This window comes from Schistocerca nitens, chromosome 4 (genome assembly GCF_023898315.1).
Source record: "Schistocerca nitens isolate TAMUIC-IGC-003100 chromosome 4, iqSchNite1.1, whole genome shotgun sequence".
NCBI lineage: Eukaryota > Metazoa > Arthropoda > Insecta > Orthoptera > Acrididae > Schistocerca > Schistocerca nitens.
In genome coordinates this window covers 803,731,076-803,875,254 of record NC_064617.1, presented here as the reverse complement: position 1 = coordinate 803,875,254, position 144,179 = coordinate 803,731,076, and the positions used below count along the sequence as shown (strand labels likewise).

The window sequence follows — 144,179 nt, the reverse complement described above, 5'->3', positions numbered from 1 at the left end:
TACAACTTGATAATAAATTCAGTTGGGAAGAGCACACCACAGAACTGCAGAAACGCCTTAACAAATCTGTATTTGCAATTCGAGTGTTAGCAGACATAGGCGACATAAAAATGAAAAAGCTTGCATACTTTGCCTACTTTCATTCCATAATGTCATACGGTGTAATATTTTGGGGTAACTCTTCAAGTCAAACAAAAGTTTTCAGAGTCCAAAAGCGTGTAATACGTATTATTTGTGGAGTAAATTCACGGACGTCATGTAGAAACCTCTTCAAAGAACTGGGTATACTAACCACTGCCTCTTAGTATATTTACTCCTTAATGAAATTTGTCCTAAATAATATATCTCTTTTTCCAACAAACAGTTCAGTTCATACATACAATACCAGGAACAAAAATGATCTGCACAAAGACTTAAAAGCACTTACTTTAGTTCAAAAAGGGGTCCACTACTCAGGAACACTCATCTTCAATAATTTGCCAGCAAACATAAAAAAATTTAGTTACAAATAAAGATCAATTTGAAAGGAGCCTGAAAGACTTACTAGTGGCCAACTCCTACTCCATAGACGAATTTTTTAATAGAAACAAATGATGTGTTGTATATATTCATACTATTTGTATTGTTATTTCAGCTAAAAAAAATTGACATGTTCCACATCCACGAGGATCTCCTCAGCATGGATCTATGGAACGAAAAACTAATCTAATCTAATCTAATCCTTTTAATTCTCGTCGCCTCGCAGCAATAAGCACTATCCCTTCCATTTCGCAGGTTATGAGCGGGGCAGCGCACACAGACTGCAGCAGCCATAGACCAAATTTGCGTAGCCAATAATGGTTATTAAGTGTTATTGCCAGTATTACCAGTTTCTGTTCACCTGTAGACAGGGCGAGGCGCATTTCCGATTCACTGATTTTCTTGCGAGACCAACTAGTAACTACACATTCCCATATTTTCATCATTAGTATTAAAGAAGGCAGTTTATAAGATACGTACAAGTGTAGTTAAACAGCTGCTTTATTTAGTTTTAGAATGACTGAACCTGGGATTTAACATTCGCACAAGACTTTCCCGAAGAAAAAACTGTAATCTAAAAACACTCAAGTGTATCTGAACATTTGGGAAAAACGTTTTCCGATCTTTAAACCGGAACCAAAAAATATCGGACGTAGTCTGTTTTATGCAGAAAAGGATTTTAGCAATGATTTTAGCATTTCTCACAGCGGGCAATATGACTTGCGTCAACACGCAGAATATAAGGGACGTGCATCAAAAGAAAAATGTTGTGTTGAATCAAAAATACTGCAGAATTGTTTCGTGAGTATAAAGAATACAACGGAACATTATTCCGTCACTTTTGAATCACCTTAAGAATGTACAAATCCGCCACGCCACAATCACCCAGGTGTCCAGCGGTCGCTTTGCTCTAACTTCTAAGGCTCGTGCCGCCTTGTAGAATCAGAACCTGGCAAGTTTGATGTCGACCAGTTCTGAGATCCAGCAGCCGAATAGAGTTTCAGAGTTTCCTCTATTCAAAATATCGATACTACTCAGTTTTACAGCAACACATCAGCTCAGGCCTGCCTTGAGAAAGAGAAACTCATAAATCTTGGTCCAGAAGCCACTAGCTATGTACTTCCCTCCAGCATAGCGAAGAAAATATAGCTGCGCAATTTATGTATTATCGCAAAGTTATATGTGACTGTACTGTCGCAACTGTACTATTTTAAGAAACTCATTAAAATGCCCAGAAGCATGCAAATTCTGACAGAAATAAATAATGCAGATAATTAGATTAAAATGATATGGGATATTGTGAAATGGGAGACAGGACAGTCAACAGTGCGCAAGATAGCACAATAATTAAACTAAATGACTATGTTATGACTAATAATCCCTAAGTTGTCAGTACTTTTGACAATCACTTTCTAAATGTAACAGCAAAAATGTGATCAAATTGTTCAGTTGAAGAAGCAAGAAAAACATTAAAAATGCCATTCCACAAGATTTTAAGCAACTAGAAGTAGCACCAACATTCTTCACTGAAATTAATAGAATTATAAAAACTCTAAACCGAAAGCTTGTATGGTGTTGATGGAATTTCAGACAGAATTCTGAAAAGTTCCTCTAATTTAATAAGTTTGTCCCCAGTGAAATAAGTAATGCATCACTGACACAGGCAATTTTTTCAGACAGATTAAAATATGTAACTGTTAAACTGTGATAAGAAAGATTTAAATAATTGTTGGCCAGTTTCCTTGTTGACATCTTTTTCCAAAATATTTGAAAACGTGATGTGCTCAAGAGCAGTCTCACATTTAAATACAAACAATTTTCCTTAGCATTTCACACTTTGGATTGCAGGAGGTTTGCTCGGCTAAAATTCTGTTTATATATTCACCCAGTAAATATTATAAACCTTAAACAATTAAATATCACCAGCTGGTATTTTCTGTGATCTTACCAAGGTGTCTGATTTCAAAGATCATATAACACCTTAGAAAACTTGATGTTTAATGGAACTGATTGCTTTACAGACAACTGGTTTGCATCGTATTTAACAAACAGAATGCAAAAATCTGTGCTGAATAATTCAGACAATACTGTAAAGGTAGAAAATTGTAATGGCTGCAAATAAAACGCAAAGAGAGCCCCACGAAGTTAAATTTTCGGTCCACTCCTATTCCTTATATGTGTGTGAATGACCTCCCACTTAATATTCAGAAGTGGTACTTTTGCAGCCAATATCAGTGTTACAATAAATCCCATTAGAGAGAATACAACAGAAGAGATTGCTAACACTATATTGATGTACAACACATGGAGCCCAACAACTTATGTAGCACTCGAGTAGGAGTCAGTACATTCAGTGTACATACTGATGAAAACTTGCTACTTTTGCCTTTTGCGCTTTGAGTAACTGCTGTCTTGGAAACAAACCAATCAACCTCCATCACAATATACAGGGTGATTCAAAAAGAATACCACAACTTTAAAAATGTGTATTTAATGAAAGAAACATAATATAACCTTCTGTTATACATCATTACAAAGAGTATTTAAAAAGGTTTTTTTTCACTCAAAAACATGTTCAGAGATGTTCAATATGACCCCCTCCAGACACTCGAGCAATATCAACCCGATACTCCAACTCGTTCCACACTCTCTGTAGCATATCAGGCGTAACAGTTTGGATACCTGCTGTTATTTCTCGTTTCAAATCATCAATGGTGGCTGGGAGAGGTGGCCGAAACACCATATCCTTAACATACCCCCATAAGAAAAAATCGCAGGGGGTAATATCAGGGCTTCTTGGAGGCCAGTGATGAAGTGCTCTGTCACGGGTTGCCTGGCGGCCGATCCATCGCCTCAGGTAGTTGACGTTCAGGTAGTTACGGACAGATAAGTGCCAATGTGGTGGCGCTCCATCCTGCTGAAATATGAATTGTTGTGCTTCTTGTTCGAGCTGAGGGAACAGCCAATTCTCTAACATCTCCAGATACTGTAGTCCAGTTACAGTAGCACCTTCGAAGAAAAAGGGACCAAAAACTTTATTGGCAGAAATGGCACAGAAAACGTTCACCTTAGGCGAGTCACGTTCATACTGAGTTGTTTCCCGCGGATTCTCAGAGCCCCATATACAGACATTGTGACGGTTGACTTTCTGTTGAGCGGTCGCCATCTTAGCATCAACTGACGCTGACGCCTAGTCAACAGCGCCTCAAGCGAACAAATGTACAACTAAATGAAACTTTATAGCTCCCTTAATTCGCCGACAGATAGTGCTTAGCTCTGCCTTTTGTCGTTGCAGAGTTTTAAATTCCTAAAGTTGTGGTATTCTTTTTGAATCACCCTGTATATATTCGCTACTGGAACACATAAATCATCCATCACAATTTGAAAGGAATAGTGATGACTACGCATACAACACTAGTGGAAACAATTACCTTTGTTGCCTATTATTAAAGCTGCCGGTGGCTCAGAAAGGAGTTCGATATCCAGCAACATCTTTTTTTTTTCATTTGCCCAATAACATAAAACATCTGCAGGTAGCAAAGCAAGTTTTAAATCTAACCTAAAATTATTTCTTCTGGACAACTCCTTCTATTCCTTGGACGAATTTCTATTTAAAAAGTGGTAGCCTGTAAATATCACCCGTGGCCTAGGGGTAGTGTCTTTGATTAGTAATTAAAACGTCCTCAGTCCTGGGTTTCAGTTCCGCCATCGCTTAAATTATGAATAAAAATCATCAACGTTGGTGGCCGAAGACTTCCGGCAGGAGAAGTCACCCTCATTCAGCCAACGAGCTTTTCAAAGAGGTCGTAGGAGCAGACAGAGATTCATGGCACTCTCTTTCCCTTGAGTTGGGAAACGGCCCCTAAAAGCGAAAGGATGCAGAAGGCAATGGAAACCACTGCATTAAAGGCACATGATGTTATCCACAGGGGATGTCGCCGTTAACTGAAAAAGTGTCACGATGACCTCTCCACTGTAAAAAGATCCTGGAATAGTCTGCCTTACGGATCTCCGGGAGGGACTGTCAAGGGGGAGCTGACCGTAAGAAAAAGATTGAGGTACCAACGAAAGGATAACGTTCTACGAGTCAGAAATTGGAACGTGTTAGCGAAGCTAGAAAATCTGAAAAGGGAAATGCTGAGGCTCAATCTCGATTTAGTGGGGTCAGTGAAGTAAAATGGAAAGAAGATAAGAATTTCTGGTCAGATGAGTATATGATAATATCAACGACAGGAGAAAATGGTATAACAGAGTTAGGATTCGTTATCAGTAGGAAGGTACGACACTGAGTGTGTTACTATGAAAGTTCACTGATAGGGTTATTCTCGCCAGAATCGTCAACAAACCAACACCGACAACGATACTTCATGCCGACATTGCAAACTGAAGAAGAAGAGATAGAGAAAGTATATGATGGTATTGAATAGGTAATTAAGCACGTAGAGGGAGATGAAATCTAATGATCATGGGAGACTGCAAAGCAGTTATAGACCAAGGAGTACAAGAAAGGGTTATGGAAGAATATGGGCTTGGTAGTAGAAATGAAAGAAGAGAAAGGCTAATTGAGTTCCGCAATAAACTTTAGCTAGTGATACTCTGTTTAAGGATCACGAGGCGAAGAGTTATGCTTGGAAAAGGCCGAGAGATACGGGAAGATTCCAGTTAGATTACACCATCGTCAGGCAGAGATTCCGGAATCGGATACTGGATAGTAAGGAGTACCCAGGAGCAGATATAGACTCAGGTCACAATTTGGTAATGATGAAAAAATGGTTCAAATGGCTCTGAGCACTATGGGACTCAACTGCTGAGGTCATTAGTCCCCTAGAACTTAGAACTAGTTAAACCTAACTAACCTAAGGACATCACACACATCCATGCCCGAGGCAGGATTCGAGCCTGCGACCGTAGCGGACTCGCGGTTCCAGACTGCAGCGCCAGAAACGCGCGGCCACTTCGGCCGGCCGGTAATGATGAAGAATAAGTTAAAGAGACTAGTCAGGAAGTACTAAGGAATGAAGAGATAAACTTGAAGTTTTCTAAGCTTATAGATACTGTGGTGTCACCGCCAGACACCACACTTGCTAGGTGGTAGCCTTTAAATCGGCCGCGGTCCGTTAGTATACGTCGGACCCGCGTGTCACCACTATCAGTGATTGCAGACCGAGCGCCGCCACACGGCAGGTCTAGTCTAGAGAGACTCACTAGCACTCGCCCCAGTTGTACAGCCGACTTAGCTAGCGATGGTTCACTGTCTACATACGCTCTCATTTGCCGAGACGACAGTTTAGTATAGCCTTCAGCTACGTCATTTGCTACGACCTAGCAAGGCGCCATATTCAGTTGCTATAGTCTGAACAGATAATATTGTGAATCATTTACCGTCAAGAGCGACGTTCATCATTAATGGATTAAAGTTAAGTATCAAATTAATTACGTCCGCTTTCTGAATTCTAATTCCTTGTCATGTTCCAGACCTCACGTCAGTATAGTTCTTCCCTCCCTCCCTAAAACGCGTGCATTTCGGCCTGCTCTAGTAACACGGTGTTGGCTCTTCTGCCAACACAACAGATACTGCAATAAGGAATAGCTCAACAGACAGATCAGTTGAAGAGCAATCACAGAAGTTGAAAAGAAAAACATAGTTATAAAGAGGCTAACTGCGAAGAAACCATGGGTAACAGAAGAAATACTTAAGTTGATCGATGAAAGAAAGAAGTACAAAAATATTCAGGGAACTTCAGCAATACAGAAATACAAGTCCCTTAGGAATGAAATAAATAGGAAGAGCAGGAAAGCTAAGGTGAAATGGCCACATGAAAAATGTGAAGAAATCGAAAAAGAAATGACTGTCGGAAGGACAAGCACAGTATATAGAAAAGTCAAAATAAACTTCGGTGAAATGACAAGCAATGGTTGTAACATTAAGAGCCCAAATGGAATTCCACTGTTAAATTCAGAGGAGAGAGCCGATACGTGGAAAGGGTACATTAAAGGCCTCTATGAGGTGGAAGACTTGTCTGATGTGACAGGAGAAAGAACAGCATTCGATATAGAATAGATAATCTAGTATCTGGAGAGTATTGTATTGTATTGTATTGAAACATAGACGATAAGCAGATCGGACAAGAAGAGACTAGAAATTTGTGGCACAACTAAACAAAAGGAAGGAATCCGTTGATACAGTACATTTCGAGGGATCATGTTTGGTAACAAAGTGTAAGGGATAGAAACCGTAGAGGGGTACAAGTATTGTGTACAATAAGCAGTTCTGGTGATGCAGGCTGCAGCAGTTAGTAGAAATGCGGGGGTTCCCTCAGAACAGACTAGGGAGCTACATCAAACTAGTCTTAGGACTGAAGACTACCACGGCGCCCTAGACATCAGGCGCCGACGGCATCACGCACAGCGTGTAAGTATTTTGGGTCGACACTAGTTTCGCTCGCCCTATAGAACGTAGGTCGCAGGGAAATCCGAATCCCGGAACAACGCTGCCAGTCCAACAGGTGCCGAATAGCATGCCGGCAAGGCCATCAGGCATCGTGCACGGCGGCGGTAGGAGTCGACGAAGCACCGCACGTCTTCGAGCATCCGCATACATCAGTATCGCCGGTGCGCGAACTAAACCAGTTCCATCGCAGCGAGCAACTGAAAAGAATATTTCACCAATGCTTCGCTAAGGGCTCCGATACCATCTTCCAGGACAACGTGCCCCCTCCTCCGTCTGAACTCTTAAGGTTGATTGGCGACGTGCTAGCTGCGACTTGGTATAATTTCTATTGTTTTCACTTCACCAACAGGATAGCTCCAAGACTTCACTTTGTACTAATATGCTTGCCGGACTTAGAAATTTTCCATACTGTTAGATCCTCGGAACTTCTACTGAGAACTACAACTATAACGAATTTTGTAAGTGTTTGCTTCCGCGAGTTAAGCTAAAGTGCGGACTTCGTTTACTTTCAAACCCAATAATTAAGGAACTTATTACGTTGAACTTTAACTTTATTCAGGTTTCACGAATTTACTCACCTTTAAAGACTATAATATTCTCACTTATCAACTGATTATTTTTCACCTTTTGAGGATTTTAATTTTGTTTCTCATTGAAGAATTATTTATTTTTCACTTTTTGTAGGAATGTTGTTTAATTTCGATCTGAAAGGAAATTTACTTCCATAATACGTTGAAGATTTTTTAAAGTTGTGTTCGAGAAATAAACTTGTTATACTGCGACCACCTGTCTCCCTAGTGCATATCTCCACGGAACCAGACATATCAAAGGCACAACAAAAACAACAAGACAAATGCAGCTTTCATTTTTAAGCAACACGTGAAATTTCTGAAGCTCATCTTACTTTTATTTTTTTAAAGAAACTGTTGTAGCTGTCACTCCTCCTAGGCCTGGAACTGGGATGTGTTTAAATGTTATTCATCGTTCTTGGGGAGCAGATCGTCTACTCTAATTCTGTAAAGCCCGTCTGCAGATCCATCTTGAATATGGATGCTAGATTTACGGATCAGCAAGTCCTTCCTGCGTTAAAATGCTAGATGTAGTGCACTATGAGGGAATTAGGGTGTCTGTGGGACCTCATCGCTCATGCCAAATTCCTAACTTTCTATATATATATATATAGGATGGCTGCTCCTCATGGTGCGCCATACATATCTGTTCCGAAATCGCCTCCATTCACCTCTATCGCCCGTCTACCACTGCAACGTTTGTGCAATAGCTTCCCGCTGGTAGCGAGACAATTTGCTATCAGAGCGATACAAAACCTTGAGATCTTATAGGCTGATGAAATTAATGTACGAAGCCAGAGGTTGAGTAGGGATTGCCCTGGTGGATTAAGTGCTCCAGGTTATGAGCTACAAGAAAGAATTGAAACTTTCTTGCTTTTATTTGCTGAATGAAACTTGCTTATTAAGAATCGGCACTGCCCCTATTATTGCGAGAGGCCCATAGCTTACATGCATTAACACTTCTTCTTATATCTCTGAAATCATAATCCTGAAATGAATCAACAGTTAATTTACGCAACGGAATCCTTCAGTACAACTGTCCCGAATCTCGCAGACTCATGCAGCGACGAACTTACCTCTCGTACTGAAAAGAAAGAACATTTATGTACCACGTGTGTCCAACGGTACATACCAGTACCGTAGTTGAATATGATACAAAAAGGTGAAATCGTGGCCATAGGCAAAGGTAGTATTAGGATTATGGAACTTTGGAGTGAATGTGCGTAATCAGTAACCACAACATCAGATTAATCTATACTGAGACGAACATACACGCAATGAGGGTTCCAATGACAAGGGGCTTATGCACATGACCAAAAGTTAAAGGCACAAAATGCATCTCTGTGTGTTACTAAAATGAGAATCTCACGAATCCGTACAATGATTATAATTATAAAAATGTATTTATAAACATATTGAGAATGGGTATCAGAAAGTATGAGGACGAACAGCGGAAGCGAGAACGTCCACGTGGGCCCGAAAACGTGTCGAAGTATCTTTCGCTCGCTAATCTAAACTAATCGAAATTATATGGCTATAATAAACCCAGAAAGTGGCTTCAGTATTAAAGGATAAAGAAAGCCATAAGAATGATCGAAAGTCATTTCGTGAAACATTTCTAAGAAAAAAGAAGATTACATTATCTACAGGTAGCAGCCCAGCTCAGGAGTGGGTCCTCCCTATCACATAGGAAAATGGCCTGTTCACCCACATGTTGTATCCGCACCACCCCGCCAGCGGAAGTCCTCGTTACCTTCCCTCTGACCAACCTAATACAGAGTTTTCTGGTGCCTAAAGAGTTTCCTGCTTCAATAATAGCGATACTGACTCTGCCTTTGCTTCAGCAGGTGCTTCGTCTGCTGAAGACTGACAAAGTAACAGAATGTTACTGAAAGTTAATGTGGTTAATATTTGTTGTTGTTCATATAGGTAACACAGCCAACTCTCAGACTGTACCCTAAATTATTTTTCTAAAACTAAATTTTATGAGCGCTGAAACTGATATTCGGATTTTATTTGTTTGCACTGATGGCCCTATGCAGGAGGACACTATATCTGCTCAGTGGTATTCACGAAATGCGATCTCAGGATAAGATTGCTAACAAAGATTGCTAACAAAAAATCAAATGGCTCTGAGCACTATGGGACTTAACATCTATGGTCATCAGTCCCCTAGAACACAGAACTACTTAAACCTAACTAACCTAAGGACATCACACAACACCCAGTCATCACGAGGCAGAGAAAATCCCTGACCCCGCCGGGAATCGAACCCGGGAATCCGGGCGTGGGAAGCGAGAACGCTACCTCACGACCAAATTTGCTAACATGAGGGCACTTCAGCAGACGAGATGATATTGTGACAAGAAATTCGTCATCTCCTCCGAATCTCTAAATGCCCTTAGACATATGTCCCCAGCTGTCAGAATATGTTGAACATTATTTATTTTTAATAATTTATCATTCGTCCTTTGATCATTCGGCATAACAGTATGGGACACAACAGGTGCATTACACAAATAATAATTTATACTAACATATAAAGGGAAAAAGTTGTTTCCAAAAATCTAGGAAAGTTCTCAACCGATTTACTTCAGATTTTTCCACGATACTCTTAACAAACATTCTAAGGGACATCGACCTTATTTATTTTAACAATTATTGCAAAGGTTTTTTCAGAAGGCGAACTGCAAGAAAGAAAATGCTACGCTGTGCTGTGAAATACGTGCGGTTTCTTTTTCTTTCTCGCAGACAGTTTTAACTACGACAGAAAGGGATTTAAATCCTTTTAAATCCATTCGACGAAGTGTTTCTCCCACATAGGCCCTATATTGTTTCTCCGTATATATAATTCTGAACAAACACTGTATACATCATAATGTGCTGTTTTGTTTTCTTCCTCGCAGTCGGTTTTAACAGTAACGTAATACCACCCGTTCGCAGATTAAAACTATGCAAAATAATGTCGTTGAAGCTACTATCATCACAGACCAAAATTTGGAGAAGTCGTTCTCATTCTCCGTGTACCAAAGATGCCAACCGGTTTACCTATTCAGTTTAACCTTCTCCAGTCTGATGACTTTTATGTTCCAAGTTGGTGAGGCCAGTCTCTCAGACAAACACAATAAACAATAGATTGAACCCAGTATTTATTAGTATTTCGATTACAAACAAAAAAGAACTGCTCTTCAATCATTTTACCTTATCTTAGGAACTTTTCGTAAATAAATGTGGCAGCAGTAAATAATCATTAAACAAATAATATGCTATTCTTTAGTAAAATAATTAATATGCACCCCCTGCTAGCACATAACCGAAAAACTAAGGACATTAAAGCAATATTTTTAAACATTTGCACACAATATACACCAGACTATGTGACAAATTTAAGAAACTTTGAAGAAAACAGAAAAATTACTTATGCCGTTACTATTTCAGACTTTGCACTTACTCACAGTCCTTGCACAAAACTTCGTTATATTCAGGACACACGTATTTTTTGCTCTTTCTGCAGTTATATTTGGTTTTCCTGTTTCGTTTAATACTCATATACGGCATCTGCAGAAAGGTGTCGACTGGCGGTTGATCTTGTTGCAATCTTTGGTCTACTTTGCAGTCCTCAGAAATTCCCTCACGCAGAGGACATGGTATATTTGTCATTGCGGCTCTGGCAAGAAGATGATTTCTCATAAAGCTGCTTCCTACTTCACAAATGATAATCAAACTGCAAAGATATTAAGTTAAACATATCTTTTAACTAACAGTCAACAATTTCTTAGCACTAAAAAGTTAGCGTGGTCAGTCTAGGGGACCTAGCAATGTCGTCCTCACTCTATGACAGCCGCTATCCAACTGACTAAATCGTGACATGTAGAGAGAGAGCAACATGAGTGAGAAAGATACACTGTAGAACAGTTCGCACACTCCATTGGTAGAAGAAATAATCAACAATGTAGGAGTCGGTCTGTGAGACCGTGCCACATCAACGAAGGGATAAGCGAATAAGGGTTTCGTTTGCAGTAACAGTGTCGGCCGCTGTGGCCGAGCGGTTCTAGGCGCTTCAGTGCAGAACCGCGCTGCTGCTACGATCGCAGGTTCGAATCCTGCCTCGGGCATGGTTGTGTATGATGTCCTTACGTTAGTTAGGTTTAAGTAGTTCTAAGTCAAGTGGACTGATGACCTCACATGTTAAGTCCCATAGTGCTTAGAGCCATTTGAACCATTTTGCAGTAACAGTAAAGAAGGCTCACGGCCGGACATTCAGATACATTGGAACTGACATACAATCAGAGTGTTTTTACCATGGCTAGTATCGTATGTACCCTTACACAACCAAAAATGTTGTGTATTCTGAAGTTCTAAAATTGTATTCAGTACCAAAAAATAAAAAAACCATAAAAACAACAAAGATTAAACAAAGGAGTATATTTCATTGATATTGTATACATTTATTGTAATTTCGAGTGCCATACCTTGAAAATGGGTGAACTCTCAACAAGCAGCCTACATCTGCGTCGTGACACAATTCCCAGGATACTACATATTAGGACATATATCCTGTTAACATACATATTTAACAATAGCGAGGCAATGTCAGGTGTCATGATACATACATAGACGTATACAAAGTAGGACAGGATTCCGTGAGAATTGAACAGGAACTTATCAAAAGAACCTTCCCAGCATTCACCGCGGCAGAAACAAGGAAACCCACTTCGGAATGGCAGGATGGGGTATGAACCCTGCTCCTCTCTAATGTGAGTCCAGTGCATTAACGCTACCTTAGTCTTCTCTCTCAATAAATGATTTCAAACTGTTAGTACCTTCCCATTATTTTCAGTCGTGGCACTCTGTGTCTTCTATTTTAATGATGCATTGGTCACATCGACAATTTGTGCCGATATACAAGAACCCTTAGAGAAGGTGTGGACACATTTGTGTTTACTTTATTTTCTGGTGCACAGTCATTTTCCTTCTCCTAACGTGTTGCTGTTAGTTGTGTAATGAGTAAACGATATGCTTGTGTGGTGTTGTAAATAGAGTAGCGGCAACTCGCAGATGTGTGTGACTTGCGTTTTGCTGCCAACTTAATACCTGGGGCGAAAAACTAGCAAAGACGTCTTGGAGGTCAGACTCGCACCAGTAGTGGTGTGAATCAGGTGTGGTTTCCTGGGCTGGTAGGGTTCTTCCCCAACCCCTCAAGGTAGTTCAGAGTGATTGTTAGGCTGTCCTCCGCCAGTTTTCAGCACTCGGGTTTCAGTAGGTTTAGAGAATGGACAGATTCTGTGCTCCACTCAGTCAGTTTATAAAGTAAACACTGAGGCATATTTTAGTTAAAATTACAAATCCTCCCTACTCCAGAACTGTTTCAGTTAGGACCATGTTGAAACTTCCTGGCAGATTAAAACTGTGTGCCGGACCGAGACTCGAACTCGGGCCCTTTGTCTTTCGCGGGCAAGTGCTCTACCAGGATACAGTTTGGAAGGTAGGAGACGAGATACTGGCAGAAGTAAAGCTGTGAGGTGGAAGCGTCAATCGTGCTTGGGTAGCTCAGTTGGTAGAGCACTTGCCCGCGAAAGGCAAAGGTCCCGAGTTCGAGTCTCGGTCCGGCACGCAGTTTTAATCTCCCAGGAAGTTTCATATCAGCGCACACTCCACTGCAGAGTGAAAATCTCATTCAGGACCATGTTTCTACCATCATTTGTAGTAATTTTACTATAAATTTTATGGTTAGTACTAAATTTTTGACGATCCCTATGTGCTCCTTGCAAATCAACAGAATGTATCTAAGCCAGTTGTGCCATCAGCACTTTTAATGAAGGACAACTTTGCTTCATAGTGTGCACACGTTTATCCACTTTCTGTGAGTGTTTTGCAAGATCTTTTAACATTCTTCTTTCTAAGATGGACCTTATGCTTTTTTCGATACATATCCATGTAGTTGCACCGCTTATACAAAGAGCTAGTGCTTGAATAGAAGCGTTTGAGTTCAGCCAACTATACACGCGAGCAGTGTGAAGTGCACTGCGCAACACCATTGAAGGACAATTTTTTCGAAACCCCGTATTTGTTTTCTATTGTGACACAGAAGTTTGAAATTTGGTCCAAAGGTGCCTACAACCTTAACCTGTAATTGTGAAAAAGTATGGCGCCCTAGGACGTCATCCTCGTCAGCCGCTTCAAACAGAAAGACATGTGGGGAAAAAAAAAGCCAGAGTTCAGAAGTTCATGTGAGGTGTAATGCTGTCACATTGGCATCAAATTTCAACACAGTTCTGCCCAATGCCACCGTGGACATGTCACACGACGAGAAAGTCGTCACGCCCCATCTTACACACATTTCGCTCATGCTTTTGACGCCCTGCGTTGAGATCAAGCGGCTTTCTTGTGGGTGGCTGCGGAAAGCGTTTCAGACACACCGCCGCTCTGAACCGACATGAAAAGGCTTCAGGGTGTGGTGCAAATGGTATCGATGAAACCACCGCTTTCCTTGGGGCGTTGATTCACATACGTTTCGTGGTCGAAAGCAGCAGTTTGTATTGGGATGAGCAACAGGGCGGCGTTCTTGACGTCCTTTTACATCGAGTAAAACAGAAGTGATTTCTGGCGTTCCCCAGGCCCTTTGCTGTTCCTTATCTATACAGGGTGTTACAAAAAGGTACGGCCAAACTTTCAGGAAACATTCCTCACACACAAAGAAAGAAAATATGTTATGTGGACATGTGTGCGGAAACGCTTACTTTCCATGTTAGAGCTCATTTTATTACTTCTCTTCAAATCACATTAATCGTGGAATGGAAACACACAGCAACAGAACGTACCAGCGTGACTTCAAACACTTTGCTACAGGAAATGTTCAAAATGTCCTTCGTTAGCGAGGATACATGCATCCACCCTCCGTCGCATGGAATCCCTGATGCGCTGATGCAGCCCTGGAGAATGGCGTATTGTATCACAGCCGTCCACAATACGAGCACGAAGAGTCTCTACATTTGGTACCGGGGTTGCGTAGACAAGAGCTTTCAAATGCCCCCATAAATGAAAGTCAAGAGGGTTGAGGTCAGGAGAGCGTGGAGGCCATGGAATTGGTCCGCCTCTACCAATCCATCGGTCACCGAATCTGTTGTTGAGAAGCGTACGAACACTTCGACTGAAATGTGTAGCAGCTCCATCGTGCATGAACCACATGTTGTGTCGTACTTGTAAAGGCACGTGTTCTAGCAGCACAGGTAGAGTATCCCGTATGAAATCATGATAACGTGCTCCATTGAGCGTAGGTGGAAGAACATGGGGCCCAATCAAGACATCACCAACAATGCCTGCCCAAACGTTCACAGAAAATCTGTGTTGATGACGTGATTGCACAATTGCGTGCGGATTCTCGTCAGCCCACACATGTTGATTGTGAAAATTTATTATTTGATCACGTTGGAATGAAGCCTCATCCGTAAAGAGAACGTTTGCACTGAAATGAGGATTGACACACTGTCGGATGAACCATTCGCAGAAGAGTACCCGTGGAGGCCAATCAGCTGCTGATAGTGCCTGCACACGCTGTACATGGTACGGAAACAACTGGTTCTCCCGTAGCACTCTCCATACAGTGACGTGGTCAACGTTACCTTGTACAGCAGCAATTTCTCTGACGCTGACAGTAGGGTTATCGTCAACTGCACGAAGAATTGCCTCGTCCATTGCAGGTGTCCTCGTCGTTCTAGGTCTTCCCCAGTCGCGAGTCATAGGCTGGAATGTTCCGTGCTCCCTAAGACGCCGATCAATTGCTTCGAACGTCTTCCTGTCGGGACACCTTCGTTCTGAAAATCTGTCTCGATACAAACGTACCGCGTCACGGCTATTGCCCCGTGCTAATCCATGCATCAAATGGGCATCTGCCAACTCCGCATTTGTAAACATTGCACTGACTACAAAACCACGTTCGTGATGAACACTAGCCTGTTGATGCTACACACCGATGTGCTTGATGCTAGTACTGTAGAGCAGTGAGACGCATGTCAACACAAGCACAGAAGTCAACATTACCTTTCTTCAATTGGGCCAACTGGCGGTGAATCGAGGAAGTACAGTACATACTGACGAAACTAAAATGAGCTCTAACATGGAAATTAAGCGTCTCCGGACACATGCGTGTGGGGGAAGTTTCCTGAAAGTTTGACCTTTTTGTAACACCCTGTATAAAGGATTTGGGAGACAAGCTGAGCAGCCGTCTTAGGTTGTTTGCAGAGGACGCTTTCATTTATCGACTAGTAAATTGATCAGAAGATCAAAACAAATTTCAAAACGATTTAGAAAAGATATCTGTATGGTACGGAAATTGGCAATTGACCCTAAATAACGAAACGTGTGAGGTGATCTACATGAGTGCTAAAAGGAATCCGCTAAACTTCGGTTACACGATAAATCAGTCTAATCTAAAGGCCGTAAATTCAACTAAATACCTAGGAATTATAATTACTAACAACTTCAATTGGAAGGAACACATAGAAAATGTTGTGGGGAAGGCTAACCAAAGACTGCGTTTTATTAGCAGATCTACTAAGGAGACAGCCTACACTACGCTTATCCGCCCTCTTTTAGAATATTTCTGCGCGGTGTGGGATCCTTAGCAGTTAGGACTGGCGGAGTACATCGGAAAAGTTCACAGAAGGGCAGCACGTTTTGTATTATAGCGAAATATGGGGTAGAGTGTCACTGAAATGGTACAGGATTTCGGTTGGACATCATTAAAAGAAAGGTGTTTTTCGTTGCGTCGGAATCTTGTCACGAAATTCCAATCACCAACTTTCTCCTCCGAAGGCGAAAATATTTTGTTGGCGCCGACCTACATAGGGAGAAACGATCAGCATGATAAAATAAGGGAAATCAGAACTCGTACAGAAATAAATAGGTGTTCTAAGAATTTTTAGCATATTGCAGCCCCGTCAGCAAATGTGATAGACTAATTTTTGATGAATCAGCCTCAGTTGCGCAAATTTTCTGGTCTTCACCTACCAGGTTTCGGCTGAATTAATCTAGTCTTCTTTATGCTTCTGAAGAAGGCTAGATTAATTTAGCCGAAACCTGGTAAAGACCAGAAAATTTGCGCAACTGAGGCTTATTCTTCAAAACATTATATAGGTTTTCGTCCTTTCCGCGCGCTATACGAGATTGGAATAATAGAGAATTGTGAAGGTGGTTCGATGAACCCTCTGCCAGGCACTTGAATGTGATTTGCAGAGTATCCATGTAGACATAGATGTAGATGCTGACACCCCTCGGGCGATTCACCTTATCTAAGGAGATTGTGAGCCAGAAATTCCACTGAACATGATTACAATCCTTTGGACTGCAATTCGACCATAATTTTTTCTCTGTTATGCAAGGTGGAAGCACAAAGACCTTTTAAAACCACTCGACGAAATCTGAACGTGATCCGAAACAGCAAAGCGTGCTTATGCTTTTTCTGCCCTCCTGTTTCACACCCTCCTGTGAAGTGATCAAGATGAGTGTAGCGTTGACGCATGCGTGACTAAATCGGCGAAGAGTCCTACTAAGAACCACTAGTTTGGCAACACCCGCGGTACCACCCTCTCGTCTATGTTGAGCGCTTTAAAAATGTACTTCAACAGAGACAACCTGTGGCGAAGTCCTAGGCGCTTGCAGACCGGTAACGCCTTCAGGCGCACGAGCAGTAGGATAGCGGTGCAAGTGTAGCAGTGTAGCCTGCCTGCAGGCAGCTGGGACTCTAGTCACGTGTTCTGTCTGTGCAGACACATGCACACGCTGGTTACTTCAACCACCTAACCGCACCTAATAATACGTCCCTAAGTAGATATCATCTACTCAAGATACCTTCTTTGAAAAAAGAAATGTTATATTACAGTACTTTGTGCATAGTGTTCCATTCGTCAGGAACAATTCAGGGCAACCATCATTGTTTATTAGAGAGCATAGAATCATAGAAAATAGCGTCGTCGTAAGCAGTTTCAGAAAACTTAATACACTCTCCTCAGTCTATTACTTGCGACACTGGTCGGCATAATCATAACTGTCGCTTGCTACAAAAAGTGCGCGCTTACGGTCTATCCAGTGACATATGCGGCTGGATAGAAAGTTTTCTAACAGACAGGGAGCAGTATGTCGTCATGAACGGGGTGACTTCAACAGAAACAAGCGTAACTTCAGGTGTGCCCCAGGACAGCGTAATAGGTCCTCTGCTTTTCACGATTTACATAAACGATCTAGTTGATGCTACTGACAGCGGCCTTAGACTGTTTGCCGATGATGCTGTAGTCTACAGGAAAGCAGTATCACACGAAAGTTGTGAACAAATCAATGAGGATTTGCAGAAAATAAATGCGTGGTGTAATAACTGGCAGTTATCTCTCAATATTAGTACGTGTAACCTACTGCGTATAACAAGGCGAAAATCCCCATTAATGTATGAGTACAAAATAAATGATCAGTCTTTGGAAGCGGTAACATCAGTCAAGTATCTGGGTGTCACTATTCGAAATGATCTTAAATGGAATGATCAGGTTACACAAGTAACGGGTAAGGCGAACTCTAGATTGCGGTTTATTGGTAGAATCCTGAAGCGATGCAGTCCTTCAACAAAGGAAATAGCTTACAATACGTTAGTTCGTCCAGCCTGAGAGCATTGTTAGTCTGTATGGGACCCTTGCCAGTTGGGTCTGATTCAAGGAATTGAGAAGGTCCAAAGAAGAGCAGCAAGATTCGTGACTGGTACATTTAGCCATCGCGAGAGCGTTACAAATCTCATAGAAAGTTTGAAGTTGGACACACTTGCAGATAGACGACGCGCTAAACAGAAGGGGCTGCTCACTAAATTCCGAAATCCAATCTCCACCGAGGATGGGGAGCGTATATTATTACCACCAACTTTCAGATCGCGTAATGATCATCATTCAAAGATAAGGGAAATAAGAGCTCGTACTGACAGGCGTTCAGACAGTCGTTTTTCCCTCATGCGATCCACGAGTGGAATAGAGGGGGGGATATATGACTTTGGCGCGAATTGTGCCCTCCGCCACAGGCCGCTTGGTGGCTATCGGAGTATATATGTACATGTAGATTATCCACATGAACCCCATGGAAGGAATGAAGAAACAAACAGCCACCTCTATATATAGCTAGTCAGCAGGGAGCTTATATTATGCACACTTAGTAACCAGCTGTATCACTATAAGATGAAATATTTTATACACCTCCAAAAATGTAAACACATGAACATATTATATCACACTTCTCAATAACATAAACATAAGACCACCTGCCACCGCTACATCCATCACAACTTTTCTTGAAACTGATTCACTAGTCCGAGGAGATGTATTGCTCTACGTCTGAAGCAGAGAAAACAGGAAACCGAGAGCAGAAACATTCTTGAACAAAGACGCACACAGCACAGATAGTAAACCTGTTAACAGATTAAAAAGTGTTCAGCAGTAAACGAGGAACTAGTATTTCTGCAAGCTTATATACACTGAGGTGACAGAATTCATGGGATACCTCCTAATATCATTTCGGACCTCCATCTCCCCGGTGCAGTGCAGCAGCTCGACGCGGCAAGGACTCAAGAAGTCCTTGGAAATACCCTGCAGAAATAATGAACCATTCTGCCTCTCTAACCATTCATAATTGCGAAAGTGTTGCTGATGCAAGATTTTGTGCACGAACTGACCTCTAGATTATGTCTCATTAATGTTCGTTGAGATTCATATCGGGCGATCAGGATCCCCAGATCATTCACTCGAATTGTCCAGAATGTTCTTGCAACCAGTTGCGAACAGTTGTTGGTGGGTGACGTGGTGCATTGTCATCCATAATAATTCCATTGTTGTTTGGCACATGAAACCCATGAAAGGCTGCAAATGGTCTCCAAATAGTCAGTGATCTGCTCAGTTGAACCAGAGGATACAGTTCACACCATTATGGAATCGGCTTGCACAGCGACGTGTTGACAACTGGGTCCATGGCTTCGTGGGGTCTGACGCGAACCTTATCATCAGCTCTTACCGGCTGAAATCGGGACTCATCTGACCAGGCCACAGTTCTCCAGTCGTCTAGGGTCGAACCGATAAGGTCACGAGCCCAGGAGAGGCGCTGCAACGTCATGCTGTTAGCAAAGGCATTCGCGTCAGTCGTCTGCTGCCATAGCCCATTAAAGCCAAATTTCACCGCACTGTTCTAACGGATACGTTCATTGCATATCTCACAATAATTTCTGCGTTTATTCCACGCAGAGTTGCTTGTCTGCTGGCATTGACTATGCAAACGCCGCTGCTCTCTGTCGTTAAGTAAAGGGTCTCGGGCGCAGTGTTGTCCGGGGTGAAACGTAATGGCTGAAATTTGGTTTTCTCAGCACATTCTTGAGGCTATTGATCTCGGAATACTGAATTCCTTAACAATTTGCGAAATGGAATGTCCCATGCATCTAGCTCCAATTACCATTGCGCGTACAAAGTCTGTTATTTCCCGTCGTGCGGCCATAATCCCGTCGCAAACCTTTTCACATGAATCACCTGAGTAGAAATGACAGCACCGCATCTTTATACCTTGTGTACGCGATACTAACGCCATCTCTATCAGTGCAAAATGCTATTCCATGACTTCTGTCACCTCATTGTAGTCGCTTAACTGTAGAAACACTTCTGAACAATAAATGTTTTTAACTCTGCTCTAAAAACCGTTTCGCTATCCAGCTTCTTTATATATGTTGGCATTACATTATAAAGAATGACACCAAAGTGGCTACCATGTTTTTGAGTATGAGCTGTTGTAATTTTTTCAGCATGAAGAATCACACACTTACATCATTTGTTATAACTATGGTAATCGCTACTAGTTTGTATGTCTATAAGATTAGCTCTTGTCACTAACACATATTTGTATATGTATAAGGAGGGTGCAAAACACACACAATTTTTTTAAACAGGGACTTGTTGTGAGTCCTTGAAGAACTAAGTGACAAAATTCGAGTAGCCCTTTCCTGTAATGTAAAACTTTCATTTGATCAACTGTTAGTTTTACCCCAGAAAACTATTCCATAAGCTACAATCGACTGGAAGCAAATCAAAGTAAGCTGTTATAACTCTTACTGAGGAATGTACTTTCCAAATGTAAAACGTGTGGAACTCAGTCCCTGTCTTTCCAGTTCAAGTCTTGATCAACGTATATTCCTAGATGTTTTGGACATCAACTCTTTCTAATCCATTTTCATCCTGTACCAGATGATGGTCTTGGTTTTCTTTCATTTTTCCTTCTCTTGCAAAGAGGCAGTTTTCTGTTGGGTATCAGGACGCATGGGAATGCAGGAGAATGAATTCGCTGATATAGCGGCCAAAGAGGGCAGCTTTCTTCAGCGCTCTTCTCCTCACAGGGTCTGTTCGAGAATATTTTTCCACACAAGCGCCTTATTATTTGGCTGCTTCTCCCTCCCTCATTTTCCCTTGTACACTTTCGGCCGTGCTTGTTTTCGCTACTAATTGTGAAACACACTGTACATGAATCTCGCACTTGGGCGCCCTTTTTCACCTTGGCGTTCCAAGCGGCCGCTACGAACTGTTTTTCTATGTCCGTCCTTGCGATTGGTGGTCTGCGGGACTTTTCATAATAAAATGTAACAGCTGCAGCCGTCGTTATGATGTCATTTTATTGTATTGCAACCAGTTTCGGTGACTCGGTGAAGTTGGTGTATTGAGTCACCGAAACTGATTGCAATATAACAAAATAACATCAAAATGTCGGCTGCAACTGATTCATTTTATTGCGCTACTAACTGTTCTGTATATAAGGTGTTCGGAAATTTCCGTTACGAACTTCTAGGACTCGTAGAAGGGAGTGAGTAAACGATATTTTCAACAGGAACCTGTGGCCGAGCGGTTCTAGGCGCTTCAGTCTGGAACCGCGCGACCGCTACGGTCGCAGGTTCGAATCCTGCCTCGGGCATGGATGTGTGTGATGTCTTTAGGTTAGTTTGGTTTAAGAAGTTCTAAGTTCTAGGGAACTGATGACCTCAGATGTTAAGTCCCATAGTGCTCAGAGCCATCTGAACCATTTTTTTGAACAGGAACTCATTGTAACACCTCCGTTTATTTATCCCGACCTGATCTGATCGAATAGCAGCCCAATAATTATTATTAATGTGACCGTGTACCTAATGGGGCTGGCAATCGGAATTGACTGCTACGGAAGTTGTTACTTTCCAGTTCGTCCTTCTCAATGCTGTAATAATGAAATGTCTGGTAACAAGAAAAACAACAACACAGTTCCACTAATTACGAATTTATATTCGTCTCAAAAAACACAAAAAGGAGGAGACAGCCACTGCCTTCGTCATACATATCTAAATACGGCTAATCTCAGCACAGGCTTCTTCATTTTCCATTATCATCACACGCTAATCCATCACTGCCTCCAACACTGCAATCCAACACTGCAATCCAAGGTGATGCCGGCGCGGTAGACGCGAAACCAAAATATCGGCACTAGAAATGTCACTGACCACTTCCGTAATTATACTTCTTCACTTTCCCGGTATTATTTCTAATACAAAGGGGTCTAACCACGGCGATGGCGACTCCCTTCTCCGTTAAAGCCTTGCATTACAACAACTGGCCTCTACACACCTCTACCCGCAACATGACACTGGCTCAACTCCACACTCGCTCTCGCAACACGACACAATCGATTGTTCGCCCTATCGACCTTTGCCGAGTGCAAATTTATAGTAAGGGCCGTACAGTTCAGTTGTTTAACTCATCCACTTTTACTTGAGGAACTGCATTAGGTGTGACGCCTCAATTCGAAAGAAAACATAAAGAAACATCGAATTTTCACTTCAGCAGATTTGTTTGTATTAACACTTAAACATTACAAGTTTTAATTACTGCAAAACAAAAAAGAACCCTACATATTGTACGTACAGATCAGTACTGATTCATTACACTAGCGGCTCGATGCGGCGACCACCAACGTAGTTATAGACACTGTACCTACAAAGCATGTTCTGATACACACCTTCGATCCCACCTGGTCTCTCTTTAGTTTCTAGTGCAGCGGTCAGAAGTCGTTGCAGCAGATCGTCCACTGTCTCTGCAGGAGAAACGTAAAATTAAACTTTGCTTACGACTCCACTGGAAGTAGTCCACAGAAGCTAAATCCGGCGATCGCGGCGGCCACGAGGTTGGACCACTTCGGCCTATCCATCTTTCACCATATCGTCTGTTAAGATGTCTCCGAACCGCACGTGAAAAGTGGTGAGGTGCACCAACATGCTGAAACCATATTTCCTGATGGACATACAGTGACACAGCTTCCTAAAAACATATCCAATGGCTTTTGTAGGAAGATCAGGTAATGGAAGGAGGCATGACCCAATTACATGTACGTCCAGAATACCTGTCCACACGTTAATACCAAACCGGTGCCGAAAAAATGGTTCAAATGGCTCTGAGCACTATGGGACTCAACTGCTGAGGTCATTAGTCCCCTAGAACTTAGAACTAGTTAAACCTAACTAACCTAAGGACATCACACACATCCATGCCCGAGGCAGACCGGTGCCGAAGTCCCTGAACATGTGCCCCACCAAGGTTCTCTTCTGCCCAGGCACGGCTGTTTCGCAAATTCAGAAAATAGTCCCTAATGAATTTACATTAATCTGTGAACAGAACTCGACGTGGAAACAAGGGTGTGTCGATGCAACGGTGCAGGAACCGCGTGCAGTAGACTGGTGAGGTTATTACAGATTCCGAATGTGAAGTAATATGCGAAGTTAAGCATCAAATGTGTGTTAAACATAGCAATCACTAATCATATGCTTTAATAGACTGCCTGCGTCACTAGCTGTAGCGGCGGGATGTTTTAGGAGAACTTGCGGAGTATTGTGAAAAAATTTCCTCATCACGCTATTGTAATAAGCGTGATTTGCCAACTATAGAATGGGAGAGAAACGCGATCAAAACTGATGCAGGAACAAGGATTCTTGTGACTTAATTCTGAATGCCCTGGCCAAGAATTACTTCTTACACATAGTTAGATAACCAGCTCGTGAGTGTAACATCTTACACATCCTAGCAACAAACAGACCTGAACTCTTCGAAAGTTAACGGAGAGAGGCATCAGTAATCATCAGGCTGTGGTAGCGTTAATGACTATCGGTGTTATAAGGAATCTAAAGAAGCATAGGAAATTATTTTCTCTTAGCAAGAGTGAGAGGATGCAAACTGCAGGGTATCTGAGTAGTCAACAGTAAATATTCAGTTCTGAGGATGATTACGTGGAATGCATAAAATTCAAAATCATCGTTTAATACCCCTTAGACAAGTACGTTCTGGGCAAGATTTCAAGGGATGGGAAAGACCCACTGTGATTTAATAGCCATGTTAGAAAGTTGTTATGAATGCAAAGAGAGCTTCATCGCGGATTTAAGAGAAGTAAAAACCCTTGCTGACATACAAAAGCCGGACGAAGGGAAAATAAGAGTAAGGAGAGCAAGGACAGAAGCATTCTATGAATTTGAAAGTAAAATTTTGCCAACCAATCTACTAAAAATCCAAGAAATTTTGATATTGTGTAAAACCAGTAAATGGATCGAAATCATCTATACCTTCGCTCGGTGACCGTGCTGGCACCGAAAGAGAAGACGACAGAGAAAAGGCCTAAATACGTATTTCAGTCTTCGGAAACTGGTTCACTACGGAAGATCGTAATTCGGTCCCTCTCTTTAACAATGCCACGAATGCCAAAATGTTATATATTAAAATAAGTGATGGCTGAAAAGAAAAGCAAGTACAGTCGCTTATGAAAAGGCATCAGCACCAGATGAGAGCCTGTAAGATTCTACAAAGATTATGCAAAATAACTTGCTCCTGTCGTAGGTGGCAGGAGCAACAAATCGTACTTAGCGACTTGACCAAAACACTGGTCATTCTATTCTTAAGAAGGGTCTTTGGACAGATGCACATAATAATATAGACTTATATCACTGGCGTCAATCTGCTGTAGATTTGTGGAACATATTTTGTTCTCACATATTATGACATTTCTGGAAATCGAAAATCTATTCTACAAAAATTCTGCAAACAGAGACCCTTTGAAACTCAACTCGCTCTCTTTTTCCATGGCATCCAGAGCGCCGCAAACGTTGGGTCTCAGGTTGATGCCGTGTTCCTTGACGCATTTCCACGCTGTCATTTAGTGAAAACAATACGAGCTAAACGAGAATCGGACCATATCTGTAACTGGATTCAGAACTTGCTTGCAGAGAGAACTCAACAAGTCGCCCTCAAACGGAACAAAATCGATAGATATAAAAGCAATCACAGAAGTGCTTCATGGGAATGTGATAGGACCGATCTAATGGATAACTTTTGGATCTCCATGAGGTTGTTTGCAGATGATACAGTGATAATAGCAACGCCAGAAGACTTTAGCAAACTGCAGAAAGACATCCTGAGGAGTGATTTATGATGGAGGGATTGATAGTTGACCCCAAACGTAAGTAAATGTATCGTATTTCGCATATGTAAAAGAAGAAATCAACTATTCTACAAAGCTCAGAGTTAGAAAAAGATGTTTCAGGTATCTGTAACAAAGTACTGTCTGCAAAGGCTGCATAGATATTCAGTCAGATCTTGGTAACATTTAAAAGTGGTGCAGAGACTGGCAATGTGCTTTAAATGTTCAAAATGTAAAGCTGTGTGCTTCACAAATGGAAAAAGCATAGTATACTACGACTACGAACTTATCATGAGTAACAGTGGGAATCAGTTAACTCATACAAATAACTGAGTGTAACACCTTGTAAGGACATGAAATGGAATGATCACATAGATTTAGTCATGGTAAAACAGGTGTCAGACTTTTGTTTATTGGTAGGATACTAGGGAAATGCAGTCTGTCTACAAATACATTCAAGCAAACCATCTTGTAATACTGCTCAAAGGTGTAAGACACATACTAAATAGGACTGATGTGGGATACTGAATGTATGTACAAGTTTGTCCAACCCATGAGAGAGTGTCATTGAGGTGCTGAAGAAACTGAAATGGCAGACACTTGAAGACAGATGCGCACTATCTTAAGAAAGCCTACTTAGAAAAATTTTAAGAACCAAATTTAAATCATGACTCTACAAATGTACTGCAGCTCCCTGTGTCTTGCTCCTGTAGAGATCCAGAGGACAAGATTAGGTTAATTACAGAATGCACAGAGGCATTTAAACAGCCATTCCTCCCGTGTTCCTTGCGTGTATGGAACATGAAGGAGCCCTAATAGCTGGTACAGTTGGACATAGCCTTTGCTTTGCACTTCACAGTGGTTTGCAAAGTATAGATGTAGATACAGATGTCAATACAATGACATATTGTAAGAAAAACAAATTATTGCACACTTTTACTGTCCCGTAGTATGTTGCTTCAAGCAAACAGCGAAAGAAAATGTTTCGTGAATTTATTTAGTCTTAAAAAATACTTTTATATTTTATAAAAATAGAATTAAAACTTTGAAAAATTCAACTGCGATCAGAGCTGTATCACACAGCATTACATTCATATTAAAATATGTAAGTGGTATGGAGATGCTTTGGGAACTCAAATGGGAATCCCTGGAGGGAAGATGGCGTTCTTTTTGGGAAACACTATTATGAAAATTTAGAGAACCAGCATTTGAAGCTGACAGTCAGATGATTCTACTCTCGCTAACACACATCATGCATAAGGACCATGAAGATAAGATACGTAAATTAGGGCTCATACAGAGGCATACAGGCAGTTGTTCTTCCCTCCCTCTATTTGCGAGTGGAACAGAAAGGGAAATGACAAGTAGTGGTTCTGGGTACCCTCCACCGCGCACCTTATGGTGGCTTGCAGTGTATCTATATCGATGCAGATGTAAACATTTGTATAAAGTAAATAACTGTATGCTAACAGGCAGTTGTGTGAATCATAAACTTCTTTAAATACTTCTTTTGAGGGCAAACTCTGTATGTCTTACCTCTTATGAAAAGTTGATTCAGTATAGGAATAAATGCACATTTGATACTTATAACATTCCTATCATTTGTTCAGTACAAGGACCATCGCTGCACAATCCACATATTACAAATAGTGTCTTGTAGATTTCCATTCATGACTTTAAAATTTTAAAACAAACTGGACTAAAACATGTGTATTGAAGCATGGAAGGTCCACAGAGCTTATTAGAATTTTGTTTGAGTTGAAATAATGCAATAGTGACTGATACATATAATTTATTTTGTTGTAAAGCAATAGGCGATCTGCAACCAAAATTTTGTGACTACACCTTGTGTCTTTGAAATATAGTACATTCTGAAAGCTGTCATTTGCCTCATGTTGTCTGCAAGGCTTCTAAACAATAATTGTTAGAAGATAGTTTTGATTTATGGAACTTTGTAAAATGTTTCTCAAATTGGTGAAAATTTTTGTTGTAACATAACACAAAAATGATCAATCTCCACTGTTAACACATTAAGAGGTAAAAATGAGTTAGGCATCCAAAGTGCCAAAATGTCGACAATGCAAGAAAGCCTAAAACCAGCATAAACCTGCCATAATATGTAACTTCTCATATCACATATCCTTCATCAAGGATACTCACAGCCTAGTCAAGGAAACCATTTTCTTGGAAATTTTTGGTTTTTTGAGACTCTTGTATGTAAATAAGCTGTGGCTAAGCTGTACCAAAACAAATTTCCAGTACCTAGTAACTACACTGTATGACTCCTATAACACACTCTGTAATACCAAAGGCCTACAGCTTAATTTTCAATGTTTTTTTTTTAAATGACATAATTGAAAAAATTGTAGATCATGAATTCAGGAGTAATTAATGCAGAAGAATAATACCAAAAAATAGAAAATACCAAGGAAACAGTACCACATACTTAAGGGACATAACAGAGTATCAGGTTTCTAAGTGATACAAAATGGTCATTGGCTGTTGTTCTGTGACAGTTTATACTATGTGGATATTTTCCAATTACATGTATAAGTTACAAGTAAAAAATTACAACATGAAAAACAAGTGTGTAAATTTCAGTATGTTCCATATTCACATTGAATAAACAACTACAAATGAAGTTTTATTGGTTTGACAGATCACATATGAGTCTTTGTCGATGCAGATATATAAGATAGACACAAATGGTGCCTAGAACTAAGTAATTTTAGACATCACAGCAACAGGTACACTTTTATCACTATCATTAGTCCCCAGAATGAGCTCTGGAGCCTGAAAACTAAATACATTTCTAACACATGTGAGACTGGTTCTGATCTATCTTCGTACCACCATCGCACAAGGATCATCTGTGAATGCATTAGGAATTTGGTGTTGAACCTACAGTCTGCAAGGTAGGAAGATATCATTGCACACATGTAAAAGAGTTCAGAAGAGTGCAGCAGTACAGACAGTGATGTAATCAGACAATGATGTCAATGTCAGTTCCACTACACTCCCTGTAATGGAAACAGTATCACTAATAGAAATTAGTGTATGGGTTCAGGCCTAACCATATGTTAGCAAGCACTTGAAAATTTTATATTTTCATTATTAAGGTTTATTTTTACTCTAAGTATGACTTCATGACAGCAATGTTAGTAAAATTATGTACAGGAGGTTGAAATATTGATACTGGGTTTTCACAACTGTGAAGCGAAATTCCTAACTATTATAAGGTTCTTTAATGATAAGATAGGTAATGACCATGTCTGGGGGGGTCGACAAAAATACAAACACATTAAATACAAGTGGGGCCAGAGATATCAATTACGCTAAAATGCACAATGGAAATACACAAAATTGAATGGGGGTCGGTAAAGAGCAATCAAAAAGAAGTACACAATTAAAATAATTCATAACTCTACAGTGTCTGATTAGTCCTTTTCGTCAGATCGGACATCTCACGTTTCTGCTTCAGTTAGGCCCAACAATCGTGAACATGTTTAACTACAGGTCATAGTTGAATGTACAAAAAAAAAAAAGGAGAGATGGAAACGACTGCAGTTCTGATTGTCAGTTGAATATCACTTGCTGGCGTGGCAAAAGCGCACATGTGTTTACCTTGAGTCGATGGCGGTAGAGTCAGCTGTTGACGCGAGCTGTGAACCTGAGAATCTCCCTGAACTGTAGAACACCAGTCGGATACATTTCCTAATTCTTTGGTGAACCCAAAACTCCTAGTTATTCCCTAGCTAAGTTAATTGGCATGGTACATGCTATTTGGCTGGAATAGTACATACGTCATTGCCCTCAAATCCCTTGCAAGCATTAACTGTCAGTGGATGGTGCAATTCTCCATACTGGAAGACTTTGCAGTTTAACTCCTTACAAGTTAAGACAAGCCTATGAACAAATGTTAAGATGAAGCCTCTCACAATCATCTCAGCGCAGTGCGAGTCACCTTACTCGAACACTCGACGATTTTCTGCAAGAGAAGAGCCAGTTACTCTGTCTGCAATTTGCCTATATCAATGCTGGTGGCCACACGTTTTCTTTCTGGCCAATCAGGGCAGTCATACTTGTTATAACTCCACTCATTAGAGTTTTTGTAGCCTATCACAGGCGTCGTTTCTTTCGTAGGGCAGAGTTTAAATTCTGCTACGTAATACTGAAATAACAGCTTTTTCTTTCATGCGAGTTTTTAACACAGGTGGCTACAATAAGTCACTAATGTTTTGAGTTGGATTTCTCTGGACGTTTTATCTGGGTTCTCCCACCGTGTTCCTGTAGAAAGGCTTTCCGAAGGGTTGTCATTAAAAGCAGGGACGAGTGGCGGCTTTTGCCGACAGCCTATGCAGTGGCTCGGGCTTCTTATTTTGTCGTCTAGGTGCCCTGGGGCGAAAGGTGTCGGCCTACTTGGAACAGGCATGGCCGTCGTAAAATTCTCTTTCCCTTAGAACTGTGTCTTGTAGCTCAGATCGGAGAAATTACTTGTGGGCAATTACTAGTATGTGTATTACTGGTTTATATTCACCAAATGCCAGCTTATTTATTACATCTGCATATTAATAAAATTCGTTCAGTCCTGTCCCTTCTGCTTGTCCGTGTTTTCCACATATTCGTTTCCTCTCCATTTCTGCACAGAACCTCCTCATTCCTTAGCTTTTCAGTCCACCTAATTTTCAACATTCGCCTGTAGCACCACATCTCAAATGCTTTCATTCCCTTCTGTTCCGATTTTCCCACAATCAATGTTTCACTACCATACACTGCTGTGCTCCAGACATAATTTTCTCAGAAATTTCTTCCTCAAATTAAGGCCTATGTTTAATACTAGTAGACTTCTCCTGGCCAGGGATGCCCTTTTTGCCAATGCTTGTCTGCTTTTGATGTCCTGATTGTTCTATCCATCACTGGTAATCTGCTACTTGGTAGCAGAATTTCTTAACATCATCTACTTTGTGACCATCAGTACTGATGTTAAGTTACTCGTTGTTCTCATTTCTGCTTCTTATTACTTTCGTCTTTCTTCAGTTTACTCTCAGTCCATATTCTGTACTCGTTAGATTGTTCATTCAATTCAGCATATCATGTAGTTCTTCTTCACTTTCACTCGGGATAGCAATGTTATCAGCGAATTGTATTGCTGATATCCTTTCACCTTGAATTTTAATTCCACTCCTGAACCTTTCTGTTGTTTCCATCATTGCTTCAACGATTGAACAGTAGGGGTGAAAGACTACATCCCTGTACACTCTTATTATTCCCTCTTGGCTTTTTTACATATTATATATTACCCACCCATCCCTATAGCTTTCCCCTACTTTTCTCATAATTTTTTAACATCTTGCACAATTTTACATTGTCGAATGCTTTTTCCAGGTCGACGAATCCTATGAATGTGTCCTGTTTTTTTTTTCTTTAGTCTTGCTTCCATTATCAGCTGCAACATCAGAATTGTCTCTCTGGTGCCTTTACCTTTTCTAAATCCTAACTAATCATCATCCAACACATACATTTTTTTTTCATTCTCCTGTATATTATTCTTATCAGCAACTTGGATGCATGAGCTATTACGCTAATTGTACAATAATTCTCGCACTTGTCAGCTCTTTCACTCTTCAGAATTATGTGGATGATATTGTTCTGAAAATCAGAAGGTTTATCGCCAGACTCATACATTCTACATACCAACGTGAATAGTAGTTTTGTTGTCACTTCTACCAATGACTTACTCATACTCATTCAGAAACCGATGACTGATACCAGTGAAGCTAACGAAGTTATGAGATTAGCATGTAGCATTGATGTTGATACGACACAAATTCTTCAAGCTCCCTTTCAATAGATGGGCAACCGTAAAGAGCAGAAATTGTTTGATTGTAATATTAATGACAGTTCACACACAATGCCAACAGACAAGATGGCGATATCACAGTCAGATGAAGACATGTTCATACTAGATGGAATGTCAACACAACATATCTTTGCTTATCCCAGAACTGGATGGCGATAGTGATGTTAGGAGTTATCAATTATGTCACAAAACGTCAGAATTAAAGAACAAGCAATGATAAAGTTTGTTAGTGAGCGAAAGCAAACTTTATAATGGTTGTCCATGACAAGTTTGCTTGGTAAACTGACCGAGTGAAACAATATCGTCCAAACATTCCAGAAAATCGACTTATTTTGCTAGAGAAAATATGTACATAGAAATACATCAAACTATATTTAGAAGAAAACACACAGGGCCTTTTTATTTTTTTCAGTGTACAAATTTTTTCTATGTACCAAGTAACATAACAAAGGATAGTCTTTTTTCCTTCTGTAGAGCTGTCAGTTTCACAGAAGAAACAGTTTTCTTTAAAGAGATGTTTTATCAATTTATGTTCTTATTTGTGCACAGAGTAGGAATTTTCTTTGTCTTTTTCCCTTTCAGTTATGTACCCTCTTTTGTAGAAGAACATTCATAAAAAATAGCTAAGTTCTTATGGAATATTTGCAAGGAAAAAAAGCAATCTATAAAATAAAACAAAGAGGACAGAAAAGCGCAAAATCCACTGCGGTGACGTGGATGAACGCAGCGAGAATAGCCCAACTTTCGACGTTAACAGACGGCGCCTTGCTGCCACCTCTTCCCCTTTCCCCCCACTACCGACGTCAAGGTCAGAACTTTCTTCCCGAGAAACCTTAACGTTGAGGGATGGTCTATGTGAAAACCGCCAATTAATGTGCATTGTGGAATATTTTAACATTTCGTTTCATTCCTTTCTGTCAAGTGTAATTGGTCTTTAAATTTTTTGAATCCCAATTTCAGGTTTTACTGTGTATTATATTATTACCAAAAAAATGCACATTGCATTTCTCATTCTCAGACTGCTGCAGATATAGAAGCCGAGATCATGAATAATTCATTTGCTCTGAACGCCACACAGCATATCTTAGGGCCATTGTATAGTAAACACGTACTTCGATTCCAAAGGTGGCCTAAATGATTACACGTTTGCTTACGAAAATAATGCCATAAAATGGATAGTTGGAGGCAGACAAAATCCAAAATATATTTATCGTATTCCGTTTATCTGACTATAGTGTTTGTATACCAGTAAGACATGCAATGATGTTTTCGTTAATGAACTACAATGCAGTAAACAGTAAATATGCAGTTACTGGTCTCTGACAATTACCATAAATATTTTCAATATTATTTTCTTTATTTATTCTCGTTATTCGTCTTTAAAGTGCATGGACAGGCATACAGTTCTCGGAAAAACATTTCAGATACAACATGTATCTGTTACTCATTTGTCAATACGTTTCAATTTTGTAAGTAACTGAACAACGCTGCCGTTCAGTCCTGTTCCAGTTACACCTGCGAGTTCAGTTAACGGTTTCAAAGCAGTTGTTGTCCTGAGTGCTTTTTGTTCCGTGGGTTGCCTAACATTAGCTCCGATTTAACGATCTTTGATGACGCTACTTGGGTCACTTCTTATCGATAGTTTAATATTTGAATTTCTTTGACAGTTTTATATATAATCTTTGAATATTAACTGGTTAATATCTTTGATTTGTTGTAAAATATGCAAACTTATGCGGAAGACGCGAAAATGGCGCAGCGATTTACAGGTCCACCTGCAGCCGGACCTGGTGTGCCTCCTCAGCAGAGGTATCCTCCACCGCCAGTGCCACCTTTGAGGCAGTATGCGGGTCCCAGCTTTCCGGTACTTAGCGCTGAACTCGCGAAATGCGTTTTGTGCGTTGTAGCTTGTGATGTAACTTTAAGTTGTTTACAAAGGTTTAGTTGTTATGTTCTGTACACAACTTTGGATGGTGTTTTCAATTCGTATAAATACATCAGTGAAACTTTAACTAAAAACTTACTTCGCGGCTTCGTGTTGTAAATATGATTGTTTGTTGCTGTAACGCTAATATGTGCAGCGATAAAAAGCACCGTTGTAGAAGTACTCCGTGAAAACGTTCGTTTCAAATAAGGTTTCATAAAAGATTAAGCGATTTTTAGGTTATGTCAAGTGCAGAGCGAAGTTACTAATGTCAGAACATAAACAAAGGTACAGGTTGACGTAAATCAGAGTTCGCTTTAAGAGAGTGTATGACAGTTGTGTTCAATGCCTTTGTGTACTGTCACGTGCAATAAATACATGAATCTCTTTCGAAAATAGTTCATTTATCTCATTGACATTTCATGTTGAAGACTCCTTGCAAGTGATGTTAACATATTTTACGAGTTGGAATTGTAAGAACTATTATTCATTTTATCCCAGTATTGTCTTAAGAAAGTTATTTCCAGTGTTTTACCCGTAGTGATCTTCGCAGATGATCAGACAACTAGACTTATCTTGTTGTTACTTTCTTCGAAGCGTCAGATAATTATTTTGGTTATAGGTCATAAAGACATGTCTTTCTATTACCAACTGCATATTAAGATAATTTTTCCTTATTGAGTATCATGACCTTGTTATCAAGATTGATAATTTCTGACATGTTTTTATAGAGTAGTGTCACACTTTGTCGACACTTTCGTTATTGTAAATAATCGCTGTTCATAAGTTATAAAAATGCACGAGTTTAAAAAAATGTTTTTGTTAGTCAGCTGTAAATTATATTTATTTTAGAGTATATCAGTTGCCTTTATTTATGCATATGGTTACACCTTGCATAGTACTACAAAGATAACAATATTAATTTAAGTTTATTTGTAAAATTTTGTTTTGAACTACTAAGCATCAAGCTGATCCGTGTGAATGGCATTTTTCTTTCCTAGCTTCAGCCGCGTCCAGCATTTAATCCACCCCCTACTATGGGTTCTTCTGCTGGACCAAACATGATGCCAAGACCTCAGCAGCCAACGTCTTATCCACCAATGCGACAGGGACCTATGACACAGCAGTCAACATCCAAACGACCGTCTGACAACAGACCACCTGCACCTCAACCAAAAGCGTGAGTTTGCATCATTTACCATACCATATGAAACTCGCAAATTACTCGAACACTCTTATTTTGTTTTAGCAATATATTTGTTTTATATTTTCTGAATATTGGATAAATGTCTTGGCAAAAGTACCAGGCTACCTAAAAGAATTTATACAAAGAAAACAAAACTGCTGCAAGAGTGTTGTAGGCTAATTGCCAATATTGGTGCGATTTGTGTATTATCTTGCACAGTTCTTAAACTGATGCAGTATTTATCATACTTTATCTGAAGGAAGTTAATGGCCACAATTCAGTAAAAATTCAGTAATGCAAATATGTATCTTAAGTGAATATTCTCATGGTTTGTACTTCAAAAGTTCCAATTATAGAAATAGCTGTGACTATGACACCATTGTCAGTACCTCTACACATCCATTCCTTCTATTTCACTGCCCATTTTATATTTCTGTAGCAGATGTTCATGTACAGGTTTAGTTCCACAGTATATCTACATTTCTTGTACTACTACCATAATGTGATTTCACTCTGGACCTCCCATAGCAGATCTGTTATTATCAAAGGAAGCTAATTGCCATCAATACTAACCAAGAAGTCATTTAGAATTCAAATATACAAGCTGTTAACATTAGTAATTGTGCCACATTCAACAGAAAAATTTTTTACTTATTGTGTACTATTTCCCTGAAGACGTTGGATCCCATTAAGTTCCTATTGTGAGTCTTTCCTGTACGGAATTTTGGAAACATGCAGTGATATCACCAAACAGTGACAAGAATTTCGTGTAACCAATCTCATTTTGCAATGTATAGAAGGAATGCTGATGCCAAACATTTTAGTTCCCGATTCAAAATGTTAGCAAAGTTATCGGCATTTCCTTCTGAAGTGATGGATCTTTGTCGTATTTTCAGGTCACATTAAAAGTATTGCTTTGTTTTAGTTTTAGATCATATAGAATTTAAGAACAACTAATATAATGGATTGTACTACGAAAAAGTCTGTTTCTAGGCACTACACAGCCTAAGGGAAATATATGCGAGTAATTGAGAAAATAACAACCATTTGGCTTTGTAAGTTCAAGAATTTTTACTAAGGAGAGAAATACATTTTGTACATAAAATTGAAGCTTTACTTTCTTTATATAATCATTTGTTATTTAAGCACATGTCATACCTGTCAAACAGGTTTAGAATTCCTGTGTCATAGTTGGTAACTACCAGTTATTTACTGCTTTCTTCACCTTGGCATCACTTCGAAAATGTTTCCCAGCCAGGAACTCTAATAATTTCATGAAAAGCTGTCTTTGATAGTATTGTTGTTCACTTGGCTATAAGCCATGGTGATGAATGACTGATGCCTGGGTTGAGTTTCAGCATGAATATTTTATTGTCCAGTGTTTAACTTTCAACAAACTTTCTCACGTTTCTATCATTCGTTACTGTATCTTTACGTGTATGTAGATTATCTCCACTTGAAGCGAAGACTTTGAAATGCTGAACAACTTAGCAGCCACATCAGTCCATTCTGCCGGTGCATCAACTTCATAAGGAAATTTTAGGAATTGAGACAGCTTTCCAATTTCTGCAAAGTCTTGAAATCTTGTAGCAGATTCATCCCTTAGATCGGATAGAAATCTTACAAACACTGCAATGTCTTCTTCAGAGTTCTCTTATTTATACTTGAGAATGGTTGGGAAATGAATAAATTCGTGCCTTGCAATATCTTTTTCAAAAATATCCAGCTTACGGCGAAAAGAAGACGCACTTTGTATCAGATCACATATTAATTTCCCATTCCCTTGTACCTCTATGTTGAGCGCATTTAAATATTTCAGAATATCCTTCAGAGAAGTCACAGCTAGCATATTGCGCTCGTTTGTTATGAACTCTAAGTGCTTCTTTGCTCCCTGCGTATCCAAGATTTGCAAGAAGGAGGTTACTACTTCCTTTATTAGCCAGAAACATTCAACAACTTGACCTTTACTTAACCAACGAACATTGTTTTATTGCAGTAAGTCAGAATATGCTGCATCACATTCTGAAAGAATCTTCTTGAACTTTTGGTGTTGAAGAGAAGAAACGGATCTCATAAAATTAATCAACTGCACCAAGCTGTCCATTACTTCGTTCAGTGTAGCACTGAGTTTTCCACAAAGGGCATTCTGATGAATTATACAGTGATACGATATTAGACCTGGATTCTAATCCCTGATTTTCTTTACTACACCTTTTTCTTTGCCAATCATCACTGGGGCGCCATCAGTTGAAAGCGACACTATTTTATCTTAACGAATGAATTATTAATAAATTCGGCAGTAGCTTTGAATAAATCTTCTCCTCGAGTGTTACCTTTCAAAGGCAATATTGTGAGCAATTCTTCCCCAAATATCTTATTTTTCAATGTCGAAAAATCTCACGAAAATAGATATTTGTTCATCATCAACAATGTCACATGATTTGTCAAGTGCAATGGCACAGCATGGTGCCTTTTTCCAAAAGTTCAAGGAGAGTGCTTTTAATATCAGTAGCTAAAATTTCTGTTCTTCTTGTATTACTTCTTGCTGACATTGGAATACTTTGAATTGCAGTGACAACATCACTTTTTTTCAAAAAGTGCCGAGGCTACTTCCAACATACATTCTTTCATTATTTCAGAATCTGAAAATGGTTTTCGGTGTTTACTAAGTATCCAGCACACACGTAACGCTGGTTCTGCGATTTTTCTTGCTCACTTGTGCAGCAAACCAGCAATTCCGTGCTTTTTTACGTAAGAAGTGAGATATTCCTGTAATTTAAATTTTATCATGATAAGTTTACAAAGCAGTTATACATATCACATTTATACATTATCTAATAGAATAATATTACCTGTAGTTTTTCTTTGCGAGGCTCACTGCCAAGAGGAAAGTTTTTGTGGAATTGCTGATGAGTTATTTCTTAGTGCCTCTTTTAATTGCCACTTTTAATAACAGCGACAGTTTTATTACATATTGAGCAAATTGGAACCGCTTGAGGTCTATCAGGCAGCGTAAAACAATATTGTTCAGTCCATTCAGTCAAAAATCTCCTATTTTCAGTGTCCACTTTTCGCTTTTTAGGACCCATTATTAATGTAGGTATGTATGTATGAAAAGATTTTTCACACGACAAATTGTAAAACAAATGAATAATTGCTCTGTAGCCTGTTTGCGATTGACGAAACGAAGTAAAGACCGACCGCCCACTGTGCTCTCTTTGACTAAAACGGCAGGTTCGGACTTGTTTAACAAATAAACGAGTGAGCAGTGACAGGTGGTGGGAGGCGCTACTCGCCGAGAAAAATAGGATGAAATGGATCAACTTGGCTAAATGATCAGCTAATCTACTTGACTAAATTTTTGTTTCTCATAAACATTTATTACTAAATTATTCGGTACTCGACTAAATTACTAGCCTAGTGTGAACGAGGCACCAGGATACTTAGTTGGATGTCAGACTGTATTTAAGAATATTTTGCGGTCCGAGGTTCGACCCTCCACGGTTCGCCTGTTGCCGATCTCTGCACTATACCATTAGATTAAATTGATTCTTCGGTATACCTTGATTCAAGCTAATAGCACAACTGCTGCCCCACATTCTAACCATTGTCTGTTCTGTGGGGAAAAGGAGTTTGTTGCTATGCCACTGGTAATTATGTGTTAACTCTATGCACAGTTACTGTGGTAACAGTGTGCTCAATTTCCTCTTAATCGCTTAACATTTTCTGTTGTGAGTAAGTACATTACAGAATTACTGTAGGCATTAAACATAACAGGAGGCAACTCACTTTTCATAAAGTACTTTCATCACTGACCGGTATTATTTTATCCTGTAGCTGATGTAGCATCCACAGCTATGCTTGTGAGAGCTTATGTTAATTAAGATACGAAGAGATTGACAGGAAACAATTGCAGATTATCTGAGCAGTTAACATCATACCTTCATCTCTGAAAGCCGCGCAGGATTAGCCGAGCGGTCTAAGGTGCTGCAGTCATGGACTGTGCGGGTGGTCCGGGCGGAGGTTCGAGTCCTCCCTCGGGCATGGGTGTGTGTGTGTGTGTGTTTGTCCTTAAGATAATTTAGGTTAAGTAGTGTGTAAGCTTTAGGGACTGATGACCTTAGCAGTTAAGTCCCATAAGATTTCATACACATTTAAACATTTTTTTCATCTCTGAAAACAAGTGAGGCTATGTAACGCAAATAGAAAACGTTCAAAAGCATTGTACTGTACTCTTTACTTGTGCTGAACTGGGACACAGGCCTGAACCTGATTCATAGCCTGCCCTCACAGCATCACTTCTGCCAGGACTTCTCCTACTTTCTTAACTTCACAAAGTTCTCTTGCAAATATCTCAGTTTTACCATTCTAGGAATGAAGAATATTGCATATATTTGGAATCCAAAATGGGCTTAAGGAGAGTAATGTGAGAAATAATGTAGTTGAAAGGAAATTTTTTGCCAGTCTGATGAAAAATCCTAGAAAGTTATCATCGCCTGTAAAATTAGTGAATGAATCAGTCACCTATTTCATCACAAAATGATTCTGATACTGAAATAAAGGGTGAAACAGAGAAAATTGAAATACAAAATTCTGTCTTCCAGAATGGGTTCACTGAGGAAGGTCAATCATGATATGAATGCTAAAATGGCAACTGTCGGGATAAGTGATCGAAGAATAACAGAATTTGCTAAAATCGTTCAACAAATGAGACAACTGGGCTTGATGAGATATGTGTATAATTTTGTACAAATTATATAAAAGAACTTTCTTTCATTCTAGCAGAAGTATATTATAAATTATTGGAACAATGAAGACATTTGCGTACTTGGAAAAGGGTGCAGATTGTTCCAGTGTTCAAAGTGGGTTATCAGACAGTTGCACGTACAGGCCTATCTCAGCCTGTTGCCGAATTATGCAACACATTTTTATACTTTTTGTAGGAAACTTCTGGTAAAATGTAAATGCTTAGGGTTTAAAAGAGACCACTCACTGAAAAGCAGAAGTGTTGATTTGTTGACAGGTGCACACACACAAAAAAGACTTGTTAGCTTTTGTAGTAATCCTGTATTGAGCTAGGGTACACACTCACACACTTGTTCTCATTTACTTCTGAAGTATTTACATTTTATGCTTTATATTATGACTTATTTGAAGGGGAAAACAGACCACTTGAAGAATGAACTTGATTCTGCCAACAGTATCTCATGAAACTTGGCTTGCTTTGTTGGTCTGAGAGATCCTGAGGGCTGTAGATACCACCATCCAGGCTGATACCATGCTCTTTGACTTCCTGAAGGCACTCGATGGAGTCCCACTGTCTAGTAGTGGAAAAAATTGCAAGTTTACTGAATATTCGGTCAGCTTTGTGGATATATTCAGGACTTCCTAGCAAATAGAATGTCAGCATTTTGTTAGTGGGGCTAAATTTTAGGTATAAAACCCTAACTTGTGAAAGCACCTTAAGAGAGTATTATAGTGTCATTAATGTTCATCATACATTAAAATGAACTGGTGAATGACATTGTAAATTCAATCATTGAGGTGGTGTACTGGTAAGATACTGGACTCATATTTTGAAGGAGAGCAGTTGAAATTCCCATACAGCCATCTAGATTTAAATTGCTTAAGGCAAATGCTTGTATGTTTCCCTTAAAAAGGACAAAACAGTCATGTTCATATTCAAATGATCTTGTCATCAGCAGGATGTTAAATCACAAGGTTTCATCTTTCCTCCATTTCAGAGCTCTGTTGGGTTCTTTGTGGAGTATGCAGTTGAAAATAGGACATTTGTTAAACCAGAAGGTTGTAGCAAAATGCAGGAAGAACAATTGGTTTAGGGACTGACTGTTGATCTGAACATTAATAAACATAACATATTGCTCTTAAACAGGTAGATACATCCATTACTGCTCATTTATGCATTTGGTTATAAGTCACTGTAAACAGTAACGGCTGTAAAGTATGTAGGAGTAAATGTCCAGAGTGGCCTAAAGTGGGAGTGGCACATAAAACCAGTTGTAAGAAAACAAAAGTGTCAGGATGAGTTTTATTGGAAGAACCAAAGTAAATTAAACTGTTGCTTGAAAGAGATGACTACAGAATACTTGTTAAAGTGGTTCATAGTATATTTTGGCAGTTTGGAATCCTTATCAGCATAGCTTTGCACAAGACTACTAATTGTTAATTAACGAAGTCAACTTTTCGAGTAATGGATTAACTTTTAAGTTACTTTCAGAAAACATTAACACACTCTGTAACTTCCATTAATTTTCTTTGATTACGTTGATTGTTAATCGGGTATCTACTACTTATGACCAGAACGATGTCGCGCTGCCTGCAGGAATTGTGTTCTGACAAGTTTGTCTTGTAGGTGTGTGGCTATGTAAGGGTGCATATGACTGATTTACATCAGTCAAGTGCAGGCTAGAATAACTAGCTGCTTATTGTTGCTTGTTTACTGAGTTCACGTCAAGTACTGCTTTTAGTTAGTGCATTGACTGCGACATTTCATCCAAAGTTTCAATTGATATGGCTGGAAATGTGCGAGTGGAAGTAGTAAGAAAACAAATGGAAAAAGTTGTAGAAGAGGCTTTAAGGCATGAAACCACCAAAAGTTCAAAAGACAGAGACACTGTAAGTGGCAACAACGAAGAGGAATAGTTTCTAACGTCTGTTAGTCAGTCTAAAGTGAAGCCTAGTACCAACACACCTGTAAAAAGTAAAGCCCAGAGCATAGTCAGAATGTGGCCGAATATGAAATCAAAAGATTCCATTCAACAGTAAAATATTTCTAGGGAAAGGGGTTTCAGTAAATTTATTTATGAAATTTAATACCCCTACATTCTTGAGTGCTGCAGTCGAATGACGTTTTTTTTCTGTGTCTTATGTCTTGTGTATCTTATGTATGTATGTTGAGTCTCTTGCAATTTAGCAATGATAACTAAATGATTTTAAAACTAAATCATGAACCTGTTTTTTTTATTTATTTTCGATGTACTACCTAAATTTCTGCAACCAAAACACTTTTAATTTATGGATTGGTAATACATTTGATTCACTTGCTCATTTAAGAACACCCGTGACAAGAAGTTTACTACTAAGAGTTAATGATTAACTTCCGATAAAGCTCCTATAAAGAGATGCTGTGATGTTTAACGAAGTTAACTTTTTTAATAACAGATTAAAGATTAGCAAAGTTAACTTTTTGATTAACGTTGCCCAGCTATAGTTATCAGGTAGGATTAATAGAAGAGATAGAAAGGATCCAAAGAAGAGAGGTGCATTTTATCACTGTTAGTGTGACAATGTTGCGTAGATGCTTATCAAACTCCACTAGATGATGCTGTAGTGGTGACGGCATTTTTCATCTCGAGGAGAGATTTATTGTTAAAATTCCAAGAACAGGCATTACAAGAAGAGAGAGGCAATAGTTTACTTCCTACCACTCACCTCATGAAATGATCACAACAGGAAAATAAAAGAACTTAAAGTTTATACAGAGACTTACTGAGAGTCATTCTTCCCACACACCATTGACAAATGGATAAGGAAAGGGAGAAATGATAGTGGTGCCATAAATACACTCTGCCGCACACTGGAAGGTGGTGCAGTAATACAAAACAAACTAAATAAAGCATGTACACCACACATCTGAAAAAGCAAATTGCCTAGTAGGGAGTAATTTTGGAACATAAAATAAGATAGTTTAATAGGAACCGAAGAACACGAAATTAATGGAGTAAAATAAGAACAGTCTGTAACTCGTAGAATTTGTGCTTTGACTTGCTATTAAGAACAATGGTTGTTTGGTTGGTCCATTATATTATCACTAATATTTAAAGCTAAAATTCTGTATTTAGTGGTCTAAATAAAACTTAGTTTCTTGTAACTTATTAGTGTTTTCTTACGGTGTTTCAATTGCTTTCCAGAGACTTTCCCCACACAACAGGCAAGAAAAAGAAGAAACTTGCTGATAAGATTCTTCCACAGAAAGTTAGAGATCTTGTCCCTGAATCTCAAGCCTATATGGATCTGTTGGCTTTTGAACGAAAATTGGATTCGACAATAATGAGAAAGAGATTAGACATCCAGGTATGTTTATTTTGGCCAAAACTAGTAATACAAAGAGGATGCAGTTTCAAGTATGGTCAACATTAAATTGTGCATGATAATTCTGTAAAATTTGTAATATGTGTTGTGATTTCAATTTTTCAAGGTTGGAAAGAAATGACGTACAGTTTTGAGGGCTGAATGTACAGGATGAATTTGAACTACACACCAAAAAAAATTAATTGGGGACTGTCCAAGGAAGTTTTCTGATTGGCTTTCAATGGCTTGGTACAAAATAATAATGCAATTATTGGGGGGGGGGGGGGCTTGATACAGAATAATAATGCAATTATGATTTATTCAGTTTGTCACCCCAGTTACCTTTGAGTCTTTGAAAATCCCCCACAACAGTGAAAAAGTCTGTATTAAGCAACAACCAAAACATTCAAGGGCCCATATATACAGATGCAAAAGTACTGTAATATGGTTGCTATCACTGCACAAGCAATTCGGCATAACATTGCTGTGCCACTCTTCATCAGTACACCTGTTACCATCGAAAAGCAAGTACTAGTACTGGAAAAACAAACTCTGGACAAAACTGAGCAGTACTGATCATAATCCTGACAGTAAAGAGCAAAGTGGGCATTACTATTGTCAACAGTGTCTACAATGAATGACTAGAACCAGAACCTTGAGCCATGAAGTGGATTAGTTTGTTAGTAATAAAGATTGGAAGAAGTCGATAAGGATTGCTGCCAAAGTCAAATCAGCGCACGTTATTGTTACACTGAAGAAGGAAAAAAAAGAAACCAGGTAAATTTTGCCAAATAGCATCTACCAAAGCAAAACATCCTATTTTTCAGAGTAACGAACAGGAGAGGACATAGGGAGAGTGAGGTTTCAGTTCCACCGACCAGGAATCGTAAAGTTGTCTTACCTCCATGTCATAATTACTGTCTGTTGTATCAGTGGTTAATAGTGCAGTAAAAAAGCCAAACATATTCACAAATACTGTATTTACCAGACTATAAGATGTTTTCCCACCAGGTTCATCATTTGAAAAATATAGGGTCTTTTTACGTTAACTGACCTGATTTCAGTGTTTTTACAATGTAAGAGCTTAATATAGGAGTCATCTTACATTTGCAGATTAATCTTTGGTATACTCCGATTAAAATTCCTTTGTGATTGGCAGATGTGGGGAGTGATGTTGCCAGCTCATACACAACATGCCATGTGCCCATGTGACCAATAGTTGTTTGTGCACTAAAGAAGAAACAGGTAGTCAACTTACTGACTGTTGCCACTGTCTTTGTTGGTGGAGGGAATGTTGTTGGTGGCCTTAGCTGTTGTAGGACAACACTGCATAAGATTCTGTAATCACATTTTAAAAGTGAATAACCACAACAAGATTAGCAGAGCAACCAATGAGCACAGAATATTGTAAGGGGTGATCACAATTTAATTTTGAATAACAAACTTTATTGCTAACGGATGCACTTCATTTAAATCTGAATCTCTTTCAGTATCCTCTGTGTGGTCATAGAACTGCTGTCAGAATTCAATGATATAATAAGTTGTTTGATTCATTTTCCCATGCTTTCATTATTACTTCCTGTGTGTGCCTCACAACATTAACCTGACAAAATTTGGTGTAGCGTCCTTTGTCAATCTTTTCACTTGTGCCACCATAATATTTTTTTCTCCTTGCCACATAATCCTTGAGCCTGTATGAGTTCAATGGAACTGAAATGACAGTGATACAGCGGCAGTCTGAGGATACTGTTGCCATTTTATTTATTTATTTGGCGGTTAATGTGAAAGACTTGGAGGCAGATGTGGTTTATTCTGAGCCACAAGATTCAGTAATTCGCCCTGTCTACAGTCATCTGATATGGGAGTGTTTTTTTTAAGTAGGCAGCCAGTAATGTCATGTTTTTTCTGCAAATTAACTGTGGATCCCGTGTCGTAGTAAAATGACACAGGATGGTGTCTTTAAATGTCACTGAAGGTTTTCTCAAGATTTCCAGAAGCAGTCCTTAAACAACCATTGAAATGTGTCTCCATTAATTTCTTCATAGTTACCATTTATTTTCTTCAATCTAAATAACAACATACAATTTTCCAAGAATTGTGTTGAGTGTATCTGCATGGAAAGGAATCAGTCTGCTACCTTTTAAAAGGGTTTTTGGTGTGGTGTCAGCTACACACACAACTGCAGTCTCTGGCTGCCTCAGCGCACACACGAAGTCAACAGCTCATTTTCTGACAGTCTTTTTGTTGTGCCTATCTGCAACTCAGCATCTCCGCTATAGGATGAGTCACAACTGCCCTTTTCATAATATTGTTGCATTCCTTTCTTCCATTACTTTGTTGTATTTGAAGCCTAAATGATACACTGTGTCATGCAGTGAGTATCTGCTGCTTCTGAAAAGTTTGGCTCCTTTTAAGGAAACCTTTAGTTTATGAAGGATTGGATATTCCATTCTCGGATAGTATTTGTGAGTATGACATCAAATTGCATTTCCCTGAAAGTGGTAGATATTTGTCACAAGCTTCTGAAAAACTTTTTTCTGGGGTGGTTAAATGAAATGGCCTAGCTTCAGTTTCTTCCACTTCATACTTTTCCTTCCCTGTGCTAGTAGATGAGTTGTAAATTTTTAATGCACCCATGGTTCAGTCTAGTGAGAGGTGGTGTAAGACCGCAGTAGGTGTAGAGTACAGATCGAAGCCAAGTTCGTAGCCACAACTCTCTCTCTCTCTCTCTCTCTCTCTCTCTCTCTCTCTCTCTCTCTCTCTCTGTTTCAGGGTTTTGAAGGTGAACAGAGTACAGGAAGTGCAGTTTCCAAGAGGATTCCCATATCCCAAGCTTGGATGTCTAAAAAAAATGGTTATACCGTACTTACTCGAATCTAAGCCGCACCTGAAATTTGAGACTCTAAATTCAAGGGGAAAGAAAAGTTTTAGGTCGCACCTCCAAATTGAAACAAAGTTGGTCCATTGTAATATGAGAGACAATTTAGGTCGAATGAATGACAATACAGCTACAGTAGTTTGGTTTGAGTCTTAAGCTTGGCAGTTAAGCTTTACCAGGTAGCCATTGCTATGCGTCAGGCTCTCCGTCCGTGTTTATACGGGTACCATTCCTTTTGCACGTGCTTTGTCTGGTTTGAATTGATTGCTTATTTTTCTTTGATCTGATAAATGCCGTTCTCTTTGTTATAAGTGTTTATGCCACTCTAAGCTGAAAATGCATTACTGTACTGTGTCACGCATTGTTTGTCGCATTCTGATAATGAGTGTTTACGGCCTGTCGCCGCTCGCAGCATGGCTTGCTTGCAATATAAAAAAAATTGAGGAATTGTCTCATTAGCGAAACAATGGCAAGAGACTGCTACTTGTTGTTACTTACACTTCTGCTTTCTTTTATAATGATCAACAAGAACCAAATAATAGACTGCGTATGATAGATGATGTTCTGAATGAGAGTTAGCAAAAAATTTTCTCCGTTTGAAAATCTTTGCAGACGCCTCTTTAGTACATTACATTCTGCACAGAAATTAGTCATCTTAGATTTAAAAATCTAGTCAATTGCCGTGCTTCATTTCTGACTGTATCACTATTAGGCATAAGAATAATACGAATATAAACATGACATGATACGTATATTCTTCCGCGTTTGCTGTTGTCTCACTCTAATTTTGTAGTTTATTAGGCAGACAGGATTTAAATGAGATAGCAGCAAACATGAAAGAATACATTGCAAAATGTTTATATTCATATTATTCTTATGGTGAAGAGAATACTGCATGTGATTCACAATTCATAAAGTTCCTATTAGCAACCATCTCTTCTCACAGGTAGGAAAAAATTCAGAATGTACAGTTGGCCATGTTGACAAACATCCCAAACAGTCTTACCAGTCGGATTTTCATAGTACATTGAAATGCTGCTACATTTGAAGATGAACAATACGGAATTTGTATTTACTTTGTTGGATAATGTATGCAAATACTTTGTTCGAAACTTGGGGAGGAGAAAAAAGCTCGTCTCCCCCATTTCTCTTTTTCTTTTTCACAGACGCAGAGATTTTGGCGTCAGTATTTATCTTTGTGCCTATAAAGCATGCCTGTGTAGCGCTACATATATTCGACAGCAGAAGTTAGTTGTGGCGGCACCTATCAACATTTTTCAGAACTTCCGCTTACTTTGCACTTGATTCTAAGCCACAGGCGGTTTTTTGGATTACAAAAACCGGAAAAAAAGTGGAGCTTAGATTCGAGTAAATACGGTAAAGCAGCCAGTATTAGTTCTGGCAAAAGTGACGACTATCGCTTTTGCCTTCCTGCAATTACCTCATCTTGCTATTAAGTGTGCTCAACTCAGCAGGCTCTTACTGCAGTAACCATTTGTATAACCACAGCATTATCTCTGTGGCCAGAATAATCTACACATAATAGATTCTTAAAGTGCTGCTTCTCCCCCTTTTTCAGAATTGTTCTACCAGCGTATTTACTCTGAAAGTTTGAATTTTTAGGCAGCTGAAGTAATTTAGCAGCATCAATACATTGTATTAAATTCTTGTTAATAATACCTATCTGCTTACAGATGACTTCGTGCCTATGAACCATTTTATACTATTGATGTTACCCTAACATTAAATGTATTTTCCTTTGATTTCAGCAAGAACTACAGGTCTAGTCAGATTCCAGTTTTGTATGCTTTCAGGCAAGATAAGTCCCCGTTGCATTTTACAACATAAACAACTGATTCCAAGGCTTAAATACATTAATTCTCAGTTTTTTATATTCCTACATAAAGGAATAAAAGTACAAAACACATAGTATATTAAATTTGTACAAGAAACTGTCGTCCCCCCCCCCCTCTCAGAACTGGGAGACTACACCTGCCCCCTTGATGGTGAGGGGCACTTCCCTTCCTGTTGCTCCTGCACCACCTACTTCAGGAGCACCCCCCCCCCCCCTTCCCTTTCAACCATCAGGGGTTTGTCACCACTTCTGAGCCAGAGAAGCATAAGGCTTCTTCAGCTCCTCTCACTAGGAAGGGGCCCTTGGGTCATTCCCTTCCCAGGTTTCTGCTAATGGGGAAGATGACACCTGACATTGGCTGAACAGCCCAAAAGCAGCTGGTCGTAGGGCTTCACGCTCATCCTCAGTCCCGGAGACTGATTCAGTGCAGTTCTCCCAGACAGGGAAACCCAAGGAACAGTGCGAGAAATCGAAAAAGAAGGCCCTCAAGAGCATGAAACTTGGGGTGTGGCACACACACACCACTGCTACCTACAGGCTCTGCATCTGGGGATAAGGTGAAGATTCTGGCATCCGCTTAGGACCTAGATCTCGCTGGACCCTCAGAGACAATGGATATAGACTGCTCAGGCAATAAGTTAGTGGCAGCAGGTGACCCTGAGGCATAAACTGCCTCACTGAATGTTCCATGCCTTCCCAATCTCACGATGACGTCATCCTCCAGTGGAATTGCGGCGGTTTTTTCCACCGCCTGGCCAAGCTATGGCAACTGTTAAGATTTACACCTGCTTTCTGCATTGCCCTTCAGGCTTTAAGAGATATTACAGGAACTGTAGCAACTATAATAGAGTGTCAGGTGGAGTTTGCGTTTATGTCCTAAACTCGGTCTGTAGTGAACATGTGCGCCTACAAACCCCTCTTGAAGTTGTGGCTGTCAAAATAAGGACTACGCAGGAAATAACTGTCTGCAATGTATATCTTCCTCCAGATGGTGCAGTACCCCTGAATGTATTAGGTGTACTGATTGATCAACTCCCTAAACCTTTCCTACTTTTGGGAGATTTTATGCCCATACCCCTTGCGCGGTGACACCGTGCCTACTGGCCGAAACAGAGATGTCGAAACTTTACTGTCTCAGTTCGACCTCTGCCTCTTAAATACAGGGGCTGCCACACAATTCAGTGGTGCTTGAGGTAGTTACTCGGCCATTGATTTATCAATTTGCAGCCCAGGACTTCTCCCATCTATCCACTGGAGAGCACATTATGGCCTGTGTGGTAGTGACTGCTTTCCCCATCTTCCTGTCACTGCCCCTGCGTCAGGCCCATGGACGCCTGCTCAGATGGGCTTTAAACAAGGTGGACTATGAAACTTCCACCACTGATGTCACTGTTGACTCGTCCCCACGTGGTAACATCAATGTGATGGTTGTGCAGGTGACTACCACAATCGTTTCCGTAGCAGAAAACGCAATCCCTTGCTCTTTATGGTGTCCCCGGCGAAAGACAGTCCCTTGGTGCTCGCCAGAAGTCGCTGAGACAATTACAGGGTGTCAGCGAGCTCTACAGCGACATAAGCAGCACCCTTCCCTAGAGCATCTGATAGCCTTTAAGTGCCTCTGTGCCTCTGTACGTCAGCTTATAAAACAACGGAAACGGGAGTGTTGGGAGAGGTACGTGTCGACCATTGGGTGCCATACATCACCTTACCAAGTCTGGACGAAAATCAGACGTCTTTTTTGGGTTCCAGACCCCAACAGGTGTCGGTGGCATTACCATCAATGGTGTGCTATGTACCTACGCAAATGTGATTGCCAAGCACTTCGCTGAGCGCTATGCTCGAGCCTCTGCGTCGGAGAAGTACCCCCCCCCCCCAGCCTTTCGCACCCTCAAACGGCGGATGGAAAGGAAAGTCCTCTCGTTTGCTACATGCCACAGTGAACCCTATAATGCCCCATTTACAGATTGGGAGCTCCTCAGTGCACTTGCACATTGCCCTAATGCAGCTCCTGGGACAGATCGGATCCGCAGTCAGATGATTAAATGTCTGACTAAAAGTGCTACCTCGTAATCTTCAACCGGATCTGGTGCGATGGCATATTTCCATCGCAATGACAGGAGAGCACCATAATTCCGATGCTCAAACCCACTAAAACCCCACTTGATGTGGATAGCTATCGGCCCATCAGCCTCACCAACGTTGTTTGTAAACTGCTGGAACGTACGGTGTGTCAGCAGTTGGGTTGGGTGGCTCCATGTCAGGGCGGTTTCCGCCAGGGGCACTGTACCACTGATAATCTTGTGTCCCTTTAGTCTGCCATCCGAACAGCCTTTTCCAGACGCCAACACCTTGTTGCCGTCTTTTTTGATCCAAGCAAAGTGTATGACACCACCTGGTGACATCATATCCTTGCCACATTGTAAGGTCTCCAAGGCCCGCTCCCGATAGATTTTTATCCAGAATTTCCTGTTGGTCCGTACTTTCCGTGTCCAAGTTTGTGCTTCCCATAGTGTCCCCGCCCCCCATATCCAGGAGAATGGGGGTCCCACTGTGCTCTGTCTTGAGTGTATCAGTATATTTAGTGGCCATTAATGGTCTAGCAGCAGCTGTAGGGCAGTCTGTCTCACCCTCTCTGTATGCAGAAGACTTCTGCATTTCGTACTGCTTAACCAGTACTGGTGTTGCTGTGTGGTGCCTACGGGGAGCCATCCACAAGGCGCAGTCATGGGCTCTAGCCAACGGCTTCCAGTTTATGACCTCTAAGTCATGTATCATGCACTTCTGTCGGCATCGTACCGTTCATCGGAACCAGAACTTTAACTTCTTGACGATCCACTCACTGTAGTGGAGACATATTGATTCTTAGGACTGGTTTTCAATGTCAAATTGACTTGGCTACCTCACCTTCGACAGCTTAAGTGGAAGTGCTGGCAGCACCTCAATGCCCTCCGCTGCCTGAGCAACACCAACTGGGATGCAGGATGCTCTACTGTGCTGCAGCTCTGCAAAGCCCTTGTTCAATCTTGCCTTGACTATGGGAGTCTGGTTTATGGTTCGGCCGCACACTCAGCATTGAATGGTTGCCTAGCAACAGGAGCTTTTAGAACAAGTCTGGTAACCAGTGTCCTGGTGAAGGCCAGAGTCCCTCCATTGCAGATCCGATGTGCACAACTGCTCGCCAGTTATGTTGCACACATTCATAGTTCTACTGAGCATCCAAATTACCATCTCCTTTTTCCACCTGCGGCAGTTCATCTCCTGCATCAGCGGCCCAGGTCAGGGCTAACAGTTGTGGTTCGCATGCAGTCCCTTCTGTCTGAACTGGAGTCCTTCCCTTTACCACTTCCCATCCAGGTCCGTCCGCATACACCTCCATGGTGTACACCTAGGCTGCAGATTCATCTGAACCTTTCACGTGACCCTAAGGACTCAGTTACTCCTGCCACTCTCCGCTGTCACTTCCTCTTAATTCTTGACATGTTCCGGGGCTCTGAAGTGGTTTACACTGATGGCTCAATAGCTGATGGTCATGTTGGCTTTGCCTACGTCCACAGAGGCCATTTTGAACAGCATTCCTTGCCCGATGGCTACAGTGTATTTGCTGCAGAGGTGGTGGCCATCTCTCATGCACTTCAGTATATTCATTCAAGCCCCAGGGAATCGTTTCTTCTGTGTACTGACTCCTTGAGCAGCCTACAAGCTATCGACCAGTGCTAACCTCGCCTTCCATTGGTAGCGTCCATTCAGGAGTCCATCTATGCCCTGGACAGGTCCTGTCATTCAGTGGTGTTTGTGTGGACCCCAGGGCATGTCGGCATCCCAAGCAACAAACTTGCCAACAGGCTGGCCAAACAGGCTATGCAGAAACCGCTTCTGGAGATGGGCATCTCTGAACCTGATCTGTGTTATGACTTACAGCATAGGGTTTTACGGCTTTGGGAGGTGGAATGGCATAACAGTAAACACAATCAGTTGTCCTCTGCTGGCTCCGCATTGGCCACGCTTGGATGACCCACGGTTACCTCCTACACTGTGAAGACCCGCCTGAGTGTTAGTGCGGCACCCGGTTGACAGTGGCTCATATTCTGGCGCACTGTCCCACTTTGACTGCTCAGTGACGAAATCTTGGGTTACCGGACTCGTTGCCACTAATTTTATCTGACAATGCCTCATCAGCTGATTTAGTTTTACGTTTTATTTGTGAGGGTGGGTTTTATCATTTGATCTAAGTTTTAGTGCATGTCCTTTGCCCCTCTGTGTCCTCCAGCCTAGTGCTTCTAGGGTGGAGGTTTTAATGTGTTGCAGAGTGGCTGGCTTCTCCTTTTTTATTCTCATGGTCAGCCAGCCATGGTAATCTGCTATGTTGTCTTAATCTCTTCATCCTGTTTCTTGTGATTCTGTGGTTTTCTTGTCCCCTTTTGTCCATTTACATGTTTGTTGCCCTTCATTGTTCTTGTGAATTTTCTTTTCATTCCATTTTGTGTTGTCAGTCTCATTTGCTTTATTCTCCCACTTGTGGCTTTGTTTTATTCGGAACAATGGACTGATGACCTCGTAGTTTGGTCCCTTTCCCCCTCTTTTAATCCAATCAACCAACCAAAGAAGCTGTGATGCCAGATTGCGAGTCATGCTTTGAGAGTTTTCAGTAGAGCACTTGCCTGCACAAGGCAGGAGTCCCAGTCTGGCACACAGTTTTAATCTGCCAGGAAGTTTCAAAATTTCTCCTCCTGCCAATACACATGCAGACATCATAGCCGTTGAAGCACATTTTCGGTAGATAAAAATTTAATATGGGTTGTGTACTTATTGCTGTTTAAGCAGTAGGAGATGCTCAATCATTTTTCGTCACTGCTGAACTCAGTATACTTAACTGTTGACTGCAAATACTTTGAGTTTCCAGTTCTTACTCTCAGCTAAGTGGATGTCGAATGTCTTTAAACTTTTTAAAATTGATTAATAGTAGTCTGCAAGAATTTCTATGTGAGGGCTTATCATCCCCTCCCATTACTTAAATCACCAATATTCCCATTAACCTAATGTTATAGGCTGACAAAATGTTCTGATCTGTAGCAGTGTGGGAGTGTTAACAACTTCTTCATTATTTACCTCTGTTTACTTCTATTTGCACAAAAAGAAATCTGTTACTCAGAAATGTCACTAGTTTGTGAAGTGATAACTGCAATTGAACTTTAGTTGATCTATGAATTTTGTCAGTCACAGTTGATCCTAGTTCACAAATAAATAATCTGAGGTTAATGTTTGTAAACACAGATTTCGGAGTTCACCTTGATTGAAATTCATTTTTATTCGTGCTAACCAAAGAAAAACTGCCTTTTACAGGTGACCCTTACTGTCCTCTCAGGTAAGCTTAATACAGAAGGTAATTTGAAGCAGCCCACACCATGTTCAGCATAGAGAAACTGAAGTGCAGGTTTATTGAAATGAACCTGAAAATTCAATTCTCTCTTTTCAGAGCTTAACTACACAAACAAGAAATCAATCGCAGTTAAGTACTTTGTCTACAAAGGGAGATACGTAACCTGTTGGACTGTCAGCCACTGGAAACTGAATCTCAATTGCTCTTGATGTAACTCAAGGACAACTGTCAGCAGTCCACGTAGCATCAGAGGCACGGATCCCAGGCATGTAGACTGGCATGAGATGGTAGGCCATGGGAGGATTCCAGGAGAGCTTCTACCGTATTTACTAGAATCTAAGCCGCACTTTTTTCCGGTTTTTGTAATCCAAAAAACCGCCTGTGGCTTAGAATCTAGTGCAAAGTTAGTGGAAGTTCTGAAAAATGTTGGTAGGTGCCGCTACAACTAACTTCTGCCATCGAATATATGTAGCACTGCACAGGCTTGCTTTGCAGGCACAAAGTTAAATACTGGCGCGAAAACCTCTGCGTCAGTAAATTTAAAAAAAGGTGGAAGACTAGCTTTTTTCTCCGCCCCGAGTTTCGACCACTGCATTTTCATACATTATCCAACAAAGTAAATAAAAATTCCGTATTGTTCATCTTCGAATGTAGCAGTATTTCAATGTACTATGAAAATCCGACTGGGAAGACTGTTTGGGGTGTGTGTCAATATGGCCAACTCTACATTCTGAATTTTTGCCTACCTGTGAGAAGAGATGGTTGCTAATAGGAACTTTATGAATTGTGAATCACATGCAGTATTCTCTTCACCACAAGAATAATATGAATATAAACATTTTGCCATGTAGTCTTTCGTGTTTGCTGCTGTCTCATTTAAATCCTGTCTGCCTAATAAACTACGAAACTAGAGTGAGACAACAACAAATGCGGAAGAATATACATATCATGTCGTGTTTATATTCGTATTATTCTTATGCCTAATAGTGGTACAGTCGGAAATGAAGCACGGCAATTGACTAGATTTTTAAATCTAAGATGACTCTAATTTCTGTCCAGAATGTAATGTACTAAAGAGGTGTCTGCAAAGATTTTCAAACGGAGAAAAATTTTCGCCAAACTCTCGTTCAGAACATCTTCTATCATACGCAGTCTATTATTTGGTTCTTGTTGATCATTATCAAAGAAAGTAGCAGTGTAAGTAACAAAAAATAGCAGTGTCTTGCCATTGTTTCGCTAATGAGACAATTCCTCTCTTTTTTTGTATTGTAAGTTGCGGTAGCGCACACAAAAGCAAGCTATGCTGCGAGCGGTGACAGGCCGTAAACACTCATTATCAGAATGCGACAAACAATGCATGACACAGTACAGTAATGCATTTTCAGCTTAGAGTGACGTAAACACCTATAACAAACAGAACGGCACTTATGAGATCAAAAGAAAATAAGCAATCAATTCAAACCAGACGAAGCACGTGAAAAAGGAAGAGTATCTACCCGTATAAATACCGACGGAGCGCCTGACGCATAGCAATGGTTACCTGGTAAAGCTTAGCTGCTAAGCTTACGACTCGAACCAAACTACTGTAGCTGTATCGTCGTTCGTTCTACCTAAATTGTCTCATATTAAAATGGACCAACTTTGTTTCAATTTGGAGGTGTGGCCTAAAACTTTTCTCCCCCCTTGAATTTAGAGTCTCAAATTTCAGGTGCGGCTTAGATTTGAGTAAAAACGGTAATTTAAGAACTGCAGCAGCAGTCTTCCTAAAGTCCAGAGAGCTCATCTATGGAGAACTGATTAACGTTAGCCATGTGCCAGCCTTAAATAGTGTCGAGATACCAGGATATGGTGAGACCTATTTTTGAGAATGTCATCCTGGGTAAGCATATAGGTTTGCACTGACTGTGAATTCTTGGAGTTATGCTGCTGCCACTTGTCAGCGAGGCGTGCACTCAGATATTTCATGACAGTGTTTGCTTATATAGTCTTTGGACTTCTGTAATTGGACCACCCATGGTGCACTTCTGTTATGTTGGACTGTAAGCACTGCCTAACATTCCTTGTACCCCTACCCACCCATTAGGAGAGAAATGGTGACACATCTGGGGAAGCAGAGAATGGAGGGGGGGGGGGGGGGGCTGCTGTAAAAGTCTATTGGAGTGGGCACCTTTTCCTTGAGAAGGCTGGTGTCCCCATATCCTGTGGTCTGTGGTTGAGGCAACCAGCAGTCATAGTCAACACTATTGAGCATCAAGGGTAGCAACTCTGGAACAGAAAATTGTGGGAATTCTGTGTCTTGGTAACCGACGCCCTGTGAAGATGCATCTAGTTGATCTGCATTCTGCAGCTGGAGGCATCAGGCAGTTTACCTTTGATCACTGTTATTCCCAAAAGGTGTGTGACATCAGACAGTACACACTGTGGGTGATCCCTGGAAAAAATTAGGTTACAGGCTGCGACCCGAAGGGTATGTAGTGGTGATGGCGTGAATGCCGCGTGAGAGGGCAGGAGAATGGTGGGGTAGATGATAGTTGTGATCAATGCTGCTGACCATGGTCTTTCAGCCAGACTGAATCCATCCTGCGGAGAGGAGCAGTAGGGGGCAAGAAATAAACTGAGCACTTTGTGAAGGTCATGATGTTCCTGTACTTTCATCAGTTGAGTTTTAAAAGTGCAGATGCACATTTCTGCCAGCAGGAAGCAGAGTGGAGTGGCACTGTATGTACCAAAGCTGTGCTGTTCTCCATACAGAAACTACAAAATGCTGAAAGGCTCCCAGGCACCATAGGTGGACGATGACTTTGGTATGTCTGTGCAACATACGGGAAACTGCTACTGGCGTCTATCATGATCAAGCAAAAGTAGCCCAGGAAGGTCTCTGTAAAAGCTAGATGAATGAGACCACAGGGACGTCATCTTGAGGTAAGGAAAGTACCAAAGGGCTGGTACTACCTCCCTGCTGGATTTTACATGTCATGCTCGCAGCAGTCATTCTGACTATATATATACTGATGCCCCTCCAGAAGACATGTTGGGAGGCCAACCATTTGTTGAGGACCTTACCCCAGTTTGTTTTGTGAAGTAATGTGCTTGCAGAATGACCACTGCCTTCAGCTCAAACTTTGCATAATGCAAGACAGTATTTGAATTTTTTTTTAACTTACCATGATTGTTCTTCAGGTACACCAGGTACACTGTTGTTGGTTTTAAAATGTTGGTGAGATTGTTAGGCTTCATTGTACAATGAATTCATACGCTGCATCACCTATAAGATCGGAAGGTGTGGACATTCAGGATCTTAAACATATTTAAAGCACTTCAATAGTTGGTCTAGGTTTGGAGATGTGTCCTGCATGATGCAGTTCTATGAAGTCTTTAATTGGCCTTCCATAGACAATAGCAATATGCTTTATGCATTGAAAGTACCTTAATATGTCTGCTGTCAGACCATAAGGTTGGCATTGGGCTTACGTATGGAACCCAGTTGCCGCTCTTTTTGGCAGAGCCTGATGAGCCACCTCTTTCCATCTGAAGGCCCCATTGTAACATTTGTACACAGTGGAGTCAATACCATACTTAACTCTGTAAATCACTATTGTTCAACTACCCATTGAGCCCATGTTTGTGTCTCAAAGAAGAGCAAGCTGGCCATTTACAGTCTGAGCAAATGGCCAACACAAAAGTTAATGTAAGACGAACTTTAATGTTTATTATAATGTCAAAGTAAGTTACTGCCACAGTTATTAATAGGGCTTAGCATTTCTTTAAAACCAACGATGTTCAAGTACACTTATACCTCCTAATTATATTTCCAAACAGATAATTTACTTTGCTTTACAAGAGTAAAAAAATTTCATTGCAGATCACACTTTTGGTTCGAAACAATGGGGTAGTGCTAGAAGTTCATTTTTTCTCAATTGCACATTTTTCATTCATCCCCTAGCATCAACATTTTTTATTAGACGTATGAAACCCTTAAGAACTGCTTAAAGGAGTAAATGTAATTTGATTCCCTGGGTGTTCCACAAAATATTTCACTGGTGTATACAGCAGATAAAATTATCCAGTACTTTCAGGTCATCCTTCTGCTTTGACAACTGCTAGGGAAGAGTTTTACTCCGATCAGGTTTCAGGGCATGATGAGTTAAAGAGGAATCAAGTAGCTGACATTGTGGCCATGGAGATCTGTCAAGCAGGACTGTGGCAAAGTGGAATCTCCTCACTTTTTAGAAAAAAATGCCATTTGTCAATAGGAAACAGTGCTGGGAAGCAAAAAAGACGGGGGGGGGGGGGGGGGGGGGGGGAGGTATCAAATGGAATGATTGGCCCTGAAGAACATTCTACCAATAACTCTGACCAAATGAAGTCACACTAACTAGTTTGAGAATAGGGCTTCTTTCCCTATTGTGTGACTACCTTCTACCACTAGTTTACACAGACATGGATGCTAAAGTTTCTGTGTGCCACACTTCAGCAAACTGCATTTTGTATATAAGGGTGTCCATAGATATGGCGGGTCAGTGCCCTTTTAACTGACAGTTGTTGGAGTCAAGTGTTTTGAAATTCTGTGCAATGTGAAGAGACTTTCCTAAACTGATTGGAATGTGATTTTAGTGTATCACAAGATTGGTTGGGACATCACTATTTTTTTATAGTGATCAGTCTGTATCTTGAAACTTTCCTGGCAGATCAAAACTGTGTGCCGGACTGAGACTTGAACTCGGGACCTTTGCCTTTCGCGGGCAAGTGCGGTAGAGCACTTACCCGTGAAAGGCAAAGGTCCCGAGTTCGAGTCTCAGTCCGGCACACAGTTTTGATCTGCCAGGAAAGTTTCATATCAGTGCACACACCGCTGCAGAGTGAAAATCTCATTCTGGAGTCTATAGCTTGTTTTGTTTTTCGAGGTGTCATTTGTTCCCTATTCTCCTTCTTAAAGAATTAATTTTAGTCAAAAACTATTAAGTGTTATGCATGCAGTGCATGAATTTATTTGAAATGGCTGTTGAGAAATTAGCACACTCATATTTTGCTGTTTTATGTAAGTGTGTTGGAAACAGTTGTTGGTAACCACAAAAACAATAATCCAACCAGTCATTATCTGCATGAGACACATTTTTGCTTTCATGTGATTTGCTACGCACAGGCTGCTGTTTCCTTACTTCAGTATAACATCAAAATTTGTAATGTTCTTTTATTCCATTCTTCCCTGTACGATGATTATACTGCATAGTAGAAACATAGTTCTACAATACCATGGTGGGGAAAATCCTGTTTTGATGTTAAAATCAAACAGTAGAAAATCCAGGGTGTAAAATAATAATGTAATGTAAAGGATAGTTACTACTCGATATACAGAGGACATGCTGAGTTGCAGAAAACGCACCAAAAAGGCTGTCACACAATTAGCTTTCAGCCAACAAGGACTTCGTCAAAATTAGACGACATACACACTTGCACACCCTCATGCAAACACAACTCGCACACACACATGATCACAGTCTCTGACAGCTGGAGCTGGACTGCGAGCAGCAGGTCATTATGGGAGAGGCAACCGCGTTGGGATAAGGAGGATGCTGGAGTGGGAAGGAGGAGGGAAAGCAGGGTAGGGTTAGGGAACGGTAAAGTGCTTCTTGGAGTGTGCAGGGATGGGGTGGAGAGTGGGGCAGCTAGATGCAGTCAGGAGATTAGGTGTAGGGCAGGGGAGAGAGGGGGGGCCTTAAAAAGTAAAAAGACTGGATGTGTTGGTGGAATAGAGGGCTGTGTAATGCTGTAATGGGAACAGGGAATGGGCTAGATGGGTAAGGACAATGACTAACAAAGGATGCGACCAGGAGGGTTACGGGAATGTAGGGTACATTACAGGGATAGTTCCCACTAGTACATTTCAAAAAAGCTGGTGTTGGTGTGAAGGATTGAGATTGCACAGGCAGTAAAGCAGTTATTGAAATAATGACATCGTGTTTGCAGCATGCTCAGCAACAAGGTGGTCCATTTGCTTCTTGGCCACAGTTTTTCGGTGGCTATTCATGGGGACTTACAGCTTAATGGTTGTCATCCCCACGTAGAATGCAACACAGTGGTTGCAGCTTAACTTGTGGATCTTCTCGGGACTGGTTTCACAGGTAGCTCTGCCTTTGATGGGATAGGCGATGTTTGTGACAGGACTGGAGTAGGTGGTGATAGGTGGATGTATGGGGGCAGGTCTTGCATCTAGTTATATTGTAGGGATATGAGCAATGAGGTAAGGGGTTGGGTGCAGGGGTTGTGTAGAGATGGACAAGGATGTTTTAACTGCTAGGATTACCTGGCCGAAGGATTCTGCCAGCTGTCAGATTCATCCACCTGCAAACCCTGCCACAGTGACACCATTCCAGAAATCCAGTAGCATTTCCAGTCTCTACTGAAATCCTTAGGCCCATCCCAGAACCTCGCCCCAGAGTCCATCTCTCTCTTCACTGCTACCATTCCCCCCACTCTTATCTTCTACATGCTTCCTGAAGTCCATAAAGCCAACCATCCAGGCAGATTATGGTGCTGCCACTGACAGAGAATCTCTGCTCTCGTAGACCAACACCTGCAGCTGATTATCCGCAACCTCTTTCCTATATAAAAGATATCAACCATTTTCTCCACTGACTCTCCGTAGTTCCTGCCCTTTACCACATGTTGTAGATGCCACCTCCCTTTGCACTAACATACCTAATGTCCATGGCCTTACCACTATTGAACACTATCTTACCAGTACCCGACAGATTCCAAACCAACCACCTCCTTCCTAGTCGCCCTGACCAAACTATACCCTCACCACAATTACTTCTGCTTGGAGGCATTACCTACAAACAAATCTGGGGTAAACCTATGGGCACCTGCATGGCACCATCCTGTGCCAACCTATTCGTGGACCATCGAGATGAATGCTTCCTAACCACCCAGAATCCCAAGCCCCTCACCTGTTTCAGATTCATTGGTGACACCTTCATGATCTGGATCGAGGGTGAGGACACCCTATCCACATTCCATCAGAACCTCGACGCAGTCTCCCCCACTCCTTTCACTTGGTCCTACTCAATCCATCAAACTACCTTCCTCAGTGTTTCCCTCCACCTCAGAGATAGCTATATCAGTACCTATATCCATATGAAACCTACCAACCACTAGCAATACCTCCACTTCGACAGCTGCCACACATTCCATACCAAGAAGTCACTTCCATACAGCCTAGCCATCCGTGGCTGTGCGTTATCTTTCCAGTCACTCAACACCTCCTAAAGTCCCACCATCCGGCCACCTAGGAGCATTGCCCTCATGTCGCCGTACCACCCAGGACTGGAGCCACTGGATTACATGGTTCCTTCAATCCCCACAAACAAAAAAACAAACAAACAAACAAACCAGCTAACTGAATTACATTCTCCGCCGCTGTTTCGTCTACCTCTCGTTGTGCCCTGAAATGAAAAGTTCTGCCCCCTATCCTTCCTATTCCTCCCACAGTGGTATTCCGCTGCCCACCGAACCTACACAATATCCTTATCCATCCCTATACAACCCCTGCTCACAACCCCCTTGCCTCTTTGCTCATATCTTTGTAATAGTCTTACATGCCAGATTTGTCACATACATCCCACCACTGCTGACTCCAGTCCAGTACAGACCCAATCATCACCTACCCCATCAAAGGCAGGGTTACCAGTCATGTGATTTACAAGCTAAGCTGCAACCACTGCGAACAGGTGCATTCTACGTGGGGATGACAACCAATTAGCTGTCTGTCTGCATGAATGGCCACCGACAAAGTGTGGCTGAGAAGCAACTGGACCACACTGTTACTGAGCTCACCACCCAACACGACGTCATTCATGTCAATGACTGCTTTGCAGCTTATCTGGATCCTTCTCACCAACACCAGCTTTTCTGAATTGTGCAGGTGGTAAATCTACCTGCAATGTATCCTACATTCCCGTAACCCTCCTTGCAATCTTCGTTCGTCATTGTCCTTACCCATCTAGCCTCTTCTCTGTTCCCATTCCAGCACTATACAGCCCTCTATTCCACCAGTGCACCCAGTCTTTTTACTTCTCTCCTTTTCCCCCTCTCTCTCCGTCCCCCTACAGGTTCAGGGGTAAGAATAGGCCAGCAGTATCCCTGCCTGTCGTAAGAGGCAACTAAAAGGAGTCTCAGATGTTTTGGCCCTTATGTGATGGTCCCCTCTTGGGTTTGACCACCATATTTCAAAATTATTCTGAAGAGCGAGCCAATTGGGGAAGGACGCCTTACTTGGTGCATTGTGTTCATTGTGCATTGAGGCCTTTGGCCAGCTTAATTGTCGTTGCATTGCTGTCCTGCTTGCTCTTCATATCTTGGGCGAGTATACGTACCTGGGTGTGATTTCCACCATGCACTTTGCAGTGTCGCTTTCTGTGCTGACGACGACTGTGGACCACCTGCCACCTAATATCCAGCACGGTAGCCAGTCTGTTGTGGTGGGGCTGCCATGTACCCTGTTGGTTGTAGCCCCCTGACAACACAGGGATCACTCTACTGATGCCTGTGCCATTATCTCCGCTTGTATGCCAAAGAGTAGATGCGTATCTCCCTGGGGCATTGGGACTCCCGACAATGGCCATCCTGCCTGGTGGCCCTTGCTGCAGCTGGGTGGCACCCGTGGGGAGGGCCCTTGGTCGGAGTAGGTGGCATCAGGGTGGATGACACGCAATGAAGCGTGGCACATCTTCTCTTGCTGGTGGCCAACCACCAGCAGTATCTAAGCGTTAGAGGGCTCACTTTAATGCAAACATCTATGACCCCAAATCGTTCCCCTCCCTGGCCACACCATGGGAGAAACAAAAGGCTATGAATGACAGCGAGATGTATTTGCCCCGGTATCTAGTCTGTAAGAGAGCTGATGGGGAATCCTTTGTGCCCATGAAGCCTCAGTTCTTCGTAGAGCATTTGGAGGACATGTTTGGGGGGTGGAAGACTTGTCAAAAATGTGGTCCGGGTCAGTCTTGATAAAAACAGCATCCTCTGCCCAGTCATGGGCATTACTCGCTTGTAAGAAGCTGGGGGATGTTTCTGTTACTATCACGCCCCATAAAATCTTAAATATGGTCCAGGGCATTATCTTCCACAGGGACCTTCTTTTACAGTCCGATGATGAGCTGCGCGCCAACTTAGAGCGAACAGGTGTCCATTTTGTCTGGCGCGTCCACCGGGGTCCAAGGAATTATCAGGTTGCCACCGGTGCCTTCATCTTGGGCCTCGAGGGTGACTCATTACCCGAGAAGGTGAAGGTGATGGTCTACCACTGTGATGTCAAGCCATATATCCCTCCCCCCGATGTGGTGCTTAAAGTGTTGGAAGTTCGGCCATATGTCTTCCCACTGTGCTTCCAGCCTCATATGTCGTGATTGTGGTTGCCCATCCCATCCTGATACTCCATCTGTGTCAACTGCAGAGAGCTCTGTGGACTGTAAGATTCTACAGAATGAATGGAAAATAATGGAATAAAAGACCCTGGACCAACTGACCTACACTGATGCTAAATGGAAATTTGAACGGCTTCATTCCTTGCGCATGACATCATCTTATGCCGCCACTGTCACCCCTGTTACAGCTCAATCTGTTGCACCACATACAGTCAGCTCTCAGATCCGAAGAACCACACCTGCCCCCTTGGTGGGGGCCACTTCCCTCCCCGTTGCTCCCATTGCTCCCACACCACCTACCTCGGGAGCAGCAGCAGCAGCAGCACCCCCCACCCCCAACCATCGGGGACACCAGTCCCCACTTCTAAGCTGGAGAAGGATAAGTCTTCTTCAGCTTCTCTCACTAGGAAGGGATCCCTTGGATCACTCCCTTCCCAGGTTCCTATCAGTGGCAAACGAGACACCTGCCAGGGGCTGAAGAAACCCCAGGTAACTGGTTGTAGGGCTTCGTGGTCCTCTTCAGTCATGGAGACAGAATCAAAGAAGCCCTCCCAGCAAGGGCAACCAAAGGAACAGCATGAGAAATCGAAATCCCCTAAGACCAAGGAAATTGCGGTGACACCCACTCCACGCTACCTACAAGCTCTGCATCTGAGGATGTGGTGGAGATTCTGACGTCCACTGAGGACCTAGATCTCACCGGTCCCTCAGACATGATGGATGTGGCTCCTGTCGGTACACAATCAGTGGCAGCTGGTGACACAGCTGCGTAATCTGTCTCCTCGGTCCCTTCATGCGTTTTTCGGCCATGGACAATGTCATCCTTCAGTGGAACTGCAGCGTTTTTTTTTTCCACAATCTTGCTGAGCTCCGACATCATCTCAGCCTTCACCCTTTCCTGTGCATTGCTCTTCAGGAAACTTGGTTTCTGGCGATGCGAACCCCTGGCCTCCGTGGATATCTGGGTTCTTATAAGAACTGGGCAGCTTATGAGAGGGGTATCTGGTGGCGTCTGCATCTACGTCCTTCACTCTCTTTACAGCGAGTCTGTCCCTCTACAAACACCTTTAGAGGCTGTTGCTGTTCGGGTGTGGATGCCTCGGACTGTTACTGTCTGCAGTCTCTATCTTCCACTGGATGGTGATATCCCGCAGCATGTCCTGGCTGCGCTGATAGCCCAATTGCTGCCACCTTTTCTGTTACTGGGCGACTTCAACGCCCATAACCCTCTGTGAGGTGGATCAGTGGCAACAGGCCGAGGCAGCATCATTGAGCAAGTATTGGCACAGCTCGACCTTTCTCTTTTAAGTACTGGTGCCTTCACACATTTCAGTGTGGCGCATGGCACGTACTCGGCTATCAACCTTTCAATCTGCACCCCTAGCCTATTACCATCTGTCCAATGGAGTGTGCATGACTACTTGTGCAGTAGTGACCACTTTCCGATCTTTCTGTCATTGCCACAGCGTCACTCTTCTGGGCACCCCTGCAGATGGGCTATGAATAAGGCTGACTGGGACTTGTTCACCTCCATTGCCACTATTGAGAATCTTGCTAATGATGCCATTGGTACGGTGGTTCACTTGGCCACCACTGGCATCATTAGTGCCGCAGAATCTGTTATTCCCTGTTCTTCTGGGTCTCCTCAGTGGAGGACTGTGCATTGGTGGTCGCCCAAGATTGCTGAGGCAATTAAAGATCGCAGGTGGGCACTCCAGCGTCACAAGCGGCATCCCGCACTGGCACACTGCATTGTATTTAAACAGCTCCGTGCGCGAGCCCGCCACCTCATTCACCAACACAAGCAGGAGTGCTGGCAAAGGTATGTCTCCACCATTGGCAACCTCTCCATCACAGGTTTGGACCAAGATTAGGCAACTCTATGGCTGTCGGATCCCCGTCACTTACCTGTGTTTTCACTGAATGGAGCAGTCTGTACTGACTCGGACACAATTGCAAACCACTTGGAGGAGCTTTTGCTTAGAGTTCCGCAAATTACCCACTGGCATTCCACTCTCTGAAAGAGTGGTTGGAACGTCGGAGCCTTTCATTTCACACGCACCACCCTGAATCGTATAATGCTCCGTTCAGTGAATGGGAATTCCAAAGTGCCCTAGCCGCTTGCCCTGATCCCCCGGGCCAGATCGCATCCACTGTCAGATGCTCAAACACCTCTCGGTGGACTGCCAGCGATGCCTGCTAGATCTTTTCAACCGTATCTGGATTGAGGGTGAGTTCCAGTCGCAGTGGCGGGAAAGCATCGTAATCCCCATGTTAAAACCTGGCAAAAACCCACTGGAGATGGACAGCTACCGCCCCATCAGCCTCACAAACGTTCTTAGCAAGTTGCTCGAATGCATGGTGAGCTGGAAGTTGAGTTGGCTACTTGAGTCTCGAGGCCGTCTGGCTCCATCTCAGGGTGGGTTCCGTAAGGGCTGCTCTGCCACCGATAATCTGGTGTGCCTGGAGTCTGCCATCCGTATAGCCTATGCCCACCGTCAGCATCTGGTTGCCACCTTTTTTGACATGCAGAAGGCATACGATAAGATATGGCAACATCACATCCTCTCTATGCTTCATGGTTGGGGTCTTCGGGGTCTGCTCCCGCTTTTCATACAGAATTTTCTGTCGCTGTGTTCCTTCCGCATGCAAGTTGTGGCCTCCCATAGTTCCTCCCGAGTTCAGGGGAATGGGTACCGCAAGGATCTGTCTTAAGTGTCTGCCTCTTTTTAACTGCAATTAATGGGCTCGCTGCGGTGGTGGAAACATCTATCTCCGCTTCCTTGTATGCTGACGACTTCTTCCTATACCTTAACTCCACTGGCGTTGCAGCTGCTGAGCGGCAGCTGCAGGACGCTATCCGCAAGGCGCAGTCTTGGGCTGTAGCGCATAGCTTCCAGTTTTAGGCTGCCAAGACCTGCGTTATGCATTTCTGCCGGTGACGCACTGTTCACCCTGAGCCATGGCAAACCTCTTGCTGTGGTGGAGACACATCGGTTTTTGAGATTGGTTTTTGATACCCAGTTGACTTGGCTCCCTCATATTCGGCAGGTTAAACAGACGTGCTGGTGACATCTTAATGCTCTTCGTTGCTTGAGTCACAATAGCTGGGGTGCCGATCGGTCTACCCTTCTACAGCTGTATCAGGCATTAATTCAGTCCCATCTAGATTATGGCAGCCTGGCTTATGGTTCGGCATCACCTTCTGCATTGCAGTTGCTTGACCCCATCCTTCAAAGCAGGGTCAGACTCGCCACTGGAGCTTTCCAGACAAGCCCTGTCAACAGCATACTTGTGGAGGCATGTGTCCCTCCATTGCGGTTCCTGCGCCAACAATTACTGGCCGCTTATGGTACACATGTTTGTAGCTTGCCCGGGCATCCCAATTATTGTCTCCTGTTTCCTCATTCGGTCGTCTATCTTCCAGAACAGCGGCCCCGGTCAGGGTGTACGATAGCAGTTTGCGTCAGAGCTCGTCTCTCTGGGCTTGAGGTTTTCCCTCTCCCACCTCTTATCCAGGACCCTCTGCATATACTCCTGTGGTTCGTGCCCTGCCCATGCCTTCAGTTCGATTTGGCACAGGGCTTGGACTCAGTCCCTCCTGAGGTTCTCCGCCGCTGCTTTCTTTCAATCCTTGCCACGTTTCAAGGCTCTGACGTTGTCTATACTGGCGGTTCAATGGTTGCTGGTCATGTCTGTTATGCTCTTACTCTAGGGGATCATTATGAACAACACTTATTGCCAGCCGGCTGCAGTTTTTTCACTGCTGAGCTGGTCGCCATCTCTCACACCCTAGAGTATATCTGCTCCTGCTCAGGTGAGTCCTTTGTTATCTATAGTGACTCCCTGGGCGGTTTCTGAGCTATCGACCAGTGTTTTCCTCATTCTCGTCTGGTGATGGCTATCCAGGAGTCCCTCCATACTCTTGTCCGTTGCGGCCGCTCTGTGGTTTTTGTGTGGACCCCAGGTCATGTCGGCATCCCGGGAAATGAACGTGTTGACACGTTGGCCAAACAGGCTGTCAGTGCACCAGCCTTGGAGATTGGCCTTTCGGAGAGTGACCTCAGGTCAGTTTTGCGGCAGAAAGTACTTTGCACCTGGTGTGAAGAATGGCGCACCCTTCCTTCAACCAACAAACTTCAGGCCATCAAGGAGGCTACCGGTGCGTAGCGCTCCTCCTTGCGGGTCTCTCGCAAGGACTCTGTTGTCCTCTGCTGGCTTCGCATTGGCCACAGCTGGAAACACACAGCTATTCATTGTGCCGCAAGAATCCAACTTTGTCACTGTGGGTCAGCTTTGACGGTGGTCCACATCTTGTTGGACTGCCCGCTTTTAACCCCGCTCAGGCAGACATTTGTGCTGCCTGATACGCTTCCTGCACTTTTATCAGATGACATTGCGATGGCAGATTTAGTTTTGAGTTTTATTTGTGTAGGGGGTTTTTATCACTTGATCTAAGTGTTTTTTTGTTGAGTCTAGCCTTTGGCCTACGACTTTAGACTGGGGGTTTTTAGTGTGTTTCTTGGTGCTTGGCTTTTCCTTTTTTGTTTCTATGGTCGGCCAATCACTGTCACACTCTGTGTGATTTTAATTCCTTTTTTCTGGTCTGTGTCTTTCTTGTCCTGTGTCATCTCTTGTCATCTCCATCGCTTGTTCTTATTCTTTGTGGGTGTTTAAAGTTCATGGAAAAAGGGACTGATGGCCCTAGTAGTCTGGTCCCTTCAATCCCACAAACCAACCAACCAACCATCTCTCCCTGCCCTCTGTGTAATCTCCTAATTTTCACCTAGCTGCCCCACTCTCCACTTCATCCATGCACGCTCCCAGCAGCATTTAACCATCCCAATCCTTACCCTGCTACACCCCCCCCCCTTCCCTTCCTGTCCCAGCCTCCTCTTTCCCCCCACCTGTTTGCCTCTCTCGTAATGCCCTGCTGCTCACAGTCTGGCTCCAGCTGCCACAGAGACTGTGGTCATGTGCATGCAAGTTGTGTTTGCACAAGTGTGTGTGTGTGTGTGTGTGTGTGTGTGTGTGTGTGTGTGTGTCTAATTTTGAATTTTGACAAAAGCCTTGTTATGAAACTTCCTGGCAGATTAAAACTTTGTGCCGGACCAAGACTCGAACTCGGGACCTTTGCCTTTCGCGGGCAAGTGCTGTGAGGATGGGGTGTGAGTCGTGCTTGGGTAGCTCAGTCGGTAGAGCACTTGCCCGCGAAAGGCAAAGGTCCCGCGTTCGAGTCTTGGTCCGGCACACAGTTTTAATCTGCCAGGAAGTTTCATATCAGCGCACACTCTGCTGTAGAGTGAAAATTTCATTCTAAAGACCTTGTTGGCTGAAAGCTGATTGTGCAACAGTCTTTTTTTTTTTGGTGTGCATTGTGCAACTCAGCATCTCTGCTATACGGTGAGTAGCAACTGTCCTTTTCATTATATTGCGATTTGATGTTAAGTAGTCAGGTTCAGTAAAAGATTTCCAAAAATTCTCTAGAAATATTGAGTGTTTTTTGCCATGGTGTGTGTTCACTACAGACCTAATCTTTCACAAATTTTATTTGTACAGGAAGCATTGAAGAGACCAATGAAGCAGAAACGAAAACTTAGAATCTTCATATCCAATACTTTCTACCCTGCCAAGGACCCATCTGAGGGAGAAGAAGGAAGTGTAGCTTCGTGGGAACTTCGTGTTGAAGGAAGGCTTCTTGAAGATAGCAAGAATGATCCAAATAAGGTGGTTTCTATCATAATTGTATTGTATTTCTTTCATTGACAAACAGTGCATGCTAAAAAGAGCAGAGATTTGTGCCTTTCTGTAACTAGCCCTATTAATAAAAAAGAATGTTCCTATACTTTCATTCGTAAAACTTGGAGGTAACTGGATAATACATTGCCTAATATATGCAGATGAGAATATATGTAAGCCTTAGAAGTCATATAGTCAATGTCAGTTTAATTGGTCATGATTTTGTAATGTATTATTTCCTTATTGACAAATTTAAATTGGAGCACACTAATTCATTAGCACCCCACACATATTTTGAGTAAAAGCTTATGATGTCCTCCCAGCATGTTCATTAGAAATAGCTCCGCCAAATACAAATACGGGGATGAATTCAGATACTGCCTTGTTAAAGTAACCTCCTTGGCATTTACTTGAAGCAAGTTACTGAACTCCTTTGACACCTTAATCTAAATAGCCATATAAGCATTTGAACTCTGTTCCTCCTAAATGCATGTGCAGTATTCTGGCCAGTTCACCATCTCATTGAGTAATAACTTTAATATCAGTACTTCACATGAAATTAAGTTTGTGAGAGTTCTATCTGCACTGAGCTGAGGTATGTTAATAGTCTAAAAGCATATGTTTTCCACATGTCTATTAATTGAGCATGACAGACATGTTATCAAACTTTGATGAACCATTTACAATGCTTCCCCTCCCTCTCTCACTCTCTCTCTCCCTCTCTCACTCTCCCTCTCTCTCTCTCCCTCTCTCACTCTCCCTCTCTCTCTCTCCCTCTCTCACTCTCACTCTCTCTCTCTCACACACACACACACACACACACACACACAGACAGAGAGAGAGAGAGATTTTCTTCTCACCTAAAGCATTTTACAACATCATACCTGTTGCCTCACATATCTCGGCAATTTTCACCTCTTGCACATGTTACTGATTGGTTTCATAGAATCCAGTTGTTTTTGTCTGCTATGAGATCACTTCTCAGCTGTGGAACAGAAACAATTTAGTTTGGAGCTCGTTGTGACTTCCATCAGTTTTTTGAAATTTTTGATTATGAATCCTTGGACACAGTAACACTTGCAATACAAGAAATACGTTTTTGTGTTTTCTTCACTTTGATCAATTGAAATTTCTTTTGTTACCCACAATGTCTGTGGCACTCATATAGTCCACAAAGCATGACTATCTTAAGCACATCTTAGTCATGTGGACTTTGCATACACACCAAAAATCTAGTGTGGTAATCAGTTAAACATGTAAGGGTTATCATGTACCATTTTGGCTGTAGCCCTCTGACAGTGTGGGTTTCATACTACTGATGTCAGAGCTGTGAATTCCCCATGCAACCATGAATGAGTGCCCATGTTTTGTGGGGCACTCGGATTCTGTGCAATGATCACTGTATCAGGTGACAGTTGCTGTGGCTGGTTGATGACAATGGAGAGAGCCCGTGATTAGTGTCATCAAGGCAGATAATCCACAAGTGAAACAGATCAAACTTATTAAAACAAATGGCCGTCTCAATAGCAGTTATAAAGCTGATGGCCACAACACTTCTATCATTTCCATATCTGGCCACGCCGAAGAGATGAGGGACAGACACAAAGAAGTGGAGTCATATCTACACCAACAAATTGTCATTCTTTGTGGAACATAATGAGGAAGATTTTTGAGAAATACCTGCATTAGAAAGGGCTAGAAATGGATCTCTGTTGATGAGAATGACTAATGCTACTAAATCTCAAGCACTCAAAAAATCCACTTGTAAAAAGCCACAATGTAGCCTAGAACCATAACTGAGGCTCAGTCACTGTACAAAAACCTGCCTGCTCAGCAGTAGCACGACATTTCTGTGCTGAACTTCCACAGGTCAGTGGCCTGGGACCCTGACCAGCCTTCAGGGAGATTGTGTGGTTCAGCCCACTACTGTATGGCAACAGCTGTAGGTTGATCCCTGAACTGTGTTAGAGATCAGAATGAGATTTTCACTCTGCAGAGGAGTGTGCACTGATATGTTAAAGATGCTTCCCCATGATACAGATACCTCCACAGTCAATATTGGACAGTTGCATTTAAACTCATGGCCCAGCTGAGTAGATGATTGGCTTGGCATTGCACCTGCCAAGTATCACTCATCGCCCCAAGCCCCCCAGGGGATCCACAAATCTTTTGTGGATACGTGCGTAGCGAGCACGGGACCCCGAGCTGATGTGGCCTTCCTTCCTTTCCGGGCTGCATACCTTCCCTTTCCGCATCCTTCCCCATTCCCCATCTTCGCCCCCCCCCCCCCCTTCACCTCTGGCTCTTTCTTTCCCTTTCTCTGGGGTTATGGTTTGTGCCTACGTCCGGAGACGGACGCTTGTACATATACTACATTCTTCGCCTTCATTCCTTGCTTGTAAGTCTTCATCCTTCCTTTGTCCTTCTCTTTTCCTTACCTCTTCTCTCTACCTTCTCCGCTGCGGCGTTTGAGACCTCTCTTCTTTCCTTTCCCTTTCTCTTTCTTCCTCCCTGTGCGTGTCTGAAGGCCAACCCACGCACTTCCATGCGTAGCCGGTGACGGGGTAACGCGTAATTCCCCGCCCCGGGTAGACAGGTAGGACACGTACGTACCCCCTGGTAACGGCCAGGCCCAGGGAGGGGTGATTACCCGAGCTGATACCTTCCGAAAGTGCCGATTGGTCCCTCCGTCCGTTTGTCGGGAGGTGTGACCTGAGGTGTGAACAATCACCTAAGGCGGGAGTGCCCTCAGAGAGGGCCCCCACAAGGGAGGAGCGCGCCATCGGAGACGCCGGTAATCATGGGGGATTCTTCCGCAATGGTTTCCTCACCTTCCACTATGTCTGCTCACAAACGCAAGTTCACGGAGTCTCAACCACAGTCAGTTCTTCCATCGTTGCCACAGTTCCTTGTTGTTTCTCGGTCTGACGAAGGTCACGACTTCTCCACGGTCAACCCTTTCATTATTCAGAAAGGTGTCGACGCAATTGCAGGTCCTGTAAAGTCTTGTTCCAGATTACGGAATGGCACCCTGTTGTTGGAAACAGTCAGTGCCCTCCAGGCACAAAAATTGCTGCGTACGTCACTACTACACACCTTCCCTGTCCGGGTGGAACCGCACCGTACCTTAAATTCCTCGCGTGGAGTCGTTTATACACGCTCCCTCGATGGACTGTCTGACGAAGAAATTCAGCACTACCTGTCTGACCAGGGCGTAACGGCTGTTCATAGGGTTATGAAAAGGGTTGACACGAACATCATTCCAACCCGCACTGTCTTCTTGACATTTGACAAAGTTCAACTACCATCGAAAGTCAAAGCCGGCTATGAGATAATTTCCGTTCGCCCTTATGTCCCGAACCCTACGCGTTGCTATCGGTGCCAGCGGTTCAATCACACCAGCCAGTCCTGTTCCAATCCGGCCAAATGTGTTACGTGTGGCAGGGATGCCCATGAGGGTGCTTGTCCACCTCCATCCCCTCGTTGCATCAACTGTATGGGTGACCACGCCGCTTCCTCTCGAGATTGCCCCGTTTTTAAGGACGAAAAACTCATCCAGGAAATTAGGGTGAAGGAAAAGGTGTCGACCTTTGCTGCTCGAAAATTATTCGCCAGTCGACAGCCCACCGTGCCTCGGAAAGGAAACTACAGCACTGTCCTTGCTTCTCCTCGGCCAACAAAGGAGGCGGCCACGCAGACTTGCGACCTCACCTTTAGTGCCACGGTCGTCAGATCGGCCAGCGCAAAGATCGCCCGTTCAACCTCACCACTTTCGCCTGCCCACTCTCTGGCTCACCCTTTGTCGAGTTCTGCTAAATCTCGAGCCCAAAAGTCAGACACCAAGACTTCGAAAAAAGAGCATACTCGTGAAGAGTTTTTACGTACGGCAACTTCCCAACCATCGGTTCCTCCTTCCTCTGAACATCATACTTCCAAGAAGGCTACAAAGAAACCCAGTTCCTCTCCTTCTCCGCCAAGGCGTGTCCCATCTACAGCACCACCTGGCGGAAGTCGCCCTCGGCCGTCTTCTGTGTCGCCGAGGCGCACTGCTGGCGGCCGATCAACCGGCCGGTCGCTGGTGGCAGGAGCTGCTCCCGACCAACCTATGGATCAGGATCTTCTGCCTTCGGCTGAATGCCATTCCATGCTGTCGGTCGCAAGCTCAGAGCAGTCGTTGAGTTGACAGCGACCTTGGTCGCATTCCTCCATTTTCTGTTCACCCTATGTCCATTATCCACTGGAATATCCGCGGTATTCGAGCCAATCGGGATGAATTGTCGATCCTCTTACAATCCTACTCGCCGGTCATCTTCTGTCTTCAGGAAACAAAGCTGCGTCCCCATGACCGCTTTGTTCTCCCTCATTTTCAGTCCGTCCGATATGATCTCCCCTCTGTTGAAGGCACTCCAGCACACGGAGGACTCATGATTCTTCTCCATGAAACTGTCCATTATCACCCAATCCATTTAAACACTTCCTTCCAAGCTGTCGCCGTCCGTCTTTCCCTTTCCGGATACACGTTCTCTCTTTGTACTGTATACATTCCATCGTCCACACCAATGGCACGAGCTGATCTCCTTCATCTTCTTGGTCAGCTTCCACCCCCATATTTGCTGGTTGGGGACTTCAATGCCCACCACCCGCTTTGGGGATCTCCACATCCTTGTCCACGTGGCTCACTATTGCTAGACGTCTTCCACCAAGTAGATCTAGTTTGCCTCAACACTGGGGTCCCTACGTTTTTGTCTGCCTCCACGGCAAATTTATCTCATTTGGACCTTGCGGTCGGTACTGTTCCGCTAGCTCGGCGCTTCGAATGGTTCGCCCTTGATGATACACACTCCAGTGACCACTTTCCATGTGTCCTTAGACTGCAGCCTCAACGGCCATATATGCGCCTGCGACGCTGGAAGTTTGCTCAAGCCGATTGGACACTTTTTTCGTCTCTAGCGACATTCGATGACCTTCACTTTCCCAGCGTCGACGATGAGGTCACACATATTACCGACGTTATTCTTACAGCTGCGGAACATTCAATACCACGCACCTCCGAATTGCCCCGGCGCCCCCCAGTTCCTTGGTGGAACGAGGCATGCCGTGATGCACTACGTGAGCAGCGACGTGCTCTCCGCGTTTTCCGCCACCATCCTACTTTGGCCAACTGTATCCGCTATAAGCAGCTACGAGCGCGATGCCGTCGTGTCATCCGCGATAGCAAGAAGGCAAGCTGGAATTTCTTTATTAGCTCATTTAACACCTTCACTCCCGCCTCGGAAGTTTGGAGTCGGCTTCGACGGTTCTCAGGCGCGCCTAGTTTCTCCCCGGTCTCTGGGCTCATTGTCGTGCATGACACATTAGTGGACCCCGTCGCCATTTCTAACTCGTTGGGTCAGCACTTTGCCGAGATTTCGAGCTCTTCAAATTACCCGCCAGCGTTTCTCCCGAAGAAACGTGCAGCGGAAGTGCGACCTCTTGCTTTCTCCTCTCAAAATCGCGAAAGCTGCAATACTGTTTTCTCCTTGCGGGAACTCCAACATGCACTCTCTTCTTCTCGCTCCTCCGCCCCAGGACCAGATGGTATCCACGTCCAAATGTTGCTGCATTTATCAACCCATAGTCTGTGTTACCTCCTTCGCCTTTATAATCGAATTTGGACCGACAGTACTTTTCCCAGACGATGGCGGGAAGCTATCGTCGTTCCTGTTCCGAAACCTGGAAAGGACAAACATCTCCCCTCTAGCTATTGCCCCATGTCTCTCACGAGTAGTGTCTGTAAGGTTTTGGAGCGTATGGTGAATTACCGTTTAGCGTGGTGGCTGGAATCCCGCAGTCTTTTAACACCTGCCCAATGCGGATTCCGAAAGCATCGTTCTGCAGTTGACCATCTTGTTGCTCTCTCCACTTACATCATGAACAATTTTCTCCGGAAACGCCAAACGGTAGCAATATTTTTTGATCTGGAGCGAGCATACGATACCTGTTGGAAGACAGGCATCCTCCGCACACTGTTCTCTTGGGGCTTTCGAGGCCGGCTGCCCCTTTTTCTTCGCGAATTTATGGCAGAGCGCACATTTAGGGTGCGGGTGAACACTACTCTCTCCCGCACTTTCTCCCAAGAAAACGGGGTACCCCAGGGCTCCGTGCTGAGTGTTGTACTGTTTGCCATCGCTATAAATCCAATTATGGATTGTCTCCTTCCCGATGTCTCGGGCTCCCTCTTTGTGGATGATTTTGCGATCTACTACAGCTCTCAACGGACCAGCCTTCTTGAACGACGTCTTCAAGGATGTCTCGATCGCCTCCACTCTTGGAGCATCGAAACAGGCTTCCGTTTCTCTCCCAGTAAGACCGTTTGTGTTAATTTTTGGCGACGTAAGGAGTTTCTTCCGCCCTCCTTACATCTAGGACCTGTCAACCTTCCGTTTTCAGACGTCGCTAAATTCTTGGGTCTTACGTTTGACAGAAAACTGTGCTGGTCCTCCCACGTTTCCTATCTTTCGGCTCGCTGTCTGCGATCGCTTAACACCCTCCGTGTCCTGAATGGTACCTCCTGGGGAGCGGACCGAGTGGTCCTTCTCCGCCTCTATCGCGCCTTAGTGCGCTCGAAATTGGATTATGGAAGCATAGTCTACTCCTCTGCTCGGCCGTCTATTCTTCGGCGTCTCGACTCTATCCACCACCGTGGATTACGTTTAGTGTCTGGAGCTTTTTACACTAGCCCTGTGGAAAGCCTTTATGCTGAGACTGCTGAACCTCCGTTGTCCAATCGGCGAGCGGTCCTTCTAAGTCGTTATGCTAGCCATCTGTCTTCCATGCCTGCTAATCCAGCCCATGCCCTTTTTTTCGACGCCTCATTTGATGTAGGGTATGCTGGCCGCTCCTCCTCCCTACTACCCCCGGGAGTCCGCTTCCGTCAACTGCTCCATTCTCTTTCCTTCCGCTTTCCTAAAACCTTTTTGACAACTTCGGGTACAGCACCGCCTTGGCTCCGTCCCCGGATCTGCCTGCTCCGTGACCTTTGTCGATTTCCCAAGGATGGTACCCCTACACTTGTTTATCGTCGGGCATTTGCTGCTCTATGTGCACAAATGACGGACGCCACATTTATTTACACCGACGGCTCGAAAACATCTTTAGGTGTAGGGAGTGCCTATATTGTTGGCGACACTCCAAATCAATTTCGGCTTCCCGACCAGTGTTCGGTGTATACTGCGGAGCTTTACGCTGTTCTCCAGGCTGTCCACTACATCTGCCGCCATCGGCGGATACAGTACGTTATCTGCTCAGATTCTCTCAGCTCTCTCCTCAGTCTCCAAGCTCTTTACCCTGTGCACCCTCTGGTCCACCGGATTCAGGACTGTCTGCGCTTGCTCCATCTGGGGGACGTCTCGGTGGCGTTCCTCTGGCTCCCGGGACACGCTGGTATCTGTGGGAATGAGGCGGCCGATATAGCGGCCAAGGCTGCAGTCTCTCTTCCTCGGCCAGCTATTCAATCGCTTCCCTTCACCGATCGACGGAGTGGTTTATGTCGCAAAGTTGCTCATTTATGGCATGCGCATTGGTTAACACTTCCCAATAATAAATTGCGGGAAGTGAAAGCTCTTCCTTGCGCTTGGACTTCTTCCTCCCGAACGCGTCGTCGGGAGGAGGTAATTTTAACTCGACTCCGGATAGGGCACTGTCTTTTTAGCCATCGACATCTTTTAAGCGGCGATCCTCCCCCACACTGTCCCCACTGCTCTCAGCTGTGGACGGTAAGACACCTTTTAATTGAATGCCCCTATTTTAATCCGTTACGCGCCCGTCTACAGCTATCGCCTGATCTATCGTCGATTTTAGCAGATGACACGCGCTCAGCCGACCGCGTTCTCCAGTTTATTAGTGCTAGTGAAATGACGTCAGTCATTTGAAGCTTTTTTTGGGGACAACCAACCCCTTTCTGTAGTGGATTTTTAAGCCTTCATTCTGCTTTTAGTTTCTCCAATTTTATGACTTTGTTCCCATTGCTGCTGATTTTCAGGTTTTTTTTTTTTTTTTTTTTTTTTTTTTTTTTTTTTTTTTCCCCCCCTAAGTCACAGGCTGGGCGCTAATGACCATAGCAGTTTTTCGCCCTAAAACCAAACCAAAAAAAAAATCGCCCCAAGTTCTACTGACACGGCCTCAGTATCTGTTGTAATTATGATGTTGCTACTGGAATCCTCCAGCTACCTGCTGCTGCTCTCTAGCCATTGGTCCACAGTTTCACTCTAGACAATGCCACAACCTGCTGCAAAGCCAGAAGATGCCACTGGTTGCCTCCTCCCTGCAACAGAGCCATCTTCAGTGCACCAGATACCACTACCAGTTCAGCAAAAACCAAATTGGCATTCCTGATTAAGCCTTCCATCTCTCTGCAAGTGTCACTGGCCACTTGCTGCAGCAGCTACAATTCAAATATCATATTCCAAAGACAATTTACCCTCCAGACTTATGACAAATTTTGTGCCAACTTACATACAAGCTGGTGAAACTTTGCACTTCACGTATTCATTTCAAGTTTTCAGCATAATAGTTTGACAAGTGAAGAACAGGAGCCACTGGCTATGAGGCTCAAACAAGTCACAGCGTAGTAATCGCTGCCAGTCGTGACGTTGAAGCTACGACATTGCTGTCTTTGTTTTGTGTGAACATAAACAATGTGAATTGTCCATGGTTTCTACCATGTGCTTGCATTGCACTGTACTTTGTTTCGCTGTGATTTAGAAAATTGTAATACTTCGAAAATCCCACTAAAAAGATTTCGTGCGTCTAGTGACAATCCTTGTGTCGAGATGTCACTAAATGGCTGGACACCAGAGTTAATATGGAGAACTCGTGAGTTTTATGGGCAGGAGAAAGAGTACAGCTGTCAATTCCCCTCGATAAAGTTTTGAAACTAACATCAAAAACCCTCTGAATCAGTGCAAGAACAATAGTAAGTAAAGAAGAGTTATTACAAAAGTTGAACTATGTAGATGTGAGCCATAACTATTCTGAAGCCTCTGGATCAGATAATCTATTTTTAGCGACCCCTGGAAAGAAGAAAAATCAGCCACATTCTGTCACCAACTTAGTTCTTCCCAGACTTATGCAATTGCAGCCATATTTATGCTTAATACTGCAGGAGTGATTATCTTACCATAGCAAAGTTACTAGAGTCATTAAAGGAAAAGTGAACTTTCCAGGTGATGGAAAAGTCACTAAAAATTGTGCTGAAAATTATGGGTTTCTGTCACAAGGTGTTGTACAGTCTGGTTAGAAAAATCACATATTGTTAGGGCTAAAAGCATACCCTTGTACAAAATTGTGGGCAAAGACATTCATTCAGTAATGTGGCAGACAAAATATGAGTTAACGCTGAGTAAGCTGTTGGAAATACTGGATGGATGACACTCAGAGCAGTAGCGGTTATCAGTTGACAGGAAGAGGTGCTAGATTAATTGTGATTCATGCACTCGTTTCCTGTGGTTTTGTTCGTGATGCACTTCGTTTTTTGGTCCAAAAAAGACAGGTGATCAACATGAAGACATGGACCACACACAATTTGTTGAGTGGTTCAGGAACCTGTAAAAATTGTTTTCTGTCACTACAACAGTTGTAATGGACTGTGCTCCTTGTCATTCAGTGAAACTGAACAAATTCCTAACCACAAACAATCATAAAGAAGATATGGTGCAATGGTTACGGGAGCAAAATTGACTGTGGATATGAGCTGCTTTCACATCAGCTTCTTAAAATACATCAACCTATGAAGCCTATGTATGTAGCAGATGAATGAAATCTCTGAGGAACAGCAACATACTGTAATAAGGTTCAAATGGCTCTGAGCACTATGGGACTTAACATCTGAGGTAATCAGTCCCCTAGAACTTAGAACTACTTAAACCTAACTAACCTAAGGACATCACACACATCCATGCCCGAGGCAGGATTCGAACCTGCGACCGTAGCAGTCACGCGGTTCCGGACTACAGCGCCTAGAACTGCATGGCCACCGCGGCCGGCACTGTAATAAGTCTGCCATCATATCACTGTCATTTCAAGCCAATTGAGTTAATATGGAGTGATGTGAAGATGTACATAAGGAACAATAAGAGAAACTGTGTAAAGTTTGTTTTGCAAAAATCCTAAGACTGTGGATGCAGCTTTGTGAAGGAAAAACGGTTGAGCACATTGAAAAACTTCGTCGAGCAGCACAGACAGTGAAAGTTATGGTCAGTGACCATGAACAGCTAATGATTTATCTTGGTGGTGGTGACGGTTTTAGTGCTGATCCCGACAACAGTGATGGTGGAGAGTTGGATGGAATTCCACCATTGTCACTGTATATTGGTGAGTGAAAAGCTATGAATATTGGTTATTTATTAAAACAGTGTCATTATAAAATGAACGAGAAGTTCTTACTTATTTTGTTAACTGTGTACAGTATCATTTTCAAAGTATCGGCCATCATCAAATTCTTATTTTCTGTATTTCTTTGCTCTGTTGTTGGAAGTGTATGCTTCCTGATGCTTATATCTGCATTATTATGTGAGTGTTTATTTGGTGTCATTGTGGCAGCAACTCGAAAATGAATTGTTATGCACACTGTTTTTGCTCAGTGGCTTACATTTACAAGATGGAACGGAAAATCATATCATCTGCTATGTGTATGAAGGTTGCTGTTGCAACATAGTTATTGGAGTACAGCCAACCTGACTTGATGTAACATGAACAATCTTGCGCAAGGTTTAGCCAGTGCGGGTTTATAATGACAGGGAGACAATTTTGTATGTCATATCCAGATAGGCCCAAAGTAAGATAAATACAGATACTCAAAAAGGTCGTGATCTCCAAATGTCATGTCATCTCTTATGCTCCTACAGATATGAAATGTATCTGGTGGTTGCATTTGATGTATGTCCTTCGATGTATGTCCTCTTATTCTGCTAGTGATCCTGTTTGAGATAATTGTGAAACAGCACTGCACAGACAGACCATGTAACAACACCCACACACACTAATTGTCCAGAACAGTATTCTCCTCATTCACCACCTTGGCCCGTGTTTGCAAAAGAAAATATCGTACTTAAAGGTCAGAAAGAACTAAGACTGAGTGGTTCCATCCCGTCAACAAGTTCTGCAACCGCTGTCGCTAGAGTCCTATCTGATACAATGACACAAAGACCACTTACATTCTCTTAAACTGGCTAAAGCTGTACAATAAGTCATGCAGCCCACTGTATGTAGAAGCAAACAAGCTCCAAAAACCTGTAGTAGCAGCAGAGTCACCCACACTGCTGTAGCCAGAGAAGCTTTCCACTCTATCCAGTGTCACAAGAAAGGGAGATATCAATGAAGGTTGGTTCCCAGAATGAATCAGATCCCCAACCTGACAGTAGCTAGTGGTGGAAAGAGCCACAAGTATCAGTGTATAGAACAGCCCAGTCAACTTCATCTCCATCATTTAAAATTGAAAACTTCCAACAGCAGCTGAAATCCCACAGAGAAGAAAAACCTAAACTAAAATTTGATACAGCAATTGTAACAGGTCTGAATTCAGTTGAGTTAATTGAAATGTTACTACTACTTTGGGAAGCATTCCAGTTACTATCGATGTGATTAGAGGTTCCTTCACACGTTAAAGATTACATTGAATAGTAATGTCTGCACTTAAAGGATTAGGTGCATACATATTTGTCTCCTCCACCACCAGATAAACATCTGGAAAAGCTAAAAGAATTGTGATCATAAAGTCAGTTCTCTGTTGCTGTATGTGTTGCTGGTAGTGGCAGTACTTAAATTCCTTGGGATGTAGATTGCTCTGCTAGGAAAGGAAATCCAAGGTCTTATTGCAACTGGTCTTCCTATATGTGTATGACAGAATGATAATCTGCAGAATTTTTCTTTGAATGCTTGTCGTTTATTTTCGGATAATACAAACACATTTCCACTTCCAAAATGTTCCATCTCAGTGAGAAATGTGCATTCAGCTGCTGTTAAAACTTGCCTCCAAAACTCATCTCCCCCCTCCAGCCTATCTTTTCCAAAGAACAAACAACTGACAATCATCAAATATCTTTGGAAATGGAAAATTAATAAATTGACAATTAAAATTAATATCAATAATTATGTCTCACCAGAAAATGCATAATTAAAATCTGCACATAATATTTAAGTTATTTGCATAAAACCTAAAGTTGAACATAATCTTATAAAACCTTTGGTGAAATAGTATTACAGAAGTTATTTACATAAAACGAAAGTGGACCCTGGGCTTGGCAAAACAATCATAAACTTTGGCTAAAGTACGTAAGTGGCAACAGTCCCACCAACCAACCAATAATATAATAAGGACAATGCCCTGGTGTATGCAAAGTTTTGTTATCACTGGTACTATTGGAGCATACAGCTGTAATTCGTTGCAAAATTTATTAAATAATATAGAAGACATCTCTTCAGAAGATTTATGGTTAATGGAAGGAATGAGGCGGAAAAAAGAGCAGGAAGGAAAGGGAATAGAAATGGGAAGGGTAGAAATGGGAAAGTGGCTCTGTTTCATCGTGTATATGGATGTTACTTCATCCCCGTGGAAACACAAGAACAACCAGAGAAGCAACACATGACCGCCACCCCCTATACCTACACTGCATTTGTGCCTTTGTTTCCCATTGTTTATTGGAACTGTAATGGTTATAATTGCCAGCTAGCACCGCTGTATGCTAATCATATGGAGAATCACCTCATTAATGTAAGTCCACTTAAATTTCAACAACCTTCTACAGGACCACATAACAGATGCTTAATTCTCTTTTTTTTTCTCATTGTACCCGATTCACTTTCGTACAATGCAATGCTCCAGACATATTCTCACAAATTTTGTCTTCAAATTAAGGTCAAACGTTCAATCTTAATAAGCTTATTTTGACCAGGAACATCTCCTCTACTTATGCTAGTCTACTAGGATAACATATGTAATACTTACCTCCTCATAGATCTGCTTTAGCTTCCTCCTTTCCCTCCAGTCCCTTTCCCAATGGAGAAATCTCTGCTACTATCACACATGCTGCAAATGTAACAATCTCTTCTCTTCAGATCCCCTTCACTGGAAGTCCTTACTATGGTAGTCTGAAGAAGTAACCAAGACTGTTGGAAGATGTGGAATAGTTCTCAAGTGCCATAAATTCAGTCATCAATTAGGGAGCAACTTAGTTTCATTTAAATGACTCAAAGCAAAAGTTCTTTTTAATTAAAAATAAAAAAGAGTAGTGGAGGAAACAAGTTTCTTCTATCAGGATACACACCCTATCCTCTCAATTCTTCTTCATCATCATCATCTCATCTAGTGTTCAGTGCTGAAGCTGGTCTGCAGCAGTGTGCCTTTCTCCTTTTGTGTCTGCCTTTCTCTTCATTTCTGTTAATGTAGCATGTATTACATCCAAAATTGGTCATCCCTGGCGATTCCTTCCCTCAGTATCTCCTTCTGCTATTGTTTCAGTGATATTATTGTGTCTTAAAATGTGCCCTAAAAGTTCGTCTGTTTAGTTGTCTCCAGAGAGATCATGTTTCCTGTACTCTTCTCAGCATATCCTAATTGGTCCCTCCCTCCCTCCCTCCCTCCCTCCCTCCCCCCCCTTCCCCCCCCCTTCCCCCCCCCCCCTCCCTCCAGCAAATCACCACCCTTCTGTAGCACCAAATATCCAGGAATTCTAGAGGTCTTCCTTCTTGTTTTCCTACTGTCCTCTTGGATATGGGCTAAATTTTTGCTGCACGTGTGTTCATCTGCCCACAGGAATCTCTGTCAGACATATTCCAAGCAATCCTCAGAACATTGTGGAACTGTATGCACCACACTTTGCAGAAACATCTGTGTCCAGCAATTACCATCCTATCTTTACAAATCATCAGCGTCTGGCAGAACGCAACATACTGTCCTTCTGCTCCCTACACCTATCAAATTGTTATATCAATTTCAATAAATGGAAGCTAAACAGTGCTTCAGCTTTATGGCAGGATAATTCCTGAGGGCAGTGTACACAGTCAAATGCTAAAACACCTCAGCAAAACAAATAAAAAGAATGTCATTAAGATTTTTAATTCCTTGTGCAAGGAAAAAATTTTCCTCTCCATGGCAGAAGAGCATCATAGGTTCTTGAAAATGGGAAGAAATACACAAAACATAAATAATTAGAGACCAATTTGTCTGCATAACCAACTTGAAGCCTTGTCGAAGCCTACTAAACCTAGTATCGGCAATCCCTGATGCCTTTACACAATGCTGACACTTGATAACAGCATTCTCTGACTTTCAAAATGTGTTTGATACAACTTGTTGTCAGCACATTTTATCCATGTTACATAAGAGGGTTGCAGGACTGTATAGAAGTTTATATGTAAAACTTTTTATCACTTACACTGTTTTAGATCAGAGTAGGTACAGTTCTAAGCAGCTAACATGTTCAGGAGAAGAGTATATCACAGGGATTAGTACTGAGTACTACCCTCTTTGTGAAAGCAGTAAACAATATTGTAACTGCAGTGGAACCTATAATCTCACTGGCATTATACGAAGACAGTTTCCACTTTCATAGCAGCTCTACATTTATTGCATACTGTGGAACATAAAGTTCAGAGTCCTATACGGAAGGCACATGACTGGGCTCAAAATCAGGGGTATTATTTCTGACCAATGGAGTCCTTTGTCATACATTTGTATAGACAGATCTGTACTTCCCAACCCTTAGATTTATTTATGAGATCAGATGTTACAAGTAGTTGAACAATTCTACTTCTTAGACGTACTATTAAATGACAGACGTGTATGGCTACCTCACATAATCAACTAATGGGATCTAATGTAAATGAACAGATAAAAAATTTACTCACCAAGTGGTGGCAGGAGCACACAAATGAAACTGTTTAACTTTTTCAACGTTTTGGAGCCAGTGGCTTCTCCTTCTTGTAGAATAGTTGAAGGGGAAGGAAGAGGGGTGAAGGAAAAGGACTGGAGAGGTTTAGGAAAAGAGGTACAGTTAAGAAAAGTCATCCAGAACCCTGGGTCAGGGGAGACTTGCCAGATTAGACGAGAAGGAAAGACTGACAGTTGGGGACTGACTAGATTGGATGAGATTTGAAAACCTGAGAGCTTAATATTGGAAGACAAGATAGTATGCAAGGCAGAGACCACCACTAAAACATTGTGCTCGAGTAAGAGTGAAAAACTAAGTGTATTGTATGTAACAGAGGTGGGATGGAGGACAGCAAAAAATACAGAGGTCAGGAAATCAGAGGTAGAAAACTAAAATGGAGTGAAGAAAGGAGTAGTCATTATGAATAAATGTCGAGACGGAATGAATTAAATTAAGGCTAGGTGGGTGGCATGTTGTAGTGCTAGTTCCCACCTGTGGAGTTCTGAGAAACTGGTGTCCAGGGTAAGAATCCAGATGGTGCATGTGGCGAAACAGGCACTGAGGTCATGACTGTCATATTGTAGAGCATGTTCTGCACCAGGATATTGTATTTTTCCAGTTTACAGCCGGTTTACCAGAACTCCACAGGTGGGAACTAGTACAACAACATGTCCTTGGTTCTCGCAACCCACCTGGCCTTAATTTACATTAATTTCTTCTGTCTCAGCATTTATTCACAATAACTGCCCCTTCCTTCACTCCGTTTTAGTTTTCTACCTCTGTGATTTCCTGATCTGCCTATTTTTTGCTGTTTTACCTCCCACCTCTGTTACATACAATGCTCTTAGCTTTTCACTCTTGTTAACTCATGCACAATGTTTCAGTAGGAATCTCTCTCTTGCATACTACCTTGTCTTCCTATATTAGCTTCTGAACTGTACCCCATTTCCTAAACCTCTCCAGCCCTTTTCCTTCAACTCTTCTGCCAGGAGGAGGAGCCACTGGCTCTGAAAGCTTGTAAAAGTTGAACCTTTTTGCGTCTATGCTCTTTGTTTCCTTGGTTACATCTGAGAAGCAGAGCAGACATTTCTCTAAAATTTTGTAAAACAATAATTTTATCTCAGCTAGTTAATAGATATCTCTTACGAATCGCCAGCACCATCCAACTCAAGTTATTAGACCCTGTGTGTGGTAGTCATGTAAGATTAGAAACTGGAGCCTCCTGAATGAGTCTAATCAACAATCTTGCAGAAGTGGTTGTTCCACCTTTGAGAGTCAAACACCAGCAACTCCTTTTCAGATAAGCAATCACGAAATGAAATGTCATGTGGCAAGGGCCTCCCGTCGGGCAGACTTGTCGCCTGGTGCAAGTCGTCTTAGGTGGCGCCACTTCAGCGACTCGTGTGGTGGTGATGATGATGATGATGATGATAACACAACACCCAGTCCCTGAGCAGAGAAAATCTCTGACCCAGCTGGGAATTGAACCCAGGTCCCTTTGCTCAGCATTCCGCCGCACTGACCACTCAGCTTTTGCGACAGACAAGCAATCGCAATCAACCAGAGTGCTTGTTTACTCCACCCAGTTCCAAAACCAAAGGACCCAACTGCTTATGAATAGACCCTGAACAGGAAGATACAGCCAAGGATCAGCACACTAGACTCGAATATCCCCTGCTTTCATGTAGACGCAAAATCTCATATCGGGCTCCTCACACAGATCTCACCATTCGCCAATATTGCCGGTGTTTTAGAAGCAGGGACATGAAAATGTAGCATCTTTTTTTGGAAAAATTCTCATCCACCCTTTTTATTTTATTTTATTTTAGTTTTGTTTAATCATCTATAAATTTAAAAGATTGTCATGCTGTGTGCCTGAAGATGAAGAGTGGGCTCTTACCTCTACCCACCCCTCCACCCCCCTCCCTCCCTCAAATACCATCATGTTAGCCCCACCCTCGGATTCTAGAGTACAGAGGTTTTATCCATATATCAAATGGATAACCATCAATTCTCTAATATATAAGAAGTATTTCTTTTCTCCTACAAAATTAGTTACCAAGACATCACATGTCTTGGAACTGACCAACTCAGTTATAACAAAAAATTGCAATTTTAGAGTCTTGCCCACCTCTCTGCAATTGCCCACAGTATTATCTTGTAACTATAGAACGGACTGCTGCACAGATGTTACAGACACAGTCGAAGAAAATTTTTAGTGCCTGCATTACTATATTTTAAATTTAGTTTGTAAGTTATCTCCCTTTCTTTCTCTAAAAGTATTTGCTACAGCATTAATCATACAAGTGTAGTTGCAAAAATTACTCCACATGCTTGTAATTTGTATTAATGTCTATAATATTATCAGAGTACCTAAGCATTCATATTATTGTGTGTAATGATAGTAATTTTGTTTTTCTTGTAGGTGAAGAGGAAATTTTCATCATTCTTCAAGAGTCTAGTCATAGAACTTGACAAGGATCTCTATGGGCCAGATAATCATCTAGTTGAATGGCATAGAACGCCAACAACACAGGAAACAGATGGTTTTCAGGTAACTGAAGAAAAGTATTTTGTGTGTGCGCGTTTGAGTGTGTATGTAAAATAGTCTTTATGTTAAAGATAGCACATGCATGTGCTATCTTCATGTTAAAGACTTATTCACATGGGATGATGACTTTGCCCAAGAAGCTACTTTCAGGTACACTGCAATTAACACAAAACTAAGCATGCCATGTATCCCCACTAATACTCTACTTTAAGCCAGAGCAGTAAACACAATGCTCAAAAATCCATTAAAAGAATGAAAGCAGATTATAGATACTCCCAACATTTTTTTACATTTGATTGTTGTGGTTGAGTTTGGGAGACAAGCAGTGGTAATAGCTTACTTCAGATGTTCTACTGTAGAGCAGCACTTACTTTGGTGGTAACAGCTTGAGATAATGAGCAGAGATGGCACCTCTCCATGGCAATGAAATAGTTTCAGACTGATTCAGTAGGATCCTTGGGGAACAATATCTTTGTGTGTCATGCCTTGCACAAAAAAAAGGCGGTGCGCAACCTTTGTATTGAATTGCATCTTTCGTCAATTATGCCCAACGTTTTTGCAAGCTTTTTGAAAGCCTTAATTTGTTGTAAGTAATGAATTTTTAAGGAGGGAAAATATAACCTAATTTGACATTTTTAAAATTTACTTATCCTACAAAAAGATTCTGCAAGCTACACAACTTGTCATTGTTCAGCTGGTTATTCTTAAAGAGATTGTGGTTTCAAATTGTCTTTACTTTCCTGTCATCTTGAAAGTAATTAAAGATGATGAGGAACATTTGTATGATTCAAATTTAATGTAAAAAGCATGGTAAACAGTTTTTAGCAAGATTACAAGAGCATTTGATGACCACTTTGACAATCATTATGTGCACGCATGCGTGTACACACACACACACACACACACACACACACACACACACTGTACATCACTATTCAGTGTGTAATGGTTGTGATCATGTGTGTCTGTTTAGGTGATGGCCACCACTAAATGAATCTCTGTGTTCCTCACAGATGACACAATTTTTATATTAAAAAAAGGATTGTCGTGCCGATTTTGGGGCAGGTGTGTCCAGATGCTATACTTAATTTTTTTTCCATATTCTTTTAACACCTGTACATATAGATGTCAATAGAGAGACAGACTTCCCATTACTTATGAATGACAATCTAATACGCCATTTTCTGGGAAAATGGTAAAGCTGCTAAAACCAGACATTGTGCCAAATATCTGTCATCAAAGTTTTCCACTGTATACAGTACTACTTCATCTCCCACACAAATAAGAAAGGGCACATTTTAGATTAGTCTTATTATTTGCAGTTCTTGCTAAAGTAATTACTCTGAAGTATTCACATGGTGTAATTGCAGTTAATGTGTGATATTCCAATATCATAAAGACCTTAAACTATTTTCTATTGAAATAGTGCAAATAAACTTCACCAGATGATGTAGGCTACCAGTAACTGAAAATTACTTGCATATTTTATGTGTATGTACAGAAAATAAAGCTGTTTCAAACTAACTCTGACAAAATAGTTCATCCAGATAAAATTCAGTAGGAAATAGGGAAGTAGTTTTATGTTCTCAAATCTTGAGGGAGAATTTGCTTCTGTTTCACATGTATGCAGATTTTTCGTGTCCCTAACCATAAGTAACACAATAGTGACTATTAAAATGTGTGCATTTTCAAACCTTTTTTTTTTTTTTTTTATCTTCCTAATATGAAAGATTGCAAACAATAAAATTTGATATTGTTTGGCATATCCAACAATACCTCATTATAGTTACTTGTATAGTTAAAACAAATAATGAACATTTTCAATAGGTGAAACGACCAGGAGATAAAAATGTACGCTGCACAATTCTCCTTTTGCTGGATTACCAACCACTGCAGTTCAAATTGGATCCTAGACTTGCAAGGCTTCTTGGTGTGCACACACAGACACGACCTGTTATCATCAGTGCTCTCTGGCAGTACATAAAAACGCACAAACTACAAGTAAGTAAATGGCCTGATATTTTTCTAATCATCCATTATAAATCAGCTATACTAGCTATAAAACTTAAGAAAACTGCCTTCATATCATACAAATAGTGAACCACTTTCAAAACAGGCACAGTCACTTTAGATACTTTCAGGGAAGCTGTGTGTCAAGTCTCACGTTTCATAAATGAGAAAAGATTTCTACCTTCTTTCCTCAGTGGTTTTTCATTAAACTTTCTGTCCACTGCCATTGGTGCACAAACTGAGAAATAAGGATCACAGTAGTCTGAAAGCAATGTTTGATATAGTGCTCTACCAACTGAGCTACCCAAGCACCACTCACTCCCCGTCCTCACAGCTTTACTTCTGCCAGTACCTAATCGCCTACCTTCCAAACTTTACAGAAGCTCTCCTGCGAACCTTTCAAGGAATAAATATAAAACAAGTTTCCAAATTAATGTGACTTACGTGAACTGCCACATTAGTTGGCTACTATACTACTTTTGATACAAACATTTGTTAATTGGTTAGCTGTAGAGGAATATAAAAGCTATTCGTTTGCTTAACTATTGTCAGACAGTCCCCCTCACATTATCAATTGCTCCAAATGCAACAGACGGTCTCAGTGCATAGTAAATGACTTCGGTGTCAGTTCAGTGACAATGTACATGTTCCAATATTCTTTTTACATTATACTGAAAGATCTCTGTGCTGAAAATAAAGCATCTCCTAGTTGAAAAGGAAGGACACTAGTGTGTTACTGAAATAGGTTCCGTAGAGAGGAAGAACAGGGTTCCAGGTCAACAAAATCAAATAGGTGTAGTGCAGGAGTGGGACTGATAATAATTGAATAGGGATGTTGGTTAAATACTATGAACAGCATAGAGAATACATAATTGTAGTTCCAAATCAATGTGAAGACCAACTACAATAAGGCAAGTATTTATGCCTCCTAGCCCTGCAGGTGACGGTGATTTTGAAGAAATAAGAGAAGTTACCCAGTTTGATAAAGGAGATGAAAACTTAAAAATGAGGAATTAAACAGTAGGAAAAGGAGGAGAGAGAAATAATTGAACATAGGCCAGAAAAAGGAATGAAAGGGAAAGCTGCCTGATAGGATATTGCACAGTCAACAATGTAACTGTTGCTGACACTTACTTGAAGAATCTTTAAACGAGGTCATATATGTGAAAGAGATCTGCGTTACGTGTGGGGATTTGTAGGATTCACTTTGATCGGTCAGGGGTGCCCTACTGGACATTGCACATTTTTGTCAGGCAGTATCAATGAAGATGAGATGGAAGGTGTGGTGTTAAGAGAATAATTTAACATAGCTCTGAAGAACTTAAATTGAAATGGTTTCTATAGAGTAAATGACATTCCCGCAGATTTATTGAGATCTTTGGCAAAACTGACCATGATAAAACTGTTTCACCTGGTAAGCAAGATATGAGATAGGTGAAATACCATCAGTTTAATAAGTCATCATGGCAGAATACTAACGTGAATTATTTATTGAAGAATGAAAAGACTGGTAGAAGCTGACATCAGTGACTATAAGCTTAGGGTTTCAGAAAAATGTTGGAAATGAAAGGCAATACAGACCTTACAACTTATCTTACAATATAGATAATTAAAAAAGGGCAAATCTATGTAAATAACATTTGTTGATTTAGAGTAAGTGTTTGATAGTGGTTTCCTTTATTACACTTTCTGAAATTCTCAAGACAGCAGCTAGAACATACAGGAAGCAAAAGGATATGTACATCATCAATAGAAACCAGACTGCAGCTATAAGAATAAAAGCACATGAAAAGAGAATCAGTAGTCGAGAAGGGAGTGGGGCATGCTTGTAGTTTATACCCAAAGTTATTTAATGTGTCAAATGATGAAGCTGTGAAGAAAACAATGAGAAATTTTGAAAGAGTATGAAAGGTCAGGAAGAAAAAATGAAAACTTTGAGGTTTACTGATGACACTGAAATTCTGTCAGGGGAAGTGAGACATGAAAGAGCAGTTCAACAGAATGGGTAATGCCTTGAAAAAGAGGTTATAGATAGCAACTATTGTAGTAGAATTAAATCAGGTGATGTTCCGAAATGATTTGCTGAAATTAGGAAATGTGCTTTACTATTTTGTCAGCAAAATAAGTGATGTTTGTTGAAGTAGAGAGGATATAAAATACCAACAGGCAATTGCAGTTTCCACTGATAGCTCAGTAGTGTCTTCTCATTACGTAATGACCACAGGGATGCCTGCTAACTAATGACGAACAGGGCTTAAGCAAAATCAAACAATGGAAAATCCAGGGTGGAATGTAACAATATTATGAAAAGGATAGTTGCTACTCACCGTATAGCAGAGATGCTGAGTCACAGGTAGGCACAACAAAAATACAATTAGAAAGTTAGCTTTCAGCCAGTGACAAACTTATGATGGAGGCCTTGGTTGGCTGAAAGCTCACTTTCTGATAGTCTTTTCATTGTGCCGATCTGCAACTCAGCATCTCCACTATATGGTGAGGAGCAGCTATCCTTTTGATAATATTGTTACAGTGCTTAAGAAGGTAGCTGAAAAATGGATGCACACATTTGCGAAATGTAACAGTGAGTTCTTGCATATAGCTGGTGCTGTTGTTTCTCTTTGTTCAACTAGAAGTCTTGTTCATACATTTTCTTTCTTTTTTTTTTTTCAAAAATAATCAATTTTTGGAAATGTAATATAATTGGATTGATAAAAAATCAACTCAAAAGCAGCTGCAGCAGAAGGAAACACTACTGTAGTCAAGGAAATTTGCAAGCTTTCAGAGCCACTGGCTCATTATTCTGGCACAAGGAGAAGGAAGAGGGATGAAGGAAAAGGACTGATGAAGTTTAGAAAATGGTGAAAATTACAGAAAATTTGCCCAGAATCCTGGGTCAGGGGAGGCTTATCAGACAGGATGAAAAAGAAAGACTGATTGTAGGGGACTGCACCAGATGAGACTTGAAAACCTGGGAGCTTAGAGGTGGAAGACAGGGTAATAAGCAAGACAGATTACTGACCAAACATCTCGCAACAGTTAATAAGAGTGGGGAGCTAAGTACATTATAGGTGGTAGAGGTAGGAGTTGGAGATAAATAGACAGGTCAGAAAACAAGATATATAGAAAACAAAAAGTGAGTGAAGAAAAGAGTAGTTACTGAGAAGAAATGCTGAGTTCAAAGAAATTAATGAAAATTGAGGTGAGGTGCATAGCAAGGACATGTTGTAACTCCTGTTCCTGCCTGCACAGGTCTGACAAACCGGTGTCCCTGGGAAGAATCCAGATGGCATGTGTTGTGAAACAGGAACTGAAGTCATGATCGTCATGTTGTAGACAGGATATTGTGTGTTGCCAATGTACACCCTCTGTGTGTGCCTATTCATCTTAACTGATAACTTAATGGTAGTCATATTAATGGAAAAGACCGAACAGTGTTTACATAGCAGCTGGTGTATGACATGTCATTTCATAGGTGGCTCTCCCTTTAATAGTGTGTGTTTTGCCATTTACAGGGCTGGTATATGTGATGGTAGGAGGGTGCATAGAGCAAGTCTTACAGTCACAGGTAGGAGCAATAGGGTGGGGAAATGGGTGCAGAAGGAGCATAAGGTCTAAACAGCATATTACATAGAGGAGGTGAGGGGTGGGGGGTGTGGGGGGGGGGGGGGGGAATGAGAAGCTATTCTAGGTGCAGTGGGCAACATCAACATGTCAGACAGAAAGGACCTCATTTCAGGGCATGATTTTAGGCGATCGTAGCTTTGTCAAAGTAGTTGATCAATACATTTAAGATCAATATAGTAATGAGTGACAAGTAGTGCAGTCCCATGTTTTTTGAGGGATCAGCAGTACCAGGATTGGACATGGTGGCCCAAAAGATCTGTTTTTGACTACACTGGTGTGTGAATTACGTCTAGTTAAGGCTGACGTGAGAATAGTGGTGTATTGTTGTGAAGAATCTGTATATGAACAAATATGTTTACCTTGAATTCCAAAGGTCTATGGGAGGGAATGTTTGACGTGGAAAGGATGGCAGCTGTCAAAATGTAAGTGCCATTGTTTGTTTGTAGGTTTTATGCCAATAGAACAGTGTAGCTGATTCTCGGTGATGATGAGGTCAACATCAAGGAAAGTGGCATGGGATTCACAATAGTACCCTGTGAAATTTAATTGGATGCATGTAGGTAGAGATCCCAAAAATTTTGACAGGTCAACCTCACAGTGAGTCAATATGGCAAATATGTCATATATATATATCTGAACCAAACCAGGGGCTGAAGGCTTACAGATTCCAGGAGAGGCTCCTCCAATAGACCCATGAAGAGGTTGGCATAGGAAGGAGCCATGCTGGTTCCCATGGCCGTGCCCTTGATTTGTCTATCTGCCACTCAAAGGTAAAATAGTTGCAGATAAGTATAAAGTTGAAACTTCCTGGTAGATTAAAACTGTGAGCAGGACCTAGACTTGGTCTGGCACACAGTTTTAATCTGCTAGGAAGTTTCAAATCAGCACACACTCTGCTGCAGAGTGAAAATTTCATTCTGGAAGTATGAAGTTGTTTAAGGTGACCAGAAAGGACAACATAGGTTTGGAATCACGTGGGTGCTGGCTGAGGTAATGTTCAGCAGCAGACAGACCATGCACATGGCGATATTGGTATAGAGAAAGCATATATACCATATTTACCCAATTGTGTGATGAGGTTTTTTCACAAATTTGAAAAATATAAGGTCTTCTTATATTTGCAGATTAGAATATTCCTGCTGAGGTTAACATTCTTATGTGGTTTAGTAGAGCATGTAAGAGTGTAGCCATAAATTTGTAGGGGTAGCTTCTCATTTACAGATGCTTTGAATATTTAGGTCATTTGCAGATTTATTTTGCAAAACTTTGAAGGCTAGGTCTGGTCAGACGATACTTGCAATCAAAAAGGTCAGAGATTCTCCAATATGCCAAAGCAATTCTATCATCTTGCAAACTATTGTTTTATTTGAACAAGTTCTAATACATATGTGGATACCATGTGCAGGCATTACTGCTGCTTTTTAATTAAAGGTAACATTCGTAAGGGGCAATGTTGTCCTTAAAAAACAAATTGCTCGATTCGGAACCCAGATCAATATTTTATTTGATTATGAGAGACTGTAATAATTTACTAAGTGGGCTGAAAATGAGAAATTGGGTCACTGTTCAGAAATTAGAATATCAGGTAAAAATGATGCAGTTTTTAATCAGCTTTAGACTGTGATGGTGACATCAAAGTGAAACAGGAAGGAGAATTAATCCAGAATGAAACATCTAATAAACAAAATTATTCCTATTAAACTGACTGTAATGGTTGTGAGAGTAAATTTTGGCAGTAAGACCAGTCGTGAAGCTAGTACCATCAAATCTGTAGATGGCAGGGCGAGCACAAGTTCGAGAACTGGACTGAATCGTGACTGTGACATTTTATTTATGTATTAGATGCTGTTGTTATGTGTGACTTACTTGACTTGCACCCCAGAAGATATTGCAACCCTTGTTTTGCAGTTGCTCAAGCACAGCACTATGGGAGGGTTGGCTAGGTGGTGGTGGTGGTGGTGGTGATTTTGTATGGCTCAGTGACCTGGTGCAAGTCTTTCAATTGAATGCCAGTTGGGCGATTTGCGTGTGTCTAACCTACCTGAGTTATCCAAATGAGGAAAAGGGACCATGAACGGACAGCCGAAAACTATTTTTATTAGGTTACTTTGAACTTCAGATAACAAAATGGATGCAAATGATGCTCTTATTACTGTTAGGCATCTTTGACAAGCAAAGATAACATTGTTTCTGAAGTTGATTAATGTTGGGTTCCCCCCCCCCCCCCCCCCCCCCACTTGCTACCTGAAGAAGCATAAACACATCTGAACCTGGCCATAGTCGATTTGATTCCTTCAGTGAATGTAAATAATGCAAATAACATGTTTGTTTTATTTTGTTCTGGGCAGTAACAAATATAGTTGAACTGTTTAATAAATACCGGCTGGGGCACAGCATCAATTACTGTAGACAAAATTATTTATCTAAAGAAGGGACTGTTTTCACAGGTGTTTTAGCACATAATATGTTTAACAGAGAATGTGGGATCAGAAATAGGAATGAGACAGGAGAAAGATTGAGGTCCACAATCAATTTCAACTAGTAATAGCGAATTCGCTGTTAAAAAATTGCAAGAGGAGGAGGTGTATTTGGAGAAGACCCAAAGGCATGGGAAGACTTAGCGGAATTACATCATGGTCAGACCGAGATCCCAAAACCAGATATGGGATTGATTGTAAGGTGTAGCATGGGGCAGATATAGACTCAGATCACAATTTAGTAATGATGAAGAGTAGACTGAAGATAAAGAGAATTGTCTGGAAGAATCTGTGTGATAAAAGAAGGGGAAAGCTGAAGTATTAGTGAATGACTTAAGTGCATTTGAAATTGTCTGAAGCTGTATGTACTGTGATAATCATTATCACAGAAGGCAGTTCATTTAAAAAGGAATGGATAACTTTGAAAGGAAGAATCACAGAAGCTGGACAGACAAATACAGGCACAAAGAAAAGTAAACCTTGTGTAACAGAAGAAATACTTAAATTAATCAATAAATGAAGTAAGTTCCAAAAATTATTAAAAGTAAAGAACACAACAATACAAGGCTCTTCAGACTGAATCAAATAGAATGTGCAGGAAGGCTAAGGCGAAATGGGTGCAGGACAAGTGTAAAGGAATGGTCATTCAGTGTATAGCAAAGGTCAAAATAAAAAACCTTCAGTGAAATTAAAAGTGAAGGCACCAACATGAAGTGTGCAAGAGGGATTCCTCTGTAATTGCTGCCATTTACATAAAATAGTTACCCTAACAGCGCACGGTTTTCTCGATGGCCATATTGTCCACTCAAGCATGGCTGTAATCCCGTCATACAGTGTACACTGTCAGATTTGCACCTGGTGACCACAATTGTAACTAATTTTTTTCCAACACAAGTCAGTTCCAAATTAACCCATTAGCATATATACCAAGTTTCACTGCCACACGGTAATTACAGCCCACACGGGAGCTCCATGAGTAGCTTCATTGTAATTATAACTACCCAATAAATTTGCATGACATCAAAAAGATGCCCACAAATTAGCACAGATTTAGAAAGCATTACACATACAAAACTCTGCATGCCGTTTTCTCACAAGATATCCTGCAAACTGTGGATGGAGGGCAACAGGCAGATTCCATACTCCTAGGTTTCCAGAAAGTGTAAGACACGGTGCCCCATTGCAGACTTAACGAAGGTCCAAGCATTCAGATTAGGTTTCCAGCTATGTCAGTGACTCATAGACTTCTTACATAATAGAATCCTGTATGTTGTCTCCGATGACCATTTCAGAGACAATGGTGTTATAAAGAGTGCCCCAGAGAAGTGTGATGGGACTGCTCTTATTCTCTGTATATATAAATACCTGACAGGCAGGACAAGCGGTAATCTGTTGCTGTTTGCTGATGATAGTATATGTACAGGAAGACACTGAAGTTGAGTGACTATAGGAGAAAACAATATTACTTGGACAAAACTTTTAGTTAGTGTGATGGGTTGTTGCTTGCTCTAAATGAGAAAAATTAATGCAGGTGAGTAAGAAATACAACCCTTTAATGTTCAAATACCTCATTAGTAGTGTGCTTGATACAGTCACATCAGTCAAATATCTAGGGATAACATTAAGAAGTGATATGAAATGGAATGAGTGTCTAAGGATGTTACTAGTGAAGGTGAATGGTAGACTACAGTATATTCAGAGAATTTTAGGAAAGTGCAGCTCACCTATAAAGGAGAACACTAGTGCAACACATTCTTGAGTACTGCTAAAGTGTGTGGGATCCATACCAGTTCAGATTATAGGAGGACAAACAAGCAATGCTGGATTTATTACAGGTAGGTTCGATCAACACACAAGTATTACAGAGATGCATCATGAACTCAAATGGGAATCCCTGTAGTGAAGATGATGATCTTTTCGCAACACTTTTGAGCAAATGGAGATAACAAGAATTTGGGGCTAAAATGTAGAGAACAAGCGTTTGGGCCTGACTGCAGAAAGATTCTGGTGTCATTAATGTACATTTTACGTAAGGTCACGAAGATAAGAGAAATCAGGGCTTATATGGAGGCACACACAGTCATTTTTCCCTAGCTTCATTTGCAAGTGGAACAAAAAAATGGCTCTGAGCACTATGGGACTCAACTGCTGAGGTCATAAGTCCCCTAGAACTTAGAACTACTTAAACCTAACTAACCTAAGGACGTCACACACATCCATGCCCGAGGCAGGATTCGAACCTGCGACCGTAGCGGTCGCGCGGTTCCAGACTGTAGCGCCAGAACCGCTCGGCCACCAGCGGCTGGCGCAAGTGGAACAGAAAGGAAATGACCAGTAGGGGTTAAAGGCACTCGCCATCATGTACAGTGCAGTTGGTTATGGAATATGTATATAGATGTGGATGGTTTGTAAGACAATCATGGAGACTTCAAAAAAAATGTTGTCCACACACTCCTGAAGATAACAGGCGCAGATAAACATGAGAACTGTTAGACAATCAGCTTCCACAGCTCATTCATACAAGTTGCTGACAAGAATGACAATGACGAATGTCATGGGTAATAGCAGAAATGAGATGAGTGAAAATCTTAACTTGAAAATCACGAATTAGACAAAGTGAACGACTTTGCAAGCTGGAAAGCAAAATACCCCATGACAGATGAAGCAAGGATGACAAAAACCACAAGACAAAATTCCACTAAAATCTCCCAAGCATAAATGAATTAGTCTTACTTAATGATTATAAAGACTTAAACTCAAATACTCAATGAGACAAAATTAAAAAAATAGTCAACTTTACTGTTCAGAATACCACTGTTCCTTTATTATAAGTCCTGACAAAGTCTTTCTCAAGTAGAAGTGAAAGTGAAATTCAGACAGCCATACTCTGCTTACCGTATTTACTCGAATCTAAGCCACACTTTTTTTCCGGTTTTTGTAATCCAAAAAACCGCCTGCGGCTTAGAATCGAGTGCAAAACAAGTGGAAGTTCTGAAAAATGTTGGTGGGTGCCGCCATAACTTATTTCTGCCGTCGAATATATGTAGCGCTACACAGGCATGCGTTGTAGGCACAAAGATAAATACTGGCGCTAAAACCTCTGCGGCAGTAAATAAATTTAAAAAAAAGGTGGAAGGCGAGCTTTTTTTCTCCGCCCCGAGTTTCGACCACTGCATATTCATACATTATCCAACGAAGTAAATACAAATTCCGTATTGTTCATCTTCGAATACAGCAGCATTTCAATGTACTACGAAAACCCGACTGGCTAGACTGTTTGGGATCTTTGTCAATATGGCCAACTCTACATTCTGGATTTTTTCCCTGTCTGTGAGAAGAGATGGTTGCTAATAGGAACTTTTATAAATTGTGAATCACATGCAGTATTCTCATCACCATAAGAATAATACGAATATAAACATTTTGCCATGTATTGTTTCGTGTTTGCTGCTATCTCATTTAAATCCTGTCTGCCTAATAAACCACAAAACTAGAGTGAGACAACAGCAAACGCGGAAGAATATACATATCATGTCATGTTTATATTCGTATTATTCTTATGCTTAACAGTGATACAGTCAGAAATGAAGCACGGCAATTGACTCGATTTTTAAATCTAACATGACTCTAATTTCTGTGCAGAATGTAATGTACTAAAGAGGCGCCTGCAAAGATTTTCAAACGGAGAAAAATTTTCGCTAAACTCTCGTTCAGAACATCATCTATCATACTCAGTCTATTATTTGGTTCTTGTTGATCATTATCAAAGAAAGCAGCAGTGTAAGTAACAACAAATAGCAGTCTCGTGCCATTGTTTCGCTAATGAGACAATTCCTCTCTCTTTTTTAATTGTAAGCGGCGGTAGCGCGCACAAAAGCAAGCCATGCGGCAAGCGGCGACAGGCCGTAAACACGCACTATCAGAATGCGACAAACAGTGCATGACACAGTACAGTAATGCATTTTCAGCTTAGAGTGACGTAAACACCTATAACAAAGAAAACTGCGCTTATCAGATCAAAGGAAAATAAGAAATCAATTCAAACCAGACGAAGCACGTGAAAAAGGAAGGGTACCCGTATAAATACGGACGGAGCGCCTGACGCATAGCAATGGCTACCTGGTAAAGCTTAACTGCTACGCTTACGACTAGAACCAAACTACTGTAGGTGTATCATCATTCATTCGACCTAAATTGTCTCTCATATTACAATGGACCAACTTTGTTTCGATTTGGAGATGCGGCCTAACACTTTTCTCTCCCCTTGAATTTCTAAGCTCAAATTTCAGGTGCGGCTTAGATTTGGGAAATTTTTTTTCCCTTGATTTTGAGTCTCATTTTTCAGGTGCGGCTTAGATTCGAGTGTGGCTTAGGTTCGAGTAAATACGGTACTGTAAACAGTTCGCAATTTGAAGAGAGTTCCACAGTGGGAATTCTACTTACAAAATGTGAATACAAAGCTAGATGCACTTACCCATATTATCATAGGGGATGCTACAAATGTGTCAAACTATCGCCCTATCTCTCTATTAAGAACATTTTCAAAAGTCCTAGAAAAAGTTCTGTACAACAGGCATGTGGCACACCTTGGTGACCTGAACATCATTAACAGTCAGCAGTTTGGTTTTCAAAAGGGAGTTTCAATAGATAACGCAATTTTCTCATTCACAAATGATGTTCTAGAGTCTATAAACAGCAAGAGGCTGCCTATTGGTGTCTTATGCGACCTATCAAAGGCGTTCGACTGTGTAGATCACCAGATACTCTTCAAGAAGGCCTGTCATTATGGAATTATAGGACCTGTAGGGAACTGGTTAAAATCGTACCTCGAAAACAGGGAGCAGAAGATTATTCTAGATGTTTCAGATAGTGTATCACAATATATAGTGGACTCTGAGTGGGGAATTGTGCAGCATGGAGTGCCACAGGGATCAGTGCTTGGGCCCTTGCTGTTCCTCATATATGTTAATGACCTGCCTTTATCCATCAATAAGCAGTGTACATTTAAAATGTTCGCTGATGATACAAGCATTGTGGTGGATAATGTGTCAACTACTGACTTAGAATCTGAGGTCAATGATATCCTTAAAGAAGTTCTGGGTTGGTTTAGTATTAACTCCCTTTCAATAAACCTGAAAAAAAACCAATTTTATCCAGTTCCAGACAACCCACAAAAACCCAAAAGAAATAGTTGTCACACAGAATGATCAGATGATAAAGCAAGTGTACTTATCAAAATTCCTAGGCGTATATGTGGACAGTAGGCTGAACTGGGAACATCACGTTCTACAAACACTAAAACGGCTGACGTCGGCAACATTTGCTTTACAAATTTTGTCACGCTTCAATGATATTACCATCTCAAAGTCGGCTTACTTTGGCTATTTTCATTCAGTCATGTGTTATGGCATCATCTTCTGGGGCAATACACCTACCGCAAAGAGAATCATCACAGCACAAAAAAGAGCAATAAGAATCATTTGTGGTGTACCCCCATGAACCTCCTGTCGAAATCTTTTTAAACGACTTGAAATACTGACAGCAACATCTCAGTACATATATTCACTGATGTGCTTCATAATAAATAACCCCACTCTGTATGAAACGAATTGCCTAAATCATGAACATAACACCAGAAGAAAAGAGGATTTCCACTGTGAGTTAAAGAACTTGACACTTATTCAGAAAGGGGTAAAGTACGCTGGAACAAAAATTTTCAATTCCCTACCCAACAGCATCAAAAGTATAAGGAGTAGTACATCAGTATTTAAACATAGCTTGAAAAATTATTTACTTGAGACCTCACTTTATTCACTAGAGGAATTCTTTCAGAGAAATAAGTAAAACCCAGATTGGAAAGATGTTTTTAAATTTTTTGACACTGTTTACTGTTAAACTAATGTAATAATGCCCTAATGTAAAAATTCCTGTTTTTCTCATTTCCATTTTTGGGTCACTTTTAAACCCAAACTTGGAAGTTTTGATTACTGTTCAAGGTTAAAATAGATGCAATAATGCCCTAAATATGAAACTGCTATCTTCACATTTATGTTGACTAGTTTTTAAGCTAATAAGTATGACTTTTGTGCACTGTTATTAATACTATAACAATGTCCTTATTCTATGCATTTTATTATGTACATTGACACGTTCCACATCTGAGTGACTTGCTCACATGTACAGATCTGTGGAACAAGTATATAAATAAATAAATAAATAAATAAATGAGTAGTTAACATATGCATTAATTAAACTTTTACTGTGTATGACAATTATTATACAAAAGATACAACATTTAAAACTGCTCTATCATTATTAACCGCCCGTTCATGGTTTTCTCATGATACATGTGAAATTGCAAAAAGAAATGGGACATAGTTTAAAAAAAAAATTGCCTCATTATCGTAAGATTTCAAATATCAGTAACTAAATGAATGAACACTTGCAAATATAATGGTTTATTTGTGTTATGAAGTAAATGTATCATGCCATGCAGCATTATTACAAGCAACTTTATGAATTAGGGTTTAATTATTTTGTACATTTTTCCAGTTCTGCACAGCTTGTGGAACAGTTATCAAGAAAGTTGTGTGAATAATATTGTTTTTTCAGGATGCACATGAAAGGGAATACATTAACTGTGACAAGTACTTGGAACAAATATTTGCATGCCAGAGAATGAAATTTGCAGAAATTCCTCAGCGTCTGAATCCTTTACTTCATCCTCCTGATCCAATTGTAATCAATCACACTATCAGGTAATAAACCCTAAATCTTAGATATTGACAGAAAAGAAGTCAGTGTTTTGTAAAAGTGAGGATTACATTTGTTTTAACCAGCTGAAATGTATTCATTTAATGACTTTAAACTTTATTTGCGCATTTAATGATATGCTTTTATTGTTTTGTGACTTTCATATGTTATAATGTTACAGTGTGGAAGGTGCAGAACAGAAACAGACAGCATGTTATGACATTGACGTAGAAGTAGATGATACCCTGAAAACACAAATGAACAACTTCCTGCTCTCAACAGCAAGTCAACAAGAAATTCAGGTAGATCAGCATGGCCAATCATACGAATTTCCTTTTCCTTTCAATTCAACTTTACTTTCCTTCTGCCACCTTCACCTTTCTCGTGTGTATTTAGACATGCACAGTTGAAGAGTCATTCGATGAGTAAACAGTCAACTGCAAGTCAATAAACTATCTATATTAAGACTTCCAGTGTCAATTCATTTAGAGAGTAGTAGTACATATTTTTGCTTGTGAGGAGGTAACATGATGTAAAGTTTGCTCACCACACTAAACAATCACAATGAGAGTCATTTAGTGACAACTAGGATATTTAATTTTTACTACATAGACATATGTACTCAGCAAGCCTCTGTACAGTATGTGGTCGAGGATTCTTCATACTGTTCTCTCTCTCTCTCTCTCTCTCTCTCTCTCTCTCTCTCTCTCTCACACACACACACACACACACACACACACACACCAGTTCTCTAAAATTTAGTCATTTGGTTTTTAAAGTGCTATTTCATCCTCCTTCCAAAAATTCCCCTTCAAATTCCCTGAGCTTCTCTGTTACACTTTAGCATAGCCTGTTGGCCTTTTATGATCATAGTAGCTCATTTCTGAATTCGTTCACTTTTGCTGTCATTATTACTACATGAAGACTCCAAATTCTGGAACCAAATACAGAGTTGATTGCTCTAGCATTGTATATGAGACTCGCTTTACCGGTGTCTACATAATGTGACAGTCTATACATTCACTGCTAATCATATACTTCTGGGTTCTTTCCATTTGGTACAAACATTATCTTGCATTCATCCATGTTTAGACATAGCTGCCATTCCTTGCACTAAGAGGACATTTTTTTATGTTTGTGCATATTTGTAAGATCATCAAATTACAAAACTTAATTGAAAAACTGCTATTTGTGACTGTGCTCTGTGGTGAAACATTATTATGAAAGTATTCTCATTTGAATATAGATTTTTAAATGCAGAGTACTTTCTGACTGCTGTATTTAATTTCAACACCAGCTTGATCGAAAAGAGCTAGGGATAGAAATTTTGGTAGCTCTGAAAAACTGATAAATCTAATGGTGTGATAGTTTTACGCCATAAAGATAAGAAAAGTCTTTCATCCACATAATTCATACACATAATTCAGAGGCCCTCATTACACTGGAGGGTCCAGATAGCACTAGCTGTGTAAGTAACCATGCCTTTGAAGCTGAGCATTTTGAGCTCAGCAACATGTTCTGCAACTGAGTGGTCAACTGTGCCCTTGGTTACAGTGTGGCATAGCCGTCCATTTAGGTGGACAGCTGGTTGGTGTTCAGGTGTCACACCTGGGTCTCTTTGTGGAAGACGATAGGTTACAAGACAATGAATAAGTTGCTAAATTGTTATTTTTTTTAAATCGGAGTTCTTTCATTTTCTGGATAAGTTGGAAATCATTACTAAATTTGTGTTTAACCTGGGAGCAAAATGGGGAAGGAAAAGAGTATTAGTCAAATGTTGGGAAGGAAAAGAGTATTAGTCAAATGTTGGGAAGGAAAAGAGTATTAGTCAAATGTTGTATGTAATATTTTGGTATATTTAGATATTCAGATTACATGATACTTAGGAAAGGCATACATTGAGTATTGCAGACAGTTGCTTAAAGTTAATATGAGCACATATCTACTTAACATTCAGTACTTGATATCATAAAATTCAGGTAATGGTATTTTCTGACCTGATGTAGGAACCTGAAAGTTTTTCAAATCCTTACTATCTCTACTGTTTTCCCCTATCCTAGTGCTTGAAATATGCTCACTATTTTTTATTTACTTAAATTTGGCATATTTCGTGACAGTACCTTTTCTGTTAGATGTTTACAAGGCGATATTGGTCTTGGCTTCAGTTGTCTAGTGGAAGTATGATTCCACAATGCATCTTTGTCGGCTGCAGAAATGACCTGGTTCAATGCGTTTGCCTCATTTTAACTGCCGACTGACTACAGTCAAAGATGACTCCAGCGTCAAAGACATTTTACACAACACACAAGCTTCCACTTGTAATCAGTCTCTTTGATATTCTTTGTCACATTTACTAATAGTAATCAATATGCTGTCACTCTCAAAAATATAAGTAAATTAACATAAGATAAGGCAAATTACAATAAAAAAAATAAGAAAACATTTACAATTTGGTATCGACAAATCCGGTAGAAAATAACACATCTCCCAGATCCATTACGTGCTCCACATACCAAAATATTTTAATTGCTCAATAAATTGCTATTATAATTTATCTTCATCTCGTGTTTTCAGAGTTTGGATAACAAGATCCATGAAACTGTAGAGACAATTAATCAGCTGAAGACTAACAGGGAGTTCTTTCTCAGCTTTGCTAAAGATCCTCAGCAATTCATCAATAAGTGGATAATTTCACAGACAAGAGATCTAAAGGTATGTATATCATATAAAGTTAGTGTAACTAAGAGAAGTATTGCCCGAACAATTCCTAAATATTATTTATTTTTTATAAGTGGATAAGTGCTAGTGGAAACATTCTTGTGTTACAACATTCTCAACAGGGTGAAAATGTTTATTTTTAAAAATTAATAAATAGAAATAGTTAGTTTTTTAGTGTGAAGAAAACACAAAATGTAATAAGAGTAACTGTCTCAGATTTTAACTGTATAGGGCTGATATTTAAAAAAGAAAAAGTTTTAATGGAAAGAAAAAGATAACATATCACCATTTGGTTGAGATATTGAATGGTAAACAGGCTTTAAACTATACTGAAATTATAATTACGTTTTCAGCAATGTTGTTCTTACAACTGAGTGGCTGCTGTTTGCTTGCTTGTTTGGTGGCATAGAAAGACACTGTCAGTCATGGGCATGTGTGTATTTGCCGTTTTAGCCTTCAGCTATATGGTGAAAGATTGTCTTTACTTTCCCATTGTTTGTATCCCACCCAGTCATTCCAGTATTATATTAAAAACTTTTCTGATGTAAAAATGGAAGTAAAATGTTTAATTTTACAGTTGTAAAAATGCAGTATTGCATTGGCGCACAAAGTGTAGAAGATCTATTACACACACACACACACACACACACACACACACACACACACAGAGAGAGAGAGAGAGAGAGAGAGAGAGAGAGAGAGAGAGAGAGAGAGAGAGAGTGTGTGTGTTTTTGGGAGGACGGAAGGGTGGGGTAAGAAAGGACAGGGCATCCAGGCCCCTATAGAGATCTGGTTGTTGGGAGTGGAAGTGGAGGCAAAGATGGAGGAGTGATCAGAGAGAGTAACAGATCAAAGACCGTATTTTGGTAAGCACTGCGCCAGTTATCTTTGTCCTTCTCTTCCCCCCTCTCCCTCTAACGCCTCCCGCATAATTTTCATTTCCCCTCATCCACACAAGAGTCGATCCCTCTGATCCTGGGGTCTGAATGACCTGCCCTTTTTTTTTTAACCTTCCCCACACTATCACTCTCTTCCCTCCTCAGAATGGACCTAATAATTGTGAAAGATGGGATGGTGTTTTTTATTTTGTATGTGTCTTTTAGCAACACTGAATATTTTGTCCTGTGAAGTTAATAACACATAGATGTAGATACCCTGTTTCTTTTATGTGTATACAAACATTTCCCGGTTGGATAAAATCCATCAAGGTGCTCTGCCCATATTCTTTTGCAATGGTGCTATTTCCCTTATAGGGAAAGCCTCTCCAGTAAGTGTTTGGCTTATAGGACAGAACATGACAACTTCGAAAATTTCGGTCGCACCAGAAGGCATGTTGGGAAAGCCTAATGGTAAGATAGCTGCTTACAAAAAGCAGGAAATACTACTTAGTCCTTATCCTAAAACAAATTTTTGATTATTATTTGGGACTTGTCAAATTGAAGAGGAAAAAACAACTATCAATTTATAAGGTTTATTGGAATTAAAACTGTCGACTGCTGCATTTACTTTGCATACAATTTGAAATTGGGAATTAAATTCCATTTGTATACAAGAAGGTGGGAGAGGCATAAGTAATAGTGTAGCTTGGTTTGCCATTGTATTAAACTGCATATTCATAATAGGATATCTGCTAATCTGGTAATATGTTTAGCAAGTTCTTGGTTCAATAATTTCAACCGCAGCTATGCTCGCAATGATATTTCAAATTCATCTTGGCCTCAAATTAAACCTGAAGTCCATTAATTAATGGTTTCATCTTCAGTCTTCTTTCATATTTTTACTTGATAAAATTTCAAAGTAAATAAATCTACTAGAATGGCATACACTAAATTATGTAGCAGTGTGCTTGTAAGAATTGGCAGATATTGGCAAGAAATTTGGAACCAGAAGATCTATATTCTACCATGGGAGCAACTGGATGATTAACTCTGATCAAAGAATACATTACAAAATCATCAATTAACTAACCTGTCATCCTCCAACTCCACCACTCCACTCCCTACATCCCATAGTACCATTACATTTAGCATAATAATTCTTTATGGCAAACAATGATGTATACTGCATCATTATTCTGCTGCGTGTATGTTGTTAAAAGATGCCGTGTACAGCCTGGTCCACATAGATTCGAGCTATGGTCCACATAGATTTGAGCTATGTTACCTAGCATTTGCTCAGTTGTGTAAATGCCTTAAACAAAAGAAATGCGTATATTTTAAGGAGGTAGTGAAAATGATAAATCTTTCCACAGTGTGTAGTGAACAGCATGCAATTCCCTGGTGAGCATGTGAATAACACCATGTAAATTTCAGAAATAACAAATGAAAATAAATGTTCTGAATGCTACAATAGGAAAACAAGCTTGCTGCTGTGCATGTCTAAGCAAAGTAACATCACAGTGACAACAGTAAGATGTTTGTCTTAATCTGTCACTTGGTAGCAGCAGGATAGTTCACTAAAATGTAATTGCCATGGTCCTCATTACATTGAAAGTAATGTCACAGTTCATTCTGCAGATAACATACATGTGAAACCATGATAAAGTAAAACAATCGGCTCTGGTTCTTGTAGGTGTCACACTACAAAATTCACAATCAATGTGAATCCCCAGAAGACTTGGCACATAATAATCACATTGTGCCAGTGGCATCAAAGTGTATCACTTTACTCATATCTGGATAGACTTATCAACCCGCGTGCCTCAATTTGCTTTCATTTGTAACAAAATCTGACTGCTCACCTGTAACTCCTATTTAAGATTGTAGATTTTATTTCTAAAAAATTCTTATTTATCTCTTTGTCTGCCTGCCTTGACTCATCAGTATGTATCTAATATATTAGTTTGGTGATCTACTTTCACATTAGTTCCCTTTTGAGTTAATACATTGAGCGTTTATTTTCCCACTTAATTCAAACTTTACATTACCATAACTTTGACTTATCTGTTCTATCAAATCAGTACCAAATTGTTTTACATTATGAGGGGCATTCAATAAGTAATGCAACAAATTTTTTTTCTCGGACAGTTTTGGTTGAAAAAAACATGGATTTGCTGTGAAACATTGTGGAATATTCCTACTTCAGCGCATACAGATTCAAGAAGTTCAGACTGGTAAGGGCGATACACATAGCCTTCAAAATGGCATCTGTGAAGTAGTTGTGTTCCAAGCAGAGCGCGGTCGTTGAGTTTTTTTTTGTGGAAAACCAGAGCAGATATTCATTGGCACCAGAGACCTGCCAGTGAACAAAAACACTGTTAGTCATTGGGTGAGGCTGTTATGATTGTAACAAGGTCACGCGAACGTGTCCAATTTCTTGCATGCCGGTCAGCCGATCGCATCTGTGACTCTTTTAGTGTTGGAACATTTTGTCGCGTCCCAAGCGTGGGTATTGCGTGGGATTGAGCGACACGGTTCGTGGATGGAATTTGAGCCGGTTGACCGTAATGAGAGGGAGACTTTTGATCTGGCTAAGATGTAGAAATCCCTGGTTTTCACAAGGCTAGGAAGATGATAGAAATTAAAGTCGTGATAACTTTAACAAATTGCAGTTTATTCTAAGAGATTACAACTCGCCCTATCTGACGGTGGTTGCACTCCCAGGAAGGCCAAGTCTAATACAGAGACGGTGACTGACTCCACCATTCCGACTGCCTACTAGAAGGTCTGCAATGTTTCCTAACACCCTACGTTAGAGTTCCGCGGCTACGCCTTAACGCTCTCCAGCGACTATCTCCGGCTGACTGCCTACAGCCCGTTCCCCAGCCCAAGTCGGCTGCTGCTAACTCTTCGCCCTCACCAGACAAGACCCGACACGACAAGAACCGCCACGACAAGACCTCAGAGCGGCGTGCTCTCGGGTTTTGTTAGCGTTTCCCCTTCGGCCCCGCCAGCGCTTAGCATGACGTAGCGTCGAAGGCAACGTGTCCTTATTTGGTATCGTTAAAGCATTGTTGTTGCTATTGTTCTTCAGAGACTGAGTGGAGGGGCAGAGACGCCTCTCCCTATATGGTCACACACTGCGTCCTGAGCCCTTCATTGGCTCCTCATGACGTAGCGTGGTCCCCACCAAGGGCCCTCTTTCTTTCTCTCTCCACTCCCAGACCTCTCTCTCTAGCCAGGAATGCTTTCTGTTGATACTCTTAATTGAATGCTTATCATGAGTCCCTGCACAGACCTTCGTTTGTATCTGCTGGCTGTTTACTTTCTTATCAAAGCACCCAGCTGCCCAGCAGTTTGAGTGCCGCCTCGGCTGACCCTTCGGCCACGCCTGGCGTCCAGCGCTACAACTTTAACTTCTTCCTACGTACTATTCTTAAGGTACTGCATTTAGACTTGGCTTGTTCCTGCGGTTACAACAATTTGGACCCTCTCATTTGTGGTGATCCCATGTGCGAGGACACACGTCATTGCATTGCCCAGAGATTATGTTGAAAAATAGGAATTTGTACACAAAAGAGGAGGAAATAATACAGTGCACTAAATTCCTGAATAAAACCAACCTGTTTTCAGAAAAAAAGTTCTTGCATCACTTATTGAATGCCAAGCATAGTACCTACCTCGGAATTCCTTTCTAATAACTGTCCCATAGTGTCATTCAAGTCACAAAGACCTCATAAAATTATGTTAAAATTCTCTTCAATTTCTCCTGTTAATATTGGCATACAGTTAAAACAGTAACAAGTTTTACAGCTACCCTTCTTCAATTAATATCTGTCAAAGTGTGAGTGACTCTGCTAAAAAAAAATCTATTAAAATAACATCCACTTTGACTACACTGAATACACAATCAGCAGACAAACATTGAAAAAAATTAATTTTGGGTTCTGTACAGCTCACCAAACTTAATTCTGCAGCATGCTGCATCATGATGGTGAACGGAGCATCACTGCACTCGATGAGGCTGTGGTTTGTAAGTTGATACTGCTAGTTGCTGTGTAGTTGCTGGGCACCCATTGAACACAGTCATCATCCTTAGTAATTGTCAGCCGCCATTCTTCTGTCTCATAGACTTACTATTTTTCTGTGACCTATATCTCACCAGTAACTGTAATTATCAGCAAAAATATCCCTTTGTGAATGTTTGGGTTTCAGTGCAAATATTCAGCTATGGACTACTTTATGATGTTCCTTTTTACTCGGTTGTCTTGATCAACCCCAGTATTTTCCAATAAAAAAAAACAAAGAAATTACAGATATTGACAGTGAGTGGGCACTGCTTGAAATCAACAGGAAAGTTGGAGATTAGTGCCCGACCAGGATTCAAACCCAGGTTTCCTGCTTACTAGGCAGGTACTCTGACCGCTAAGCCCTTCGGACGCAATGGGCAGTGCAACTGCATGGACTACCCTAGCACGACCCCCTGCCCCCCCCCCCCCCTCTTGTCAGACCCATATTCTCAACCTTCCACACACCATTCGCCCATTGCCCCTTGTGCACTATCATCATTACTCAAGACATTTCACCGATTACCATAAGAGTTCAATCAGGTGTGCATTTGAACCGAAGAGATCATTGGCCATATTGGCCATCTTCCCTTAATTTTATATAAATATTTACCAGTGACTTTTTTATTATCTAATAAAAACCACTGGTGTAACTGGAACTGGTAACTGTGTGGAAAGTTGAAACATTTGACTTACCCTAAATTCATACATCATAATCGATGTTTTTGGAAAACCTGTGGCGTCGTCCATTATTTGAATAATGAAACACTGCACCAAGTACATATTTTTTCATATTTAGTGTGATGTGTTTGGAGAATTTTTTCTCGTTGTCATGTGCAAATATTTATGTATATTTTGTGTGGTGTTTGCACATGTGTTGTTCTGTAGTTGTCTTTTTTGAAGTTATCAAGTACTGTGCCTCCTCAGTTATGTGGAAAACCACACATATGGAAACTATGACTCAAATTGTTTGTTTATTAAACATTACAAAAAAAGTGTTTTTTCTTTTAATTCAGTAACTGTCAGTGAAGATGTCAACTAGCGCTACAAGTGGCCAAATGATGAAACGTGCTGAATATGGTTCAACAAAGGTGTCATGATGATCACAACAATCATGAAGCTATGCATGCACAGTAGACACATCTTGGAAATTGTGATTGTTCACAATATCTTTATTCAAATGAACCTAGTTACTCCCATCGGTCACCATGCCGAATAGAGCTTGGCGGCAGCAGCAGCAGCAGCAGCAGATATGACACAAATTTTTTCAACTTTTACCCATACACTGGTTCAGATCCGCTGAGTAGAATTGCCTGGTGTCAAGAAATTTAACCACGTTATGTTTGTAAACACTACTTGATGGGCAACACCATGCCCGGGCCATTTAACGTCAGTTTTTTCTCCACAAACATTTTTTCATAACGCGTAAATCACAGGAAAATTATAAATATGTTAACGCAAATTAACATTGTGAACACAGGAATTTGATGGGAGCAATAAAAAAAATGTCCTGAATGACAGTTCACAAATGTTTTTAGATAATTCCATCTTATTATTATTATTATTATTATTATTATTATTATTATTATTATTATTTTATTATTATTATTCAAACTGAAAGTATAGAATTTAGCACAGTATGCAGTTACACAAATAAATAACACTTCTCAGATTTGTTTGCCGTTTCTTCTTGAAGTACAGTACAATTACCTCTGTGATAAATTGTTTGTTTTACAGGATTATTACAACTACTTTCCGCTACAGATCAGACATATCAAAATAAACATCAACTTGGCAGTTGGGAGTATGACAATAGAATGAAAATATTTTACAAACTTCTCTTGTTTTTTCCTGCCAAATTCTGTATTTTTTGGCTATGGCTGATGATCAACAACCAATGGGTTACTCCAGGCTGGACTGACAATTTATGTGGCATGCCCAGTTACCCCCACAGATACTTCGTCTCACTGCAATCACCATCTCTGCTTGAAAACATGATTCATCCCTTGCGACGACTTGCCACATGTAAAATATGTAACAAAATCGCATGATAGTTGCACTCTCATCTTTATTAAATCCTTATCATTTTATTTTTTTGCAGGTGTCGGTTATCAGAAAGGTTGACATAGGTTCACATGTCACTCTTCCAGAGTGCTGTGTGACACCAAAGCATAAAAAATACATTTCATCACATACAAGTTTTTCTCATTTAGCTTAACTTTCACAGGCTCTGACTATAAATTATTGATGCATATAATCTCTTACACAAAAATAAGGAATGTACACATGCACTTACTGCACATTTTAAATAATTCTTATACCACTTCTGCTATTGCAAATTACGTTTTTAACAGTATTTCTGTTTCTTTGCCTTGTAGTTGTCCTGACATCCAATCGATACAATCCTACCAACTGACTGATTTACACACAGTATGTTTAATAAGATATGTTTGGTTCAAATCCTCAACACTTCTTCCTGAGTCAAGATCCCTATTTACTTTTTTTAAGAAAAGAAAGAAAAAGTAACCCCTGTTCTGTACTATTCATGTAGTCAATGTGGCTCCTATTAAGCTCTCAGAGAAACTTTTTCATCATGTAGTTCCAATTTGGACTTTGAAAAAAGAAAAGTCAGTGCAATGTCCTGATAGCTTGAAGAATCAGGCTTGCCATATAAAGTGAAACAATTTTGATTACTAATGAAATATGGCACAATTTTCAGTGGGCACACTTCATTTTAGCGACAGTATCTTATTACTTAGGTAGTAATTTCTTTGTTTGATATGTTACGAGCATTTAAATTTTAATGTAATGGAAAGTCTAGTGTATTACATTGCATTTATTTTACAGACAATGACCGATGTTGTGGGTAATCCAGAAGAGGAAAGGAGAGCAGAATATTTCTACCAGCCTTGGACACAAGAAGCAGTCTGTCGCTATTTCTACACAAAAGTACAGCAGAAACGAGCAGAACTTGAACAAGCATTGGGTATTCGTAATGCTTAGTCGGAACTGTCATGCTCACAGAAGAATAATACATGTAAATTCGACACTATTTGTGGTTGTGAATGCTTTTCTGTTTTGCTCATTTTCTTTTAGTGGCTTCTGGAAAGTGCTTTTGGAAAGCTGCTTGTTTCTAATTCTGATAAAGACTGTTATTATAAAAACTTTCTTGTGATACCTTGGTAAACCATCAACAAATTCATATTGCATCTGACTGAATTTTATAAGTGAGACATTTTAGATAGCTGTACAATACTAAGTAGATTTGGTTACTTATAATTTTCCTGTATTTATCTTTCCTGCTACGAAAAGTAATTGTTCATTAGAATTTATTGCATTCCATTGAAACCTTCAGTTTAATAAGATTGAACTGTTTTTATGTAAAATAGTTCCCTCAGTGTATAGTGTATGTGAATTTACAGTACTTGCAGATTTAATTAGAATATTTCATGCAAAAGATACTAGTGTTACCCTCCACTCCTTTTATTCATTGTACTTGCCTGAAGTACAGATTGATGTAATTCATTCTAAGTGTATGTTATGTGTCTACTATTAGTAAAAAAAAGTCATGGAGATTAAATAAACTCAATGAATATAGTTGTAAATTCATCTTTTGAACATTGAGATGTCACTCCAGTAAGAGGTAATTAAGAGCTTAATTTGCAGTTCTACTTTGCACAGCAGATGTTGTACTGTCTTCTGCTATCAGTCGCTTCTAATATCTGAAAGTAATGTATGAAAAATGTCCTATTATAACTCTGGTAGTAGCAGAAAATCGTCAAGAAACAGAGCAATAGTAGACCTTCCTACAGTTGTTTTCTTATACCCTATATAAGATATAATCCAATAGACTGATACAAACGAAGATGAATACCCTATGAAATAATGCAGGGTGAAATAAGTGGCCTGGACATTTTGAAACCATTTATGGAAGCATTAACAGAGCAGAAAAAGGCCTACATTCACTTTAAACAGGTTGGAGCAACTGCCCATACAGCCGGTCAATCCTTGGAGCACATTTACACAATCTTCATGCCTGACAGAGCTGTCAGCAGAGGTCAGTCCGGCTGCAGCCCTAGCTGGCCACCCAGGTCACCTGAACTGTCAGTGTGTGATTACTTTGTGTGGGGAGCCCTCGAGTCTAACAAGGGAACCTCCCCATCGCACCCCCCTCAGATTTAGTTATAAGTTGGCACAGTGGATAGGCCTTGAAAAACTGAACACAGACCAATCGAGAAAACAGGAAGAAGTTGTGTGGAACTATGAAAAAAATAAACAAAATATACAGACTGAGTAGTCCATATGCAACATAAGCAACATCAAGGGTTACGTGAGGGCTGGAGCGCCGTGGTTCCGTGGTTAGCGTGAGCAGCTGCGGAACGAGAGGTCCTTGGTTCAAGACTTCCCTCGAGTGAAAATTTTATTTTCGCAAAGTTATGATCTGTCCGTTCGTTCATTGACGTCTCTGTTCAGTGTAATAAGTTTAGTGTCTGTGTTTTGCAACCTCACCGCAAAACCGTGCGATTAGTAGACAAAAGGACGTGCCTCACCAATGGGAACCGAAAACATTTGATCGTAAGGTCATAGGTCAACCGATTTCTCCACAGGAAAACACGTCTGATACATTCTATACGACACTGGTGACGGCATGTGCGTCACTTGACAGGAATATGTTGTCGACCCACCTCACTTGTACACTTGGCGAATGGGTAAAAAGATTCTTCTACAATGTCCGATTTAGGTTTTCTTGTCGATGTGATAATCGCTCCCAAAAAAGTGATGAAAACATAAGAGTTTGTCACATAAACTGCAACAAATGAATGCAACAGTTTCAGTCGTACAGTTTTCCCTGTGCTCTGTCAAAAAATATGTTTTTAACGTTTTCAAATTTTTCCATGTGTAGACCGTCAAATCCTACATATGTCCAAGCAAATCTGAACATGTCCTGGAATTTTGGAGAGCGAAGTTGATTATGTGTAGTCCCTGAACTTTGATAATTGTCTGAGGGGGGGGGGGGGGGGGAGAATTAAAATTTTCACTCGAGGGAAGTCTTGAACGTTGGACCTCTCGTTCCACAGCTGCTCACTCTAACCACGGGACCATGGCGCTCCTGATCTCACATGCTCCTTGGTGTTGGCTATATTGCGCATGGACTACTCAGTTTGTATATTTTGCTTATTTTTTCATAGTTCCACACAACTTCTTCCTGTTTTCTCGATTGATCTGTGTTCAGTTTGTCAAGGCCTATCCACTGTGCCAACTTAAAACTAAATCTGAGGGGGGTGTGATGGGGAGGTTCCCTTGTAAGGTATATTGCAACAACTCAGTCTTCAAGAACTGCAGCAGGACTTTCCGGATCAGCTTGCAGCAGTTGAGCTTCAATCCGCCTTCAGCACCTTGCTGACGAGGGCTTAAAAGTGCCAAGAAATGAATGTTGTTCACTTTCAACAGCTTCTATAGTATCAGAGTCTCGCAATTTGAATTTGACATTTCACAGAAATACTTGGATATTAGATTGTAGGGAAATGAAATGTAATGATCACATAGGTTTTTTATAGGTAGGAATTCAGCTTGCGGGTAGAATATTGGGAAAATGCAGTCAGTCTATGAAGGAGATAGCTTGCAAAACACTCTTGTGACCCATACCAAATAGGATATTGAACAAATACAAAGAAAGACATTATTATTGACTCATGGGAGAGCATCATGGAGATGTGGAAAAACCAGAAGTGCCGGACACCTGCAGATGGATGCAAGCTGTCCCACAGGAGTTATGTAGAAAGGGCAAAAAAACCGTATAAACAAGGAACTGAACACATTTAAAAACCCATTCTGTCACTCCTGTAGGATCAGGAAGACTGGTTACCCTAATTGCAGTATGCACAGAGAGCAGTTAAGCAGTCATTCCTCCTGTGCTCTGCACATGTATGAAATGGGGAGAATATGTGATACAATGGGAGGTACTTTGCGTGGTAGATTTAGATGTAGAAAGAACACAATATGGTCTGAAACTACCATGTGTGGCAGTAGGAGCCTCTAAACTTCATAGCGAGGAATCAAAGGGATTGGATTTGTCCAGGCGTCACTATCTCCATGAATTTTATGGGTGTGCAGTGTGTCAACAGCAGTTGTTCGAAATCGGTGACAAGTTGTAGATCAACTGTACAAGACATTTTTGATGGATGAAAATGCAATCCAGGTAAACTGTGGTACCCATCATTCTTTCAAGAAGACTGTCATATACCTTATGTGACTGGACATTGTACTGGTTAAACATGGCATATAATTGCTGAATAAGCATCTGTACACTACCTCTTCCTCTAAAACCCCCATGACATTCAGTTTATCTTCAACATACACAAGTCTTTAGTGAACGAAGTGTGTAAACAATTTATATAGTTAAATTTATTTTCAAATATAGTGTTTTCAAAAAGGTTGATGAGATTTTGACAGACTATATCTTGTGCATGAATGAAGAAAGAAACTTGGGATGCATTTTAATTTACACTCAAGACCACAAGTTTTTATTTTCAAAAGAATCAATCTATTCTACAAGTGTATAGCTTTTACATGCATTCTGTAACATATTACTAATCCATTACATAATATAGAAAATAATTACTTAGTAAATAAATTTTATCAACTGGGTGATTTGTTTTTAGTAAATATACTAATAATTCCACCATAGGTTACCATTGGAAGAAGTAACATTGGAAACAGTGAGTGAAATACTTACTAGTTTCCTGTGGATGCCGATTGGTCTGGCATCTATTATACATAAAGTGACACAGTCTGGTTACAAGTTCCTTTTTATTGTTCCAGGTATCAAAATCTCACATTAATTCAAAACATTTTAAATTACAGACTGCTTGACTGTGTAATAAAATCAACACAATAGTGAGCTAACATCAAATAAATACTATGCCACATTTTCACAGCCATGACAACCTTTATAACTTTTAAAGAAGTATGTATTTTCAGTCTGTGTTCAAACCTCAGTTATAATTAGATGGATGATACACAAATAATTTTATAAGCTTTCTTGTGACAGATGTCGACTTGTAACAAAGATATTTACAGTTTCCACATTTCATTCAACATTTCTTTTTGCTGATGAAAATTACGAACATTTCCATGTCAATTTTTCACTATTTCTAATTTAATAATTTCTTCACTTACAAAGAGGCCGAACATTCGCCCACATAAATTCGAATTTTTGGATCTTCTTTATTTTTACAGACGATATTGATTTTTCACAAAACTTGTGTCACAAACAGTGCACTGCCCTGTATGTGCATGTATTATTGGTTGACATTAGCAAATTCCTACATACAAGTTCTAAATAAAGGAAAGTTCCCTGTAATACAGTCAAAATTGTGAAGTATGTATGCAAAACTAATTGAGAATTTAAAGTTTGAGGAGATAAATTACAAATATGAAATATACTTGTATATCAAGTTGTAGAGTAGTTTTGTGTATTGTGTTCTACATAACTACTTGACCTTGGCTGTTACAGTATTCCCACCACCAGATGCAAGACAAACATCCACATGACAGTCAAACTTTAGCCCATTCTTGGAACAGCAACAGCAGTGAATAGATGCCGTAGCTCTATAGTAGTTGGAAGGGAAGGCACATAGACTGTTTTCTTTCACAAACCCAAACAAAAAATGTTCGCATACCATGAGATCAAGAGACCTTGCAGGACAATAGTGCAATGCGAGACCTGTACTACCTTATGGCCTATCCAGTTTTGTAACAGCTTAGTTCATTGCCAAGAAATGCTCTTGCATGCAGGTATGAGTGCAGTGGTTGTCTGTAATGTTGAAAAAACTAAATCCCTTCTGTTGCTGTGATATCCCCATCTCGACTCTGCACATATTTGGTGGTGAAAGAGAAGCTAACTGCGCAAGAAAAGAAAAGGAGAGAGAAAACATACATTCAGTGTTGCATCAGATTCCGCAGGCTTTGTGTCGGATTTCATTAATTCTTTATTTACAGTTGGTTAAGCCAAGATTCTGTCACACTATTCACTAAGATCTTGTATTTTATTTCGATGTGTCTTAAGGTTTGTGCTATATATTGTAGAGAAGTCAGTTTTCCAACTGATCTGGTGCTTTGCCTTGAATGTTTTGATATAATTAATCTTACATTCTCATTTGCTTCATGAGACAAGCCCTATCACTTAACCTTGCTTTGTCGCTCACTCTACTGCACCAAATGATGTTGGCCATTACTGCCTTTGCTCCTTTTCCGTCAGTAAGGCTATTGAATTTAGTATTATTCTTTCTTGACCAAGGATCATGATTGTTACATACACATTCCCCATAAAACAATGTGTTCCCTAAAAGATGCACTTTATAGAGCCAGTTGGCCCTTCCTAGTTTCCTCGCAGAGGGTTGTAAAAACATACAAAAAATCTCTGCTCTTACAGCAATAAGCAGGTTGGGCAGCTGTAACTTTCCCTTTCATGGCTGCTCCATCACTCTTCCTTGGTGCTGGCTGACTTCTTGTCACATAACATTATTATCTATACACTCCTTCCATTCCCCCCCACCCCCTCCAAGATTTGCACACAATTTAATGACCAGTATAGTGAAAGATGACTCTCGTCTTCCAGGAAGAAGTCAAGCCTACATTTATACAATAATGACAAAAGTAATTAAAAGTTTTTATGGAATTTACTGATAAAATTTCTGCTCAAAGAAATGCTACTGAGAGTATGTATGGATTTAGCAGCAAGCCAAAACAGAGATCCAAATGTTCAAGTGAATGACCTCTATTACAGTTGCATGTATTTATGTCCACTTTCTTGATGTTTTCAGAGTGCTGCCATTGATACAGTGATATCATGTTGCCTCTGCCTGATCTTATCTTGGGCCTGGATAAGAAAGTTTGTAATACTTACAGCCTGTAATGTTTGACGCTTGAGTGGAAGTTGTGAGTTAAGGGTTAGTCCTTTCATAGCTTTACATGGTTTGGAAACCGTATAAGGGTAGGCTGTACAATCTGTGTCTAATATCAACTCCCTCACTCCATTTCATTATAAGAATCATAATTTAATACAAAACATAGCTACCTGAAGTTGCCTTACTAGGCTTATTGTACTTTTCAGGGATACTTGCCCTTGAAATTATGATGTAAAAGTCATCAAGATATCCACTTTGGACCCTGTGAGCACCTTATTGCATAACATTAGTTAACTGAAGAGAAAAAATTTCTGGCTGCCTATCATAACCATTACATATGCCCCCATATCACTTCAAACAGATGTGAAGAAAAAGGGCAAGAAGAAATATATTTTGGACCAGTAACTAGTTTTGTTCAAATTATTTTCCGACCAGAGAATGCACCTTTTCAAGAATAACTATATTATTATTTCTTTCTTTTCTCAGACGTTATGTCTGGTCAAAAATGGGAAGTCACGCGGACCTTGATCAAGCGTGACTTCCTTTTAACTATACGGTATATGTTATATTACATTTAGGAACTTTCGGGTAATTGAACATGTATCAATAATTACGGATTTCTGTAGTTGTATATATAAGTTTGGATGTAGCTGTATTGCATTATTATTATACAAATTATTAGAAACCACAAATAGCAATTAAACCAAAAAAGGGAAAGGAAAACTGGACATCAATTACACCCAAAAAATTGAAGGATCTGAGTATTAATTAAACTCAAGACATATGAAACACACAAAATGCAGAAAACTTTGTAGAAAACACTCTGGATTTAACAATTTTTAATAAATTAATGTCATTTATCTATGTACCGATATTATTACTTTCCTGTCACAGTGGGTAAGTCCTTCCACAGTCACTGTCCTATGTAACAGTAACATTCTCCTTCACTTAACCATAGTCTCTAATGCTGCTCAATTGCTGGACCATTTACATTCATAGCTATTATGTTACAATGCATGCAAATTTTGCTCCTAAGGGCCTACAAAAGAAATTTCTTCTTGAGCCATGGTTCAGGATGCCACATTGGATAAGGCTGATAGTTTTTATCTCATCAGTCAATGGTTTGACTACCACGGCAACTGTTACATTGATTCTTTGCTTGATATTTCTGTTGTCCTATGTCTGCTATGAATAGTTACAAAAGACCTCTACTACTTTCTCATCTCTTGGTTCCATACTCTTTGGCATCAAAATTGTTACTATTTCATAATGCCTGACAGTAATAAGATTATTCCCTGTACCTCCAATGCTCACTTTGATTGTTGTAATGGGGGTTCTTTCCATGTGGTCTGTATGTGGCTGCCTTATTTTTTGTTCCTTGTTTCCGCCCGTGGTAGCTGAGTGGTCAGCGCGACAGACTGTCAATCCAAAGGGCCCTGATTCGATTCCCGGCTGGGTCGGAGATTTTCTCCACTCAGGGACTGGGTGTTGTGTTGTTCTAATCATCGTCATTTCATCCCTATCGACGCGCAAGTCGCCAAAGTGGCATCAAATAGAAAGACTTGCACCAGGCGAACGGTCTACCCAACGGGAGGCCCTCGTCACACGACATTTCATTTCATTTTGTTCCTTGTATTACAGTGTTTCAATTCTACTACTTTCCAGTTCGCAAACACTTTCCTATATTTAAAGTAAAGCAAAAACATATACATTTGGGTGCAGAATCTTTGCTGTTCCATAAGGCTGTTGCTAAATGTCAAAGAATTTTGGTATCTCTGCATCATTCTCTTCAGGTTTTTCATGTGTCTGTACTAGAACATGGTCTCCTACTGTGAAGTTGACCCTGTTGTGACTTTTCATACTGTTCTTTCTTATATTTACCTTCTTCTCACCATTTTTCTTCACCAATTTTTTCTTTTCATCTCTTTTCTGGGTATAAAACTTTTAAACCGGGATTCCTACACTTGTCATAATTCCTTGAGATGGGAAGTCAGTGTTCTCATGCACTTTGCATTGTTCGATTCATCCTCCACATCTGTCACAAAATTCTCCCAAGCACTATGTTAATGACTATAGACTGGTCTACATAACCACCTTGTCTCCCTCATACAGTTGTCCACAGGATTAGAAGTTGGATGGTATTTCATTCCATTCCCTCTTTCTGTACTTGAGAAATAAATTGCAGTCTGTGCCAGTGAGAACCTTCTTTGGATTCCCATAGTTATGGAAATACTTCTTCTTCATTTTACTGATTACATAGGCAGTTTTTGCTTTCTTCTGTGGAAAAAGTTAGATGAGCTTGGAAAACCGTTCAGGTACCATGAACCTGTAACAGTAATCACCCTGGATTTGGGCAGTGAACCATATAGGTCCATAGCTAGGATTTCCATAATCTCCTGGGGGCTACACTTTTGCATGGGCCTGTTGGAAAATACTTTAATATTGCTCCTGATTACACTTGGTAAGTCTTTCTTTTGGCCTCCGGCCATTCCTTGAAGCTTACTTATTTTTCAATCTTTCTTTCTCATTCTCAGCTACTTTCCTCTCATTCCTTTGCAACTCCTGAACTTTGTTTCCATAATTTATGGACATCACTTTCAGTGATACTACTCCTTTTTCTTCTTTTCATTCCTTTAAATTTTACAACTACTCCTACCTCCCATTTAACTTGTAAACAGTATTTATCATCCTTAATTTGTACTTCATCAGCCAGCCCATTCCTAAAATAAAGTTCATACTTAGCCTAGTAACTACTGAAAACCTTAGTTTCAAACTCAATCCTCCTACTCCAAACTTCAGAAATACCTATTCCCCCCCCTCCATTCAGTGAGTCTGAGATTACCGAGAGTTCACTACCAGAGTTGACTAATGCCCACTCTGTCTTGCTATGTGCTTTTATATTAATTATAGGTTGGCATGCACTCGACTCACACTCCATAATTTCCTCTTTTAGTTGGTCTTTTTCTAATGTCTCTTACTTACGTCCTACTACTTCACCCTGCTGTGGGAATATTTTTTCATCACTCCTTTGAATTAAGAAGTGTCTCAGTTTTTGTTTCCCCTCTTGGATTAATCATTTATCTGGTGGCTTTCTCCTCTTTGGTTCTTATCTCAGTACTCTCATCTTCACTGTACTTTATAAAAATCAAGCTTTTCCTCCTCATATTTGTCATCTATGGTGTTGACCACTTCCTCCTCCTTTAAGTCAAGTGCCCATCAGACACTGTCACCCCCAGACAATTTTCCTTTTCTTCCCTTTCTATTCCTTCCGTCGGTCTTGTAATCCTCTGTTTGTCTGTTCTCCCATCATTTAGTATTTCTTTGTGGGCCTCTTCCCTTGAGTCAGCGTATAATTCCTCCTCAAAATCTGTTTCATCTGGGACTATCAGTCTCCTCTTTGTCCTGTACTATTCACTTTTCCAATTTCTCCATCTCTTCTCATTCCTCACCTTTCATTGTGTATTCATTCCCACCTGAAACCGTATTGCTCAGTTCCTTTTCTCATTCTCCTAACAACTCTTCAGGGCACTACTCCTCTGACCTAGCAAGAATATCAACTTTAATTGCATCCTCTTCCTAAGATCTGTTTTCCAACTTACTGTTTACAGCCTAGTAATTGATTTCCTTCTGTTTCCTCACTGTGGAATAGAATCTAGTAGGGTTTCGTGTCTTCTCTTATTAATCAAGCCAGGTATCTCGTTCATTTTTCTGAGTAGTCTTCTAAGTGTTTCTCAGCTTCCTAATTTTCTTCATTATTCTTCATGCTACCTTTTGGAAGTCTTCTCTCCATTGCTTCCCTAAATGTCAAAAATGAATTGTTTACTCTGTTCTAATTAACCTTTATTTTTCCTCTCATAAATTATCCAAATTAAGTGTCCTTAAGCATGCCATTAAGAGGGTATAACATTTTCTGCTATTGTATTGGTAAGAATTTCAATAAAACCATTTGATTAATAGGAAAATCCTGTACTAGCTTGATGTACAAATGAACAACCGTACATTTTGTTTGTGCTTCTCACAGCCCATTCGACATCAGACCATACTCTACACCAGTACCTACAAAACCAACAGTACAGAAGGAAATTAATAGAATGTTACCATTTTAACGAAATCTTAAATATGAATGGTTTGAAATTTCGTTAAAGAAGAATAATAAATTTTATCTTTTGCTTTTAAGTTAAATTTTCTTTCGTGCGAACTTTGTTGTAGAACCACTCTCTTATTTTCGTGTGGTAATAAAAATTTTTCTTTCTTAAGAATTACGTACATTTAAAGAAATAAATATTTACGTGCACTCATATTAACTGGATAATAATATTTGGTTGAGAATTGAGTCCTTTAGATCATTCGGCCTTGGCATACACTTTCCAGATGCAGTGGGTTTTGTTAAATATTTTTACTGAATTTTATCCCGGCACTAGCCACAGAACACAAGATTATCTCTATTAGCAGAAAATGTTTTAATTATTGCCAAGCCGACATTTATCACTGGTCAAACCTACTTCACTATGCATTTGAGTTATTTTAAAGAACCAAACTGTTTAAATTTCAATGTTAACTAACATTAACTATCCGCCTACGAATGCACAAACGTATAATTAATTCAAATTTTATCAGCCACAGGATCACTGAAAAAGAAGAAAAATTTCAATTTCTTAATTCACTATTGATTTTTTTTTATGCATCTGTTCCCGATTTGCGGGTTTGATAATTTTTTAAACGTGCCGCCTCTGCTATTGTTGGTCGCGGCACAGCCCATCAACACCGCAAAAAAATGCTGAAAAATTCTTAAAGAAATTTTATAGATGACGTGGGCAAGCTAATTTACATAAATAATTCACACTTTTGATAAATTCTAATATATTTAGATCAAACAGTAATACAACTCACATTAATTCGTAACGCATCGTCTAATGGCGGCTAAGTCCAGACAGAGACAAAAGAAGTCTACACATTCGTAAAAAACTCTTTCACAGTGTCCTACCGCAATGACTTCTGAACAGACAAGACCAAAGAATACATAATGAATTGTGCTTATATAGTAGTGCTGACTATTAACATTTCTTTGTAAATTGACGATATTATTCTCTTCTGGCAAATTTTCATATCTCTGATACCGCAAATATTGACACATTTTACAATCACATAATAGATACAGAAAAATTCCTATTCTAAATACAGAGAAATATTACAACAAAATATATAAGGAGAATAACAAATGTCTTTTACACCACATTCAGTAATATTTTTGTTCAATAATTACGATATATACAACTTGCCCAGAGCGGCGTATATGGTACAGATAAACTCTTGTTCTTTAATCACGCGAGTTTTCCAGGGAACGTTACACCATGGAACATAATTTAGACACCAGGAGTTGTTACAACAATCCATTAGCAACTATTAAAAATCAGATGAAACTGTGCAATTGGTATTAGATGCATACAGTGTCAGTAAAATAATTGAACCAGAAAGAGACTGTCCCCCATGATAGAGGAAATATAAACAAAGTGTGCATGGGAAGGAATATAAGCACAATGGATCTAAAGGGAGGATACTGGCAAATCACAACTACACATTGATTAAAAAATAAATAAATAAATAAAAAGACAGCATTTTCATTCAAAGGAAGACCATACCAATTCCCAGTACTATCCTTGGGTCTAAATATTTCCATATCAGTATTCATAAGAGTGTTGGATAAGGTGATTAATACTGAATCAACACCTCGGCTGTCATACATTAATGATGGATGTTTTTCACTGGGAGGGCCAGGCAGATGAAATTAGGCTTAAGGCTCTGCTATGGCTCCCTGCAGACACAGGGGGCCGGGCGTGCAGTTCTACTGTGGCTGTCAGCTGCCACACAGCAATCAACATGTCAAGGGATAAAATGTTATACAGGGTGTCATTTTTATGTTGACAAACCAGAATAACTCTAAACATAAGCTTCACACGAAAAAATGTGTATAATCGAAAGTTTATTATTTTCGAGGGGGACATCTGCTGCTGCTAAAATTAGCCTGCCACCCAAGCCCCTGGGGTGGGGCAGGAGGCAACTTTAAAATTTCCAATGCAAACCCCCATTTTTATTGCAGAATCAGATTCTACATAAAAAACTATGTACATTTTGTCTTCAACATTTGTTCTGATTCTTGGTAGTTCGCCCCGTAATTCAAGAAAATCCATGTTCTCATTTTTGCATGGAAAATGGTTTTGTCAACTTAAAAATTACACCCTGTATATAAGTCATTTTTCAATTGCAACTCTATAATGTCTGTATCAATGTATTCAGGAAAGACTGTAGAATTTAATAAGGTCATAAAAAATTTTGCAAATGTTTACCCAAATATCCGAATCTGTGGAAAAAATATTTGGGTCAACATTTGTAAAACTCTTAATTCCTCTCTCTCAAACCCCACCCTATGGCGGGAGAGGGAGTGTTTTAGTTTTAGCGAATCAAAATTTACAAAGTAAATAAGTATTTTTTATTTATCCGTAACCATTTTCCACGCAAAAATGATAACGTGGATTTTCTTGAATTGCAGCACCTACTACCTAGATCAAAACAAATGTTTAAGACAAAGTGTATGTAGATTTTTCTGTAGAATCTGATTCTGCAATAAAAAATGGTGGTTCCCATTTGAAGTTTTAAAGTTGCCTCCCGCCCCACCCCAGGGGGCTTGGGTGGCGAGCTAATTTTAGCACCAGCAGGTGTCCCTCTCGAAAATAATCAACTTTGGATTCTACACATTTTTTCGTGTGAAGCTTATTTTTCGAGTTATTCTGGTTTGTGAACTTAAAATTTACACCCTGTATATTGATGATGTAGTAGTGGAATCTACAACATGGAAGGAACAACTCAAAACTTCGGGTGAGCTTTCCCTTAGATTAAGTCCCAACAAATGTTTGGGACACATTATACAACAGGAAGTAAGACTGATTCTTACAGATTAGATGCAGCTAAACTCCGTCCAGAACATTCCAATAAACAATTTAAATCTTTTCTAGGAATGATAGGATTTTACAGAAAATTCCTTCCAAATACAGTGCTTAATGCAGGTATGTTACTGAAAGTATTGAAACAAAATACAATGTAAAACTGGGATGTACACTGCAAAGAGGAATTCAGAAATATGTAAGGGCCAATTAAAAAGTTTCCATTTGAGGGCATTGCTGCAGCCTATATGCAACATAGCGTGACTCTGATGTGGGGTATATATTCATGTGTTTCTGATGTGCAAGCATTAACTGTGGAAACATGAACTATGGCAATGTTGTTACCAAAAGCATCCACACAACACCATAATGCCAGACACACTATCTAGACTACCTGTATGCCTTCAGTCAAATCAACATGCTAAAGGAGGAGGAAACTTTGCAATTTTTTTTAAAGGTTAGTAAATATGTAAAAGACATAGGAGCTTTCTGTTGCACTTTAGAAAAAGAACAGAGGTAAGACATATATTTAAGGAGTCATATTGATAACTTACAGCAAAACAATACAAACACCAGTGGCAAATGGAACCTGTACAAGGGAACCTTATGTCACAAGAAGATCAATGAAAAGAAATGGTTACTGTGTATACCACAAGTAGCATAAAATTAGTAACTTAGTACATCCATATGAATAGGTATTATTACTTTAGCCCATTGTGGCCCATGAATAAACATGGAAAGAAAAATATAACAATTTCTTTATAAATCTATCTTTGTTACAACAAGTAATATATGATATAATAACAATAAAATTTGAATTTCACAATAAAATAAGTTGGGTGGTTTCAAAGTGAAATCCAGTGAAACAGTTCTTTGTTTTATTAAACACAAACCCACATTGCAGGTTTTACACATTGATCTTGTGTGATGCGGTACTTTGGTAATACTGTAGTGGGCACTCCTTCATGATGGTATCTTTCTGGCATATGGGGTGCATTGTCCAAGCACTAACCTTGTGCAATGAATGGCTTGAATTTGTTCTGCTGGATCCGAGACATGTTGCAGTTCAGAAATGATGAAGGTGCTTCAACTAGCTCAGCAATTAGAGAGCCTGAATTTCTTCAAGGATATTTGCTCGTGACTGCAATGTTCCTTGTAAATGATGACATTTACAACAGTGACACGAAGAAAGTATCAGAAAATTCTGTGTCACCACTTTTTAGTTTTTCTATCAATCTCATAGACTGATTTTAATGTCGGATTTGTCCACAAGCACCATATAGGCATTGTAATCCTTCAGAATATCTGGGCATGAAATTTCAACATGGGAACCATCTTTAAATTGCCAAGATGTTGTGCTTACCTTATGCAATATTCTAGACATTTGAAAGAAACTGTATTGGTTTGTGATGGTTCCAAACAATTGCTTTAATACCTGGGCTGCTTAATACCTTGGCTGCTAAACTGAAAATGTAATTCTCCCCGAGACAAATTCTTTTTCATTTTCAAATCCTTTTGGGAACCCAACTCCCAATTTCCTGACAATCCCACAAGCATATTATTTTCTGTTTCCTCAGATCGAGCTTGATGTGTACAGAAGTAAAATAATATCAAAATACAAATTGTGCTGCAAGTTCTGAACTAAAATGTTTTACAACTCAGGAACCTAAGCACTTTTCTGTGTTTTGGCCAATTTTCCGCAGTACAGACCTGAAATTTGGAAACATAGCCAGTTTAATTTGCTAGTACACAAATTTTGTATCCACATTTTATGGACTTCTGTGGCATGTGCTAGTTGAGGCTTGATGTACCTACAACAGAAACCATTGATTCATCCACAGTAAGATGTTCTGTTGACATAAAGCTGTCAGAGTAGCTCTAGCTAAGATAATCCAGCATTGGGCAGATCTTGAACAGTAGTTTGTCATAGACTTCCTCCTCCTTTTTTGGCTGCTTATTGTCATCATTCATGTGTATACACCCTGGCAACCATGAAAATCTATTCCAAGGCATGAGAACTGAAATTTAGGAATCACAGAGAGCTTTGTCAGAAGACTAATAATCCTTAAATGATGGATATTTCTTGGTACCCATTAATAAATTGGTGGCAACAAAATTCTTCATTTTGTCAATATCTGTTGGTTTGAAGGCAGTGGAACCTCTGTGCTTTTGAGTTGCATTTAAATTGGTTTGAAATACTAGATGGTCTAGTAAATCCAAATATGACAGTAAAATTTGCTTTGCCACAAAAGATTTTTGAACCATAAGTATGTGAAAATTCAAAAGTTCCTTTTGCAAGTGTCTCTTGCACCCATTCAGTATGCTCTATTAGTTCTGCATTGTCATTACATGCATTGTCATCATTTTTAACACAAACACTTTCACCCATATCCCCTCCAAGTTCAATTACGCTCTCTTCACATGGAATAAGTTGTGCTTGTTGATCAGTTTCATGTGATTCACTTTCAATATCCAAAGCAGATAACTCTTGATCATTTGGAATTCCATTGAGTATGCCCATTAGCATATCTGTGCTGAGGTCACAATCTCTAAATCATTGGTTTTCTCTTGTTGGTGGTTTACTATGCATACTGGCATTCCATAAAGAAACAAATCTGTATCTGTGTTTATCATATGAAAGTCATTATATCACAGTGGATTCATAATGAAACCATGAGTATTTTTGTAAGAAACTTAAGTACTTATTACAATTTATTAATAAAAATCTTTCAAAAATTGTCAAGTGAAGTATAAGAAGAAAGCATTACCTGAAATTTCAAAATTGAGTGTATAACTAAGTTTGAGTTGTATGCCCCAGTACTCAGTGCAACATTGCACTGAAATGGTGGGTAACCTTCAACTATCACTTTTCTGCTGCAAGTAGTCAGTGCTGATGCTATGTGTCACCTGCAATCAGTGTGTAGTGCTGGCTTCAAGATAAAGCCAGTGGGCCAAATATAGATTCAAAGTAAAAGTGTAATTTCAGGCTGAAACCATTGGGCTGGAAAGGGTTAGAAATATGAGATGGTAAGTAAATAAATTATTAAAATCTTACAAGACTTCTCAAAAGTTAAAGTGCAAACTACTGGAGCACCACACAATGCTGTATCTGCAAGCTTTGGGAATTATTGGCAGTGGACTTGTATGGTCCACCACCTAGAGACTGAAGAGGAATGGGATTACCTCTTTGTTGTGCTGGAATGCTGATTTTTAAATTGGTTACACTATATCCACTAAAGAGAGCAATGACCAATAGTGTGATAAGTTAAGAGATCATTATTGTAGAACCTAATAACCTATTGTCTGACTATAGAACATAGTTCATAGCGAAATGGTTGAAAGAATTTCTAGCATGGGAAAATGTAAATCATATTTTAATTTCTGGGTACCATCCACAAAGCAATCCCACTACAAGGGTAATGTGTGGGCTGTGCAGATTATGTGGAAACTATTGTGGACAGCACAAATGCAATTGTGTTAATTACAGTAAGCATGAGACAAAGAAACCAATAATAATTGATTTCAACATCTGCTTTGGAAAATGGCCATTCAAACAAACATATTACAGAACAATACCCTTAACACGGGTTGCTGTAGAACTTGAACATATTCTCAGTTTGAGATAACAAATTTCCTTGAGGCAAGAAAGCTTCTGTCCGCAAATCAGCAAGCCTTTTGAAAGCATTGCTTGTGTGAAACTCAGCTTGCCCTTTTCTCACATGATATCCTGTGAACTATGGATGAGGGACAACAGCAGATCCCATGTTCCTAGATTTCCAAAAAGCACAGTGCCCCACTGCAGACTATTTATGAAGGTACGAGTCTAGAGAATAGGTTCCCATGTGAGTGAGTGGCTTGAAGATCTCTTAAGTAATAGAACCCAATACACTGTCCTTGACAGCTTCAGGAACACCCAAGGGAAGTGTGATGGGACCACTGTTATTTTCTATACACATAAATGAACTGGCAGACAGGGTGAGCACCAGTCTGTGACTATTTGCTGATGATGATGTAGTGTATTGGAAGGTCTCATTGACTGAGTGTTGGAGGATACAAGATTTAGATAAAATTTCTGGCCAGTGTGATAAATGGCAGCTAGCTCTAAATCTAGAAAAAAATGTGAGTTATCTCAGATAAGTAGGAAAAACAAACCATAATGTTCAAATACAGTATTAGCATTGTGCTGCTTTGATTAAGTCATGTTTAGGTGTAACATAAAGCAAATGAAATGTAATGGGCGTGGATGGATTGTAGTGGGAAAAGGTGAATGGTCAGCTTCAGTTTATCACGAGAATTTTAGGAAATTGTGGTTTATCTGTAAAGGAGACTACATATAGAAAACCAGTGTGACTCGTTCTTGAGTATTGCTCGAGTGTTTGGGATCTCCTGCAGGTCAGATTAATGGAAGACATTGAAGCAATTCAGATTTGTGAGCGGTAGGTTTGAACAACACGCAAGTGTTATGGACATGCTTCAGGGACTCAAATAGGAACCCTGGAAGGAAGGCAACATTCTTTTCAAGATACATTATTGAGAAAACTCAGAGAACCAGCATTTGAAGCTGACTTCAGAACAATTCAACTGCCACCAATGGACATTTTGCATAAGTACCATGAAGATAAGAGTAATTGGTACTCATGTGGAGGTACGTAGACAGTCGTTTTTCCGTTGCTCTATTTGCGAGTGGAGCAGAAAAGGAAGTGACTTGTAGTGGTTTATGTATGTAGATGTGGAATATACTGTAGTGTAATGAACAGTCATGAAAGAAAAGGGAAGATATAGTTGACAAGAGCCCAACAGTTGTAAAGTAAATAATTAAAGTTACGTTCATATTAATTTATTATTTATTGAATTTGGTTAAGTATCTGATGCTTGTTAATTTATATGGGACAGCAGGTGAATGTGTCTGAGATTTCCTGCTACTTTATCAGTATGAATTTCAATGGAAAAATAAAAAAATAATTAATAGGAAAATCTCATGCTACCGTGATGTATAAATGAACAAGTGTACATAGTTGCGTGTTTAGGTAAAGTTGAGTAGGAAGGTTATCAAAGGGGTTAGAACTACAGTATGGTACCTTTATATATGTGAAGATTTATCATGCAGCACTTTCCATTGTGGTTGTTCTATTTATTTGTCTGAGGTATTCACGCTCCTCCAATGGGTATCAATAACTTGAGCATGATATATTCCAATAACGTCAACAGACACTGAATATTTTTGAAATAGTATTTTGTTCAGTTTGTTGAACATCATAGTCAGAATTGGATGCCAGCCTCACATAAAGGCACATGCAGATGGCTAGTCTCTTTTCTAACATATAGTGAATGTATAATAAATTCCAATTGTAGCTCCAAGTTCATGGAATGCTGATTTAGTAGACACTAGCAATGATTCAATATTTCAAAAGGATTTATTTAGCTGGGAGTTTGATGACTACTACATAGAAGGTGTGTTATTTTTTTGATAGCACATGCACTGACCAAACTCTTGCACCTTACTGTCACCTAATTCCCAATAATTTCACTCAGCCCAATTCCTTTTATTTGATTTAGACCTCCTCCTTTTCTTCATCAGTACATACAGTCTGTAAACATTATTGGACCACTACTACTTTTCTGCCCCACTTGAGCCCTTACTGATGCACATTGTTTTCCTGATCACTCTGATTATATCCACCTCAGCAATATCCTTGAACTCTTTCTTCTCTCATTCCTATATCACATCCTCTGTTCATATGAATAGATCTCATTCCAAAATCATTATCTGGTCTCCTATCTCTGGGTCTTGTTCATTCCCTATAATACTGGTATTCTCCTTAATATACCACATATCTGTTTCATTTCTCAAATCAAAATCTGATCAAAATCAATGTTTGTCACACTAAGGTGGTTTTGTACTTATCTCGGTAACCTCTATATGTGGAATAGATAAATTAACAATTCTAGTTAGTTTTCACAGTACTTCTTCATGGTGAATTTTGTCAAGAGTCAGAATTCTTAGTACCCAGCACCTACAATCATTCATGAATACCAGTGGATGTACATTACCTTTAGTTTCAAACTTTTAGACATGACTGCTATTCCCGTGACACCAGTTAGTGAGACTCAGAGGAAAGCTCTGTCTCCTGGCACTTTTTTTTTCTAGTGATTCTACTTTTTCCTCAATTCTGGGAGTATCTACCTTTAGTTGATCTACCTGTTCAGCAAATTTTTGTCTGCCTGACACCTTCAGAATATTAGCCACTTCCTTAATTTTATCTACATCCACCATCATTTTAGGACAAGTTTTGGAATTCCCCTTTTCATGTTTTTCTTTCATTTGTTCCCTAAGATTTTTGATTTTGATGATTACTTGTCATCTACCTATGTTATCTGTCCCATTAAACTGATGCTAGACACCTCTATTCTTTCATTAATTGTAAATTTTACATTCCAGTGTGTTAAAGACAACATGTAGGAATGACACAGTTACATATAACATGCACTTTATTGCATAATCAACACTGAATGAATAAACACCTAAGTTCACAGCAGGCATAAGGTACACACTATTGTAGTTCCTCAGATATTCCACAACAGGCCACTGTTGTTAGTCAGAAAATTTCCTCTCTGTGGCAACTGCTGTCACTGGCAGAGCCCCCCTTCCGCCCCCCCACCCCCACCCTCCACCCCCCCACCCCCACCCCACCCCACCCCTTCCCACCTCTCCCTCAGGAGTGCAGAGCACCGAGGGAAGAGGAGCATGGAAGAATTGCTGTTGTGACCATCTTCATGCCTGTGCACCAACCACACTATGGCCAGCTATAAAGCAGATTGTGGTTAGACTTTCTCATGGAACACAATGACGCAATCCTGCTCCACAGCATGGTATTTGTTGAGGTGAGGTAGAGGTTGGCAATGTCAGCCATAAAGAGAATGATTGAGGAGATTGTCAACAGTACTGGGCTTGAGTGTGGACATGGTGAAATGGCGGGAGTGGCGACATCAGGATCTGCAGAATCGGTTTCAGGCTGTTGTGATGTCCTGGAGGGGTCATGATGGTTAAGAAGCCCTCAAGCGAGAGTCATGACATGATTGTGGCTGTTTTCACTTCACTTGGGATTTTGCAGTTATGAGAGAACTTTTATGTGATAAAGCAGTTCTTGAATTGATGTTCCTTATACCTTCCCTAAACCACAGGGAAATTATTGACTAGTTTGACCTGAGTGTTGTCTGGCAGAAAGCTGCGCATCTAGTTGGAACACAAAGGTGCTGTTATTGGTTGAGCTAGCTGACATGTCATGCCCTGTGAAGGGCCAGAGTAATTGCATCAGTCAGAGTCCTTTGTACATCACTGTTATGGGTGGCATTGCATAAGGTCCAAGTTGGTTTAAGTGGTTGAGCATCATAGTGGTAGTCTTACCATGAAGCAATATATTGATAGTGTTAGTGCCTCATCAGGTGACCCTGTGAAGGCCAGAGTAAACTGGCTGTAGTGCAGGATGGATAGGGTCATCCTGGACCATGACATAGCCACAGTCTGCAAGTGCCTTATGGTGAAGATTTTTGAAAAACTGTGCAGCTATGGAGGCGGTATCCTGAGCTGTGCAAGGTGTTGTTTGACTTGTGTGACAGGGGCAGGGAGTTCTGAGGTGTCTAACAATGGTTCTTGTAGCAAAAAAGTCTGGAGACAGAGTGAGTCACTCATTTTATAGGAATTTAGCAAGGGAGGCACAAAGATTCTCTTTGTAAGTGGTGCACACCCCAAATAGTAGCCAAGGTAATGCTTCCATCTACCAACCGCCATGACATGTAAAGGCAGCTTTAAGTGTAGAGTGCCTTTGGTCCATGAGGCTGTTGCTTTATGGACTGCAGGCCGTTGTGCGGTAATATTGTACACCACGGTTTCATAGTTCATACTTGACCAGCAGTTAAAGAGATCAGGCAGCCAAAACCTAGTATACATGAATTGACAAATACTCTTGCTGTTGTCTCTGCCATCCTTGAGGGGAACAGCTTCCAACTAATGTGTCACATGGTCAATGACAGAGAGTATATAATGACAGCCTTCAAATTCAAGGAGAGGCTCTACCACGTCAAAGTGGATCTGTTGAAATTGATCATTTAGAATCTCAAAATGACTGCATGTTGGATTTTAATGATGATCCACTTTGCTGTGCTGCAAGCCATGCATGTGCATGCCCAGTATAGGCAACCCTTTTTTACATTATGAACTGGCCTGTGACGAGTCATGTCAATGGGCATATCCTGGGGTGCACCAGGTTGTGGAGCTGGTTGAATATGAGATTCATCATTGATGTGAGTATAAGATGTCAAATTCTGTTTTGAAAAACATCACACAGTACTTACTTGGTGGATCCAAGGATGGAACAAAATTCTGTAGGTAATATGGTTGTAGAAACTTGAAGGAGCCGGTCTTGCAACTGCATTCCTGCTAACTTGTCATAGTCGACATGTGTGGAGAGGGCATTTATTCTTGACTGATAGTTTGTGATGGCACTGTCCTTTTCTTAGAGATTTGTGACATAAGTTGTGAATTGTGTTATATAGCCCTTTTGTTCATTGTATTGTCAATTGACACCATCATGTTTCACTGACTGCAGAGTGAAAACACAGAATGCTTGCATTTCATCACAGTGGTGTCAGATGACAACAATCTAGTACAGGCACATGCCACATGGAGCACTTTCATCCCTTCATACATGGAAGTCAACAGTTGAATGTTTGTCATGCTGTGTTATAGGTGCTGTAGTGTGTGGAACATTCTTCAAATTTTTTCCTTTCTGTTTCAAGCCTGTTGAAGATTTATAGAAGACAAAGGTAAGGTTATTGTGTGTGTCAGTTGAAATAATTTTGAAAGCTAATCATCCTTAATATACTTAATGGATATTTTGATTATTTTCACACATCATATAGATCATTTAAGTAAATATTTTAATTTTTCAGCCTCTGATATGGCCAAACTTTCTGACAAGGAAATTGAGCAGATTCTACTAGAGCTCAATGACAGTTAGCTTTCAGAGCTCTCAGACAGTGAAGAGTCTGGACCTGAAACTGTTCGAAATACAGCAAATATGAGGAATGAAGAAGCACAACAGGAGTGCTGGACCTCACAACATGAAGGAGACACTGTAGAACCTGAAAAAGAAGTTTCATAAGCAGAAAATGAACAGCTGCAAGGTTACTTCAAATGGAAGAAAGTGCCTTTCACATGTCTTGACACTACTTTCAGTGGTCCAGATATTACAGCTGTAAGAAGTCCTGTTGAATATTTTTCAGAATACTTCACCAACGATTTTCTGGAATTGCTTTCAGAACAAACAAATTTGTACTCAGTGCAGAAAAATGGAGTGCCAGTGAAATGTACCAGCTCTAAAATATGAAAACTGATTGGAGTACATATGAGGGTTGGAACTTAAATAATGGCAACTATTTATTCACAACCGAAATAAAAGAGTTGCATGTTTGCACCTGTTACTGCCCTTCAAAGCAGTCACCATTGTTGTGTAGAATCCATTGTTAGTGATGTGGAAGGCATAGTATACTGTTGGCAGAGCCTGTTCTGTTGATGGTGCAAATGGAGTGGTCTACTGCCTGTCAAATCTCTAGAACAGTTCTGAAGTGAATGCCATGAAGTGGTTCCTTCATCTTCGGAATCAAATCAAAGTCACAAGGACTTAAGTCCGAGGAGTATGGTGGATGGTACAGTACTTCCCAGCCCCATCAACAGAACAGAGCAGCCACAGCTTGGCTGTATGCGCCCACGCATCGTCGTGCAAAATGATGGGTGGGTTGCGCAGAAAGCGTCGCTGCTTCTTTCGCAAAGCTGGTCGCAAGTGATGCTCCAAACATGAACAGTAATACTGTGCATTGACAGTTTGCTGTGGAGGAACATAATGCATTAGGATAACACCATCACCGTCGTACATGAGAATCACCATAACTTTCACCATACTGGGGCTCTGATGGACTTTCGAATTTCATGGCGACCCATAATGATGCCATTAATTGGATTGGCGTTTCAGTTTTGGCTCATACCATGTGGTCCATGTCTCATCCAGTGTTACAATACGGTGTAAGAAAGCCTCTCCTTCATGCTCATAGTGCTCCAAGTGCATCTGAGCAGTGTCATAATGCATCCATTTCTGCGTTTCTGTCAAGTCATGCAGAACCCATCATGAAGCAATTTTTCACATGCCCAGGCATGCCTTCAGGATGCAATGCACAGTTGTATGCACTAATCCGATTTCATGGGCGAGCTCACGAATCGTATGGCGTTGATCACTGGCCACTAACATGGCAACAGCATGCACTTCTTCTTCAGAGATGCTAGGACGACCTGCCCGATGCATGTCTGCCACAGTTTTCTGACCTTCGTTGAAGGCTTTTTCCCAACATGCCACTGTTCCGTATGGCAATGCCAATTCCCCGCACGCCTCTTGAAGACCTTGATGACACTTTCATGCTGTATGACCTCTGGCACATTCAATCTTGATCCAACACCGTTGTCCCTGTTTTGAAAACATAGTGACACCATTACATTAGACCACTCACTCCAAGTGACTGTGTTTCACTTGATTGTGAGCACACCGGTGACATGGGACGGGCAAGTCCATTTGCTTGGAGATAAGGTAGGTATGTCAACAATGTGTGCTATCAGCGACACTGGTAGATTCCATTGCATAGTGTCTCCACAGCAGTTTTGCCACTATTTAAATTCCAACCTATGTATTTTGATGAGTACATTAGGATTACCCAGACTGCATATGTATTGGGAGCCTCGAACAAGAATACCTTTGACTGCAGACACATTTTCTGTAAATAGAATATTCAAACTGAGGAATCATCTTCATTCAGTGGAAAGTTAGAAGGTCACTCTCCAGAAGACAAACTCTGGAAGATAAGACCGCTGCTAAATAGAATCAGGGAAACTTGTCTCAGTCTGAAAAAAGAAGAAAGGCAAAGTATTGACAAGCAAATGATCCCTTTCAAAGGAAGGAGTGTAACGAAGCAATTTATTCATGGTAAACTAAACCCTGTTGGTCCAAAAAATTTTGTTCACTGTGGAGTGTCTGGAATTGCATATGATTTTGAAATAGATCAAGGCAAAAGTACAGGAATTTGAAGAGAGCACATGCACCTGGACTTTGGTGGTTCGATTGTGATGAACTGAGTGAACACATTCCACAAGGCTGTGCTGTGGATACAAACTATATTTCGATAATTATTTTACATCTATGTCACTGGTGCTTGAATTTTTGAAAAAGAACATCTTTTCCATTGGGACCATCAGAGCTAACTGGTTACAAAAGTGCTCACTGAAATCTGAGTCTGAACTGAAGAAGGAACGAAGAGGATCTGTCGATGTTTGGGTGTCCACAGAAGAAGATTTCTGTGTCATTCGCTGGCTCAGTAACAGTGCTGCACTCTCATTTCCTCATATGTGGATACAGAGATTATTGATAAAGTAAAGAGGTGGAGTGCAGCACAAAAGCAACATCTGGAAGTCACAAGACCAGCCCTCATAAAGGAGAACTGTGCATTTATGAGCAGTGTTGATAAAATTGATTTTTCTGTACAGAATACACATGAAAATTAAGAAGAGGCCTGTAAAAGTAACTTTTCACATGGTCGATCTCTCCACATGCAACTCATGGCTACAATACCTGAGAGATCTGATGTCAAAGAAAAAGGATGTAAAGAGAAAATGGATCTGCTGAAGTTCAGAAACCAGATAGCTGAAGCTTTAATTGTAATTAAAAAGGAAAACAGCTCTACTTTGAGGAAAAGAGGATATCCATGATTGACTGAGGATGAGTTTGAAGATGAAGCATGCACATCAGATATGGTAAAAACATCACAGAGAGAGTTGAGGCCAGTTTCAGACACCAGATATGACGGGTTTTCTCACTGGCCACATTACATTGAAGGGAGGAAAAAAAGATGCAGATTAGAAAAATGCACTGGCAGAAGCTGAGTTCAATGTTACAAATGCCATGTAACACTTTTTTTGAACAAAAATAACGTTGTTTTGTTAAATTTCACATTACATAATTTGTTGCAATAAATTTTGTCACTTGAATGGTGTTCTAATTATTTCTGTACCAGGAAGTTGTTGACCACATTCTTTAGTTGCAAGTACCCTTAGTGACACAATGGTGTCAAATGACAACATTATATTTAAAAAAAAAAAATTTTTTGAAATTCCTTTTTTTTCGGAAAACATGTTGAGATAAATTATTTGATCAAGAAAAATGCAAAAATAAATTCTTTCATTGGCCAAAAATAAATAGTGACTGAAAAGAATAGTCTAGGTGACAGACCGATCAAGGGCAGGAATCTTTCTTGCATGTAGAGTGGCTTGTGAAAACTGTGAAGTGTCTGCCCCTCACATCATCTTTAAACTTGTGGACAACCTAATATGCTGCCAGTAGTCCATGATCATAGGTAGATGACTTTGACTGACAATCTCTCACTTTACGAGGAAAAAAAAAAAAATGAAGTGGCTATTCTACAGGGTGCGGCAGAACCGACTAAGAAGTTTTAAGGAGCAATAAAAAGTAAATCTGGATGTATAGAGGAAAATGTTTCTATTCTCTAAATTAGTACACTATACCATTTGCATTCATTTAGTTTTGAAAATAATGTCCTCAAGATCGTGGCCATTAGCATCAATACATTGTTGTAGACGGTCCCTGAAGTTTCGAGCAGCTCTTGCACACATATCATGGGGTATGACATTCACTTCACAATAATCCACTCTTTAAACTCTGGTAGTGTGTGAGGGTGGCTTTTGTAAACATTTTCCTTCAGATATCCCCAAAGAAACCAGTCACAAATGCCCAAATATGGTGACCAAGCAGGCCACCCGACACCACCCCTCAAAGAGACGAGGTGACCCAGAAATTCTTCAACAGTATTGTCCATTCTGGGCTGCAGAAAATCTTGCAACATTGAAATATAACATGTGGAATTCACTGTCACAGTCACTTCTTCCTCCTCAAAAAAGTAAGAGCCTACCATGCCAAACTGTGATGTGGCACACCACACTGTCACTTTAGGGGAATGTTGCAGTCTTTCATGAATAATTTGGGGGTTATTTTCAGCCCAGTAGTGAAAGTTTTGCATGGAATATTGAACTGTTGGTGAAAAGCTCATTGTGTAGCAATCACAGATCTGTTGTCTTCATAATAAGTGTGAATGGCAAAACCATCATGTGCACCAGTCCAGATCATGTTGGCTACTGAAATGGGATCAATGACTGAACAAAGGCAGACCACGTGCAACTGCCTACCCCCACCACAGCCCCAGTGGTGATCCATAGAAACTACTTACTTGGTTCTGCCGCACCCTGTACTTCTTACTGCAGAACTGCCACGACTGCACAATTGCTCACATCGAACATAACCACCATTTGGGCATTAGGTAGTGGATGCACAAATGTCATGGCATGTGTGAGACAGTCTTTAATTTTGCCAAGAAGTGTTGCTTTTTTCCCAGCTACAAGTTCTGTGACAGGTGCCTGTATGGCAGCAACTTTAGGGGGGTGCTGACGATAGGACTGAACCATGCCAAGAAAATGGCGTATTTCATGGAAATCTTGTGGTTGAAGTAATTGCTTAATGAACTCAGACCATCACAGAGCTGACTTAAGGGATGCTGTACATTATCTGTCTGTCTAGTCTGTCTGTTGGTTCAGCTCTGCTGTCTAGTCTACACATTTTCCCTCAGCCTCTGTTAGTATTGTAGGTGTGAGGACTCAGCCTAGCTCAGGACTTGGATTGGATACTGATCTCACGGCTAGTCTGTTCTGTGGATTGACTAGTGTGACTGTGGTGGTGTGATGTTGTGCTGCCTATCACCTTTCCCTCTCAGACAGGAAGCTACCTACACCTGCTGATCTGATGTCCTTGGACCATAAAGTCATTGGACTTCACTCAGAAGGTGTTTTGTAGCCTAATTGAAAACTCTGTTTAAAAATAGTGGGACAGTGGGAGAGTCACAGAATATGGTAGGCTGTAATGAGATAAATTAGGCAAATATTTTGCGGTACAAACATGAATGGGAGGTAGCCCTGTTACAAGTTTTCTAAAACGTATAATCTGAGAGATTTGGTATGAAGCCACCTTGCTGTAGGACAAGGAATAATACATAAAATCACATAAAAAAAGCATCTTATGGTAAATGATAACAAGTCCAGTCCCTAGAGAGAGCGAGGAATAGTTGAACAAGAGATGGTAAGATGCTAGCCACGAGATCCAAATTATGTAAAATGTTGCAGGGGCCAAATGAAAGAGCTTAGCTCAATACATTTTGTGAGGCCATGATTCAGGGTGCTTGCATTACAAATGGTGTAATGATGCAGTAGCAACCAATGTTACTGCTATTGCTACAAGTTTCTGACTGTGACCCATGGTAACCCACATGGACAGCTCTAACACAAGGCTGCTCACAAGGTAATAAGAGGCATCACTTGTATCATGAAATGGTGGCAATTTCCACAATACCACTGTCCACAATGTGAAGGCATCTGAGACCAGCAACTAAATGCCCACAGAACATGGCTGTTGATCCTATTTGTAAACTTATAGTATGTGTCACTGTGTCACACAATTAACAAATAGGTCCTGGAAACCAACATGATGGACATGGGGAGTGGCGGGGAAAGGGGGGGGGGGGGTGAACAAACTGCAGTTCCCCGGATCTCCTCGACTCTCAGTTTGGGTCAACTGTTTGAGCACGAATTCTCTGAACTGGGAAAGACTGGTAATCATCCAGAACCATCTAGTTTCAGCTAACATTCAAATGTAAAGGCCAAGAGCTATAAAGAAAGTTCACCATTTTGAACATTTTCTACATTAAACAAATGGAAAATGTGAAAATTACTCTGCCCCAACCATTTGGTAATCCTCCATGCAGGAAGTCACTTAGTGATACTAATTGGCTAGGAAACATTAATCTCACAGGATAAAATAATTGATTTAGTTCAATGAATTGTTGATTAATAATCAGCCATGTCTCAGATTATTACCAATGAGTTTATAAATCTGTAGGCAGCTTGAACCTATGGTTGAAATTATCAAATGATTTATACTTTGCTATCTTTCTTTGTGATGTGAACTTACTGGTACAGCCGTTGTGGCCATGCCATGAGGGCTGTATGTCCTCAGAAAGTCTCTGCATTACAATCGCTATCTCAACATAACAATTTGGGAGAAACAGCTGTCCTCGAGGAAAACAGAGTTCCTTCCTAACTATCATACACAAGCTAGAACCAGATATGTGCAAAATCTTCAAACACACATACCAAAAAAAATAATATCACTGATATAAGTTCTCTTGGGGCAGATCCCATCACATGGTGCTTTAGACCTGTAAGCCTTTCTGTTGATGGTGTAGCTTTCAGCCACAAGATACACTTCGCCTGTTGTTTGACAGTGATTGACTCCATGTTCTTGAAGTATATATCTTGCTTAAGAATTGTGATGCACTTTGTCATCCCACAGTGCTTGAACAACAGATGGGCCCATCTAAGGATATTAGCCTGCAATTTCTGTGGAATGCAGAGTTCCCATTTCTCACTATATTGATGGGTGCAGATATAGAGAACTCTGTCCAACAAATGCATTGCCCCACTCGCTCAATTTTCTTATAACTACTTCCTAATCTCCTGAAGCTTAAGATTTTGGCATCACCTGCTACATTTTTAATCCAACTGATTCAGTCTCCTTACTCTCAGGGTGGTCCAAATCTTTGTCAACCATTCCAAGAGGAAGATAAAATAAACATCTGGAACAACATTATCCTTGCTGGGCACATATTGGACTGTATAATCTGTCATTCAGGTGTCGACAGCTGTTCAAGAAAATTAGTGCCCTCACCAGCATGTGTGACTTCACTGCTGATGATACGACTAGAAATTTTACCTTCTGACAGGCAAACCTACATTTTCCAGAGTCATACCAACTTGAGCACAATTAAAGGGCTACTTCTGTACATAAACATACCTTCCAAGATTCTAATCTAATAAAAAATTTGAACCAAGTTCCACTTTCTGCCAGTAAGGACAGCATGTCAAAATCAGGACAAAAATTCCACACTGACACTGTAGCATTTCACGAAAAACTGAGGAAAAAATCACTCTTTGAGATTTTCTTAGCTCAAGACCCATTGCTACGCCATGCTAGTTGTGTTCACAGAGCCTTTGAGTAGGGCTTTTAGATGCACTTCCCATTTCTCTACCTGAATCCAGACACCCATGGCACATGCACAGGTATTGGAGCAGCTTGGCCATATTGGGCGACCAGCTGTGTCATCCCAACATTGGTAGTGAGGGAAGTTGCAATCACCAGAAGGCATGCCGCAGTCTTCAACATCTGTCTGCTGTCAGGGGCTGCAACCAGTTCTCAGTGGTGATTCTTGCAACACACCCTCCTGTGCCCTAGTGGATTCTTTACTCCCACCTTTGACCTTGATAGGCCTCCACTCAGAACCAGCTGTCAGCAATTTTAACTATACCATCTCTGCCAACTGCCTCGTTAGCACACTCTGAAGGAGGAGCATAGGGCATATGGCTATGGTGGATCAGTTGCAAAACTGACCATTCTCAGACTCTAGATTTAACATTTACATGTAGAATAAAGTCTAACAAAATTAATACATCTTAATAAAAAAAACTTGATTATATTTAAAACTAGTTTTCTTATTGTCACTTTTCTATTCTCAGTGGTGCCATCTCAATTCTCAAATGCTTAGCACTCATACAGTTATATCACAACTATTTTTCATTTATACAGTTTAAAAAATTTCTTGTTTTTCCCTTAATAATAATATTCAATTAATCAATATACATTTTCTTTCCCTTTTTTATTTTTAATGCTTTTTAGTAAGTGCTTTGTGATCTTCTCTTAGATTCTCACTGCTTGTTTGGTTTTTCTTGTATCTTAGGTTATCATCCTTGAGCTAGTGTTGCCAGCAAATGCCTCCTGATCGCAAAAGTGCTTCTACCCTTTCTAATAATCATTTCCTTTTCCTCAAATTTTGAGAGTCAGTGGACAAACTGTGAGCCGAGACTGACATATTGTTGTGTTGCCTCTAGCATTAATTTCTTAAGTCTAGCAAGTCATCATATCCAATTTCACTACTTTCTCGGTCTATTTACATTGTATAATATTCAGGCCCACCTGGAAGATGAGTCGGCTGCTAAGGATGACCAACAGAACCAGCACAATTGCTCGGAAGTCAACATACCTGGAACACAGCACAATTTAAACTAAAGGTCAGTGACACAGTAAATATGACTTCAAGCACCCTGAGTAAACCCCACTTAGACCTGAAAATCTATTATCACAATGTCCAAACCTTGAGCAACAAAACTGATGACTTAAGCATTTTGCTGACCAGTGAACTCAGTGATATCTCAGTAGTATGCCTAGCAGAGCACTGGCTCTGCACTGATGTAGTTAAGTTAATCTCACTACCAAACTTCAAATTGTGTGAACACTACTACAGATCAAATTATGGACATGCTGGGGTTGCCATCTTCATCAAACAACACATTGAATATAGCCCACTTCCTACCCTAAAGGAAATAGGAACAGTCAAGATCTTCGAATGGGCAGCCATAAAGCTTACGGATCTAAATCTAATTGTAGCTACAATTTACCGTCCCCCCTCTAGTAGTATTAATGATTTTCTGTTACAAATGGATTTGTTTCTATCCTAAATAAGTAAGTGGAAACAGGATGTGATTATATGTGGTGACTTTAATATAGACTTTCTCACCCACAACAGAAACAGGGAAACATTGATTACCATTGCAAAAACTTATAATCTACATGGCCTTGTAAACGTGCCCACTAGAATAACACTCACATCCAAGACAGCTCTAGATCAAATTTTTGCAAATAGAAATAAACTTAACCCAACTCTAGAAATATACAATGCAGGATTCAGCGACCACCAAGCTATCATTCTAAAGGTCGATGTTAGCAAAAATACCTCAAACCCAGTCCCACCTAAAACTTTATGAAGGTTTTTCACCCAAGAGAACTTGAACAAGCTAAATGCCCTCCTTAGTAAAGAAAAGTGGACAGAGATGTACACAGCCAATGGCGTCAACATGAAATTCAACATATTTCTTGACAAAATGATCCACCACTTTGAAGAGGCCTTTCCACAAAAACCAGTAAGAATAAATAATAATAATAATGATAGAAACAAGAGTTGGATTACACCAGCTATAAAAATCTTTTGCAAACATAAAAGAATACTCCACATTTTATGTAAACAAAGTAGTGACTCCCCCCAACTAACAGAATACTATAAAAACTACACATGTATCCTAAGAAGAGTGATAAGACAAGCAAAAAGGATGCAGAATGATGAGTGCATTGACAATTCCAACAATAAAGTAAAAGCAATGTGGAATATCATAAAAAGGGAAAGAAGGAAAATGAAAGCTTCACACACGAACATAGACAAAGCAACTCAATAACCGAAATACTATCAAGTAATAAAACTGTAAAGCAAGGTGTTCCACAGGGCTCAGTATTGGGATCCCTACTTTTCCTCCTGTATATTAATGACTTGAGCCTGAATGTTGATGCACACAAAACAATAATATTTGCTGATGACACAACTGTACTCCTCAAAGGGGAGAATACAGAGGCTGTGCAAAAAGCTGTGAACTAGGCCACTGAACAACTCAGCAACTGGGCTAAAATCAACAGATTAACTATCAACACCAAAGAGACATCTTCATGAACTTTCACACAACACAAAATGCAAATTCCTCTCAGCCATTTGTCGCTGTAAATAACCAGTCAATAGATACCGACACTGTTTTCAAATTCCTGGGTCTGTGGGTTCAAGATAACCTGAAGTGGAATACACATACAGGAAAGCTAAATGCCAGGATTTGTACTGGCTGTTATGCATTGAGTGTACTGAAAACATGTGCTAGCCTGAAAACTTTAACCAGTGTGTACTACGCTTACATACAAGCTAACCTAAAATATGGTGTAATATTCTGGGGAAATTCTCCAACTGCTCTGAGCACATTCAGAATCCAGAAGAGAGCAATGAGGATTACTACTGGGAGCAAACCCAGAGACTCCTGCAAACCCATCTTCAGAGAGTTGGAAATCCTTACACTGCCTTGCCTCTATATTCTCGAGACTCTAAAGTTTTTCAGAAACCACATAGTGCCAACTGACCCCAGAGTCGTAAAAAATAATGAAATACATGAACACAACAACAGGAAAAATGCAAATCTGCATGTTATATGTACAAACACTCAACTGTGTAAAAAGGGAACTTTCCACATGGGCCTCCAACTGTTCAACAATCTTACCACTAGTATTAAGTCCATCGAAGACAACATAAAATTTAGCAAATCCGTGAAGTCATATTTGTTGTGTCAATGTTTTTACTCTGTAAATGAATACTTAGATCACCAATCTTGCTGTTTGTGTTAAATTGAAAACATTGAGCAATATAATACATTAGGATACTATAGGCCTATGTTAATATATGTTAACAATGTTAAATGATATTTTCCAACATCTGCAACACTCTGTGTACCATCAGATCACATGGAATAAATAAATAAATAAATGGAGTTTTCTAGTTATCCCCTTTTTCCTTATACCTTGCAGTAGCAACCAATTTTGATGTGTCCTCTTTTACAACTTATGTATGTTCTAAACAACTTCCTTCTTCCATGTTGGCCCTTCTACATATTCAGTATTTAACAATTTGAACATTGGTGATTGCCTCACTTTTCTCCTCATTTCTTACAAGTGTATTTGCTTTATTCTATCATAAATCTTGTTTTGCTCAAAGCAGCCAGCCCAAGTGAGTGGCAGCATTTGTGCATTTGTGAGTGTGTGACTAGTGTGTACTGGCAGAGTTACATACTGGCACTAGCCTATTCCATTGCAGTCTACCAGTCCTCAGACTCAATCTACCTTCGATAAGTATTTACACATGAGAAGGGGGCTTAGAAGTGCACCAGAAACAGCTTTCAAGTACCTCCTGCCTCAAAGAGAACAGCCCACATGCTGGTGCCACCTTTGTCTCCCACCAGTTTCATGTCATGACACATGTCCAGTACTTCCAATTTCCTTTCCCCATTGCTGAATGTATCTCTCCTCAACAGTATTGGAAGCTGTCATTTAGAGGTTTCACTATTTTCCTCACCTTATTTCCCACATTGGAACATTCTGTAAGTGGACAGTTTCATATTACCACTTAAATACTGATAAAGGAAACACAATACCCTGTGTATACACATTCATAAAAGAAGTAGGAACAGTAATTCTAATAATTATTAAACAATGAAAATTGAACTGGTCAATCCATCTGCATAAGAAATACACTCATAAACAATACTTGAGACATTAAGTTACTAATATACAAATGTAGGGCACTTAGCTGATGAACAACTTAATGTTGCTGATGTTCTGTATTGCTTTCTCTGTTCCAGTATCTGGGTCAATAACAAGATAAGAATGGTTGCCCAGAACTTTCTCTAATGGTTAGGGGCTGCTATATAAAAGTTAGAACTTTGCTAATTTCTTGTCTATTTTGTCAGACTGATAATGCTTTCTGACAAGGACCAGTGTTCCTTATCTAATCCTCCATTGCTTGCAATATGATAGTGTCACACTTTCCTTAATGCTTCCTTGCACCTAATTCTTCTTAATACACTACACAGCTTTGACTGAAACCTTTCTTCAGAGAAGGGAGTAATCATGAGGCTGCTCTCACTGGAGTTATTACTGGCTTCTACAGTATGAGTTCAGCAGAGAAGTAACCTATGGAGTCTTGTATCAGACTGTTGATAACTTCTTCGAATTGCAGGATGAAACTGACCTATCTGGAATGTTCAGTCAAGCAGTGAATCCTCACCAGTTTCCTGACTTCTCAGAAACAGTGCTCAATCAGACATGTTCTGCATGGTACACACTAGTTATATGGATAATGAC

The 144,179-nt window shown here is 40.6% G+C and overlaps 1 protein-coding gene across 3 annotated transcripts; it reads left to right on the top strand.

Annotated features, from left to right (window-relative positions):
• The first annotated feature begins 32,586 nt into the window (after nt 1–32,586).
• LOC126253222 (brahma-associated protein of 60 kDa) lies at nt 32,587–110,944 on the top strand. Of its 3 annotated transcripts, none has more exons than XM_049954405.1 (10): nt 32,587–32,744; nt 33,806–33,984; nt 41,922–42,084; nt 67,176–67,343; nt 84,687–84,815; nt 86,640–86,813; nt 99,536–99,681; nt 99,858–99,978; nt 102,251–102,388; nt 110,187–110,944. In XM_049954405.1, exons 1-10 carry the CDS (start codon nt 32,604–32,606, stop codon nt 110,340–110,342), a joined length of 1,515 nt encoding a protein of 504 aa, XP_049810362.1. In that variant the 5' UTR covers nt 32,587–32,603; the 3' UTR covers nt 110,343–110,944. The 3 variants fall into 3 exon arrangements, with proteins under 3 accessions (XP_049810362.1, XP_049810363.1, XP_049810364.1); XM_049954406.1 differs by lacking the exon at nt 32,587–32,744 and adding an exon at nt 32,753–32,776; XM_049954407.1 differs by lacking the exon at nt 32,587–32,744 and adding an exon at nt 32,939–33,092.
• Nucleotides 110,945–144,179: the final 33,235 nt, after the last annotated feature.

Bases quoted from the DNA above. Each gene is read 5' to 3' on its own strand.
- LOC126253222 (XM_049954405.1), top strand. From the start codon at position 32,604: ATGCAAACTTATGCGGAAGACGCGAAAATGGCGCAGCGATTTACAGGT. The intron at 84,816-86,639 runs GTAACTGAAGAA...CATTTTCAATAG, and splicing joins AGGAAACAGATGGTTTTCAG to GTGAAACGACCAGGAGATAA. The intron at 102,389-110,186 runs GTATGTATATCA...TTTATTTTACAG, and splicing joins CACAGACAAGAGATCTAAAG to ACAATGACCGATGTTGTGGG.